This window comes from Crinia signifera, chromosome 1 (genome assembly GCF_055691185.1).
Source record: "Crinia signifera chromosome 1, ASM5569118v1, whole genome shotgun sequence".
Lineage (NCBI taxonomy): Eukaryota > Metazoa > Chordata > Amphibia > Anura > Myobatrachidae > Crinia > Crinia signifera.
The window spans coordinates 474,344,842-474,489,020 of NC_139217.1; positions in this window are offsets into that span (position 1 = coordinate 474,344,842).

A 144,179-nucleotide genomic window follows, 5' to 3' on the forward strand; every position below is an offset into this window, starting at 1 on the left:
CATTGTATATATCTGCTACTAGTTACTGTCAGCACCATGGACAGCTCCCAGTATACTGAGTGTGTGCTGCACTGATACATACACATCAGTTATATATGTGATGTGCTCAGGTGATTCCTGCATTGTATATATCTGCTACTAGTTACTGTCAGCACCATGGACAGCTCCCAGTATACTGAGTGTGTGCTGCACTGATACATACACATCAGTTATATATGTGATGTGCTCAGGTGTTCCCTGCATTGTATATATCTGTTACTAGTTACTGTCAGCACCATGGACAGCTCCCAGTATACTGAGTGTGTGCTGCACTGATACATACACATCAGTTATATATGTGATGTGCTCAGGTGATTCCTGCATTGTATATATCTGCTACTAGTTACTGTCAGCACCATGGACAGCTCCCCAGTATACTGAGTATGTGCTGCACTGTTACATACACATCAGTTATATATGTAATGTGCTCAGGTGATCCCAGCATTGAATAGATCTGCTACTAGTTATTGTCAGCACCATGGACAGCTCCCCAGTATACTGACTATGTGCTGCAATGTTACATACACATCAGTTATATATGTGATGTGCTCAGGTGTTCCCTACATTGTATAGATCTGCTACTAGTTACTGTCAGCACCATGGACAGCTCCCAGTATACTGAGTGTGTGCTGCACATTACATACACATCAGTTATATATGTGATGTGCTCAGGTGTTCCCTGCATTGTATAGATCTGTTACTAGTTACTGTCAGCACCATGGACAGCTCCCAGTATACTGAGTGTAGGCTGCACTGTTACATACACATCAGTTATATATATGTGATGTGCTCAGGTGATCCCTGCATTGTATAGATCTGCTACTAGTTACTGTCAGCACCATGGACAGCTCCCAGTATACTGAGTGTGTGCTGCACTGTTACATACACATCAGTTATATATGTGATGTGCTCAGGTGTTCCCTGCATTGTATAGATCTGTTACTAGTTACTGTCAGCACCATGGACAGCTCCCAGTATACTGAGTGTAGGCTGCACTGTTACATACACATCAGTTATATATATGTGATGTGCTCAGGTGATCCCTGCATTGTATAGATCTGCTACTACTGTAGTTACTGTCACTATACAGTTCTTGTATAGAGACTACTCGAGTACTCTCTGTTTTGTATAGCGACACTATCCAGTTCTTATATACAGTTTACTAATATGCTTCCTGTATTGTAAGCGTTCATTAGAGAGTACTTGTATAGAGACTACTAGAGTGTTCTCTGTATTGTATTGTCATCACTAGACAGATCTTGTGTAGAGGCCACTAGGAATCTTTCTGTAATGTATAATGGCCACCAGCCAGTTCTTATATAGATACTACTAGAATGTTCTTTTGATATTGTATAATGGTTACTAGCCAGTTCTTGTATAGAGACGACTAGAGGGCTCTCTGTATTATATAGTGGTCACTAGACAGTTCTTGTTTAGAGACTACTAGAGTGTTATCTGTATTGTACAGTGGTCAATAGCCAATTCTTGTATTGAGACCACTAGAGCGCTCTCTGTATTGTAAAGCGGTCACTAGCCATTACTTCTATAGAGTCTACTAGAATGCTTTCCCTGTACTGTATAGTAGTCACTCTGTCACTTGGATGTATTTGCCCAAGACCATATTTTCTCAGCCTCTCTCTGAGACTAACATATACTGTATAATACTTGTGTTCTGCAGTAATTGTCTCTGTCTCTCTGACATGAGCCTGGTTAATACACCAACATAGTTACTTCAGGGAGATGCAAATATCAGCTATTCCATTGTTCTCTCTGTAACCTCTGCAGATTTGTTCATCCATGTGCATAATATTAAATAAAAACCCGAACAAGGTGGTTTCATCTGTATAAGATGCAAATAACCGGTATGTTCCTGTGCACTAAGCGTATAGTAAATATTCAATGCTTGCACTTTATCGGGGAACACAATGCGCTGACAACTAAACCACACAGACAGGAGCAGGCTCTGCCGATGACGGTGACCCGAGCACCGCTGTGTGTTGCGTTGTTGGCATGTGAGACACTGTGAACCACAAAGCCTCTGACTGCAGCCAATGTCATGAATAGAGACGAGCCACATTGTAACCAAACTTATCCTGAATCTCCATTTGTGGTGTAATAGTCACACACTGTGGGTCCACATAGGGCAGTTTTGTATCCGCGTTTGTTTGTGTAGCACAAACACAATATGTAGCATCTTACAATTAAGGGCAGGCAGAAAGGATAAGTGCAAAATACACACAACTGATTGGTGAATGCTTACCCCCTATCACAGCCCAGGGACCCCTGTGGCATTTCCAATATGCATTCGCAGTAGCAATACACTACGACTCTATGGGCATGGTTCATACCTGAAAACATGGCCGCAGATTTGGGAGGTCAGCAATAAGTTAAGCCGCCACCCAGCGCCAGGGAAATCCCGCCTTGTGAATGAATGTGCTCGCCGTGCGAATGGGTTTGTCCGGGTGCACCCATCCGAGTATGTGCAGAATCCTCCGTAACAGCCTCTCCATCAAATGATTATTACACTGGGCATGTCATCCCAATTGTCTGCCATGTTAATTCACAGACTGAATCAGGCCCATCAGCAGTGCCTCCGGTTATGAATTAGGCCCCCTGATGGGAATTTATCGACACAACATTCTCACCACAAAACACCATTTTATGCAGAGGACAGGTCAAACCTCAGCCTAGTAAGGTAGAACTGGATCTCACTTGGTCTAAACCTAAATGTAAGTCACAATGTCGGACATTTCTCGGTCTGGTGCGATATTACTGCAGGTTCCTATGAAATGTTGCCACTAGAGCGGCTTCAATAACTCCAGACAAGATAACGTGGTCTAGACCAGTGAAAACCGTTTGCCAAGACTTAAAATGAGCTTTGTTTACTGAGCCTGTCTTGCAAGCTCTTGATTTTACAAAATATTTTGTGGATGGATGATTCTGGTACAGGACTAGGAGCAAACCTTTCCCAAGAATCACTGCCCAAAGAGCACAAGTATTCAACAACAGAGCAGGAGTGCTTAACAATTAAGTGGGCAGTCGAATCCCTAAAATATTATTTGTTAGGAAAATAATTTTTGTTGGTCACAGACCATGCACCCTCCCTTACAGAGGATGCATATAAACAAGGAGGTGAATGCTCATGTCCCCCGTTGGTTTTTGACCTTGCAGCCGTTTAAGTTTGAGGAGAGGCTTCATATGGGGAAGCAGCACCCCAATGCCGATGCCCAGTCCAGGAGGTTTGTAGGTTCCGATCCTCCAAGCAACCCTATGGTGAAGCTAGGGGAGGAGGAAGTAGGTGAGGTGGGTGACCTCTGAAAAGTGGTGGAGGGCTGTGTACCCGGACAGACACATGTAGAGGTGGGTGAGGTAGAGAGCTTGCCTGAAAATGTAGTAGTGGTTAAGGATCCAGACCAGGTTTTGGAGCGGAAGCAAGGTTGGGTAATCAGCAGCACCTGTAATCTCCTGATATACAGATGTAGCGGCTCAAATTCAGGCAGTGGATGGCAAAACTATCGCCAGCCAGCCACCAGCTCCCACCAGGGGGCACGCGCACACGAGACGCTTACGCACCTTGTGGCAACGGAGCTCCCCCCGGGTCACTGCCATCTCCCCCACTGCCGCCGATGGTCCCCCTCGCTGCCCCGACCCCTCCTAACCCTGCCCATCTCCCTGAAGTGGAGATGGGCAGGGACCCACTGCACCACTGTTAGAGACTGGGACACACATGAGTGTGAGACGCTCGAGAGTCCCAGTTTAATGGAGTCCCTCTCCGCCGCTGCTCGCCAGAGGTTAGTTTCTGGCGGGTGCCGGCGTTGACTCAGAGGGGCTCAAACTGTAAGTGTTTCCAGGCAAAGGGTAAAGTTTCTTCATGGTGGATTAGCTGCCCAGGCGCTAAGCCAGGGTGTGGGCTATGGTGAGGACCACTGGAGTATTTGCAAGGTCTGTTTAACCTGTATGCTGCTGCCTGTAACTACGCTTGCCTGTGGAATTTATCGGGTATGCTGTAACCTGGTATTCCAAATAAAGACCAAAGACTTCATTTAAATCCTTGTTTATGTGATCCTTTTCACTAATAGATAGATGATAGATAGACAGACAGACAGGCAGGCAGACAGACAGATAGATATGAGATAGATAGATAGATAGATAGATAGATAGATAGATAGAGTGCCACATACATAAATGCCCCCACAGTGCCAAATACATAAATTCCCCCACAGTGCAGGTACATAAATTCCCCCACAGTGCAGGTACATAAATGCCCCCACAGTGCAGGTACATAAATTCCCCCACAGTGCCAAATACATAAATTCCCCCACAGTGCAGGTACATAAATGCCCCCACAGTGCAGGTACATAAATGCCCCCACAGTGCCAAATACATAAATTCCCCCACAGTGCAGGTACATCAATGCCCCCACAGTGCAGGTACATCAATGCATGTATCCCCTGGCTGCTGTAATAAGAGCTCTGGTTTATAACTGGCCAGCTATCATTTTGGGTCCAGTAGAGCAACGTGCACTGGATTTACTGCCCTTACTCACATGAGCCTCACAGATTGACTGTCAGCTCCTGGCCATGCAGGCACCCCAGGAAGAAACTAGAAGCTGACAGGACAGTCTGATGCCAGTCCCGCTCCTGCCAGCCTACTCCGCTCCGCTTGTTGGGGTGAGCAAGCTGCCTCCTTGCACTGTGCTGCAGACGCTGCCCCAGGCTAAGAGACAGACGCCGACGGTGTGTGATCGCGCAGTGGAGGGAGAGGGAGGGGGGAGGTTGGTGCTGGCGCCCAGCGGCTGTGCGTGAGGTGACGTAAGAGTGCACGGGGTGTGGTAGGGACCGGGTTGCTATGCTTATCGGCGTGCAGGATGGAAGTGTGCTGTATAGTATAGCAGGTTTGAGTAGTAAAACTGCAGCCCAGCAGCACGACTCGGGCCCCCGTGGGTGCTCATCAATTTCCGTGGGTGCTCAAGCCCTTGAGCACCCACAGAATCGGCGCCTATTTATATAGTGTAATACAGTATATGTATACAGTGTTCATTGCACTGTCCTGCCTGTAAAGCCCATCTAATGAAAGCAGAAGGCTGGGAATGGGGAGAAGTTTATATATTAGGACACAATTGGTCCCTTCAGCTCCCATTTACCACTAAGCAGACGGGTGATTGAGCGGAAGCTGCGAATACAAACGTCTGATACCTGAGAACTGAATGAAAGAGGAAGGATGGACACTGGGATGTAATGAGCAGATTCTGTATATATAGGGCATGGACCTTCTCAGCCGGGTTCTCTCTCCCTGATGTGATACTGTAACTGTTCTACCGGCCTCATAACAGCACCAGGTAATGAGTCACGAGGAGCAAACGTGTCAACCTGTTATATCTCTTGACATTAAATCCTGTCAAAGTGACCAATACCATGTGGATCTATCATCTGGATACGCTCTTATGGCCTGATTCAGCCCTGATCCCATGGCTTCCCATCCCTGGCAACCATCAGAGGACTGGGCATGCATACTGTCAGCAGTGTGCATGCACAGGCATCTGTGTGATCACAAGCTACGAACGTCTGGCCGCTCGCTGTGTGATTGACAGTGGACAGTCATTTGGGGGAGTGTCAGCATTTTCTGGGCATTCCCCAATCGTTGGGAGGGAGGGCCGCTGACGTCATCAGAAGGCTCCTTCTTACCACAGCCATTACAGCGTAGAGTAATTCCTGCTGCGAGCAGAGGGAAATCCAAAAAGTTGGTTCTCTGGTACAACGAAACGCGTCACTAGCCACAGAGCACCTTAACTAACTGGAAGGACAGAACCCATTGAACCTGCTCACCCTTTATATCCACCGGGGTCCTGTCGGACCTCCCCCTCTCAGCCAATATGCATCATTGGCCCTTATTCAGATCTGATTGCAGTACAAATTTGTTTGGTAAATAGGCAAAATCATGTGCACTGCAGGTGGGGCAGATGTAACATTAAATTAAATTTGGATGGGGTGTGTTGAAACTGAAATCTAAATGGCACTGTAAAAATAATGAAGCCAGTATTTACCCTGCACAGAAACAAAGTAACTCACACAAATCTAACTCTCTCTGCACATGTTACATCTGCCCCACCTGCAGTGCACATGGTTTTGCCCATTTTCCAAACAAATGTGTACTGCGATCAGATCTGAATAAGGGCCATTGTGAGGTCACCTCCAGCCTACGGAGATCAACATCCTCCAGTGGTTTTCCATGTCAAGCCAGTTATACGGATTCCAATGGTGATTGAACCCATTCCTAGTGCACATTTATTGGGGCCTCTCTCTACACACACGGATTGAGCACTATAGGAACAAGCAGGACTTGAGTGAAGTATAATGACTTTGTTGCTGTGTACAGATGGAGCCCTCCTCCTCTCGCCCCTGGTAATAGGATTACACAGATAATCCCCTACTGTATTGTTCTATGTATTGTATTGCAGCTGAGAACAATGGGCCTTGGATGGCCATGGCTCACCTCGTATCCAGAGACAGCTAGCTGAGGATGGCTCCATCTGTATCTCCTAACGTGTCTGTATATTTACATCACACACGCTTATGACTTATAGACTTGTTTTTTTTTTCTTATATATTTGAATCTTATAATTAAACTCGTTATTTTTATTCAATTGAACCAGCGTTCAGTATTTAGCGCCCTACTCCACCGTTACTCTTAGGTAGGAGCTGATAGGTTGGCACTTTATCTCTCCAAGGCTTAGCACACAGACCCCATTGTCCATCTACGTTATGACTCTCCGGAGCTTAGTAAGTAGCCCCATCAGTCGCTTGTGCGCAGCAACTAGTTCATAAACTTTTTGTACAAGATTCAGCATCGCAATCTGCATTATACATTCATCCTTTGCATGGCGTAAGACCTGGCGTCTGTCACTGCTGCCGCCATATTGCTAAGCTGCTATTAGCGCAGAGAAATGGCTGCAGACATGAAACGCCAGCGTCCAGTCATCGTGTTGTTCCCCCTTAGAACAGGCTGACAAATGGCCAAGGGGGAAACATTCATCAATCCTGGAGCTGCCGGAGCTGTGGACAGAAATGCCGGTGGTGCAGGAAATCTAGCACTCTCAGTGCGAGCGGTGGCGTGAAAGCAAATGGTGTCTTAATGCCAATAATTTATCAAAGCTGCGCAGGAAATAATGAAGAGGGGACATTGAGATAAATGACTTCATAAAAAACCATAATGGAGACACAGATGCCGGAATCAATGGCCTCTCAGCTACGTAGGTTTATGGATAAAGCTGTATATTAGCACTGGGATGAGGAGTACATCGTGTTCTGTTGGGGCAGCAGAGGAGATACCGGTGGTTCTGTCCACGGCCTGATAGACCAGATGCATGCTGGGAGTGAGTGATTGCGAGTGAGTGGGCTCTTACCTAATATAGACGTAGTTGCTGTCTGCATCAGGAACCTGCACTTAGAGCAATGCCTGGGACACTAGGGAGAACTTGTTCTATGGTGTTTGATATGTACATTACATTAATGCTGGTTCTCTTGCCATAAATACAGGGCCCCCAAATACAGTAAATCCAAAGGTTCTAATACAGAGACCAACAGGAGCCAGAACTCACCACAAGTTACAGTATATATATGCAGTGTCCGCACTCTGGGTATGTGTATAACATTACTGAATTCTTCATGTGCCGATACTACATACCGCTAGGTGCCCCTGAACACCACCGAGTTCCCATATGTACCCAAGTGCTCCTACCTACCCCCAAGTACCCTAAGTACCCTGAGAGACCTGAGTCCCCCTGAGTTCCAATAAGTAATCAAATGCTCCCACTGAGAACCACTGAGTTCCCTTTATTGCCTGACCCTAAATTCCCTTGAATACCCCTGAGTATCCTTGAGTACTTGTGTGCCCCATAGTACTACTGAATGCTCTTTAGTGCCCATGAATCACCCCTGAGCACTCCTGATTGGAAGGATGGATAGATAGATAGAGCCTTGGAGCGAGATAAAGTGTCAATCAACATGTTCCTGTCATTTGACAAACACAGCCTGCAACATGGCAATTAGGAGCTGATTGGATTGTACTTTATCTCTCCAAATCTTAAGAAACAGACCTAAATGTACCAACCATTCAGCTCCTATCTGTCATTTTTCAAACACATGGGCACTTATTCTGCGGGGGCACTTATTCTGCAGGGGTACTTATTCTGCGGGGGCACTTATTCTGCGGGGGCACTTATTCTGCGGGGGCACTTATTCTGCAGCGGCACTTATTCTGTGGGGTCACTTATTCTGCAGGGGCACTTTTCCTGTGGGGGCACTTATTCTGCATGGGGCACTTTTCCTGTGGGGGGCACTTAGCGCTCCAGCTGTGACTAGAAAGCTCTGCAGCAAAGCTGAGTATGGCTACAGTACATCTGTACATGGGCCCCACAGCCTGTAACACGACAGTTACATTTTATAGTGAATGGGTGGAAGTTCCCTGGTTGGAATAGTAAATATCCGGCACTGGAGGACCTGACGTCTGGTATCAGGAACCTACACAATGCCTGGGACACTAGGGAGAACTTGTTCTATGCTGTTGTAGATATGTACTTAATGTGCATCTTAGGAAATAGTATTTTTGAGAACTCATCTTCTAGGTGTGAGACAGACATGTGAGGGGGTGCCCGCACCTGTCCCAGCAGGCGGGTTACTGCATTGGCATCTTCAGTAACTGGAGTGTCAGAATGTAATTTAGGACGGCGGGGTGCTGGGAATTAGATGCTCAAGTTCTCACTTTGCCAGATCAGGCGTGATTGACAGGCTGTGGCATTTGGTGGGAAGAGCGGGGGTGGTGCCTGGGAACATTATACAGAACAGGAGAGTGTCACCTCGGTGAGCAGTCCTGACGGTAGACATGTGGCACACTGTGTAAGGGGCACTCGTACTAGATAGTACTGTATAAGGAATCCTATTGTTGTGGTGCATAATATGTATATGGTGCGGGACACTACACTTAAGGGCATGCACCTTTTCAGTGGCCTAAACATGCCTAGTGTTTGTCTTAGCACTTAGTGGCTGGATACCACCCCCTGGCACCTACTTCCTGTCAATGACGAAGGAGAAAAGTAGAAGATATTATCTCTGGAAGGCATTGTACAGATGGAGTCCTTCTCGTTATTGCCCAGTGCCCACCAGAACGTCCCCTCTGGCAAGCGTCGGCGGAGAGGGACTCCATGAAACTGGGATGCGCGTGCGTCTCCCATGCATGTGCATCCCAGTCTCTCGGCGGCTGGGCAGCGGGATATTCCCCGTCTCCGCTTCAGGGTACGGGCAGGGTTATGGGGGGTCGGGGCGGTGATGGGAATCAATGGTGTCGGGTGGACGGCGGCGGGGAGCTCTGTTGCGCTTGGGTGTCTCATGCGTGTGTGCCTCCTGGCGGGGGCTGGCGATAGTTTTGTGAGCCCCTGCAATGATGGAGCCGGCTCCATCTGTATATACGTCCTATGGGCCAGACGCATGGGCAGTTCATTGGTAATGACCGCCGCGTTAATTCACTGCCGTGCAATCATGTCTGAATTACCCCCCCAAATTCCATGTTTACTCTTCTTACAGTAGCTGCGTTACCGGGAACCGGGCAGGATAGGGGAGATCTGACCACTGTTTTGTGGGTGCAGAGGACCACTCGGGAAAATCAGGAGTCTCCCGCATCTTGCAGGAGAAAAGGTAACTGTTATGATTCAAGATGAATCAGCAGAAAGGCGTCAGTTCTGCAGTCCAGCCAGATGGCGAGAGATCCAGAGGGGACAGGTAAATGTATTTATCACCTGCATGGTAATGATGTTTAAGTGCTATACAGTAGATACAGAACGATACACAGTTTTGTTGTCATGAATAAATGAAGAACAGTATTAAGTGCTCACATTGTATAAATTAAATGAAAATACGTTCCCTGTCTGACCCTTTTACCATAAATCTTCTGTCGTATCCTCTCCATCTCCGTGTAACCCACTTCTGCAATCAGCCCACTGCAAACACTTTAATTATACATTGTATCCAGTTGTGTCAGCGCTGTATATATCACTTATGCTTATATGTTAGTATAGCAGAGTGAATGCTGCAAGTTCTAGAAGTATAACAACCCCCCCCCACCCCCCCCCACCCCCCCCCCGCCACACACACACACACACCCCTCCCCCAGTCACTGTGCTGCTGCATGGAGCACAGGGCTGAGAAAGTCGGCACCAACTGGCTTTCAGACACTTTTTAAGATGCCACCAACACTTTCTCTAAGGCCATCTGACCATACGCCAGCTGCAATAAATTGCGGACTGGTCTGGCACATATGCACCGGGGCACATAATGCTGTTAAGATGGCCCTGCCAATCTGTGCTGCCGCAGCCGCCACTAAAGCGAGCCTGTGATGTGAGTGACATGCTGAGATGCTAGGAGGCAGGTGGGGCGGAGCTTCTTGTGCAGTGGGGTCGGAGGCAGCTGTGTTAAGGTAGAATTGCTGCTGGATCCTGGGGGTGAGGGAATGCAAAATAGAGGTAGAAGCTACAGTACTGTACCTCCCATTTTACATCCCATCTCCCCCAGGACCCAGACAGCAGCATATACAAATGGAGCCATCCTCACCCAGCCCTCTCTGGATAGCCATGGTGAGCCAAGGCCTCTTGTTCTCAGCAGCAATACAATACATAGAACAATACAGTGGGGATTAGCACTGATATCCGATTATTCACTTAATCTTATTAAAGGGCTAGATGAGGATGGCTCCAACTGGATACAAGATATTTTGTGTGCGGCCCTCGAATATTCACTGGAAGTGTAAAGTGGCCCCCCAGCCAAAATAGTTGCCCACCCCTGTTCTAGAGGATAATAGATAGAATCTGATTGGTTGGTGTGGGGCAGCAGCCCATCTTCAATAGAACTCCCAGGAAGACATTTACTAAGACGGAATGGGTACAAATGCCAGATCTGGTGTAAAAGATAGTATTGGTTTTACTGTGAAACTATAAGTCCCAGCAAGCCTAACTCCTGTCCCAGCATGCAGGGCATTAAAGGGCCCGCTGGGACTTGTGGTTCTAAAGCAGGACCAATACTCAGATAAACACACTGACAGTATAGCTTTATTACATACAGCATCTATACTATACATACATCATCTATACATACAGAATCTATACTATACATACAGCATCTATACATACAGCATCTATACATGCAACATCTATACTATACATACAGCATCTATACACACAGCATCTATACTATACATACATCATCTATACATACATCATCTATACATACAGCATCTATACATACAGAATCTATACTATACATACAGCATCTATACATACAGCATCTATACATACAGCCCCTATACATACATACAGCATCTATACTATACATACAGCATCTATACATACATCATCTATACATACAGCATCTATACATACAGCCTCTATACATACATCCTCTATACTATACATGCAGCATCTATACTATTCATACAGCATTTATACATACAGCATCTATACTATACATACAGCATCTATACATACAACATCTATACATACAACATCTATACATACAGAATCTATACATACAGCATCTATACTATACATACAGCATCTATACATACATACAGCATCTATACATACAGCCTCTATACTATACATACAACATCTATACATACAACATCTATACATACAGAATCTATACATACAGAATCTATACATACAGCATCTATACATACTTGCCTATCGTGAGTCCACAGGTTCGCTCCTCCAGTAGAATCCATGGGTGACCTGTGAAAAAATTATACTCACCATTCCCATTGTAGATCGGTCCTATGTTCCATGTAGGCATCCAGGGGTTAACAATAAAAAAGAAAAAACTAATTTCTTGTAACCATTGGCGGGTTTTACCTATGGGCTGCAGGACTGCACAACTACCCCCCCCCCCCCCCCCCTTCCTGGTAAAATCTGACCCTTTGTTCAGCCCTAGTGAAGGCAGGTGCAGTCCATGCGATTGCACTGGATTCCCTGTGACTGGCAGTGACTTAGTTTTGGAAGTCTGACCTGTCAGTCATCCGCAGTAAAGGCAGTCCTATTGGGAGGTGTTCCCTCCCTCCGAGACTGCCAGTCTGGGCTGCAATAGGCAGAGAGCTGGCTTCCTGTAGAAAGCCACACTCTGCCTTGCCCTGCAGCCCTAGCCGGCCTTCATGGGCTGCAGCTGATGCTGAGGGGCGCACAGCCTATGCATTTAACATGTGACCAGTTCCCACCATAGCATACCTCCCAACTTCTGGTGGCTTGGAAGGGGCAGCCGAGCGGTGAAGCCAGTGCGTGCGGCTGAAAAAGGGATATGGTCTATGAAAAGGGGCGTGGCCTCGCAGGGATGCCGCTACCTCTGGCCATGTCCCCCTGTTTCACCCTCTGCATAGCTAGGGGGTACTACAAACTGCCACATACCCACCCCCCACCCCCCGCTGGATTGATTTTGCAGTCAGACACATTTGCCGGATATCCACATAAACGTCTATAGACTGCCAGGTTAGTTAATTTCTCACTTAGTAAATGTACCTCCTAAGATTGTTCCTAGTTAGGCCGGGCGGCAGCTGAGTCTCTGACGTTCCCTGTCTAGTGGCACAGAACGTATAATGCAGAAACCATTCTGGGCAGAGCAATAACGGTCTAATAATCAAATCCAAAATAAGCATTAGAGCGAGGACTGTTCCCAGCTGCATCGTATAAATATTGTTCAGTGCGTATAACAGCTGTGTATTACCTCCAATTCCAGCCAGTTTGGTCCCAGCAAGGACCATTAACCACTAACAAAGGCCCTTATTCTGGTTGGTGCGGTCGAGCCGCATATGCGGCTCCGACCGCACCAGACGAATCCCCGCCCACCCTACGGATCGCCACGGCCGTCCGTACACGGACGGCTGGCGATCCGCATAAAAATGGTGGAGGCTACGCCTCCACCATGGTGGGAGCTGCCCCCTGCATTCGATGGTCGTCGACCATCGAAGGCAGGTCCGCACGCCGCGGCAGCTCCCGCAAGCTGAGACCACACGGACAATCGTCCGTGTGGTAGCTTGTATGGGGGCTGAAAGCTGACATCCGGCGACGTCAGCTTTCCGCCCCCATGAGTTGCGTCATGGCCTCATTACCATGCGTACGCCCCGCGTTTGCATGGGAACGCCCATGAAACGCGGGGCGTACACATAGGGAAATGAGGGCATGATGCCTCTCACGCCCCTATACGCCCCCTTTGCGGCGGACGAAATACGTCTGCGGCGAAGGGGGCTGCACATGCGCAGATTCACCTCTGCGCATGTGCAGAGTAAAAACATCGGCGGTACGGCCGCACGCGGGCCGTACCGATCCGATCAGAATAAGGGCCTTCAAATGCTGCGTCCAAATTTCTACACAGAAATAAGAAAAATGATCACAGGCCTCAATCACTGTGATGTACGGCAAACACCGCACCCGAGTACCGGACCAATAATAATCACCCGGGTTCTTACACTGGTTCCTACATATACAGTGACTCCATTACTAATTGCACAAATGTGGGCCTTATAGTTCTGCTGTACTGCACAGGACACAATGCCATAAGTGTGTGAAAGTCTGTCCCACATCCCTAGTCAGTAAAGTCATTATCACCAAGGAAAAGTACGAACCCAAAAGTGTCAATTCTGTTTTGTGACCATCACACACCTGCCACTGGGCTTATAGATAAATGTATGAGTTTGTGGGTCAGGGCTTGTGATAAAACTCAGTCCTTGCGATGGGTGTCCGCAACACCATCCGGGAAGTTTTCACTAAAAATACTGCTGTCCTGCGCATGTGTCACTTCTGTCCGAATCACAGCACCATCCTCCACATAGCAATGGAAGCAGCACAGCACCATCCTCCACATAGCAATGGAAGCAGCACAGCACCATCCTCCGCATAGCAATGGAAACAGCACCATCCCCCACATAGCAATGGACGCAGCACAGCACCATCCTCCACATAGCAATGGAAACAGCACAGCACCATCCTCCGCATAGCAATGGAAGCAGCACAGCACCATCCCCACATAGCAATGGACGCAGCACAGCACCATCCTCCATATAGCAATGGAAGCAGCACAGCACCATCCTCTGCATATCAATGGAAGCAGCCCAGCACCATCCTCCGCATAGCAATGGCAGCAGCACAGCACCATCCTCCACATAGCAATTGATGCATCACAGCACCATCCTCCGCATAGCAATGGAAGAAGCACAGCACCATCCTCCATATAGCAATGGAAGCAGCACAGCACCATCATCCGCATAGCAATGGTCACATCACAGCACCATCCTCCGCATAGCAATGGAAGAAGCACAGCACCATCCTCCATATAGCAATGGAAGCAGCACAGCACCATCCTCCGCATAGCAATGGACACATCACAGCACCATCCTCCGCATAGCAATGGCAGCAGCACAGCACCATCCTCCGAATAGCAATGGAAGTAGCACAGCACCATCCTCCACATAGCAATGGAAGCAGCACAGCACCATCCTCCACATAGCAATGTATGCATCACAGCACCATCCTCCGCATAGCAATGGAAGCAGCACAGCACCATCCTCTGCATAGCAATGGACACAGCACCATCCTCTGCATAGCAATGGACGCAGCACAGCACCATCCTCTGCATAGCAATTGACACAGCACCATCCTCCGCATAGCAATGGAAGCAGCACAGCACCATCCTCTGCATAGCAATGGAACCAGCACAGCACCATCCTCCGCATAGCAATGGAAACAGCACCCTCCTCTGCATAGCAATGGAAGCAGCACAGCACCATCCTCCACATAGCAATGGACCCAGCACAGCTCCATCCTCTGCATAGCAATGGACACAGCACCATCCTCTGCAAAGCAATGGAAGCAGCACAGCACATTCATCTGCATAGCAATGGACACAGCACCATCCTCTGCATAGCAATGGACACAGCACCATCCCCTGCATAGCAATGGACACAGCACCATCCTCCGCATAGCAATGGATGCAGCACAGCACCATCCTCCACATGGCAATGGACCCAGCACAACACCATCCTCCGCATAGCAATGGACACAGCAACATCCTCTGCAAAGCAGTGGATGCAGCACAGCACCATATTCCGCATTGCAATGGTTACAGCACCATCCTCCGCATAGCAATGGAAGCAGCACAGCACCATCCTCCACATAGCAATGGACCCAGCACAGCACCATCCTCCGCATAGCAACGTACACAGCACCATCCTCTGCATAGCATTGGATGCAGCACAGCACCATCCTCCGCATAGCAATGGACGCAGCACAGCACCATCTTCCACATAGCAATGGATGCAGCACAGCACCATCCTCCGCATAGCAATGGACACAGCACCATCCTCTGCAGAGCAATGGATGCAGCACGGCACCATCCTCCACAAAGCAATGGAAGCAGCACAGCACCATCCTCTGCAGAACAATGGATGCAGCACAGCACCATCCTCCGCATAGCAATGGATGCAGCACAGCACAATCCTCCGCATAGCAATGAAAGCAGCACAGCACCATCCTCCACATAGCAATTGATGCATCACAGCACCATCCTCCGCATAGCAATGGAAGAAGCACAGCACCATCCTCCGTATAGCAATGGAAGCAGCACAGCACCATCCTCCGCATAGCAATGGACACATCACAGCACCATCCTCCGCATAGCAATGGACACATCACAGCACCATCATCCGCATAGCAATGGAAGCAGCACAGCACCATTCTTCACATAGCAATGGACGCAGCATGGCACCATCCTCCACATAGCAATGGACCCAGCACAGCACCATCCTCTACACAGCAATGGACACAGCACAGCACCATCCTCCACATAGCAATGGATGCAGCAGGACACAATGCAGGCTTGAGGATGGACACTGTTAGGACCTCAGATTCTTGTAACAGGATCAGGGTGACAGGTACTATAGTATCTCCTGGGGTAGATGGCAGTGTGCAGCAGCTAGGGATGTCCATCGATGAATCATAATCATCAATGGTTTATGGTCGATATATAATAGTTTTGGCATCAATAGGGGAGAACACCCCACCCCCATCAATGGCATAGCATAACCATTATAGAGGATGCAGGGACATGGAGCATAGCTCCGCCCATGATACCTGTGAAGTCATGCCTCCATGTTCTGATTGCCCAGACTTGTTTGCTGGGCTGTGAGTATTCAGAGTCCAGTGAGCAGGTAAAGCCCCCCCCCCCCCCCCCCCCCCCCCCCCCCCCCCCCCCCCCCCCCCCCCCCATGGCCTCAGTCAGTGCAGCAAAACAGAAATACATATGGCAATAAGATACCGCGCCGACGGGTAATAGTGACTATGGTGCAGATCAATGGTTGTCATCAGCTGATTGCTATCTAATGGAGATGGAAAACTGATGGCTGACTAAGCACAGAGGTGACACAGAGGTGACACAGAGGTGACACAGAGGTGACATGAACCACTAAAGGCTTCTGGAGATGCTGGCACTTACTGTGCGATGATGGAGCATTGGCCAATGAGGTGCAGGAGGGGAGGAGCGGGCAGTTAGGAGGAGGCAGGAAGTGATGTAACAGCCTCTTTGTGTGTTTTCCCTCCCTCCCATCCCTATGTCTTATGTTGGGCGGGGGTAAAGGAACGGTCGCTTGTTATATGTATCAGATAAGTCGCTGGTGGGTGCGCTCTCCTGACATTGTTATACTGTATGTCATTAAACCCATCATCCTGGACGGGAGATGGGTTACACCACCTGCGCGGGTAGGTTGTCAGTTGGAGAGTTGATCACCAGCGGCTGTTGGGTATGTGTGTTTATGTTACCCTTGACCGTTCTTTAGTGCCGCCACCATCTATAGTCAGATGGTCAATCAGTAAATTTGGCATTACTTTGAAATGCCAGCACTTGTGTTTGTGTCTTCTTTTAGGGGTTATGGGTTAAGTTATGTTGAAGTGTCATGCATCGAAGATACCCGATGGTGAGTTTATCTATAGTGTCTTCTGTATCCCCAGGCAGAGACAAAGGGGGACATTTACTAAGATGGGAGTTCTGCACACAACAGCGTTCCCACTCACTGGCACTGAGACTGTCGCAGCAGCGTCATTGCGAACCGCTGCTTCCCCAGGCGCACAGACGCAGGGATATGGCCGTGATCGGACAGTGACGCCGCACCTGCAATAAGATTGCTGACATTTACGGTTGCGTATAAGGGCGCGCCAATCGATATTACAGTGGGTGTCTCAGACTGCGACTGCATTTAGCAGACAGACGACCCCTGTTGGACGCTGCTGTTTGTGGTTCTGCGAATCGGGTCCGTAGTGTAGTCATTGGAATATACAATAATACGATGTAGAAGTGTAGAAGAAAACACAGTGCTGCTCATCTGGTGGGCACTGAGATGGACGAGATCCTCGCACTGCCGGCCAGACACGTCCAGTCGTTAGTACAATAATATGTAACGAGTCTGTGGGTAGCAGATGCTCATTATGAAATGCTGGTTATTAGGCTGGGGGTGCAGGATGCTCGCTGTGTAATGTTTCTATAACGTCCCCCTGGAGTGTGGAACAGTCTGGAAGCAGAGCCGCGCCGCGAGTTTATTTAACAGAGAGTGTACACACAATATTAGCGATATCTCTACATCACCGGGGAGGTTACAATATCCATAGAAACCAACGCAAATGTGTCGTTATCAAATACTGACGACATTACAGCAAAACACAACAGAATTTGTGGCTAATTCACCATCCTGCTAGTTATTTCCCTACGTTATTTATGGAGATATAAATCCAAATGTTCTAATCCTACATCGGCTTCCGTACGGGTTTTCAGCCATCGCTTAATATCAGTTGGCAAAGTTTCTTCTTGTGTCCCGTATACGATACAAACAGCGCAGAAGTTGTCAGGAGAGAGCGCCACACTATCTACTGCATCTACAGACAATATCACCGATGATTTCCCTGCAATCTCCCAGGTGAACAATATAGTACTTACACACTGAACGATAATGATGTCACTGTGACACCATCGTGTCCCCACTCCGTACATGTAGTCATTGATGATATAGTCGGATGAAGCTGCGTGTACAGACAGTGTGGGTGGGGGATCGATGATGACGGGCAGGTACGTCCATTGTTACTGATATTGAACATACACACTAGACAATGTTACAACTGATATCACTCAGAAAGGAACAACATGAGTGACGTTGTTTATAAAATTGCATAGTGTGTACGCACCTGTAGAGGTAAATTTTCTAAGCTGCCATATTTATGCCCAGTTGCAACTCAGCTGGTTACACCATGAACACAGCTCTGGTAATTTACTAAGTACCCATGTTTGGTGCATTCAAGTTTTCCGATGAGGAAGTCATTGGTGTTTGGATGCCGAATTTGAATACGAAGCTCTCAGGGATCAGTCAGATGCTTCTGTGTATAAAATGACAAGAGTTACAACCCTGAGCACAACGGTGCTGGTTCTAAAAATACAGGGCTAAAGGGGTGCAGGTTCCCCCAGTATTTAAAGAACCAGCACCAGGGCTCTTGAACTGGTGCTGGTTTAAAGAATACGGGGGGGGGGGGGGGGGGAGGAGTCGTAGGTGTACCACATTTTTTTGAAACCAGCACTGGGCTCCACTAGTCAGTAATACCACAGCCGTGAGACACGTTTATACTGGTCCCTGTGGACATACCTCCCAAATGTCCCGATTTTCATGGGACAGTCCCACATGGGGCCTAGCAGTGTCCCACGATGGGGGGAGGGAGGTTTGCAAGACTATCCTGTGTGCCATATCAGTCCAGAGGTACCACCATGTGTGTCGGATCAGTCCATAGGTGCTGCTAAGTGTGTCGGATCAGTCCATGGGTGCTGCTAAGTGTGTCGGATCAGTCCAGGGTTGCTGTTAAGTGTTTCGGATCAGTCCAGGGGGTGCTGCTAAGTGTGTCTCATCAGTCCAGGGGTGCTGCTAAGTGTGTCGGATCAGTCCAGGGGTGCTGCTAAGTGTGTCGGATCAGTCCAGGGGTGCTGCTAAGTGTGCCATATCAGTCCAGGGGTGCTGCTAAGTGTTTCAGATCAGTCCAGGGGTGCTGCTAAGTGTTTCATATCAGTCCAGGGGTGCTGCTAAGTGTGTCGGATCAGTCCTAGGGTGCTGCTAAGTGTTTCGGATCAGTCCTAGGGTGCTGCTAAGTGTGTCGGATCAGTCCAGGGGTGTTACTAGGTGTGCCGGATCAGTCCAGGAGTGCTGCTAAGTGTGTCGGATCAGTCCTAGGGTGCTGCTAAGTGTTTTGGATTAGTCCTAGGGTGCTGCTAAGTGTGTTGGATCAGTCCAGGGGTGCTGCTAAGTGTGCCGGATCAGTCCAGGGGTACTGCTAAGTGTGTCGGATCAGTCCTAGGGTGCTGCTAAGTGTTTCGGATCAGTCCTAGGGTGCTGCTAAGTGTGTCGGATCAGTCCAGGGGTACTGCTAAGTGTGACGGATCAGTCCAGGGGTGCTGCTAAGTGTGCCATATCAGTCCAGGGGTGCTGCTAAGTGTGTTGGATCAGTCCATGGGTGCTGCTAAGTGTGCAGTATCAGTCCATGGGTGCTGCTAAGTGTGCAGTATCAGTCCAGGGTTGCTGCTAAGTGTGAAGTAACAGTCCATGGGTGCTGCTAAGTGTGTCAGATCAGTCCAGGGGTGCTGCTAAGTGTGCCAGATCAGTCCATGGGTGCTGCTAAGTGTGTCGGATCAGTCCAGGGGTGCTGCTAAGTGTGTCGGATCAGTCCAGGGGTGCTGCTAAGTGTGTTGGATCAGTCCATGGGTGCTGCTAAGTGTGCAGTATCAGTCCATGGGTGCTGCTAAGTGTGTCGGATCAGTACAGGAGTGCTGCTAAGTGTTCCGGATCAGTCCAGGGGTGCTGCTAAGTGTGTCAGATCAGTCCAGGGGTGCTGCTAAGTTTGTCGGATCAGTCCAGGGGTTCTGCTAAGTGTTCCGGATCAGTCCAGGTGTGATGCTAAGTGTGTCGGATCAGTCCAGGGGTGATGCTAAGTGTGCCATATCAGACCAGTGTTTGTGCCGCCCACTTGTGTCACTTATAATAGTTATCCAGTTACCTCTGTGCAACCTTTTGGCCTAAAAACAATATTGTGAGTTGTGAGGTGTTTAGAATGGACTGGAAATTAGTAGAAATTAATGTCAGTGAGGTTATTAATCGCGTAGGAGCAAAAAAAAAAAAAATTCTGTGATTTTTCGCTTTTTTATGATTTGTTTTCCCCAAAAAATACAGACCCAAAACCTAACCACAAAACCCGAAAAGTGTCCAGTACACACTCCTAGTATTTATTAATACAAATAAGATAGGAAATGAAAACAAGTTTGTGGCTACGGCAGGGCATAATAAATGCTGGATTCCTGCTCATACATCTCCTTGTATCAGAAGGAGTTACAGTTCAGTACGTCTGGAGAGCGAAACAAGTGGCTTTGTGGTGTCCGGGAGGTGATACACTTTGCATATATCCCACATTCTTTACAATGTTGCAGCAAGCAGCTGCCACTGACAGATGTGCTGATATATACAATCCCAGCCGTAAGAACGAGGCACAGTACAGTATATCTTATCCTGATCCACGAGCCGCTCCCGGCCTCTGCAGCGCCATAAATAATTCCCCAGAAAGCCATCACGTTTTAAGGAAATGTTATTTAGATTCTTTACTTTTGAAGAAAATACTATTACAGTTTTGTGACTATAAGTTATATATACCATAGTTCCAAGAGTGTTCCAATGAAAATGCAGAGGACTCACCCCATACTACAGTAGCCTATTTTACCACTCAGCAAACACGTTCCAGGTACCCAGATTTTTCAGGTTGTCACCCATCAATATTGTGACCGACAGTCTCAGCTGTGAACAAATGGGAGAATATTTCTGGGACAAAAGATTATTTCTGTAGCCTTATATGCAGTTCTGTAGGACTGACACATTGCACCACACTGCAGTATGCTCTGTAACCTTTTATGCATTTCTGTAGGTCTGACGCATTTCACCACACTGCAGTATGCTCTGTAGCCTTGTATGCAGTTCTGTAGGACTGACGCATTTCACCACACTGCAGTATGCTCTGTAGCCTTGTATGCAGTTCTGTAGGACTGACGCATTGCACCACACTGCAGTATGCTCTGTAGCCTTATATGCAGTTCTGTAGGACTGACGCATTTCACCACACTGCAGTATGCTCTGTAGCCTTGTATGCAGTTCTGTAGGGCTGACGCATTTCACCACGCTGCAGTATGCTCTGTAGCCTTGTATGCAGTTCTGTAGCGCTGATGTATTTCACCACACTGCAGTATGCTCTGTAGCCTTATATGCAGTTCTGTAGGACTGACGCATTGCACCACACTGCAGTATGCTCTGTAGCCTTATATGCAGTTATGTAGGACTGACACATTGCACCACACTGCAGTATGCTCTGTAGCCTTGTATGCAGTTCTGTAGGGCTGATGTATTTCACCACACTGCAGTATGCTCTGTAGCCTTGTATGCATTTCTGTAGAACTGACACATTCCACACACTGCAGTATGCTCTGTAGCCTTGTATGCAGTTCTGTAGGACTGATGCATTGCACCACACTGCAGTATGCTCTGTAGCCTGGTATGCAGTTCTGTATGGCTGACGCATTTTACCACGCTGCAGTATGCTCTGTAGCCTTGTATGCAGTTCTGTAGGACTGACACATTGCACCACACTGCAGTATGCTCTGTAGACTTATATGCAGTTCTGTAGGACTGATGCATTGCACCACACTGCAGTATGCTCTGTAGCCTTGTATGCAGTTCTGTAGGGCTGATGAATTTCTCCACACTGCAGTATGCTCTGTAGCCTTGTATGCATTTCTGTAGGACTGACACATTTCACCACACTGCAGTATGCTCTGTAGCCTTGTATGCAGTTCTGTAGGACTGATGCATTACACCACACTGCAGTATGCTCTGTAGCCTGGTATGCAGTTCTGTATGGCTGACGCATTTTACCACACTGCAGTATGCTCTGTAGCCTTATATGCAGTTCTGTAGGACTGATGCATTGCACCACACTGCAGTATGCTCTGTAACCTTGTATGCAGTTCTGTAGGACTGACGCATTTCACCACATTGCAGTATGCTCTGTAGCCTTATATGCAGTTCTGTAGGACTGACACATTTCACCACACTACAGTATGCTCTGTAGCCTTGTATGCAATTCTGTAGACTGACGCATTTCACCACACTGCAGTATGCTCTGTAGCCTTATATGCAGTTCTGTAGGACTGACACATTTCACCACACTCAGTATGCTCTGTAGCCTTGTATGCAGTTCTGTAGGACTGATGCATTTCACCACACTGCAGTATGCTCTGTAGCCTTGTATGCAGTTCTGTAGCACTGATGTATTTCACCACACTGCAGTATGCTCTGTAGCTTTATATGCAGTTCTGTAGGACTGACGCATTGCACCACACTGCAGTATGCTCTGTAGCCTTATATGCAGTTCTGTAGGACTGACACATTTCACCATGCTGCAGTATGCTCTGTAGCCTTGTATGCAGTTCTGTAGGACTGACGCATTTCACCACACTGCAGTATGCTCTGTAGCCTTGTATGCAGTTCTGTAGCGCTGATGTATTTCACCACACTGCAGTATGCTCTGTAGCCTTATATGCAGTTCTGTAGGACTGACGCATTGCACCACACTGCAGTCTGCTCTGTAGCCTTATATGCAGTTCTGTAGGACTGACGCATTGCACCACACTGCAGTATGCTCTGTAGCCTTGTATGCAGTTCTGTAGGGCTGATGTATTTCACCACACTGCAGTATGCTCTGTAGCCTTGTATGCAGTTCTGTAGGACTGACACATTTCACCACGCTGCAGTATGCTCTGTAGCCTTATATGCAGACGCAGAAGAATGAGGACAAAGAGGTGTATCTTGTTAGACAGAAGGAGTCTAAGAAGGTAATCAGATGTGCAAAAGCACAGGCAGAGGATAAAATGGCCCAGTCAGTGGGTAAAGGGGGGGAAACTTTTTTTAAGTATATAAGTGAAAGGAGAAAAACAAAAAGTGGAATAATAAGACTAAAGACAGATATTGGAAGTCTTCTTGAGGGGGGCAATGTAAATGCAGATCCTATTAATTATTATTTCTACTCAGTATTCACTGCTGAAATAGAGGGGAAGGGGCCACAGTTACGTTGCAAGTATAGTCAGAAAACTGAGGGAGAAACAAGTACATTTACAGAGGAGAAAGTCCTCACAGAACTCTCAAAACTGAAAGTGGATAAATAAATGGGGCCAGATGGGATACATCCAAGCATAATAAAAGAGCTTAAAGGGGAGCTGGTAAAACCAATAACAGAATTATTCAACCAGTCACTAGCTACTGGAGTAATCACAGAGGACTGGAAAACAGCGAATGTAGTCCCACTGCACAAAAGTGGAAGCATGGAAGAGGTAAGCAACTATGAACCAGTAAGCCTTACATCAGTAGTAGGGAAATTGATGGAAACACTCATAAAACAAAAAATTGTAGAATATCTCAAAACCAGCAATTTACAGGATCCGAAACAGCATGGGTTTACTGTGGGAAGATCATGTCAAACAAATAGATCAAGTTGGGGCTGTAGATGTAGCTTATCTAGACTTTAGTATGGCTTTTGACACTGTCCCACAATGCAGGCTGTTAAATAAATGTGAAAGCTTGGGATTGGATTCTAAGATGGTTTAATGGATAAGATCTTGGTTGAAGGACAGAAAACAGAGAGTTGTAGTAAACGGAGAACAGTCAAAGGAGGGAAAGGTTACAAGTGGAGTAGCATAGGGATCTGTACTTGTACCAGTGCTTTTTAATATCTTTATTTGTGATATTGCAAATTGAATTGAGGGTAAAATGTGCCTTTTTGCAGATAACACAAATGTATGTAACAGGGTAGACACACCAGGAGGGGTAAAACAAATGATTGATGATCTAGGTAGATTAGAGGAATGGTCAAGAGCATGGCAACTACAGTTTAATGCCAAAAAATGCTAAATCATGCACTTGGGTCTCAAAAATCCAAAGACTAAATATAGTATAAATGGCACTATAATGGAAACTACTGAGGAAGAGAGGGATCTAGGTGTCACTATTTCAGGGGACTTAAAGGCAGGTAGGCAATGTAACAAAGCAATGAAGAAGGCAATTCAAATGCTTGGTTGCATAGGAAGAGGAATCAGCAGTAGAAAGAAAGAAGTAATAATGCCACTGTATAGGTCACTGGTACGATCTCATCTAGAGTACTGTGTTCAGTTCTGGAGGCCATATCTCCAGAAGAATATAAATACGTTAGAGACCGTACAAAGAAGGGCAACTAAAGTGGTGCATTGCCTACACCACAACACGTACCAGGAAAGACTAAAAGATCTTAATATGTATAGTTTAGAGCAGAGAAGGGAAAGGGGGGACATGATAGAGACTGTCACATATATCAAGGGTTATAACAAGGTACAGGTGGGAGACAATCTTCACAGGAAGAGGAGCAGCAGAACACGAGGACATGCACTGACACTAGAGGGAGGGAGATTCAGGGGAAATGTGAGGAAGAATTACTTCACAGAAAGAGTAGTAGGTAAGTGGAATAGCCTCTCATCAGCGGTGGTAGAGGCAAATACAGTAGAGCAATTCAAACATGCTTGGGATAGGCATATTGATATCCTTACAAAATAATAAGGATCAAAGATGGTTTGAGGTAACATGTTTAATAGAGGGGCAGACTAGATGGGCCAAGTGGTTCTTATCTGCTGTCACATTCTATGTTTCTATGCAGTTCTGTAGGCTTACGCATTTCACCACACTGCAGTATGCTTTGTAGCCTTGTTTGCAGTTATGTAATTCTGACGCATTTCACCACGCTGCAGTATGCTCTGTAGCCTTATATGCAGTTCTGTAGGACTGACGCATTTCACCACACTGCAGTATGCTTTGTAGCCTTGTATTTTGTTCTGTAGGGCTGACGCTTTTCACCACGCTGCAGTATGCTCTGTAGCCTTATATGCAGTTCTGTATTCTGACGCATTTCACCACGCTGCAGTATGCTCTGTAGCCTTGTATGCAGTTCTGTAGGACTGACACATTTCACCACACTGCAGTATGCTCTGTAGCCTTGTATGCAGTTCTGTAGGACTGACACATTTCACCACACTGCAGTATGCTCTGTAGCCTTGTATGCAGTTCTGTACGACTGACGCATTTCACCACACTGCAGTATGCTCTGTAGCCTTGTATGCAGTTCTGTAGGACTGACACATTTTGCCACACTGTAGTTGTCATTATTTCCCTTCTCTTCATAATAATCTCCTTATTCCCTCCCAGAGCTCTATTTAGGATTGATGTTCCTTGCATTGTACAATGTGTTAGCCTGCTCGAGTGACAAATGATATGTGTGATGTCAGATAAGTATGCATTTAAAATAAATGGGAAAATTGGTAGACAAATGCCTATTTGCATACACATTGTGTGAATATTTACTATGTGATTGTCATATTTTTGACAATTTCCAGATTGTGTACATTCTGTACACATCATTTGCATACATGATGCAGCCACTCCCTCAATGGATGGCACTGAATAACTAGACTCCCCACCATCTTTTCAGTGCTGGTTATATCACCTGCTAGACTCTGCTCATTGGAATGGTGGTCTCTGTTTGCTGCCTGCCCTGACCTCAGACTGCTCCTGGTTAATCTGTTTGCTGTCTGCCATGAACCCGAACTGCTGTTGGTTTCTCTGTTTGCTGTCTGCCATGAATTCGGACTGCTGTTGGTTACTCTGTTTGCTGCCTGTCCTGAACTTGGACTGCTGTTGGTTACTCTGTTTGCTGCCTGTCCTGAACTTGGACTGCTGTTGGTTTCTCTGTTAGCTGTTTGCCCTGAACTTGGACTGCTGTTGGTTTCTCTGTTAGCTGTCTGCCCCGAACTTGGACTGCTGTTGGTTACTTTGTTTGCTGCCTGTCCTGAACTTGGACTGCTGTTGGTTTCTCTGTTAGCTGTCTGCCCTGAACTTGGACTGCTGTTGGTTTCTCTGTTAGCTGTCTGCCCTGAACTTGGACTGCTGTTGGTTACTTAGGGGTGAATTTATGAAGCTTGGAGAAGTAGTATCTATCCCCATAAAGAACGTTATGAGCAAGGTGATAATGGTTCAGCCAATCAGCTCTTACCTGTCAATTTACATATTGTAGCTGATTGGCTGAACCCTTATCACCTTGCTCATAACGTTCTTTATGGGGATAGATAACACTTCTCCAAGCTTCATAAATTCACCCCTTAGTTTGCTGTCTGCCATGAACTCGAACTGCTGTTGGTTTCTCTGTTTGCTGTCTGCCATGAACTCAGACTGCTGTTGGTTTCTCTGTTAGCTGTCTGCACTGAACTTGGAGTGCTGTTGGTTTCTCTGTTAGCTGTCTGCCCTGAACTTGGACTGCTGTCGGTTACTTTGTTTGCTGTCTGCCATGAACTCGAACTGCTGTTGGTTTCTCTGTTTGCTGTCTGCCATGAACTCGGACTGCTGTTGGTTTCTCTGTTAGCTGTCTGCCCTGAACTTGGACTGCTGTTGGTTTCTCTGTTAGCTGTCTGCCCTGAACTTGGACTGCTGTCGGTTACTTTGTTTGCTGTCTGCCATGAACTCGAACTGCTGTTGGTTTCTGTTTGCTGTCTGCCATGAACTCGGACTGCTGTTGGTTTCTCTGTTAGCTGTTTGCCCTGAACTTGGACTGCTGTTGGTTTCTCTGTTAGCTGTCTGCCCCGAACTTGGACTGCTGTTGGTTACTTTGTTTGCTGCCTGTCCTGAACTTGGACTGCTGTTGGTTTCTCTGTTAGCTGTCTGCCCTGAACTTGGACTGCTGTTGGTTACTTAGTTTGCTGTCTGCCATGAACTCGAACTGCTGTTGGTTTCTCTGTTTGCTGTCTGCCATGAACTCAGACTGCTGTTGGTTTCGCTGTTGGTTTCTCTGTTAGCTGTCTGCACTGAACTTGGACTGCTGTTGGTTTCTCTGTTAGCTGTCTGCCCTGAACTTGGACTGCTGTCGGTTACTTTGTTTGCTGTCTGCCATGAACTCGAACTGCTGTTGGTTTCTCTGTTTGCTGTCTGCCATGAACTCGGACTGATGTTGGTTTCTCTGTTAGCTTTCTGCCCTGAACTTGGACTGCTGTTGGTTTCTCTGTTGCTGTCTGCCCTGAACTTGGACTGCTGTCGGTTACTTTGTTTGCTGTCTGCCATGAACTCGAACTGCTGTTGGTTTCTGTTTGCTGTCTGCCATGAACTCGGACTGCTGTTGGTTTCTCTGTTTGCTGTCTGCCCTGACCTTGACTGCTGTTGGTTTCTCTGTTAGCTGTTTGCCCTTAACTTGGACTGCTGTTGGTTTCTCTGTTAGCTGTCTGCCCTGAACTTGGACTGCTGTTGGTTACTTTGTTTGCTGCCTGTCCTGAACTTGGACAGCTGTTGGTTTCTCTGTTAGCTGTCTGCCCTGAACTTGGACTGCTGTTGGTTTCTCTGTTAGCTGTCTGCCCTGCACTTGGACTGCTGTCTGTTACTTTGTTTGCTGTCTGCCATGAACTCGAACTGCTGTTGGTTTCTGTTTGCTGTCTGCCATGAAGTCGGACTGCTGTTGGTTTCTCTGTTTGCTGTCTGCCCTGACCTTGACAGCTGTTGGTTACTCTGTTTGCTGCCTGTCCTGAACTTGGACTGCTAGGAGTTACTGTTTTCTGTCTGCCCCGAACTTGGATTGCTGAAAATAACTCTATTTATTGCCTGCCCTGAACGTTGACTGCTGCTGGTTACTCTGCTGCCTGCCCTGCACTCGGACGGCTGGTATCTCTATTTGCTGCCTGCCCTGCACTTGGACTGCTACTGTTTACTCTGTTTGCTGCCTGCCCTGTCTTTCTGCTAGTGCCCTGTTTCCTTTGCCTGGCCCTGAGCAGCTTAGATGAACCAGGTACAATCATACACTCTGTCAGTGTCCTGTCCACTTCCATAAACTATCAGCATGGAATCAGCATTGAAAGGCAAAACTCATAACAGTACCCCAACCCCCCCACCCCCCCTTGTGAACAGCTGAGCCCTGTTAGACTCTGCACCCTTGGACTAGGTAGCATCGGAGCAGGCTGGACCCTTCAGGACCTCACTGTCCAGAGAGTTCCATAACCATACAGTATGACATCACAGGTGACAACGAAGTAGAAGACACAACCCTCCCTACAGCCCATATAGCACGGTAACATATAACTTCGTCTGTGCCAGTCACAATTAAGCAAAACACATTTTTTAGAATCGCAATCCCTTTAAATTTTTTTGAAAAATTATCTTTAGGCGCAAATTAACATTCACTGTGTTTCATACAAATATTTCCCCCTCTTTAGGGTCATTTTGTGTGATAATTATCATGTTCATGTTGAGTCTCTGAACTCCCGAGAGAATTTCCAAATACAAAATCCACCAGACACATCCAAATAAGAAGCTGTCACCTTCTGCTAATTAGCGAGGGGTCGAGGGGCCGCGTCATCGTTCCTACATAGGAAAAGTCACAGCTACCTCCTTGTGTAGCTGCAAAAACAAACTGTTCTGCTATTAGTCATTTATTGCTAATTATTCACAGCTATTTACCAACAGTACAAGACCCTGACAGCTTTCTCTTCCCAACATTTACAGAACATCGTAGCCAGTTTAATGAAGCTCCCCCCAGAGCTTGTATCCTATTATCAGTGAGAGGAATGACATCTGGGGCCAAATGTAACAGGGTGTGAGAATCAGAAGGGGAGATTTTGGGAGAGTTTTCACTTCTTTTTTTTTTAAAGCGCCAATCCTTTACATGGCAAAATCAACCTGTTCTTTCAGTGTAAAGAATTGCAGCTTTAAAAAAAATGTGAAAACTCTGCCAAAATCTCTCCCTTTCTGATTCTCACACCCTGTTACATTTGGGATGCGGACATTTGGTCTACAGCATTATGGTCGACACCATTATGTCGGCATGGGAAAATGTCGACATGGGTCTAGGTTGACATGGGAAAATGTCGACATGGTTCTAGGTCAAAAGGTCATTAGTTCGACATTGTCTAGGTCGACAGTCAAAAGGTCAACATGGAGTTTTTTCACTGTTTTTTGAGCCAACATGTGCCGACAGGCGGTATTTCATGCCCTACCATCCACTAGGGTGTGGTGGGAGAACAAAATAGTGTGCCGAGCGTAGCGAGCCACCGTGACCGACGCTTCGCGAGCGATGCACTTTAAACTATGTCCATGTCGACTGTGTGGACATTCAGGTCAAAAAACTGTGAAAAACCCCATGTCGACCTTTTGACTGTTGACCTAGACAATGTCGAACTAATGACCTGTCGAACGAACGACCTGTCAAACTAATGACCTTTCGGCCTAGAACCATGTCGACCTTTTCCCATGTTGACCTACACCCATGACGACATTTCCCCGTGTCGACCTAATGACTGTCGACCATAATGCTGTAGACCAAATGATCCCAATCCCATTTGGTCCTTGGGTTTCACAATAAAGTACAGTGAATCCATTGTACATGTGAGTCTGTTCTGTGAGCACTAGGGGCGCTGTCCCCTTGCTCTGTGTAGATGATTGACAATGCTTTTGATATTTTTTGCCCCCCCCCATAAAATTATTATAATTTTTTTTTTTTACCAACATGCTCATTGCCAGCGGTTATACCCTTGTTGCTGTGGGTTACGTGATCATTACAAGGGATTTCTTGCTCATTGCCAGGGGTTTCTTGCTCATTGCCAGGGGTTACACATTTGTTGCCAGGGGTAGCAAACTCATTGCCAGAGGTTACATGCTTGTTGCCAGTGGCTTTTAACTCATTGCCAGGGGCAACAAGCTCATTGCCAGGGTTAACATGATCATTGCCAGGGGTGTCTTGCTCATTGCCAGGGGTTACACGTTTGTTGCCAGGGGTTAACAAGCTCATTGCCAGGGGTTACACATTTGTTGCCAGGGGTAGCAAACTCATTGCCAGAGGTTACATGCTTGTTGCCAGTGGCTTTTAACTCATTGCCAGGGGCAACAAGCTCATTGCCAGGGTTTACATGATCATTGACAGGGGTGTCTTGCTCATTGCCAGGGGTTACACGTTTGTTGCCAGGGGTTACAAGCTCATTGCTAGGGGTTACACGCTTGTTGTCAGTGATTTGAGTGACCTTAGTAAGCTCTCTCTTCTTTCCAATTTAGTCGGAAGTGGGTAGAATGCGGGAGATTGGGCTACTTTTCCGGGGGTGGGGGTGGGGGGACTACCCCAGATATCAAGAGTCCCCCAAAGGATACGGGAGAGTAGACAAATATGCTGTCCTGTAAGACTTCTACCACTTTTCTTCTCCATGAATGTGACAATAGTTTTGGCCATTCCCCCTCCCAGAAAAGCCATGAAACGCAATATTTAAATACCAACATCGGGAGGCTGAGTCCAGGTGTGACCTCCTGGACGCAGAGGTACGTGTGTACTACACACACTGCAACAATTATAGATATGTCACCCACAGCAGCCGACCCTCCCCGCTAGTGCCTTACCCCAACCTTCCTACATGGCCACTTTATTCAAATCACCCCCCTCTTTAAGGTGCCTTACCCTAACCTTTCCATTCTGCAGCCTAACCTTAATCTACCCCCTACAGCCTAACCTTAATCTACCCCCTGCAGCCTAACCTTAATCTACCCCCTGCAGCCTAACCTTAATCTACCCCCTGCAGCCTAACCTTAATCTACCCCCCCACTGCAGCCTAACCTTAATCTACCCCCCCCTGCAGCCTAACCTTAATATACCCCCTGCAGCCTAACCATAATCTACCCCCCTGCAGCCTTACCATAATCTACCCCCCTGCAGCCTAACCATAATCTACCCCCCCTGCAGCCTAACCTCAATCTACCCCACTGCAGCCTAACCTCAATCTACCTCCCTGCAGCCTAACCTTAATCTACCCCCTGCAGCCTAACCTTAATCTACCCCCCCCCCACTGCAGCCTAACCATAATCTACCCCCCCCTGCAGCCTGACCTCAATCTACCTCCCTGCAGTCTAACCATAAACTACCCCCTGCAGCCTAACCATAATCTACCCCCTGCAGCCTAACCATAATCTACCCCCTGCAGCCTAACCATAATCTACCCCCTGCAGCCTAACCATAATCTACCCCCTGCAGCCTAACCATAATCTACCCCCCTGCAGCCACACCATAATCTACCCCCCTGCATCCTAACCTTAATCTACCCCCCCCTGCAGCCTAACCTCAATCTACCCCCCTGCAGCCTAACCTTAATCTACCTCCCTGCAGCCTAACCTCAATCTACCCCCCTGCAGCCTAACCATAATCCCCCCCCCGCAGCCTAACCTTCATCTACCCCCCCCCCCCTGCAGCCTAACCTCAATCTACCCAGCCCCCCCCCCCCCCCCCCCCCCTGCAGCCTAACCTTCATCTACCAGCCTGCGGCCTAACCCTAATTTACCACCCCCCCCCCCCACACATACACACACCCCACATCTTAACCCTAAATCCCCTGCTAGTGCCTAGACCTGCCCCCACCCTCTGTGGCCTTAGGCATACTTATAATCCAAATGCCAGCGGACAGGATTCCGGCATCAGCATCCTTCTGTGTTCTGTCCGCTAGTCGGGGTGCCCGCGCCGGTAATTTGACTGACCGCTGGGATGTAACCACATCCCTTGAAATTATATATATCCTGTATTATACTTTTGCAAAAACTAATTATCAATTATTTCTTAAAGCGTTACTAAATATATTACCCTCAGCTAATCTTACAAATGCCTTCTTAATTGTGATTATTATATGTAGCCAGACATAATACGCTTACTGTAAATTGTATTTAATATAACACAAATCAGGCAGCAATCACTTCAAAAGTAAGTGTATAACGTATGTGCAGGTAACACATCGCTGATTGCTTCCAGCAGACCCGAGGACTATGGATGTGCAGGTAACATAGTAACATGGTAATTAAGGCTGAAAAAATACCTTAGTCCATCGAGTTCAACCTATCTGACCTGTAACTACTGACGTGAGTAAGTCATTTCTATAGGATTCCCTTAGTGGCCAATAATGCATCCAGTTTTTATGTAAATTCATTAACAGTAGTTGCTGTAACCACCCCACCGGCAATGAGTTCCAGAATGTTACTGCTCTAATGGTGAAGAATCCTCTTCTTAATCCAGTACGGAATTATTTTCCTCGGGCCTCAGTACATGCCGTGTGTCCTAGTATAGGCCTGTTACTGACCAATCATCTCCCAGTTCCGTATGATTCCCAGTCCTGTATCTGAACATAGTAATCATATCACCTCTCAGCCTCCGTTTCTCCAGTGACAACATATTCAGCCTGGTATAACCTATCTGTGTATTCCAGTGATTCGAGACCTTTTACTAGCTTAGTCGCCCTTCTCTGTCCCTGTTCCAATTAATTTATGTCCTTTTTAAGGTGCGGTGCCCAGAACTGAACACAATATTCCAAGTGTGGTCTCACCAATGCCTTGTAAAGAGGCACTATCACATTGGCATCCCTTGAATCCATGCCCCTTTTAATGTGTGACAGTGTCCGGTTTGCTTTTGAGCAGCGTGCACTATTACCCAATTTATCATCTATGATGACACCCAAGTCCTTCTCTACAACAGAATTCCCTATAATAACTCAATTTAGCCTATAAGTAGCTTGTTCATTTTTGTTCCCATAATGAATTACTTTACATTTTTCAACGTTAAACTGCATTTTCCACCTTTCCAGTTTATTTAAGTCACTTTGTAGTGTTTCCACATCCTCTCCTGAGTTAATTTCCTTACTCAATTTCGTGTCGTCCGCAAATACTGTATTGCAATTTTACTTACTATGTCACTTCCTATATCATTAATGAATACATGAAACAAGGTGGGTCCCAATATTGAACCTTGCGGGACTCCACTTTGGACCTTACTCCAGCTGGAATGTATGCCATTTACCACCACTCTCTGTCCCTGATTGTGCAACCAATTTTTAATCCAATTACAAATTTTAGCCCCCGAAGCCTAAATGGTACTTGTGTAGTTTCACGCCGCTAGCGCGTGCCACTCTGTCTTTGAATCTTGGCTGCTTGCCAGACTGCCTTACTTTACTAAGCTACGTTATCAGCGTAGCGCCTGTTTGAGTCCTGGCAGCTTGCCAGACTGGCTTACTTGTGTAGTCTACGTTATCAGCGTCTGTAAACAAGTACCGTGTACCGCGTAAGCAGTACGTAGTTAGTGAAAGCGTCCCTGTCTAAATCGAATAGTGAAATAGTGTCTAGTTTCAGCGTCTAGTTTTAACATAGTGAGAAACAGCGTCTAGTTCACCGTAGTCAGAAGTTGCGTCCCAGTCAGAAACAGCGTCTAAGTCAGTCAGCTGGTAGATTGAGCGGTACGCAGTTAGCGTACCGTACTCAGTCAGCTGTAGGATTGAAACGTAGTCAGTCAGAGCGGTACGCAGTTAACGTAGTCAGTCAGCTGTAGTATTGTAACGTAGTCAGTCAGAGCGGTACACAGTTAGCGTAGTCAGTCAGCTGTAGGATTGTAACGTAGTCAGTCAGAGCGGTACGCAGTTAGCGTAGTCAGTCAGCTGTAGGATTGTAACGTAGTCAGTCAGAGCGGTACTCAGTTAGTGTAGTCAGTCAGCTGTAGGATTGTAACGTAGTCAGTCAGCTGGTAGATTGAGCGGTACGCTGTTAGCGTACTGTACTCAGTCAGCTGTAGGATTGTAACGTAGTCAGTCAGAGCGGTACGCAGTTAACGTAGTCAGTCAGCAGTAGGATTGTAACGTAGTCAGTGAGAGCGTGTCAGTACCTGGGAATTCTGTGGACCCGGGTGACGAACAGGAACCGGAGTAGCTTGCAGGGTAGCAGGGCGAATATAAGTCCTTCTCATACGGGACCTGGGAGGAGCCCGGAGCTGGAGGACACTGACGTATAGAAGTTAGCCACGGGGTAGGTAATGAAGGAACAGGTGACAGACGGGAATCAGGAACCAGTTGTAGCAAGACTAGGACACACAGGTGACTGCAGTGGGTAGCATCCAGGTAGGGGGTGCGCAGGAGACTGTGGCAGGCTGCAGCCAGGCAGAAGGTATACTGGAGACTGGTGTAGATTGAGGACAGAGCCGGGAACCAGGCCAGGACACTCCGCGCCAGCACAAGGCAACCAGACAGAGCAGGCAGCATCACCCACACATAATGGTGACTGCCCACATCCTCCTGGTGCTCTGCTCAGACGCCCTAGACCACGCACCTGGACCAGATCCCGCCGAGCTACCCGAACTGGTAAGCGACACACGCAGACCATGACAGTACCCCCCCACCCCTTGGGAGTGGACTCCGGCTTACCAGGATTGTTTTGATGGAACTTCTTTATCAAGGCGGGAGCATCAATAGCTGTGGCATCTACCCATGTTCTCTCCTCTGGCCCATAATCCTTCCAGTCCAGCAAATACTGAATCCAGCCATATTGTTTTCTGGAGTCTAGAATCTTCTTTACATCAAAGGATACTCCACGGTCGGTTTGAAGCTGCTGTAGTCGAGGAATTTTGTTTTGGAAGCGATTGAGAACCAAAGGCCTTAGTAACGAAATGTGAAATGAGTTCAGGATTCGTAGAGACTGAGGCAACTGAAGCTTATAAGCCACTGGCGAGATGACAGAGATTATCGGATAAGGACCTATAAACTTGGGCGCAAATTTCATCGATGGTACTCGCAGTCTGATGTTCTTTGTTGAAAGCCAGACTCTGTCTCCAACTTGAAGTTTGGGAGCTGCTTTCCGGTGACGATCTGCAATTTTTTTATAGCGCTGAGAGGCCTTGCACAGAGACACATGAACATTCTTCCAAATATTAGAAAAAAATTGAAGAGACAACTTAACTGCAGGAGCATTGCATTCTGGGAGTCTCTGGAATTCAGGAACACGAAGATGTTTGCCATAAACAATAAGGAATGGAGACTGGTCTGTAGCAGAGTGATATGAATTATTATGTGCGAATTCAGCCCATGGCAGGAGTTCAACCCAGTTATCTTGGGAAGAAGACAGATAAAGACGTAGAAATGTCTCTAGATCCTGGGTCACTCTCTCAGTTTGCCGTTGGTCTGGGGATGATAAGCTGTGGAGAACTTGAGTTTAATTTGAAATGCTGAACATAGAGACCTCCAAAATCTTGCCACGAACTGTACCCCTCTATCAGAGATTATTTCCTCAGGCAGGCCATGAAGACGAAATATCTCTTTGATAAAGAGCTGAGCCAACTTGGGAGCTGAAGTTAACCCCTTGAGGGGGATAAAGTGTGCCATTTTAGAAAAACGGTCTACCACGACCCAGATGGTGTTGAATCCCTGTGACACAGGCAAGTCAGTAACGAAATCCATTGAGAGATGAGTCCAGGGTTGTTCTGGAACGGACAAGGACTGAAGGAGGCCGGATGGCTTTTGACAAGATGTTTTATGGTGAGCACACTCAGGACATGAGGAAATGAAAGATGTGACATCGGCTTTTATAGAGGGCCACCAATAGGACCTTTTAATGAACTCAAGGGTTTTCTTGATTCCAGAGTGACCTGCAAAACGTGAAGCATGGGATCAAAGCAATTAAGGCAGGATGCAACTTTGAAGTCATAAATGTTTTCCCTGGAGGGACAGAAACTACCTTGGTCTTGGCGAATCTAGTAGCTGGGAGCACTGGACCGGGAGACTGATCCTCAATCAGAGGCGTAGCGAGCCCGGAGCCGGCGGAGCACACGCTCCGGGCGCAGGAAGCTAGCCTGGCGCCGGAGCTGTGCCGGCACCGCCAGCTCGCTCGCCCGCCTCCGCCGTTTCCCTGCCCGCTCCCCCGCGAGAGACGTGCTGCAGCTATGTAAACTTCTCAACACGTCTCCTGCACGCTGGACCGCTAGCCAATGGGCGCTTGCGGTTCAGAAGCCAATCAACTGGTGGCTGCTGGACCGCGAGCGCCTATTGGCTAGCGGTCCAGAGGGAGATATGAATATTTAGCAGCACTGTAGTGTTCTCCCGGACACAGCGGGGAGCCAGGAGGAGGGGAGGGAGGGATGGACGCGACGCAGCACAGTACAGCAGGAGGAGGGGTGAGGTAAGGTGCACCCTCCCACCCTGCTGCATCCACCCTGCATCACCCACGCACCCACCCACCCTGCTGCACAAACCCACCCACCCTGCTGCAAGCAGCCACCCACCCACCCTGCTGAACAAACCCACACAACCCACCCACCCTGCTACACAAAATCACCCACCCACCCTGCTGCACAAACCAACCCACCCACCTGCACAAACCAACCAACCCACCCACCCTGCTGCAAGCACACACCCACCCACCCTGCTGCACCCACCCACCAACCGTCCCACCCTGCTGTACCCACCCACCCTGCGGCACCAACCCACCAACCCGCCCACCCTGCTGCACCCACCCTGCTGCACTAACCCACCCACCCTGCTGCAAGCACACACCCACCCACCCTGCTGCACCCACCAACCATCCCACCCTGCTGCACCCACTCACCCTGCGGCACCAACCAACCCTCCCAGCCTGCTGCACCCACCGACCCTACCACCCTGCTGCACCCATCCTCCCACCTTGCTGCACAGTGGCCGGGAGCGGGCCGCTGCACAGTTCTGAACCCCTGGGCAACGAGCAAATTCAGTCCCCCTTGGCATCGAGCATGAAGCCCCTTGGCATTGAGCATGAAGCCCCTGGCATTGAGCATCTAGGTAAGTGGCACTTATGTGTCAAATGTGTAATGGGCATTATAGTGTGTTATATAGTATGCAATGGGCATTGCGGAGTGTTATATAGTATGTAATGGGCATCACGGTGTGTTATATAGTATGTCATGGGCATTGCGGAGTGTTATATAGTATGTAATGGGCATTGCGGAGTGTTATATAGTATGTAATGGGCATTACGGTGTGTTATATAGTATGTAATGGGCATTGCGGTGTGTTATATAGTATGTAATGGGCATTACGTGGTGTTAAATAGTATGTAATGGGCATTGCAGAGTGTTATATAGTATGTAATGAGCATTACGGTGTGTTATATAGTATGTTATGGGCATTGCAGAGTGTTATATAGTATGTTATGGGCATTGCAGAGTGTTATATAGTATGTCATGGGCATTGTGGAGTGTTATATAGTATGTCATGGGCATTGTGGAGTGTTATATAGTATGTCATGGGCATTGTGGAGTGTTATATAGTATGTCATGGGCATTGTGGAGTGTTATATAGTATGTCATGGGCATCATGTGTGGGCTTATGTGTAATTGGAATTACAAAGTTCACTAAAATGTGCAATGGGCATTACGGTGTGTGGTATAATGTTGGTCCGTGCCAACTTTTCACTGCGCAGGAGCCTCACCTATGACATATTGGGGGGGGAGGGGGGGGCGCAAAACATGCCCTTGTTCCGGGCACCGTGGCACCTAACTACACCACTGTCCTCAATTGAAGAAGAAAAAGATCGGGATAAGGCATCAGCTTTGCCATTTTGAGATCCAGGCCGAAAGGTCAAAGAAAAATTGAATCTTGTGAAGAACAAAGCCCAGCGGGCTAATCTGGGGTTCAGACATTGCGCTTTCTGTAGGTAAAGAAGGTTTTTGTGATCTGTGATGATGGATACTGGGAATTTAGCTCCTTCTAAAAGATAACGCCATTATTCTAGGGCGAGCTTGATGGCCAAAAGTTCCTGCTCCTCAATGGGATAATTTCTTTCAGCAAGTGAAAATTTTTTGGAAAAGAACCCACCATCAGAGGTTTTCTGTGAAAGCACCGATCCTACTCCAACAGACGAGGCGTCTACCTCCAATACAAATGGTCGGGAAGGATCTGGCTGAATAAGGATAGGAGCTTCAGTAAAGACTTGTTTGACGAATTGGACCCTTTATGGGTGAGAGCAGTAATAGGACTGATAATAGAAGAAAAGTCTTTGATAAACCTTCGGTAGTAGTTAGAGAATCCAATAAAGCGTTGAATGGATCTTAGGGTAGTAGGACGGGACCAATCAAAGACTGCTTTTACTTTAGAAGGATCCATACGGAGATCAGAACCGGAGATAATGTATCCCAGAAATGCATCTGATGATTTTTCGAATTCACATTTGGACAATTTGCAGTACAGTTGATATTTTCGCAAACGCTGGAGTACCTCCTTGACATGTAGACGGTGTTCTTGAAGATTCTGAGAAAAAAATTAGATGTCATCCTGATAAACCACACCTGAATAATACAGAAGGTCACGGAATATTTAATTCATAAATTCTTGAAAAACAGCAGGTGCATTACTTAACCCGAACGGCATTACTAAGTATTCATAATGACCGTCCCTTGTGTTGAATGCAGTCTTCCATTCGTCACCAGCACGAATACTAATTAAATTATAGGCCCCCCTGAGGTCAAGTTTAGAAAAGACTGTAGCCCCTTTGATCCGGTCAAACAATTGTGTGACTAAGGGAAGAGGGTACCGATTCTTAACGGTGATGTCATTCAAGGCTCTATAATCAATGCAGGGTCTAAGTCCGCCGTCTTTCTTTTTTACAAAGAAAAACCCTGTCCCAGCTGGAGAGGAAGATAGTCTGAAAAACCCCTTCTCAAGATTTTCCTTGATATATGATGCCATGGCTTCAGTCTCTGGAAGAGAAAGGGGGTATGTCCTACCTCTGGGAGGAGTCTTTCCAGGAGTCAATCGGGCAGTCCCATCGGCGATAAGGAGGTAGTTTATCTGCCGATTTTTCACAAAAGACTTCCGCGAATGCTTGATAGGCAAAAGGCAAGAGTGGAGGTTCAGCGGTAGCTGTAGTCTGGATTGGCATGAATGTTTGAAGACAGGATTGGTGACAGTCAGGACCCCAGGATAGGATTTGCATGGTTCCCCAATCCAGGTGAGGGGAGTGTCTCTGGAGCCAAGGAAATCCTAAAACAATTGGGTGACTGGGTTTTGGAATGACTAAGAATTGAAGAAACTCATGATGCAGCAGGCCGACTTGAACTGAGAGTGGGACAGTACGGTGGGTAACAGACCCCTGAGGAAGGAAGCTGCCATCCACAGCAGAAAGACGATAGGCTTGATCCAACAAAACAGTTCCAAGACGATGCTGCTTGACAAATTGTAAGGACATAACATTTTCTGCTGCTCCAGAGTCCAAAAGAACTTGTACTTAAGTTGGTCCCCGAGGTAACAAGAGTTGCAAAGACAAAAGAGAATCGGACTTGAGTGGAGAAATATCTGCTTGTCCTAGCCTGGCTTCTCCAGGACCAGCTAGGACCGACGGTTTAACGGACGTTGTGGACAGGAGACAACCAGATGCCCCGGCTCCCCACAATAAAGACAAAGATTTTGGCGTTGCCTCCGTTGCCGTTCTTCAGGAGACAAATGGGCCCTATTCACTTGCATGGGCTCTTCAGGAGCAGGGGGTGGAACTGATGATGATCTGGGAGTGATCACAGATCGAGTCCTTTCTTTCCGGGACTTCTCAACTTGTCTCTCAAGAAAACGGAGGTCTAATTTATTGCAGAGGGAAATGATGGCAGTGAGGGTACTGGGAAGGTCACATGTTGCCAACTCGACTTTGAGACAATCAGAAAGTCCCGCCAGGAAGGTTGACACCAAGGCTTCCTCATTCCAGGTTAATTCAGAGGCTAAAGTCTGGAAATGTATAACATACTGAGCAACAGACCTGGTACCTTGGCGTACTCGCAGGATCTCATTGGCAGCTGAAGTCACCCTGCCGGGTTCATCGAAAATATTTCAAAAGTCAGCAATGAAGTTCATGTAGTTGGTGAGCAAAGGATCTGACCGTTCCCATAAGGGAGACACCCAATCCAGGGCTGACCCAGACAGTAGTGAGACTATGTAGGCAACAGGGGTTAAATCTGTAGGAAAGTTCGTGGGTTGGAGTGAGAAATGAACTTCGCACTGGTTGATGAATCCCCTGCAGGCCCGAGGGGTACCGTCAAATTTAGCCGGGGTTGGCAGATGCAGGACAGAGGTACCCGAGGGTCGAGCAGGATTACTAGCTTGAGCCATCACAGGAGGAGTCGGCGAAGCTTGAGGCAATGATGCTTGGAGAGAGTCCTGACACTGGGAAATTCCCTGCAGGGCCTGAGCCACTTGCCACTGACCCTCCTCGAGGGATTGCAAGTGACCAATTAATTCCTGTCCTGAGGCCGAGTCCATCTGGCCAGTTCTTTCTGTCAGTACCTGGGAATTCTATGGACCCGGGTGACGACCAGGAACCGGAGTAGCTTGCAGGGTAGCAGGGCGAATATAAGTACTTCTCATAGTAGAGCTGGAGGACACTGACGTCTAGAAGTTAGCCACGGGGTAGATGATGAAGGAATGGGTGACATAGAGGAATCAGGAACCAGTTGTAGCAAGACCAGGATACACAGGTGACTGCAGTCGGTAGCATCCAGGTAGGGGGTGTGCAGGAGACTGTGGCAGGCTGCAGCCAGGCAGAAGGTATACTGGAGACTGGTGTAGATTGTATCCAAATGGAAGGTGCACAGGAGGTTGCTTGCAGAATGCATCCAGACTGAAGATACACAGGTGATAGCAGAAGTTGTACCCAAACGGAAGGTGCACAGGAGGTTGCTTGTAGATCGCACCCAGGCAGAAGGTACACAGGTGATAGCAGGAGTTGTACCCAAACGGAAGGTGCACAGGAGGTTGCTTGTAGATCGCACCCAGGCAGAAGGTACACAGGTGATAGCAGGAGTTGTACCCAAACGGAAGGTGAACAGGAGGTTGTTTGCAGATTGCACACAGGCAGAAGGTATACAGGTCATAGCAGGGATTGTACCCAAACGGAAGGTGCACAGGAGGATGTTTGTGGATTGCACCCAGACTGAAGGTACACAGGTGATAGCAGGACTGATTGCACCTGTGAGCAGAAGGTTGGAAGTGCACAGATGATCAAAGGCTGATTGCACTTGTAGCCAGACGCTGGAAGTGCACAGGTGATCCGGACTGATTGCACTTGGAGCAAGACGCTGGAAGTGCACAGGTGATCCGGACTGATTGCACTTGGAGCAAGACGCTGGAAGTGCACAGGTAGTCAGGAGAGCTCAGGACGCTGGTGTTCCCTAAGGATTGACAAGCGAAGAACTGGCGCCAGCTTGATTCAAACATGAGTCTTTTATCCCCCCTGAGAGTCTCTGATAGGCTGCTGAGTTCAGCCCGGATTGCTTTGGCTGGCTTCACCAAGATGGCGCCTGCTGCGGCAAAGTGTGTCTTGCGTCAGTGAAGTCCCCACAAGCGGCCGGAAGCACTGCAGATGCCGCTCAGCCGGTGCTCGCATCCAGGGTGAGGGGACAGAGCCGGGAACCAGGCCAGGACACTCCGCGCCAGCACAAGGCAACCAGTCAGAGCGGGCAGCATCACCCACACATAATGGTGACTGCCCACGTCCTCCTGGTGCTCTGCTCAGACGCCCGAGACCACGCACCTGGACCAGATCCCGCTGCACTACCCGAACTGGTAAGCGACACACACGGACCGTGACAGAGCGGTACGCAGTTAGCGTAGTCAGTCAGCTGTAGGATTGTAATGTAGTCAGTCAGAGCGGTACGCAGTTAGCGTACTAAGTCAGCTGTAGGATTGTAACGTAGTCAGTCAGAGCGGTACGCAGTTAGCGTAGTCAGTCAGCTGTAGGATTGTAACGTAGTCAGTCAGAGCGGTACACAGTTAGCGTAGTCAGTCAGCTGTAGGATTGTAACGTAGTCAGTCAGAGCGGTACGCAGTTAGCGTAGTCAGTCAGCTGTAGGATTGTAACGAAGTCAGTCAGAGTGGTACGCAGTTAGCGTACTCAGTCAGCTGTAGGATTGTAACGTATTCAGTCAGAGCGGTACGCAGTTAGCGTACTCAGTCAGCTGTAGGATTGTAACGTAGTCAGTCAGAGCGGTACACAGCATAGTCAGTCAGCTGTAGGATTGTAACGTATTCAGTCAGAGCGGTACGCAGTTAGCGTAGTCAGTCAGTAGTAGGACTGTAACGCAGTCAGTCAGAGCGGTATGCAGCATAGTCAGTCAGCTGTAGGATTGTAACGTAGTCAGTCAGAGTGGTACGCAGCATAGTCAGTCAGCTGTAGGATTGTAACGTAGTCAGTCAGAGCGGTACGCAGTTAGCGTAGTCAGTCAGCTGTAGGATTGTAACGTAGTCAGTCAGAGCGGTACGCAGCATAGTCAGTCAGCTGTAGGATTGTAACGTAGTCAGTCAGAGCGGTACGCAGCATAGTCAGTTAGCTGTAGGATTGTAACGTAGTCAGTCAGAGCGGTATGCAGTTAGCGTACTCAGTCAGCTGTAGGATTGTAACGTAGTCAGTCAGAGCGGTACGCAGTTAGCGTACTCAGTCAGCTGTAGGATTGTAACGTAGTCAGTCAGAGCGGTACGCAGTTAGCGTACTCAGTCAGCTGTAGGATTGTAACGTAGTCAGTCAGAGCGGTACGCAGTTAGCGTACTCAGTCAGCTGTAGGATTGTAACGTAGTCAGTCAGAGCGGTACGCAGTTAGCGTACTCAGTCAGCTGTAGGATTGTAACGTAGTCAGTCAGAGCGGTACGCAGTTAGCGTACTCAGTCAGCTGTAGGATTGTAACGTAGTCAGTCAGAGCGGTACGCAGTTAGCGTAGTCAGTCAGCTGTAGGATTGTAGCGTAGTCAGTCAGAGCGGTACACAGTTAGCGTACTCAGTCAGCTATAGGATTGTAACGTAGTCAGTCAGAGCGGTATGCAGTTAGCGTACGTAGTCAGCTGTAGGATTGTAACGTAGTCAGTCAGAGCGGTATGCAGTTAGCGTACTCAGTCAGCTGTAGGATTGTAACGTAGTCAGTCAGAGCGGTACGCAGTTAGCGTAGTCAGTCAGCAGTAGGATTGTAACGTAGTCAGTCAGAGCGGTACGCAGTTAGCGTACTCAGTCAGCTGTAGGATTGTAACGTAGTCAGTCAGAGTGGTACGCAGTTAGCGTACTCAGACAGCTGTAGGATTGTAACGTAGTCAGTCAGAGCGGTACACAGCATAGTCAGTCAGCTGTAGGATTGTAACATATTCAGTCAGAGCGGTACGCAGTTAGCGTACTCAGTCAGCTGTAGGATTGTAACGTAGTTAGTCAGAGCGGTATGCAGCATAGTCAGTCAGCTGTAGGATTGTAACGTAGTCAGTCAGAGTGGTACGCAGCATAGTCAGTCAGCTGTAGGATTGTAACGTAGTCAGTCAGAGCGGTACGCAGTTAGCGTAGTCAGTCAGCTGTAGGATTGTAACGTAGTCAGTCAGAGCGGTACGCAGCATAGTCAGTCAGCTGTAGGATTGTAACGTAGTCAGTCAGAGCGGTACGCAGCATAGTCAGTTAGCTGTAGGATTGTAACGTAGTCAGTCAGAGCGGTATGCAGTTAGCGTACTCAGTCAGCTGTAGGATTGTAACGTAGTCAGTCAGAGCGGTACGCAGTTAGCGTACTCAGTCAGCTGTAGGATTGTAACGTAGTCAGTCAGAGCGGTACGCAGTTAGCGTACTCAGTCAGCTGTAGGATTGTAACGTAGTCAGTCAGAGCGGTACGCAGTTAGCGTACTCAGTCAGCTGTAGGATTGTAACGTAGTCAGTCAGAGCGGTACGCAGTTAGCGTAGTCAGTCAGCTGTAGGATTGTAACGTAGTCAGTCAGAGCGGTACGCAGCATAGTCAGTCAGCTGTAGGATTGTAACGTAGTCAGTCAGAGCGGTACGCAGCATAGTCAGTTAGCTGTAGGATTGTAACGTAGTCAGTCAGAGCGGTATGCAGTTAGCGTACTCAGTCAGCTGTAGGATTGTAACGTAGTCAGTCAGAGCGGTACGCAGTTAGCGTACTCAGTCAGCTGTAGGATTGTAACGTAGTCAGTCAGAGCGGTACGCAGTTAGCGTACTCAGTCAGCTGTAGGATTGTAACGTAGTCAGTCAGAGCGGTACGCAGTTAGCGTACTCAGTCAGCTGTAGGATTGTAACGTAGTCAGTCAGAGCGGTACGCAGTTAGCGTACTCAGTCAGCTGTAGGATTGTAACGTAGTCAGTCAGAGCGGTACGCAGTTAGCGTAGTCAGTCAGCTGTAGGATTGTAGCGTAGTCAGTCAGAGCGGTACACAGTTAGCGTACTCAGTCAGCTATAGGATTGTAACGTAGTCAGTCAGAGCGGTATGCAGTTAGCGTACGTAGTCAGCTGTAGGATTGTAACGTAGTCAGTCAGAGCGGTATGCAGTTAGCGTACTCAGTCAGCTGTAGGATTGTAACGTAGTCAGTCAGAGCGGTACGCAGTTAGCGTAGTCAGTCAGCAGTAGGATTGTAACGTAGTCAGTCAGAGCGGTACGCAGTTAGCGTACTCAGTCAGCTGTAGGATTGTAACGTAGTCAGTCAGAGTGGTACGCAGTTAGCGTACTCAGACAGCTGTAGGATTGTAACGTAGTCAGTCAGAGCGGTACACAGCATAGTCAGTCAGCTGTAGGATTGTAACGTATTCAGTCAGAGCGGTACGCAGTTAGCGTACTCAGTCAGCTGTAGGATTGTAACGTAGTTAGTCAGAGCGGTATGCAGCATAGTCAGTCAGCTGTATGATTGTAACGTAGTCAGTCAGAGTGGTACGCAGCATAGTCAGTCAGCTGTAGGATTGTAACGTAGTCAGTCAGAGCGGTACGCAGTTAGCGTAGTCAGTCAGCTGTAGGATTGTAACGTAGTCAGTCAGAGCGGTACGCAGCATAGTCAGTCAGCTGTAGGATTGTAACGTAGTCAGTCAGAGCGGTACGCAGCATAGTCAGTTAGCTGTAGGATTGTAACGTAGTCAGTCAGAGCGGTATGCAGTTAGCGTACTCAGTCAGCTGTAGGATTGTAACGTAGTCAGTCAGAGCGGTACGCAGTTAGCGTACTCAGTCAGCTGTAGGATTGTAACGTAGTCAGTCAGAGCGGTACGCAGTTAGCGTACTCAGTCAGCTGTAGGATTGTAACGTAGTCAGTCAGAGCGGTACGCAGTTAGCGTACTCAGTCAGCTGTAGGATTGTAACGTAGTCAGTCAGAGCGGTACGCAGTTAGCGTACTCAGTCAGCTGTAAGATTGTAACGTAGTCAGTCAGAGCGGTACGCAGTTAGCGTACTCAGTCAGCTGTAGGATTGTAACGTAGTCAGTCAGAGCGGTACGCAGTTAGCGTAGTCAGTCAGCTGTAGGATTGTAGCGTAGTCAGTCAGAGCGGTACACAGTTAGCGTACTCAGTCAGCTATAGGATTGTAACGTAGTCAGTCAGAGCGGTATGCAGTTAGCATACGTAGTCAGCTGTAGGATTGTAACGTAGTCAGTCAGAGCGGTATGCAGTTAGCGTACTCAGTCAGCTGTAGGATTGTAACGTAGTCAGTCAGAGCGGTACGCAGTTAGCGTAGTCAGTCAGCAGTAGGATTGTAACGTAGTCAGTCAGAGCGGTACGCAGTTAGCGTACTCAGTCAGCTGTAGGATTGTAACGTAGTCAGTCAGAGCGGTACGCAGTTAGCGTACTCAGTCAGCTGTAGGATTGTAACGTAGTCAGTCAGAGCGGTACACAGCATAGTCAGTCAGCTGTAGGATTGTAACGTATTCAGTCAGAGCGGTACGCAGTTAGCGTACTCAGTCAGCTGTAGGATTGTAACGTAGTTAGTCAGAGCGGTATGCAGAATAGTCAGTCAGCTGTAGGATTGTAACGTAGTCAGTCAGAGTGGTACGCAGCATAGTCAGTCAGCTGTAGGATTGTAACGTAGTCAGTCAGAGCGGTACGCAGTTAGCGTAGTCAGTCAGCTGTAGGATTGTAACGTAGTCAGTCAGAGCGGTACGCAGCATAGTCAGTCAGCTGTAGGATTGTAACATAGTCAGTCAGAGCGGTACGCAGCATAGTCAGTTAGCTGTAGGATTGTAACGTAGTCAGTCAGAGCGGTATGCAGTTAGCGTACTCAGTCAGCTGTAGGATTGTAACGTAGTCAGTCAGAGCGGTACGCAGCATAGTCAGTTAGCTGTAGGATTGTAACGTAGTCAGTCAGAGCGGTACGCAGTTAGTGTACTCAGTCAGCTGTAGGATTGTAACGTAGTCAGTCAGAGCGGTACGCAGTTAGCGTACTCAGTCAGCTGCAGGATTGTAACGTAGTCAGTCAGAGCGGTACGCAGTTAGCGTACTCAGTCAGCTGTAGGATTGTAACGTAGTCAGTCAGAGCGGTACGCAGTTAGCGTACTCAGTCAGCTGTAGGATTGTAACGTAGTCAGTCAGAGCGGTACGCAGTTAGCGTACTCAGTCAGCTGTAGGATTGTAACGTAGTCAGTCAGAGCGGTACGCAGTTAGCGTAGTCAGTCAGCTGTAGGATTGTAGCGTAGTCAGTCAGAGCGGTACACAGTTAGCGTACTCAGTCAGCTGTAGGATTGTAACGTAGTCAGTCAGAGCGGTATGCAGTTAGCGTACGTAGTCAGCTGTAGGATTGTAACGTAGTCAGTCAGAGTGGTACGCAGTTACCGTAGTCAGTCAGCTGTAGTATTGTAACGTAGTCAGTCAGAGTGGTACGCAGTTAGCGTACTCAGTCAGCTGTAGGATTGTAACGTAGTCAGTCAGAGCGGTACGCAGTTAGCGTACTCACTAAGCTGTAGGATTGTAACGTAGTCAGTCAGAGCGGTACGCAGTTAGCGTAGTCAGTCAGCAGTAGGATTGTAACGTAGTCAGTCAGAGCGGTACGCAGTTAGCGTACTCAGTCAGCTGTAGGATTGTAACGTAGTCAGTCAGAGCGGTACGCACTTAGCGTAGTCAGTCAGCTGTAGGATTGTAACGTAGTCAGTCAGAGCGGTACGCAGCATAGTCAGTCAGTAGTAGGATTGTGTGAGAGATGGACGTATATGATGGTGAACCTGACTATTTTCTCTCTTCCCCAGATGGAGGAGGAGGCAGTGGCATTCCTGCAGGGCCACCAATTCCTGCCACACACCCAGACCTGCCCCAATGGTGACCCCATGAGGCTGAGTGTGAGGGAGCGGATGTGGCGCTGCCATATCCGCAGCTGCCGTAAAAAAGTCAGCGTCAGCTCAGCTCAGTGGTTCAGTGGGTGTCACCTGACATTTGTCACCCTGACCCGCTTCGTCTACTGCTGGGCTGAAGAGCTGACCAGCATCCGGTTCTGCGAGCGTCACCTGGGCATATCGCAGAATACGACCGTGATGTATAATAATGTAAGTGTGGGAGGCCTGCACTGTTGATCTGCTATCGCAGCCTCACCAGCGCATTGGTGGGCCGGGCACCATCGTGGAGGTGGACGAGAGCCTCTACGTCCACCGAAAGAGCCACGTTGGCCAATGCTGCCCCAGCAGTGGGTCTTCGGGGGCATCTCGAGGGAGACAGGCCAGTGCTGGCATCACAGCAGTAGAGCGGCGTTATGCCAGCATGCTAATGGCTGCCATTGAGACCCACGTGGAACCAGGTACCACAATCTACAGCGACTGCTGGAGGGCATATAACACGCAGCAGTTGGAGCAGGCTGGGTACCATACCTCCCAATTTCTGTGTTGGGGAAATAGGGACACTCACGCGGGGCGTATGCAAATGAGGGTGCGGCTTATGCTAATTAGCCGCAACCTCATTTTCATACGAGAATAGACGCTGTGCGCATGCGCATAGCGTCTATTCTATTAGATTGGGGGGTCTCCCAACTGCCATCCCCCGCAGTGGGACAATGCCTGCCGTGGGTGGGACAGCGGGAAAGGACTCGAAAATCGGGACTGTCCCGCTGTAATCGTGACAGTTGGGAGGTATGGGGTACCACCATGCCAGGGTCAACCATAGGTACCACTTTGTGGATGCCGACACCGGGGTTCACACCCAGAACATAGAAAGGTTGTGGGGTGCTTGCAAGTGGCGCAAGTGGTGATGATGGCACTGCAGTTCCTTAATAATGACTTCTTTCTAGATTTTCTTCTTTTTTATGTCTTTTATTGTTCTTAAAATTAATTGTATTGTTATTGAATCATTTTTTCCTCATTCATCTTCTTTATCTTTTACTAAAAAACAGTTCATGTCACGAACCTGGGTGTTTGTTCTTCCATTCTCCAGTTTCTACAAGGTATTTCAGTGTATTCTCCATGGATACATTCAGTCTGCACCTAGGCTGCAATCACTGTGTGTGGGAACTATGGTCAGCTCTCCTTAATGACACACCTGTGAGACTTCTCTAGCCCAGGTTCTGACAGCTGTAACCCCTTAGCTCCCAGCTAGCAGTAGTTAGCATTTCTCCATCTGAACTCTCATGGAATTCCCCTATAAGTAATTATTACAGCCTTGGTGCAGCCCTTGATAAACCTCTGCAAATCAGCACTTAGTATCCGGATCTGAAAGCCAGCATTCCTTGTGTATGTTAGGAGTTAGGCTTCAGGGATTTACGGCCTACTAGGCCTCTCTCCAATTCAAGCCTGCCTGTATTAATGACAGCACAGGATCTGATCACCTGACCATGAACTCTCCAATCCTGTGTCAGCCTGACTCTCTCTGTATCACCTGTCTCCAGTCATCCATCAGCTGGGTATAAATAGAGAGACCTGGGACTCCAAGGTTGTCAGTTCCTCAAGTCATGCAGCTCAGTGTGAGCTTGGTATCTGAGCCGCCAGTGTGGAATTACTTACCTCCATGATTCATAGATACCTGCATATCCGTTCCCTGCATCTGGCACCTGTGCACCACCTGATTCTGTCACCAGTGCACCTTCTGTTGTCCGGTCCAGTTTTCCTGGTCATTCGTTCCGGCCTCCAGTCTTATCCTGTATCCAGCCAGTCCAGTGGTTTCCAGTATCCAATTCGGTACAGTTCTATCTATATCTTGTCTCGCCCATAGAACGCTAATAACCTATATAATTCAGTCATACAACAATACATCCATCATTCTGCTTCCAATACCTTCCTTCCTTGGTTCCTGACCTTCTCACCTTGGGGTCATGGCTCCATGTTGCTGACCATCAGGCTAATGACTTTTCTAATCTCAGTCAGTGTAACCAATATCTCTGAATTCTATTATCATGTAGTGTTCAAGATTGGTTGCTAAAACTATTCAGTGTGCTGAGGGAACCAATGTCTTGTTACTTACTAAGTATTAACCCCTCCCTTGCATGCACCTGAAAAGTTTTACTGAACTAATTTGAGCATCTACCACTATCTGTATGTATGGATTGAGTATAACCTACTGAACGTCCGTAACAAAGCACAATCTCTGTACCGACCTCTTATACAATCCGTGGGTGAATAACAATCGGCCTTGATGTTGATAGTTTGTTTCAGAGAACAATGAGTCTAAGAGGAGATAAAGTTATTTGCGCTCAGAGCGCTGGAACAATTCAGCCAAATAATCCACGTCAACCTCAAAACCTTCCTTTGTCAGCCTGTAATTCATGTCAGACGCGTCAGCAGGAGATATGAAAGGCATCAGGATTGTGTGGGTGACACCCACATCACCTTGGAGGGCAGAACAGCGCGACTTTACCTGGAATCCCATTGTGTCGACAGAAAGGAATCTACAGGGCCGCGAAGTCGGACATTCTTGTCTTGGTTCCAGTTTTCTCAGATTGTTTGTTTGTTTTCCCTTTTTGTTTACAGTTTATTTTCTTTTTTTCTAAATATCAACAACAGCAACATATTAGTCCCAAGGTTCCGTCCATTATATAACGGCATTAACCCCTTCCGCCGGCACTGGGTCTAGTAAAGTGATTACAACACTTCTTATAATGATAGGATTGACGATAGGTTTCCAACAGTGGTGGAACTAGCGTGCGATTGGCCCAGGTGTAAATATGGGTGTGGCTCAGTGTCAGTATGTATGTCCACAGTCAGTCCTTTTGTGTCAATGTCAACATTGACCTCCAATTAGAGTAGTGCGTATCCTCACACATGTTGCCAAGAAACACAGAAGCGGGCACCCCTGGGTTTATAGCTCTACCGCAGCGGGCAGCTGGTGAGTGTGGCACAGCCTGTTAGCTACTTGGCATCAGCTGGGTACTTTGGACCTTATTCTGGTTTACTTTCAAGGTTGCGAGTTTGCAGTTTTGGGAGCCCCTTAGACACCACCCACCGAATGCCGGTCTGTCCCTCGCACGGCAGGTTTGTTTGCATGGGCTGCAACATGGGCGGATTGGTCCGCCGGGAAACCAGGCCATTTCCCGGGGGGCCAGCCCAAAATTCCTTAAAAACGGGCCGGCCACGCTGCCCCCTGGGCTGGATGGGCCGCGGCACTTTGCCCACATTCAAAATGTCCGTGAGAGGGCTGCTGCACATGCGCGATAGCGCGCAGCACCTCCCATCGGCCTACAAGTGCGGCAGCATCAGGAGCTAGTAGAAGGTGAGGGCCTCCCCCCCCCCCCCCCCCCACATTACATTACACTCACGGCCGCCACCACCAACCCCCACCCCCCAGAATTACATACATTGTGCCCCCCCCCCCGCATTACATACGCGGGTGGCACACGTCCACCCCCGGGATGCTGCACGATTTTTCACCTGGGCTGGATTGAAGTCCCAATCTGCCCCTGGGCTGCGAGCAACACTTACATAAACATCCATTTATAGCCTATGTGGACACTCTCAGGTCATTTCGATTTGAGACAGGAAGTGGGCGGGCAGCTGACATCCAGTGATGGCAGCTGCCCACCGCCGCATCACTGGGCGGTTTCCATGGGCAATTCCCCTGACCCACCCGCAGTCTTGGGTGCATGCACCCAGCGAACACCCGGTTAGCCGTGGCCACACTGACCCTGCTTCTGCACATACGCAGAAATCAACATTGGTCCCCCGTGCGAACACACGGGTGATGTGAACGGACCAGAATAGGCCGCACACTGGCTCCGCCATGACCTCTGACTGGTGTAGAGGTTACAACAAAGCGGAGCAGCTGATCATATACAGAGCAGGGAATGTCTGTGTCTCACCCAGTGCTCAGTGCCAGTATTCTGTATCTCCTATCACAGCCTTAGGGTCCTGTAATACCTCCATGTCTGCCATGGGACTTATTCATGTGATGGCACCAAAATCCATCATTTCCCTGCAATAAGCGCCCTCTGGGCAGGGCCGGCGCTACCCACTCAGCAGCTCCTGCAAAGCAGGGAGGCACCATGCTGAAAAGGCGCTGTCTCCCTCCCTGCTCTGCTAAAGCTGCCTCAGCCCTCACTGTCACTGCCTCCTGCATGCCGCACGCAGCGCCTGTCTGACAGTGGGCGGCAGTATGGAGAAGCTGAGCAGTGCCCTGCACCGCGCACACACTGTCTTCCTCCTGCGACTTGCCCCCTCTTCCTCACGGACACTTGCGCTGAGGCATGTAGCGCTGTCTGTGAATGCCTGGATGACATGTCATGACCGGATCCGCCCCCCTACCCATTGGTCCCTGTGCCTGTCAGCTGTCAATCAAATGACGAACAGGCAGCAGCACCGCCTCCCCTTCCTTCCCTCTTCTCAGTGTGCTGGGCCAGTGCCACTGCCAGTCCTCAACACTCCACACTCCACCCCCTCTATCTCCTCCCCTCTTCTTCCATCTGCTCCTTCTCTCCCCTCCTTTCCCCCTCAGTCACGAGAGGGGTGTAATGGCGTCCTCAGTGTCCTGCCTACGAAGATAGAAGAGGAGGGACTGCACAAGAGTTTAACAGCAAAAGAATAGTGAGTCTTTTATTACACATGTTTATAACAATTTTCTTAATAATTGTAGTTTTTTTTTAATATTAATTTAGACACTTTTTAAATAATGAGCTGGGTTATGTGCCTAAACGTGGCCATATACACTGAAATAGCAGCGTGCGATGCGATGTGCGCTCCTGCGGGCATCGCACAGTACAAAAAGTATGTGCTGCACATACCTTTTGTACTGCTTTCATATCGCATCGCACACACATTGCATGCATGCCGTGCGATGCCATCTAGCACATAATGTATGCGATTCTCACAGCGTGTATGGGCAACATTTTGCGGACACAGCACTGAGATGGTGTATGCATACATGTACAGTACATGCACCCGAGATTCTCCATAGGATCGCATGTTGCATACGCTCCCACAATCGGGCTGCAGCTTGTTGCAATGGCAAAGGGCGCAAAATTTATGGTTTGCAGGAGGGCGCCGGACACCCCAGCACCGGCCCTGTCTCTGGGTGAATAATCTCTACAGGACGCTGCGTGTTTCCTTCGTCATCGCTAATTCACCAAACTACCGGGCAGAACAGAGCGCCCTGGGAAGGGTTAACGGAACCGTCAGCGTAACACTAATTAGGACTGAGGTGGTTGCTGGGAAGCTGCGATGGCTGCAGGGGGGGAACCAGTCCCCCTTCCCAGAGATGAGGCGCTTGCTCCTATCACTCTCAGATGGGAATTACAGTCCCTGGGTAATATTCTGTCACTGTCGTCAGGAATGAAGAGTCAGAATGTTTGTGCAAGGGAATCGCTGCGGGGCATAAACATTAACTCTCAGTTCACTATCTGCCCCGTCCGTGACACTCCTGTATTGATGCTGCTCCCCTTCAGAATGGAAGCTCTCACGAGCAGGACCCTCTGCCCTCATGTGCTTTTCCTTACTCTTACTACTCCATACATCCTACACTAGCACCTAGCCCTCAGATTTCAAATCACCCAGCAGGTCCCGTGATCCAGGCCACATGGCAGGTCCCGTGATCCAGGCCACATGGCAGGCCCCCGTGATCCAGGCCACATGGCAGGCCCCGTGATCCAGGTCACCCGGCAGGTCCCGTGATCCAGGCCACATGGCAGGTCCCCGTGATCCAGGTCACCCGGCAGGTCCCATGATCCAGGCCACATGGCAGGTCCCCATGATCCAGGCCACATGGCAGGCCCCGTGATCCAGGTCACCCGGCAGGTCCCATGATCCAGGCCACATGGCAGGTCCCCATGATCCAGGCCACATGGCCGGTCCCGTGATCCAGGCCACATGGCAGGCCCCATGATCCAGGCCACATGGCAGGTCCCGTGATCCAGGCCACATGGCAGGTCCCGTGATCCAGGCCACATGGCAGGTCTCGTGATCCAGGTCACCCGGCAGGTCCCGTGATCCAGGCCACATGGCAGGTCCCATAACCAGGCCACATGGCAGGTCCCATAACCAGGCCACATGGCAGGTCCCGTGATCCAGGCCACATGGCAGGCCCCGTGATCCAGGCCACATGGCAGGCCCCGTGATCCAGGTCACCCCGCAGGCCCCCGTGATCCAGGTCACCCGGCAGGTCCCATGATCCAGGCCACATGGCAGGTCCCCATGATCCAGGCCACATGGCCGGTCCCGTGATCCAGGCCACATGGCAGGCCCCATGATCCAGGCCACATGGCAGGTCCCGTGATCCAGGCCACATGGCAGGTCCCGTGATCCAGGCCACATGGCAGGTCCCGTGATCCAGGCCACATGGCAGGTCCCGTGATCCAGGCCACATGGCAGGTCCCATAACCAGGCCACATGGCAGGTCCCATAACCAGGCCACATGGCAGGTCCCGTGATCCAGGCCACATGGCAGGCCCCATGATCCAGGCCACATGGCAGGTCCCGTGATCCAGGCCACATGGCAGGTCCCATAACCAGGCCACATGGCAGGTCCCATAACCAGGCCACATGGCAGGTCCCGTGATCCAGGCCACATGGTAGGTCCCGTGATCCAGGCCACATGGCAGGTCCCGTGATCCAGGCCACATGGCAGGTCCCGTGATCCAGGCCACATGGCAGGTCCTGTAAACCAGGCCACATGGCAGGCCCGGTGATCCAGGTCAGCCGGCAGGCCCCGTGATCCAGGCCACATGGCAGGCCCCGTGATCCAGGTCACCCCGCAGGACCCGTGATCCAGGTCACCCCGCAGGACCCCGTGATCCAGGCCACATGGCAGGCCCCCGTGATCCAGGCCACATGGCAGGCCCCCGTGATCCAGGCCACATGGCAGGCCCCCGTGATCCAGGCCACATGGCAGGCCCCCGTGATCCAGGCCACATGGCAGGCCCCCGTGATCCAGGCCACATGGCAGGCCCCCGTGATCCAGGCCACATGGCAGGCCCCCGTGATCCAGGCCACATGGCAGGCCCCCGTGATCCAGGCCACATGGCAGGCCCCCGTGATCCAGGCCACATGGCAGGCCCCGTGATCCAGGTCAGCCGGCAGGCCCCGTGATCCAGGCCACATGGCAGGTCCCGTGATCCAGGTCACCCCGCAGGTCCCGTGATCCAGGCCACATGGAAGGCCCCCGTGATCCAGGCCACATGGCAGGCCCCCATGATCCAGGCCACATTGCAGGCCCCCCGTGATCCAGGTCACCCGGCAGGCCCCCCGTGATCCAGGTCACCCGGCAGGCCCCCGTGATCCAGGTCACCCTTTTTTTTGCATATTTGGTGTCTATGTCAACATAAGCCGACACAGAGACCTTATAAGTGTACCGTGTCCCTTCGCTGCACTCGCCATGCTTCAGGAGCGGTGCCTCAATGCGTCGGCACGCCATTATATTCTCCTTCTATGCCCACTGGGATTGGCGTATGAACAAATCTGCGATAAAAAAAAAAATCACGAAAAACTAATTTCAACCTTTCCATGTATTATAACCCCGCCAGCCTAGGCCGCCCTGGTACTAAAACAAACATTGATGGCTTCAATGAATCCCGAGAGTGAGGGGCAGGCAGAGGTGTGGGTACTTGTTTCCTAGCACGTCGTGGCTCATCGCAAACCTTAAGTTAAGGTATGCGATTGATGCGACCGACGTGATTTTGGGGCTATTTTTAGCCTTTTTCCCGACAATTTTAAAATGGCGTCCATCGCATGCCTAAACTTAAGGTATACGATGCGACTGACACGATTTAGCATTGAATGCATTGTATTCAATGTTAAATTCCTATGTAAAATCGGGTCCATTGTATGCCATTATAATGGCATACAATGTGGCCGATGCGATGGAGCCGATTTTACATAGGGAACAATGTTAAATGGGCCAATGGACCCGATTTTTGATTGTAGACCCACCCTGATGGGTAATTTGTATGTCAAATGCCCCCCATTGTTAACGCCACCCCACGATGAACGCCAACCCGAAGCGTGGCGAGCGCAGCGGTACGCGTCCTCCGACCTTTTCATACCTCCACTATCCACGTCGGCGTGGAGTTTATTTTCTATAGTGTGGCGAGCGCACCGAGCCCGAAGCGTGGCAAGCGCACGCGTAATACCTGTGAAGTAATGCGCGTCCCCTCGCGGGGCTCGATGCGTTTCGGGCTCGCTGCGCTCGCCACACTATATAAAATCAACTCCACGCTGACGTGGATAGTGGGGGTATAAAAAGGTCGGAGGACACGTACCGCCGCCCCTTGCCACGTTTCAGTTTGACGTTCATCGTGGGGTGGCGTTAACAATGGGGGGGGGGGGCATTTGACCCATCAGGGTGGGGATACAATGAAAATTGGGGTCTGGGGGGCATTTAACATTGGGGCCTATTTTTATCGCTGGCGCCGCACTAGGAAACAAGTACCGAAATGTGAGACGTAGAATGAGCCCCACTAATTGCGCAGTCTTCCTCCAGATGCTGCCATTGGGCGACGTCTCAGCCCTTCTATGCGTGATACACGATGTCCGCTGATGGTTACTCTGTAATTCTGGAGTCTATAAAGTCCCAATGATCTCTCCAGGAGCGTCACCTCTGAGATGAGCACATGGCCCCAGCGCACACCTGTCCATTCAGCCTACAGCTTTGTCCGCTCAGCCTCCTGACAGCGCTTTGTACATAAAGGGCTCCATGGGGGCTGCAGGCGATCTCCAATCTGAGGCGTAAGGAGCTGCGGATGGCAGGATTCTCTGTTGCAGGGATTCGTGTGAAGTCTGTTTTGTCTCCGGAGCTTCTCTGGGGCTCTGAGGTGTCAGGGATAAGACTGGAGCAGCACTGAGATGGGTCTGACAGGTCTGCAGGAACGTGCTGCTTGCCGGGCTGCCTGGGAATCTCTGCTGCCAGCTCCATTATCCTGTGCCATAGACAGAAGTAAATGCTGACAATGAATAAAGGTCTATAGAGCGATGTGGAACCCGCTCACTATGTAATAAATGCTGGAGGCAGAGTGTGTATTGTACCCAGACAGAAGGGTTAGTAAATATCCTCATCATTAGCTGATACCTGGACGGTTTTGTTCATCTTCATATATCAATGGTTGTTCCATAGATAAGGTAACAAGAACTCTCATTGTATGTATGTATGTATGTATGTATGTATGTATGTATAACTAGTAAGCCCACTGTGTTTCAGCTGCCAGCAGATGGCAGTGTTTTTTGAGTCTCACAAGATAAAATATCTACCACTCCACGGTACCAGCAGTCCTCTCCTCCAGCGGGATTCCACCACACCGCGCCGTGCTTTGTGTCCTCCACGGACAACACCGCACACCTGGGAACCTTCTACTCTACAGATGCAGGACACGCCGGGCACCGGGTGGAACGGGGATGGCATCACACAGGCACACCCCAAACGTGTTTCGTCATACAGACTTCGTCAGTGGGCTGTCCTGTGTGACGCTCATTGCCATCCTTGACAGGACATATGTAGAGGAGAAGGTTCCCGGTGTGCGGTGTTGTCCGTGGAGGACTCAGACGCACATACTGTACTACATAATGCAGTACCACCACGGCCACATGCATGCATACAAACACTGTCTCCTTGTTTTATATACACAAATACATCCACTGCCTACATGAACACCTCTCTTCACCTCGAGGCCACATTTGCCAGACACCTTACCATTGGTAGGCCTGGCGCTTTTCTGCTGCTGTTGCTACTAGATTACTGCCCCATGATGCTGCTTCGGGCGAGGGGATTTTGCCTCTGCTTCCGGCCCTATAGTACCGCTAGCTCGGCGGTACTGCTGCGGGAAGCAACTGCTGGGGAGCCCTGTGACAGGACTGCCGCCCATCCTCCGCATCTGCAGATACCAGCTCCTCCTCCACCCAGTACATCCTGCACTCATCCAGCGCTCCATTCCCTCTGCCGCCACTGCTGCAGTTACACCTGCCAGACCGCGTCCCAGGTAGAGATGGGTCATTCGCGAATGAAGCAGATCTTTTGAATGGATCCCATAAAAGACTGAGGGAGCCGCCGATCCCAAAAAGGTGATCCGTCATTCTTTTACTTTCAGTTTCATTTTTCATCACAAGATTGAGCAAGGGCTGCCTAAGCCAGAGCGTGCTTAAGAGGCTTACATTTTTTGGGTTGGCAGGAAAGGGTTAATGACTGCTAGTGTGTTTAAAGTTGGTTTCAGTTTTGTTTAGTTAGCCTTTGGGTGAACTAGGGGGGGCGTGAGCTTAGGGAGAGGGGTATATATAGGCAGGTCCTTACAGGAAGTTCTTTCTCTTGCAGAATTTCTTCAGCCCCACCCACCCTCCCTTGCCTTTGGCATTTCAATTTCTAGTCAAATCATTGGTGCATTTACCATTATTTCAGCTAAGGCGGTCACTTGTGGCATGAGAGGGCGCTGGGAGGCACTGCCCCCTGGAAAGACGGCAGGGTGTCCTGCCTTTGCGGGGGGGGGGGGGGGTGGGCATTCCGTCAGCGGAGTATCCACACCGGCCAGAGCGGGGGTGGTGAGACTTCCCAGCGTTAGGTTGTGCCTTAGTCAGATGGGCCGTCTCAGTCGTTCCCATATTAACATCAATCAGTTGGGGCGTTTTAAGTCGCCGCCATTTTTGAGATGTGACTAGAGTTGGGCATTCCGTAGCGCCTTATTGCCAGCCCTTTACGAGAGGGTCATACCACATTAATAAATAATACTTATGACCTTTAAATCTAATTGTTACGGTGTCCGTGTCTTTATTGTGTCAGCGTGAGTTATTTTTAGTTAAGCTTAAAGTGTGTGTTAGAGTTTCAAGCCAAATAAATGTATAGACGCCTTATGCATTTGCCTGAGCTCAGCACTGCCACCTGTGGCAGCTGAGATGTACTAACTCTGGAGACTGAGTACAGTGCTGTGACTGCAAGTGCGAGAAAGAATAATAATGCTGCTGCTGCTTGGGATGGCCATCGGTGCAGGCGCCATCGATGGCGATTCTGCACCCAGCCATCGATCAATGTTTTACTCGGTTATGTATGTTCTTATTTGTTCACTGTTTTAAAAAGAAAAAAAATGTCAATAAATTATTGTAAAACAAATTACGCTTCCTTATTACACTTCTTTCAAAGTGAACCGAAAATGCCTAAAAAGATATGGATCTTTTCACTGACTGAACTACTGGATCTCAGCTCTCGTTAGTGACCCGTTTTGCCCATCTCTAGTCCCAGAGGACTCCTCTGTTTTGAAAGTGAGTCCCTGCCTGGCCGGCATTTGAACCCCCGCTGCCGGTGCCGCCCCTAGGCATAGGCTGACGCCCTAGGCAATTGCTTAGCATGCCTATGCCTAGGGCTGGCTCTGCCAGTGTCTATCCTCTCCAGTGCTGAGCTGGCCTATATGTTCACTCCAATCAACTTAGTGTTCATTTTGTCCGAGCTTGATACAGTACATGTAGTTAGCAAGTCATTGTTTCTTATTTAATAGTGTAAGCCCTCATCTTCCTTCCTGGCACTGATAGATGCTAGGTGCCTATGTACAGCATCTATGCAGGATCCCTGGCTTCTCTGCATGGTCCAGAGGCTACTGTAATTCATGTTTGTAGATCTAAACCAGCAGCAGCCAAGCCGGTCCTCAAGATGCACAGTTCATGTTTCTCAGGCACCCTGTGGATCTATAGTAGGAATGCAGCATGTATGACAATGTGACAGTTAGTAATGACTGCACCTGTGCACCAGCTGCTTGTTCTGGAAAACATGGACCGTTGATAGATCTCGAGGACTGGTTTGGCCACAATGGTCTGTAGTCTGCTTAAAGTGCCATCACGCTGCACAATATTCAGGATAACACAGGTATAGTGTTGTGGTCTGCAATTCTAGAGGTGTTTCATAATGCTCCAGGGACACACTTGTGTTCTGTAATGAGGAAGTGATTTAGGGTGGTCGGGTACCTACTGGTAGCGTGTGATGATAGGACACAGGCTTTGGCAGCGCGGTACCGGTTAGTGTTGGCATATGTTACATTACAGATACTTTTTGGTTGTAACAGTGAAGGCCCATACACACACTACGATGTCTTCTTAATGACGATGAACCACCCCATTATAAATCCCCTCCTGAACAACCCAGAAGGACTTCGATCAGGGTCGTTTAGGAGGTGAATCTTTTAACATCGTCCAGTGTTTATGCTGTGAAGACGGACGACTACCAACGATGAGCGCACCCGTGGGTAGTAAAAGACCATAGTCATGGACCACGCATGCAGGTCAATGTGGCTATGGTCATTAACATTGTTTGTTGTTTCAATAGAAAAAGGTCCTGCATCTTTTGTGGTCGTTTCTCATCTGTCGTGCACAGTGATCACCTAAAATGCTGAGGGCCTTCATTGACACTTCTAGGGTGAAAATTAAGGATGGCAGTTAATGTTGCGACACATCGTTGTGTGTGTGTGTGTGTGTGTGTGTGTGTGGACCTTACCACATGGTTTGTGGAGAAGATTATTACCTACACTTCTGGATTTTTATCTCATTGATACGTTTACGATAGAAGGGACCTGCTCCGCCTGGTGCCCCTGCCTGCTGCATACAGATTAAACCCAGACAGGTCCACACCCTGCGTCCGCACATCGCCCTCATTACTGGCTACAGACCATCAATTGTTTCCTAGTCAGGAACACAACAGCCGCAGCCTCCTCTGTAAATGGTGTTTCATTACATCCAGGGAAGAGAAAGAAAGGGTTTGCATTCATTTTATTTTATATTATATCACAGATCTTAAAAGTTTCCTGGATTTACAATACAGAGGACACAGACAGATATCAAAGAGACTTTTGTTCTGTTCCCCCTCTGCACAATGAGCCGTCCCATTTATGAGCACAAAGGGACCAGTCCGGCATTTTATACTTATTCTCGGTTCCTCTCCCTTACAAATGAGCGACTTACACACCACTATCGGGGGTTCTGCGCTGGGGCTGCCGAATCCATCGTGCATTATAGGTTTAGGTTGCAGTAATTCTATTGTTTAATGTAATTGGAACAAGGATTAAAATGCGCTTTATATTATACGTAGCGACATCATTGCGCTTAATGATCTATCGGGAGACATTCAGGACAGTAGGCAAAGCGTTCGTAAAGGGTATGAACAATAGGTGTAGGAACAAGGGCTGACACTCTAATGCCCCGTACACACTGTTCGATTTGGTCTATTTTTCGATGCGATTTTGCTTATATAAGCGAAATCAAATTGAAACTGAACGGTTTCCAGCCGCATTCAATGCCGATTCGTTCCCGGTGCACAGCCCCGTGGCATAGACTGTGCAGACAAGACTATATAGTCCAATCAAATACGCTTTGCTTGCTATTCGATCCCGAGTCGATCCCATTTGAATCGAATCGCAAGCAGAGTCGAACTGTGTGAACAGGAAAGAGAGCGGGACGCTCAGAAGCCTGATCTGTGGGTTACGGGGCCATAACTAGGTGTGTGCACTGTGGGCGCATCCACTGGCCCACACCAAGAATGGGCCCCACAAGTATTCCAAGCAGTGGGGAGCTGATCTGGGGACACCATCTCCATTGTCCCCACTGCCCCAGCTGTTAGGAGCCGCCGACATCATCAGAGGCACTCCTCCCCATGATTTGGTGCGCAGTTTGGGGAACGCAAAATCCAACAGGGTGGCAGGAAGGGGGAGTGATGGAGACAGTGCTGAGCTACAGGGGCACAACAGGAAGCAGCCATGTACAAATGAAGGCAGCTGCATTTCAAATACGAGACCGACTGCAGCCACGAACCAATTAGAGCTTGCCAATCAGGTGCCGTCAGTTACTGATTGACTGTCTGCCCATCTCCAATTGGCTCACGGCGGGTGCCATTATTATTTTTTTTATAAGTAATCTTTATTCAAATATTTCATTTATATACATACAAGACATAACAAATCATTAAGGACTTTCCAATTGACCTTCCATTATTATACATAAAATAATTCCTGCACACACTATCTATCTTCCCTGTTCGGAACCATTCTGACATGTTTTTGGACTCTTTATCATTTCTGTCTTTGGAGATCTATTCACTTCCTCTCCATTTACTCCTTTATACATGGAAAATTATCGATCAATGTTTACATTCAATTATTCTACCTCTCACAGAGGGGGGGGGGGGGGGGGGATAAATTTAACAAAGAGGATAATTTATTTTCCATCAGGTATATCCTTTTGACTGACCACTTTTTCAAGATATTTTGGGCCTTATTTAACATTTTAGGATCTTTTGCAACTTTGTCTAAGCATTTGTTTATTATTTACTTGTGTCTATATGTGTCTATATTCCCTCCCCACCCACCCTCCACCCCCCCATCCCCTCCCTTCTTAAATTCTGTAAACTGTGTTCTAACTTCTAAATTTCCCTTTACCTTCTCATCCCTCCTTTCCCTTGTGAGTTATAACAGCGCATTAAGCTTTGTGTGTGCATAAGTGGGTAAGAAAAAGGGGCGGGAGAGAAAAAAAAAAAAAAATTCATAAAGGGGGGGAGGTGGGGGAGGGGGGGGGGGGAAGGGTGCAGGGTGACAACCATAATTTTTTACCCTTATTTTTTTTTTTTTTTTGTCCTGTTTTTTCTTTTTCTCTCCTTTTAACGACCCGTACTATAAATTCCACTCTTATGTGCATTGTTACGAATTGTCTTACAACCTCTGTGTGTATGAGCCCCTTTTGGCATATTATTCTTTTTTATAATATTTTGTTTTGTACCACCCCTCCCAAGTCTCTAAAAATCTTTTTGTGTTTTTACGTGTGTTACTAACGTATTTTTCGTGTTCAAAAGTGAGGTTTACCAGGTTGATCCATGCTTTCACTTCTGGACCATTCTTTGCCATCCATGCACGTGCAATGATGACTTTAGCTAATGAGCTCAGATATATTGCCAATTTCCTTTGTCCCTGCGTCATTTGGTCACTTTGCCAAATTCCCAAGATATAATCAATTGGGGAGACATTTTGGATGGGGATACCACTTTGCTCCATTATAAGCTCAATCTCTTGCCAGTATCTCTGGATCTCTTCACATTCCCAGATTAAATGAAAAAACCCACAGTTCATCTTTTTACATTTTGGACATTTATTAGGGGAATTCGGTGAAAATTTACTAATTTTTTCCGGAGTCATATAAACTCTATGTAGAATATTGAACTGAATTTGCTGTGTTCTAATGGAGTTCGTGGCTTCTGTAGGGGATTTAAGAGCGATTTTCCATATCTCTGCATCTAAACCTGGCACTTCTTTCTCCCATTTTAGCCTTAGATCTTCTAGGTCTTCCCCTTGGGTAGTATCTAATAAAGAGTGGTAGCATCTCGACACTGCTTTCTCCTTTCTTAACCTATTTATAAATACTTTAACCGGTGAGTCTGCAATACAGAACCCCTGCTCTTTATCAAGGTGGGAGAGTGCGCTCCGTAGTTGAAGATATCTGAAAAACATTTGATTAGGAAGTTCAAATTCTTCCTGCAGCTGGGTAAATGACTTGATTTGATTATTTACATACACCTGTCCTATCGAAGATACTCCATACTGTAGCCATATTCTGATTCCTTGGTGTTTTTTAATCTTTTCAAAGTGATCAAATGAAAATAAGTATGTGTCTGGGTCTATACTTCCTGTCCCCATAATCTTGCTTGCCCACTGCCAAATTTTCTTGGCCTGCATCACCATTGGGGGCTGGGCTTTGGGTTTGAACTTGGTCAATAAGGCCTGTAACGGCGTATAGCCGGGTGCCACACTTGCCACTAGCTTACACAACTCTCGGGGGCAATCGTTTGCATTTAGCCATGTTTTAAATTGTGAGATTTGTGATGCAAAATAGTAAAGCCTAAAATTAGGCAGGGCCATTCCCCCCTTTCTCCTCGCTCTAGTCAATGTGGCCATCCTAACCCTAGGTTTCTTATTTCTCCATACAAATGATGAAATAATGTCATGGATCCTCTTAAATACCGCCTCCTCAATATGGCATGGTGCGTGTTGGAGTACATACAGAGTCTTGGGCAGGATGACCATCTTGACTAGGTTGACCCGTCCTATTACCGTGAGGGGTAGTTTTCCCCAGTTTTTACATTTGATTTTTATATCTGTAATTATGGGCTCCAGATTATTTACAACATATTTCCCTGAATCCTCCGACACGTATATGCCCAGATATTTAAACTGTTCTACTCTTTGTGGGTATTGAACTGTGGGACTTGTCCTATTAAATTCTCCTCCAGTGATTAACAAATGTGATTTACTTAGGTTAGTTGTTAACCCCGAAAATTCCCCATACCTATGGATAATTTCGAGTACCCCGTCTAAGTCTTTCTGGTAGTCTGAGAGTCCGACCAATAAGTCGTCGGCATAGAGAGAAATAATATTGTAGGCTCTTGGACCCCCTCTAGATTCTAATGCATCTCTTAGTTTACAGGCAAGTGGCTCGATCGCCAGTGCAAATAGCTGTGGCGACAATGGGCACCCTTGCCTGGTGCCCCGAAAAAGATTGAAGGGTTCTGAAACATACCCATTAATGAGTATCCTTGCGGTAGGCGTTTGGTAGAGTAAAAACACTCTTTCAATAAACTTGGGTCCGAAGCCAAAGGTATTTAACACCTGCCGCAGGAATGGCCATTCTATTGAGTCGAACGCCTTATTGGCGTCGAATGAGGTGACCCCTACACTCTTTTCCGTTACCCCCGCCCATTGCAGATATGAGAAAACTTTCCGGAGATTAATAGTGGTTGATTTCCCGCATATAAAACCGGTTTGGTCCGGGTGTACCATTTCCTGGATCACTTTACTTAATCTGACTGCTATAATTTTAGCATATATCTTAGCATCTACCGAAATCAATGAAATTGGCCTATACGAGTCTACACTTAGGGGATCTTTTCCTACCTTAGGGATGACATTAATAACCGCCTCAGTCATTGAATGAGGTAACTTACCCTCCGCTTCCATACCCCTAAATAACTGGAGCAGATGCTCTGCCATGTTCTTCCCAAAAAATCGGAATACCTCTCCTGGTAAACCATCGACCCCTGGGGCTTTGCCCTGCGGCAATGTCCTAAGGGCCTCTTCCACCTCCTCTAAACTAAAGGGTTCATCCAAGTTTATTTTACTCTCCTCTGATAACGTTGGCATTTGGGGCTGGTCCAAAAAACTTTTCAAGATTTCCGTTTCCGTGTTCAATCTGGATCTATATACCTCTTTGAAATGTTTGACGAATACTTTGGTTATTTCCGGAGTAGTTGTTACAATCTGGCCACTATCTGTGTATATTTTTGTTATCGTACTTGAGGGTGAGTCTGCCTTAGTCAAGTATGATAAAAATTTACCTGCTTTATCACCGTTCAAGTAATATTGGTGGGAGCTTTTTAAAATTCTACAACTAGCCATTGTCTAAAGATGCTCAAACCATTTTTGCTGACCACTTAACCATACTCTTTTGGAGACCTCACTTTTGTCCACCAAATATCTCTGTTCCGACCCAACCATTTCCGACTCTAAGACATTAGCTATTTCACGACATTTTCTCTTCTCCCCTGCTAGTTCCTTCATAAGGATACCTCTAAGAAAGGCTTTGAATGTCTCCCATACCATTGTAACACTGGCAGTGTCCGTATTATGGTTAAAATAGTCTTCAATTTCCCCACCTATTGCATCCCCTCTTTTCAGCCTAGACAGCCAGCTTGGGTGGAAGCGCCAGTATGTAAATCCCTTATCCAGGTTCAGGTCTATTTGCATAATTACTGGTGAGTGATCCGAAATGCCGCGTGCTGCGTGCTCTATCTTAACCACCTGATTTGTTAACTCAGCTGAGATCAGCATCATGTCAATCCGGGAGAAGGAATTATATGAAGCCGAATAACATGTATACTGCTGGACATTGGGATGTCTCTCTCTCCATATATCTCGCCATCCCAGCTGTTTAACAAATTCTGCTAAGCCATTGTTTTTTATGACTTTACTCGCTTTCATCTGTAGTCTGTCTAATTTGGGATTGATGATTGCGTTATAGTCACCCAAGCAAATGACATGTGCTGCTGGCCGTTCCGCCACAAAGTCCACCACCTTCCTAAGGACGTCATAAGAAAAAGGCGGGGGTATATATATTGCGGGTGCCATTATTAAAATGCTGCTGTCCCTGAATGGCTGCGGGCTGTTGTGGCCCTGCAGCACTGTCCCAATTGCTTTTGCCATCTGGCCCCTGAAACCATCTGGCCCCTGAAGCTAGTGCACTACTGCTGCACTTGGAGCCCACAGCTGCCACCTGGGTCCTACTGCTGCTGTGCAACTCAGAGGGGGCAGGAGGGGCATGCACTGATCTCTCTGCTCCTCTCCCCATTTCCCCAGGCCCACCACATGTCCTCCTCTCCTGAAGTACTCTATGCAGCTGTACTTGGATGTAAAGTCACAATGCTGCAGCACCACCATGGGCCCAAGTAACACTAAGTACTGTATGTGTAACCCTCAACCTTTTGACTGTCGACCTAGACACTGTCCAGCTGTGTGATTCTGGGAACGCCTCTGTACCTGACAGCTGTCCTGCTGTGTGATCCGGGGAACGCCTCTGTACCTGACAGCTGTCCTGCTGTGTGATCCGGGGAACGCCTCTGTACCTGACAGCTGTCCTGCTGTGTGATCCTGGGAACGCCTCTGTACCTGACAGCTGTCCTGCTGTGTGATCCGGGGAACGCCTCTGTACCTGACAGCTGTCCTGCTGTGTGATCCGGGGAAATCCTTTGTACCTGACAGCAGTCCTGCTGTGTGATCCGGGGAACGCCTCTATACCTGACGGCTGTCCTGCTGTGTGATCCGGGGAACGCCTCTGTACCTGACAGCTGTCCTGCTGTGTGATCCGGGGCACGCCTCTGTACCTGACAGCTGTCCTGCTGTGTGATCCGGGGAACGCCTCTGTACCTGAAGGCTGTCCTGCTGTGTGACCCGGGGAACGCCTCTGTACCTGACAGCTGTCCTGCTGAGTGATCCTGGGAACGCCTCTGTACCTGACAGCTGTCCTGCTGTGTGATCCGGGGAACGCCTCTGTACCTGACAGCTGTCCTGCTGTGTGATCCGGGGAACGCCTCTGTACCTGACAGCTGTCCTGCTGTGTGATCCGGGGGACACCTCTGTACCTGACAGCTGTCCTGCTGTGTGATCCGGGGAACGCCTCTGTACCTGACAGCTGTCCTGCTGTGTGATCCGGGGAACGCCTCTGTACCTGACAGCTGTCCTGCTGTGTGATCCGGGGAACGCCTCTGTACCTGAAGGCTGTCCTGCTGTGTGACCCGGGGAACGCCTCTGTACCTGACAGCTGTCCTGCTGTGTGATCAGGGGAACGCCTCTGTGCCTGACAGCTGTCCTGCTGTGTGATCCTGGGAACGCCTCTGTACCTGACGGCTGTCCTGCTGTGTGATCCGGGGAACGCCTCTGTACCTGACAGCTGTCCTGCTGTGTGATCCTGGGAACGCCTCTGTACCTGACGGCTGTTCTGCTGTGTGATCCGGGGAACGCCTCTGTACCTGACAGCTGTCCTGCTGTGTGATCCTGGGAACGCCTCTGTACCTGACAGCTGTTCTGCTGTGTGATCCGGGGAATGCCTCTGTACCTGACAGCTGTCCTGCTGAGTGATCCTGGGAACGCCTCTGTACCTGACAGCTGTCCTGCTGTGTGATCCGGGGGACACCTCTGTACCTGACAGCTGTCCTGCTGTGTGATCCGGGGAACTCCTCTGTACCTGACAGCTGTCCTGCTGTGTGATCCGGGGAACTCCTCTGTACCTGACAGCTGTCCTGCTGTGTGATCCGGGGAACGCCTCTGTACCTGACAGCTGTCCTGCTGTGTGATCCGGGGAACTCCTCTGTACCTGACAGCTGTCCTGCTGTGTGATCCGGGGAACGCCTCCTGTACCTGACAGCTGTCCTGCTGTGTGATCCGGGGAACGCCTCTGTACCTGACAGCTGTCCTGCTGTGTGATCTGGGGAACGCCTCTGTACCTGACAGCTGTCCTGCTGTGTGATCCTGGGAACGCCTCTGTACCTGACGGCTGTCCTGCTGTGTGATCCGGGGAACGCCTCTGTACCTGACAGCTGTCCTGCTGTGTGATCCGGGGAACGCCTCTGTACCTGACAGCTGTGCTGCTGTGTGATCCGGGGAACACCTCTCTACCTGACGGCTGTCCTGCTGTGTGATCCGGGGAACGCCTCTGTACCTGACCGCTGTCCTGCTGTGTAATTCGGGGAACGCCTCTGCACCTGACACGTGTCCTGCTGTGTGATCCTGGGAACGCCTCCTGTACCTGACAGCTGTCCTGCTGTGTGATCCGGTGCACGCTTCTGTACCTGACGGCTGTCCTGCTGTGTGATCCGGTGCACGCTTCTGTACCTGATGGCTGTCCTGCTGTGTGATCCTGGGAACGCCTCTGTACCTGACGGCTGTCCTGCTGTGTGATCCGGTGCACGCTTCTGTACCTGACGGCTGTCCTGCTGTGTGATCCGGTGCACGCTTCTGTACCTGACGGCTGTCCTGCTGTGTGATCCGGGGCACGCTTCTGTACCTGACGGCTGTCCTGCTGTGTGATCCGGGGAACGCCTCTGTACCTGACGGCTGTCCTGCTGTGTGATCCGGGGAACGCCTCTGTACCTGACAGCTGTCCTGCTGTGTGATCCGGGGAACGCCTCTGTACCTGACTGCTGTTCTGCTGTGTGATCCTGGGAACGCCTCTGTACCTGACAGCTGTCCTGCTGTGTGATCCGGGGAACGCCTCTCTACCTGACAGCCGTCCTGCTGTGTGATCCTGGGAACGCCTCTGTACCTGACAGCTGTCCTGCTGTGTGATCCGGGGCACGCCTCTGTACCTGACAGCTGTCCTGCTGTGTGACGGGGAACGCCTCTGTACCTGACAGCTGTGCTGCTGTGTGACCCTGGGAACGCTTCTGTACCTGACAGCTGTCCTGCTGTGTGATCCGGGGAACGCCTCTGTACCTGACAGCTGTCCTGCTGTGTGATCCGGGGAACGCCTCTGTACCTGACAGCTGTGCTGCTGTGTGATCTGGGGAACGCCTCTGTACCTGGCTGTCCTGCTGTGTGACCCTGGGAACGCCTCTGTACCTGACAGCTGTCCTGCTGTGTGATCCGGGTAACGCCTCTGTACCTGACAGCTGTCCTGCTGTGTGACCCTGGGAACGCCTCTGTACCTGACAGCTGTCCTGCTGTGTGATCCGGGGAACGCCTCTGTACCTGACAGCTGTGCTGCTGTTTGATCTGGGGAACGCCTCTGCACCTGACAGCTGTCCTGCTGTGTGATCCTGGGAACGCCTCTGTACCTGACATCTGTCCTGCTGTGTGATCCGGGGAACGCCTCTGTACCTGACATCTGTCCTGCTGTGTGATCCGGGGAACGCCTCTGTACCTGACGGCTGTTCTGCTGTGTGATCCTGGGAATGCCTCTGTACCTGACGGCTGTCCTGCTGTGTGATCCTGGGAACGCCTCCTGTACCTGACAGCTGTCCTGCTGTGTGATCCTGGGAACGCCTCTGTACCTGACACGTGTCCTGCGGTGTGATCCGGGGAACGCCTCTAACCTGACACGTGTCCTGCGGTGTGATCCGGGGAACGCCTCTAACCTGACAGCTGTCCTGCTGTGTGATCCGGGGAACTCCTCTGTACCTGACAGCTGTCCTGCTGTGTGATCCGGGGAACGCCTCTGTACCTGACAGCTGTCCTGCTGTGTGATCCTGGGAACGCCTCCTGTACCTGACAGCTGTCCTGCTGTGTGATCCGGGGAACGCCTCTGTACCTGACGGCTGTCCTGCTGTGTGACCCTGGGAACGCCTATGTACCGGACACGTGTCCTTTTGTGTGATCCGGAGAACGCCTCTGTACCTGACACGTGTCCTGCTGTGTGATCTGGGGAACGCCTCTATACCTGCAAGCTGTCCTGCTGTGTGATCCTGGGAACGCCTCTGTACCTGACAGCTGTCCTGCTGTGTGATCCTGGGAACGCCTCTGTACCTGACAGCTGTCCTGCTGTGTGATCCGGGGAACGCCTCTGTACCTGACAGCTGTCCTGCTGTGTGATCCTGGGAACGCCTCCTGTACCTGACAGCTGTCCTGCTGTGTGATCCGGGGAACGCCTCTGTACCTGACATCTGTCCTGCTGTGTGATCCAGGGAACGCCTCTGTACCCGACAGCTGTCCTGCTGTGTGATCCTGGGAACACCTCTGTACCTGACAGCTGTCCTGCTGTGTGATCCGGGGAACGCCTCTGTACCCGACAGCTGTCCTGCTGTGTGATCCTGGGAACACCTCTGTACCTGACATCTGTCCTGCTGTGTGATCCGGGGAATGCCTCTGTACCTGACGGCTGTCCTGCTGAGTGATCCTGGGAACGCCTCTGTACCCGACAGCTGTCCTGCTGTGTGATCCTGGGAACGCCTCTGTACCTGACATCTGTCCTGCTGTGTGATCCGGGGAACGCCTCTGTACCTGACAGCTGTCCTGCTGTGTGATCCTGGGAACGCCTCTGTACCCGACACGTGTCCTGCTGTGTGATCCAGGGGACGCCTCTGTACCTGACGGCTGTCCTGCTGTGTGATCCTGGGAACGCCTCCTGTACCTGACAGCTGTCCTGCTGTGTGATCCTGGGAACGCCTCTGTACCTGACACGTGTCCTGCGGTGTGATCCGGGGAACGCCTCTCACCTGACAGCTGTCCTGCTGTGTGATCCGGGGAACTCCTCTGTACCTGACAGCTGTCCTGCTGTGTGATCCGGGGAACGCCTCTGTACCTGACAGCTGTCCTGCTGTGTGATCCGGGGAACGCCTCTGTACCTGACAGCTGTGCTGCTGTGTGATCCTGGGAACGCCTCTGTACCAGACAGCTGTCCTGCTGTGTGATCCTGGGAACGCCTCCTGTACCTGACAGCTGTCCTGCTGTGTGATCCGGGGAACGCCTCTGTACCTGACAGCTGTCCTGCTGTGTGATCCGGGGAACGCCTCTGTACCTGAAGGCTGTCCTGCTGTGTGATCCTGGGAACGCCTCTGTACCTGACACGTGTCCTGTTGTGTGATCCGGGGAACGCCTCTGTACCTGACGGCTGTCCTGCTGTGTGATCCGGGGAACGCCTCTGTACCTGACACGTGTCCTGTTGTGTGATCCGGGGAACGCCTCTGTACCTGACGGCTGTCCTGCTGTGTGATCCGGGGAACACCTCTGTACCTGACAGCTGTCCTGCTGTGTGATCCGGGGAACGCCTCTGTACCTGACAGCTGTCCTGCTGTGTGATCTGGGGAACGCCTCTATACCTGCAAGCTGTCCTGCTGTGTGATCCTGGGAACGCCTCTGTACCTGACGGCTGTCCTGCTGTGTGATCCGGGGAACGCCTCTGTACCTGACAGCTGTCCTGCTGTGTGATCCGGGGAACGCCTCTGTACCTGACATCTGTCCTGCTGTGTGATCCGGGGAACGCCTCTGTACCTGACAGCTGTCCTGCTGTGTGATCCTGGGAACGCCTCTGTACCTGACAGCTGTCCTGCTGTGTGATCCGGGGAACGCCTCTGTACCTGACAGCTGTCCTGCTGTGTGATCCTGGGAACGCCTCTGTACCCGACAGCTGTCCTGCTGTGTGATCCGGGGAACGCCTCTGTACCTGACAGCTGTCCTGCTGTGTGATCCTGGGAACGCCTCTGTACCTGACAGCTGTCCTGCTGTGTGATCCTGGGAACGCCTCTGTACCTGACACGTGTCCTGCTGTGTGATCCGGGGAACGCCTCTGTACCTGACAGCTGTCCTGCTGTGTGATCCGGGGAACGCCTCTGTACGCCTCTGTACCTGACGGCTGTCCTGCTGTGTGATCCTGGGAACGCCTCTGTACCTGACGGCTGTCCTGCTGTGTGATCCTGGGAACGCCTCTGTACCTGACGGCTGTCCTGCTGTGTGATCCTGGGAACGCCTCTGTACCTGACACGTGTCCTGCTGTGTGATCCGGGGAACGCCTCTGTACCTGACGGCTGTCCTGCTGTGTGATCCGGGGAACGCCTCTGTACCTGACGGCTGTCCTGCTGTGTGATCCGGGGAACGCCTCTGTACCTGACAGCTGTGCTGCTGTGTGATCCTGGGAACGCCTCTGTACCAGACAGCTGTCCTGCTGTGTGATCCTGGGAACGCCTCCTGTACCTGACAGCTGTCCTGCTGTGTGATCCGGGGAACGCCTCTGTACCTGACAGCTGTCCTGCTGTGTGATCCGGGGAACGCCTCTGTACCTGAAGGCTGTCCTGCTGTGTGATCCTGGGAACGCCTCTGTACCTGACACGTGTCCTGTTGTGTGATCCGGGGAACGCCTCTGTACCTGACGGCTGTCCTGCTGTGTGATCCGGGGAACGCCTCTGTACCTGACACGTGTCCTGTTGTGTGATCCGGGGAACGCCTCTGTACCTGACGGCTGTCCTGCTGTGTGATCCGGGGAACACCTCTGTACCTGACAGCTGTCCTGCTGTGTGATCCGGGGAACGCCTCTGTACCTGACAGCTGTCCTGCTGTGTGATCTGGGGAACGCCTCTATACCTGCAAGCTGTCCTGCTGTGTGATCCTGGGAACGCCTCTGTACCTGACGGCTGTCCTGCTGTGTGATCCGGGGAACGCCTCTGTACCCGACAGCTGTCCTGCTGTGTGATCCGGGGAACGCCTCTGTACCCGACAGCTGTCCTGCTGTGTGATCCGGGGAACGCCTCTGTACCCGACAGCTGTCCTGCTGTGTGATCCGGGGAACGCCTCTGTACCTGACAGCTGTCCCGCTGTGTGTTCCGGGGAACGCCTATGTACCGGACACGTGTCCTGCTGTGTGATCCGGGGAACGCCTCTGTACCTGACGGCTGTCCTGCTGTGTGATCCGGGGAATGCCTCTGTACCTGACACGTGTCCTGCTGTGTGATCCGGGGAACACCTCTGTACCTGACAGCTATCCTGCTGTGTGATCCGGGGAACGCCTCTGTACCTGACATCTGTCCTGCTGGGTGATCCAGGGAACGCCTCCTGTACCTGACAGCTGTCCTGCTGTGTGATCCTGGGAACAACTCTGTACCTGACAGCTGTCCTGCTGTGTGATCCGGGGAATGCCTCTGTACCTAACAAGTGTCCTGCTGTGTGATCCGGGGAACGCCTCTGTACCTGACACGTGTCCTGCTGTGTTCTGGGGATTCCTATATATACTCTCACTACATAATACTGGGGTCCAAGGGACTATGAAGTAAAGTATTAAATAACATTGTAGACCCTGAAGACGTCTGCTGTAATATCATTGCTGGGAGGCTTTGTTCCGGCTGCAAGTTCTGATTATAGATAATCAATAGAATCATCCTACAGGCATCTGGCAGAACTGAACGTCCGCATTCATAAGTTCTCAGGAATTTTACAAGAGTTAATTGATCAGAATATGAGGGTTATTCATTACCTTAAGTTGAATTCATGTCAAAAGCAAGAAACTGGGGAAAAACTAGATGCACTGCAGGGAGCCAGATGTTACATATGCACCTGGGTGAAACAATGCTGCACTGCATGGAGGCAGATGTTACATGGGCACCTTGGTAAAACCATGCTGCACTGCAAAGAGGCAGATGTTACACATGCACCTGAGTGACACAATGCTGCACTCCAGGGAGGCAGATGTCACACATGCATCTGGGTAACACCATACTGTTACACGGGCAGAAAGTTAGAATTAGGTGGGGTGTGTTCAAACTTATTTCTTTCGGTGTCCGCAAACTTTCGGTGCACTAAAACTGGAGGGAGGTAGGTTCAGGGGAAATGTGAGGAAGAATTACTTCACAGAAAGGGTAGTGGATAAGTGGAATAGCCTCCCATCAGAGGTGGTAGAGGCTAAGACAGTAGAACAATGTAAACATGCTTGGGATAGGCATATGAATATCCTTACAAAGAAATAAGGATTAAAGAGGGTTGAGATTACCTGAAGGGTAAAAAAAGGGGCAGACTAGATGGCCAAATGGTTCTTATCTGCCGTCACATTCTATGTTTCTATGAACAGGGAGTGTGCACTAACATCTCGTGATGACAGCATTGTTATGGGGACGCCCATAGAAAGCTGGGCATTCCACTGCTCTGGCCCCTGATTGCCCCACTCCCTACCGTGCGGAGGCCAGAGAGAATGGGTGTGTTATATGGTCCCGACAGTTGGGATCCCGACAGTCATTAGCCCGACGTCGGGATCACGACTGGCTGGACTCAGACAGCATGGCAAGTGCAACAAAGCCCCTTGCAGGCTCGCTGTGCTCCCCACGCTGCGGGCACGGTGGCTCACTATGCTCTCGACCTATTCTATTCTCCATCTATGGGGGTTGTGGACCCCCACGAGGGAGAATAGCCGGTGGCCGTCGGGACCCTGAGTGTCGGGGTTTTGACTGTAGGGATCCTGAAGTCAGGGTAATGACTGTCAGGAAACTGTCCGGCACCAGAGAGAACAGACTGCAGGGGAGCGAGCCGGTAACACAGAAGGCCAGTGAGGACATAATGGAGGGGAGCGAGCTGGGAGTGCGTGAGGCCAGTGAGGACAGACTGGAGGGGCGCAAGCTGGGTGCGCACTAGGCCAGTGAGGACAGACTGGATGGGCGCGAGCTGGGTGCGCACTAGGCCAGTGAGGACAGACTGGATGGGCGCGAGCTGGGTCGCACTAGGCCAGTGAGGACAGACTGGATGGGCGCGAGCTGGGTTGCACTAGGCCAGTGAGGACAGACTGGATGGGAGCGAGCTGGGTCGCACTAGGCCAGTGAGGACAGACTGGAGGGGAGCATGCTGGTAGTGCAGGAGGCCATGAGGACATAATGGAGTGGAGGGAGGTGGTAGTGCGGGAGGCCAGTGAGGACAGACTGGAGGGGAGCGAGCTGGGTCGCACTAGGCCAGTGAGGACAGACTGGATGGGAGCGAGCTGGGTCGCACTAGGCCAGTGAGGACAGACTGGATGGGAGCGAGCTGGGTCGCACTAGGCCAGTGAGGACAGACTGGAGGGGAGCATGCTGGTAGTGCAGGAGGCCATGAGGACATAATGGAGTGGAGGGAGGTGGTAGTGCGGGAGGCCAGTGAGGACAGACTGGAGGGGAAGTGAGTTGGGTTGCACTAGGCCAGTGAGGACAGACTGGAGGGGAGCGAGCTGGTAGTGCAGGAGACCAGTGAGGACAGACTGGAGGGGAGTGAGCTGGTAGCGCAGGAGACCAGTGAGGACAGACTGGAGGGGAGCGAGCTGGTAGTGCAGGAGACCAGTGAGGACAGACTGGAGGGGAGCGAGCTGGTAGTGCGGGAGGCCAGTGAGGACAGACTGTAGGGGAGTGAGCTGGTAGAGCAGGAGGCCAGTGAGGACAGACTGGAGGGGAGCAAGCTGGTAGTGCAGGAGACCAGTGAGGACAGACTGCAGGGCATCGAGCTGGTAGTGCGGGAGACCAGTGAGGACAGACTGGAGGGAAGCTAGTTGGTAGTGCAGTAGGCCAGTGAGGATAGACCGGAAGGGAGCGAGCTGGTAGTATTGGAGGTCAGTGAGGACAGATTGGAGGGGAGTGAGCTGGTAGTGCGGGAGGCTAGTGAGGACAGACTGCGGACAGATGGTTGTGCAGAAGGCCAGTGAGGACAGACTGGAGGGGAGAAAGCTGGGAGTGCAGGAGGCCAGTTATGATAGATTGAAGGGGAGCAAGCTGGAAGCGCAAGAGACCATGGAGGACAGACTGGAGGGGAGCGAGCTGGTAGTGCGGGAGGCCAGAGAGGACAAAATGGAAAGGAGCAAGCTGGTAGCACGGGAGGCTAGAGAGGACAGACTGGAGGGAGTGAGCTGGGAGTGCAGGAGACCAGTGAGGACAGACTGGAGGGGAGCTTGCTGGTAGTACGGGAGGCCAGTGAGGACAGACTGGAGGGGAGCTTGCTGGTAGTACAGGAGGCCAGTGAGGACAGACTGAGATGGAGCGAGCTGGTAGTGCAGTAGGCCAGCGAGGACAGACCAGAAGGGAGCGAGCTGCTTGTGTGGTAGGCCAGTGAGGACAGACTGGAGGGGAGCGATCTGGGAGTGCAGGAGGCCAGTGAGGACAGACTGGAGGGGAGCGATCTGGGAGTGCAGGAGGCCAGTGAGAATAGATTGGAGGAGAATGGGCTGTAAGTGCAAGCGACCAGGGAGGATAGACTGAAGGGGAGTGAGCTGGGAGTGCATGGGGGAGCAGGGAGTGTGGGAGGCCAGTGAGGACAGACTGGAGGGGAGCGAGCTGGGAGCGCAGGAGGCCAGTGAGGACAGACTGGAGGGGAGCGTGCTGGTAGTGCAGGAGGACAGTGAGAACAGACTGGAGGGGAGTGAGCTGGGAGCGCAGGAGGCCAGTGAGGACAGACTGGAGGGGAGTGATCTGGTAGCATGGGAAGCCATTGAGAACAATAGGGGAGCGAGCGAGCTGGTAGTGTGGGAGGCCAGCGATGGCAGACTGGAGGGGAGCGAGCTGGTAGTGTGGGAGGCCAGCAATGGCAGACTGGAGGGGAGCGAGCTGGTAGTGTGGGAGGCCAGCGATGGCAGACTGGAGGGGAGTGAGCTGGGAGCACAGAAGGCCAGAGAGAAGTTTCAAATCATTAGGATCCTTCTTCAGAAGCTTCTGAAGAAGGTTCCTTGTGATCTGAAAAGTGTAAAGCGTGCCTCCATCTGTGTCCATTTGCCCACCTGTCTCCACTACAGACTCACCTGGAGGATGGCTGCCTATCCAGATTGCAGTGACTCTTATTCCATCCCAGGACGGTCTGGCTTCTTGTTTTATGCTGTTAGACATGTTTTTACTTATGAGTGCATTTTATTAAATACATGATATTTTAAATGATCTGCACTATCATCTGTTTCTTAGGTCTCCCAGCTATTTGATAGGGAGATCAACCATCCTAAATTCATGCTGGAGGATATTGTTGTTTTGTCATTGCTGGATTATAATCCATTAAAGGGCCAGTATTTTCTTTCATCCGTGTGAAGCACTTTCTTCATATATACTGTATGGTCACCTTATGAGCACTACGGTGTCAGTTTGGTATTTGTCCTCTATATCTTAATAATATGTTTGATGTTATCTGCATGCAATCCAACCTATAGCTGCACTATATGCGCACTGATTACCTGACCTCTCTACTCTGTATATCTGTGCCCAGGCACCGATCTGTGGGAGTATCTGTGCCCTGGCCCCAGTCTGTGGGTGTATCTGTGCCCAGGCACCGGTCTGTGGGAGTATCTGTGCCCTGGCCCCAGTCTGTGGGAGTATCTGTGCCAGGCACCGGTCTGTGGGAGTATCTGTGCCCTGGCACCAGTCTGTGGATGTATCTGTGCCCAGGCACCAGTCTGTTGGAGTATCTGTGCCCAGGCACCAGTCTGTGGGTGTATCTGTGCCCAGGCACCAGTCTGTGGGAGTATCTGTGCCCTGGCCCCAGTCTGTGGATGTATCTGTGCCCAGGCACCAGTCTGTTGGAGTATCTGTGCCCAGGCACCAGTCTGTGGGTGTATCTGTGCCCAGGCACCAGTCTGTGTGAGTATCTGTGCCCTGGCCCCAGTCTGTGGGTGTATCTGTGCCCAGCCACCAGTCTGTGGATGTATCTGTGCTCTGACATCGGTCTGTGGGTGTATCTGTGCTCTGACACCAGGCTGTGGGAGTATCCGCGCCCTGGCCCCAGTCTATGGGAGTATCTGTGCCCAGGCACCAGTCTGTGGGTGTATCTGTGCCCAGGCACCAGTCTGTGTGAGTATCTGTGCCCTGGCCCCAGTCTGTGGGTGTATCTGTGCCCAGCCACCAGTCTGTGGATGTATCTGTGCTCTGACATCGGTCTGTGGGTGTATCTGTGCTCTGACACCAGGCTGTGGGAGTATCCGCGCCCTGGCCCCAGTCTATGGGAGTATCTGTGCCCAGTCCCAAGTCTGTGGGAGTATATCTGCCCAGGCACCAGTCTGTGGGAGTATCTATGCCCAGGCACCAGTCTGTGGGAGTATCTGTGCCCTGGCACCGGTCTGTGGGAGTATCTGTGCCCAGGCACCAGTCTGTGTGAGTATCTGTGCCCTGGCCCCGGTCTGTGGGAGTATCTGTGCCCTGGCCCTGGTCTGTGGGAGTATCTGTGCCCTGGCCCCGGTCTGTGGGTGTATCTGTGCCCTGGCACCGGTCTGTGGGAGTATCTGTGCCCTGGCCCCGGTCTGTGGGTGTATCTGTGCCCTGGCACCGGTCTGTGGGAGTATATGTGCCCTGGCCCCAGTCTGTGGGTGTATCTGTGCCCTGGCACCAGTCTGTGGGAGTATCTGTGCCCTGGCCCCAGTCTGTGGGTGTATCTGTGCCCTGGCCCCAGTCTGTGGGAGTACCTGTGCCCTGGCCCCAGTCTGTGGGTGTATCTGTGCCCTGGCCCCAGTCTGTGGGTTTATCTGTGCCCTGGCCCCAGTCTGTGGGAGTATCTGTGCCCTGGCCCCAGTCTGTGGGATTATCTGTGCCCTGGCCCCAGTCTGTGGGAGTACCTGTGCCCTGGCCCCAGTCTGTGGGAGTATCTGTGCCCTGGCCGCAGTCTGTGGGAGTATCTGTGCCCTGGCCGCAGTCTGTGGGTGTATCTGTGCCCTGGCACCAGTCTGTGGGTGTATCTGTGCCCTGGCACCAGTCTGTGGGTGTATCTGTGCCCTGGCCCCAGTCTGTGGGTGTATCTGTGCCCTGGCCCCAGTATGTGGGTGTATCTGTGCCCTGGCACCAGCGCAATCTCATGTAATATTCTGTATCTTTACGGAGTAAACTTGGGTTTGTTTCTGCTTTATTTTTATTGAAAACTTTCTGACAATTGTCCAATATATTATATCCTTAAATTGCTCAAGACATTAATATACTACAGGAGAAATGTAAACTATAGATTTATAAGGACAATCAAACTTTCACCAGCACAAAAGTGTAATAAATACAAAATATATTCAGTGGTTTGCAAACTGCAGAAGCTTAAACGGACTGAAAGATGCGAAGAGCGATAACAGTGACTGTAGAGTACATTACAGGGTGCGTAATACGGACTAGAGTCTGTGGACTGTGGGGTAATGATTCACAGCTGGTTTCAGTGTCACAGAACTTCATCCTCCGGCTCCACATCACTGTGCCCTACCTTATAGTACCTCATCGTGTCCCGCCTCATCGTGTCCCGCCTCATCGTGTCGCGCCTCATCGTGTCCCGCCTCATCGTGTCCCGCCTCATCGTGCCCCGCCTCATCGTGCCCCGCCTCATCGTGTCGCGCCTCATCGTGTCCCGCCTCATCGTGTCGCGCCTCATCGTGTCCCGCCTCATCGTGTCCCGCCTCATCGTGTCCCTCCTCATCGTGTCCCTCCTCATCGTGTCCCTCCTCATCGTGTCCCGCCTCATCGTGTCCCGCCTCATCGTGTCCCGCCTCATCGTGTCCAGCCTCATCGTGTCCCGCCTCATCGTGTCCCGCCTCATCGTGTCCCGCCTCATCGTGTCGCGCCTCATCGTGTCGCGCCTCAACGTGTCGCGCCTCATCGTGTCGCGCCTCATCGTGCCCCGCCTCATCGTGTCCCACCTCACAGTGCCCCAATTCATAGTGTGGCACACCTCACTGTGCTCCACATCACTATGCCCTTCCTTATAGTACCCCACCTCAAAAGGTCCCCCCTTATAATGTCCCTTATTTTGGTTCATTCGCAAAGGCAAAATCCTTCTCAAATGGACAAAACCATTTGCATTCCAGGTGGGGCAGATGTAACATGTGCAGAGATAATTAGATTCGGGTGAGTTATTTTGTTTCTGTGCAGGGAAAATACTGACTGCTTTATTTTTAAACTGCAATATAGATCTCACTTTGAAGTAAAACCCCACCCAAATCTAATTCTCTCTGTACAAGTTACATCTGCCCCACCTGCAGTGCACATGGTTTTGTCCATTTGAGAAGGAATTTGCCATTGCGAGTGAACCAGAATAAGGGCCAATGTCTCACCTCATAGTGTCCCGCCTCATAGTGCCCCACCTCACAGTGCCCCAATTCATAGTTTGGCACTATGCGCTACCTTTATAGTGTGTGTATGTATATGTGTATATATATATATATATATATATATATATATATATATATATATATATAATTTCAATGAACAAGCCATCCTCGCCTTTCAACCCCCTCGCCGGCATTCGCCCTATTCTATGGTCCGGGTCATCTCCTCCAGTGATATAGGAACATTCTCTGCTTCCAGCAATAACAAACGTCACTTCTCAATGCTCTCCTCAACCTTCATGCAGAAGACTTACAAACAGTACAACCACCACACTTGATTCTAGAACCCATTATCAGGGTCCAGCCTTCAAAGGTTGAGTCTTAGCTTCCGAACACACCAGCCTCACTGTGCGCCAATTCAGTGTCCCGCCTCACGGTGCGCCAATTCAGTGTCCCACCTCACGGTGCCCTAATTCATAGTGTCCCACCTCACGGTGCCCTAATTCATAGTGTCCCACTTCACGGTGCCCTAATTCATAGTGTCCCGCCTCACGGTGCCCTAATTCATAGTGTCCCACCTCACGGTGCCCTAATTCATAGTGTCCCGCCTCACGGTGCCCTAATTCAGTGTCCCACCTCATGGTGCCCTAATTCATAGTATCCCACCTCACGGTGCCCTAATTCATAGTGTCCCGCCTCACGGTGCCCTAATTCATAGTGTCCCGCCTCACGGTGCCTTAATTCAGTGTCCCGCCTCAAAGTGCTCCACATCACTGTCCCCTACCTTATAGTGCCCCACCTCAAAATGTCCCACCTCCGTGTCCCAATCCATAGTGTTGCACACCTCACTGTGCTCCACATCACTGTGCCCCACCAGATAGTGCCCCACATAAATGTGCCCCACTGCACTGCACTAGCCCCACATCACCGTTCCCCACCTCATAGTGCTCTACATCACTGTGCCCCACCACATAGTGCCCCACATCACTGTGATCCACATCACTGCACCTTACCTCATAGTGCCTGTCACTGTGCCCCACCTCACTATGCTCTACCTCACTGTGTCCCACCTCACTGTGTCCCACCTCATAGAGCCCTATATCAATGTGCCCCACTGCATAGTGCCCCACATCATCGTTCCCCACCTCATAGTGCTCTACATCACTGTGCCCCACATCATTCTGATCAACCTCACTGTGATCCACATCACTGCACCTTACCTCAAAGTGCCCCACATCACTGTATCCCAATTCACAGTGCTCCACATCACTGTGCCCCACCTAATGGTGAGCCCATATCATTGTGCCCTGCTTGACTGTGCTCCTTATCACTGAGCCCCACCTTATAGTGCCTGACATCACTGTGCCCAACTCATAGTACCCCATCTTATAGGGTGCCACCTCACTGTGCTCCACCTCATAGTGCCCCATCTCATTATGCCCCCCACCCCCTCAGTGTCCAACCTCATTGTGCTCCATGTCTCTGTGCCACACCTTAGTACCCCCAACTCACTGTGCTCCACCTCGCTGTGTGTCGTGTCCCCCCCCGGTCTGTGTGGGATTCTATCAGTGCTGCTACAATGTAACATTACTGACTGTCTGTGTGGGATTCTATCAGTGCTGCTACAATGTAACATTACTGACTGTCTGTGTGGGAATCTATCAGTGCTGCTACAATGTAACATTCCTGACTGTCTGTGTGGGAATCTATCAGTGCTGCTACAATGTAACATTACTGACTGTCTGTGTGGGATTCTATCAGTGCTGCTACAATGTAACATTACTGACTGTCTGTGTGGGATTCTATCAGAGCTGCTACAATGTAACATTACTGACTGTCTGTGTGGGGTTCTATCAGTGCTGCTACAATGTAACATTACTGACTGTCTGTGTGGGATTCTATCAGTGCTGCTACAACGTAACATTTCTGACTGTCTGTGTGGGATTCTATCAGTGCTGCTACAACGTAACATTACTGCCTGGCTGTGTGGGATTCTATAAGTGCTGCTACAATGTAACATTACTGACTGTCTGTGTGGGATTTATGGAAGTCGAGTTACACACACGCCATTTTAGGATAGTATGGCCACCATTTTGGTTCGCAGAGTTGCGCAAATAAAGTTTCCATACCCGAGTATGTGTGACAAAGTGGACCAGAAGAGTAGCCATACTATCACACATAAATTCATAAATACATACTGACACTAAGTAAAATATAGTTAAAGGTTTAGAACGCCACACATAGCTTAGTTAGCCCTGCATACATCTGTCTGTATCATGTTTAGTACCATTCCGTTCCGTTCATTGTGCGAAGTATTCCGGTCATTGCAAATATTCCGCAATATACACGGCTCGACAGTTATGGACATAATCCATATTCCAGGGACAGTTTCTGTTGAAAGTATGTAACAAAGGAATCTAGATGAAACCGGTTCTTATCACTGCTGACGCCGAAACCACCAAACAAAGGACTCTTAAAGTTCACTCCCCTGGACCTAGCCAAACCAGGTGTATCATCTTACCTCCCAATCACAGCTGACCTGACATTCGACCTCTGACCAATGAGAACGGCCTTTGACCTCCCCTTTCTGACCCTATAAGATAGGCGACCCAGAGCAGCCAAAGTCTCTTCGGCACATCTACCTTTCCCTGACTGTCCACCGGGCTATAGTTCATTCCTGAACGATAGCGAGCTCTGACCGGACTACACTTCGCATATTTGATGAGAACGGTAACGGTTGCATTAACGGTATTTATTCTTATTGTATTGATTGGCTGATTGTGTCTTGTATCTGTTTTTCTTTCCCCTTAGCAGAGTCTGTTTAGTATTCATTGTTAGTATATTGTATTACTTGTTATACCTGTTTATTCTTATTTCTGTAACCCCCTTTTGTCCATTAGGGACTCAAATTCAACCTTTTTACGGAGTTCTTATCTCCTTATTTCTATACAGTGGTCGTGTCTGTTTATTCGCATAATAGCGATAAGGTATATTACGGACACTGTCCTTTAAGGTATATTCGCAGATTAGAGACAAAGTACTGCGAAGGAATCTCTGATTAAGGTATTGGTTCTTGGTATACATAATACAATAAAAGGTACGCTACGCTGCGCTACGCTTTGTACGCACGTAGTTAGGTATAAAGGGTGCGTTGGTTGCGGACTTATTACGTAACCAGCGCTTTTCACTTATTGTCTCTCTGGTCATATTTTAATCGCCATTAACAATTGGGGGCATCGTCCGTCCGCTCCACATTCCAGAACTCAGTACCAGGCGTGCGACCCGACCTATACCAGCAAAAGGGTGGAAGTACTTATTTGTTTCCATTGCTGGATAGGCTGAGTCCGCGGCGGTGCGGGGTTCGGGAAGTGCTAGCGCTGAACCCGGAGTACAATAAGTGAAAGCCACGTGTTTTAAAGCATATCATACCTAAGTGTTTAGTAAACTGTACTTCTGCCTGCCACAAGTAGTTTAACGGGGTATAGTGTCTTGGGCTGCTTGTTTATTATAGTATATGTACCACGTGCGATAAGGTTCGCACACGTGGAGTCTGTGTTTATTATAGTACATAGAGGATCCCCTCTGTGCAAAACTATAACTTTTATTGTTAGTTACTGCAAAACCAGAGACTCCGCCACGTGGCGACAAGCCCTGGGCCTTTTTGCAGTAACGTAAAGCGTCTATTGTGTATTACGCAAGGTGCGCGCGCACGTGCCCATATCGGGAAATTTTCGCATCTTTGTACGTGATTTACGGATTAAGTGCGGGATTTATTTCGCATCTTGATACGTAACTTTCGGACGGAGTTAAGGGATTTATTCCACATTTAGGCGCAATTACTGCGTATAGCGAAACCCGAGTGCAACCTTGCAAATACACTATAGAACACGTGGGTGGCCGATTCACCGGCGGCCTGTGAACAGCGCATGTACACACGTGGCTGTTCATTGGTACTGCACACGCAGCACACATAGGAACTAAAAGGTGAACAGTGTTAAACCACTAGCTTTATTTAAACAGTATAGTAATATACTGCGAATAAGGCGGTGATTAATAAAAGAAAAAAAAAAAGTTTTTTCTTTTTGTTCATTTTCTCATAGGCAAGCAACTCAAGCATTATTTTAATAGATTCCTATAGTTTATTATAAGGGATTTATACCTGCATAAGTATCTAGTGACAAGCTACCAGCCTGGGAAGATTTTCTGTACAGAAATATTTCAAAAATTAGCATAAGACCAAGGTGTAACTAGCGCCCAGTGTGAAACATAACTGAGGCGAACGGGTGTGTGACGGCACGACTCAGCGCAGTGTAGTCCAGTGTAGGACAGTCCAGTTAGGACCGGGTTCACGTGACGACGTGCCCATAGGAACTGCCCCTTCAGTGGAATTGATTCCGCTAGGAGGGTACAAGAAGATACATCGGAACGCACTTGTTTCCGATTAGCTACTTTAGAAATCCAATTTTTGGGGGTATAGGAAAACAAGTTTGTTATACCCTGGAAAAATTGTGCCGCACCAAGCAAGTTGGCTAGAAGTTCGCTGCTAGTTGAAAGACTTGGTGATTGAGTATCGTACCTCGTATCCTTCGCACCTGCTTGACTGTGGGATGTTCTAGGAAGCTGTAGAAGTGAGTGTTTGGGGAGCTCTCAGATAAGTAATAACCCACCGATATCTATTAAGCTGTGAACGTTTATTCCTGTAATTATGGGTAATAACGGGTCACGCTGTGATAACGTGCATGTTAGGGAGGAAGCAAGCCGGCCAAAAGGATCGGCTGCTTTTATTATGTGCAGGAAGCACGGTGAACTCGCAGTTGTTTACCAAAATAAATGGAGAAAAATGACACAAGGCAGCAAGTTAGAATTTCCCAGTGTTGGTAGCTTCGATCCGGAAATCTTATCGGCAGTAAAAGATGAAATATGCCTACTCTCCAGTCGTAAGGAGAGAGTGAAGCATATAAATATTCTTAAATTGTGGCAGAAGGAAGGACAGGAACAATGGGGAAGCAGAGGTCTGACAATACCTGACACAATCAGCCAAAATATAAATGCAACCGCTGCCACAATAGAATCAGCTCCCCCACCCCCATATGTGCCGAAGGGGATAATGACTCATAAGAAAGGTATAAGTAATAATGTATCCGTTGCTAACCTGTACCCTGTCTTATCCCCTTACAAGGAAACCCGAGAGGAAAACGAGCAGCTGTTGGCACTGGCCGTCTCTCATGCAATTAATATGATTGAGGGAAAAGCTCAACCCGCTGTTGAGGCCCCAGCACAGGAGGAGGAGACGGCTGATGCCAACAGCATAGTATTGGACTCAGGTAATGATGCACCACACAGCACAGACACAAATGACTCCCAAGCAGGTCCCAGTAATGCGAATGTGGTACAAACATATCCTATGCGCACACTGGAGGTTCCCTATGGTAAGGCAGACAGAGAGGGTGTGATACCTACCAGAAAGATGACCATGCTAAACCCATGGACACGGTTAGAGCTGCGGTCCATCATTACAGATTTCCCTGACCCAAGGAAAGATCTGGCATTGTGCCGGAAAATTTGTAAGGGATCTAGGAAACTCTGATGAGCCCACCAACAAGGATTGGAGAATCATGTTGAGGGCCTGTCTCCCCACTCACATTGACATCCCGAAATTCATTCAGGATAGTGGATTGAAAGTGGACAAGGAGATAAATGATGAGATCAACCAGGAGAATATACGCCTGATTAACTTACAGTTGGGAGTGTATTTTCCTGCAGCAGTAGAATATAGCAAGATTTTCACCATCAAACAGAAAGATGGCGAAACTGCTGCTGATTATTTTACAAAAGCCTTACTGGAGGTATCAAAGTACACTGGTGTCTCCGAGCCTAAGGACGACCCCCACCTGAGGGAGATGATTGTCTCTGTGCTGGTGGAAGGGCTTAGGGAAAACCTGAGAGCCAGAGTCCAAACTTCTTTTCCAAATTGGCGTGGAATGACAGTGGATGCCCTACGGGAATCTGCTGTGGACCACGACCGCAACATTAAGAAGCACAGGGAACTGCAAACTGACAAACTGATGATGGTTAGCATCCAAGCCCTTACTAATGCCCCAAACAAAGCTGCATACCAACGAAACACCAGGGACACAGGTAGAAAGCCAATTATCTGTTACAACTGCAATAAGGAGGGACACATTGCAGCTCATTGTAGGTTAGGAAACCACAGGAGTTACCAGACAAATAAGCGAGAATGGGAATCTCACAAAGGTGAGACACGGAGATACCCAGCCCCTAGACAATGGGAGGAGACAGACAGGTCACGCAACATGCCTCCTCCCCATCTGATGGCTGACACTGTGCTAAGGGCAACCCAGGTCAGACAATAGGAAACAGGTATCCTACAGCCAGTTAGATTAACTCAACACCTTAGAGAGGAACCTCAGGTGAAGGTTGATATAGCTGGAGTAAGGCAAACCTTTTTGGTTGATACAGGGGCGGCCAGATCTGTTCTCAACACTCCTCTTCACTTGGGTTTCACTAACCAATCAGTAGCGGCAATTGGGGTAACAGGAAAAATACAACATTACCCACTGACGAAACCAGCGGAGGTTACAATCGGGCCTCTGCATACCAAACACTCTTTTCTGTTGGCTGCAGCGGCCCCGACTAACCTCCTAGGTAGAGATTTACTATGTAAAATGGGATGTGTCATCTATTGCACTCCCGATGGGGTATTCCTAGACACTCCTAAAAATCTTACACAAGAAGTGCAAGATATGCTGGACAGTCCTCAGAGGCTAATGTTGTATTCCACTGTTGTAGAGTCAAATCCATCTAGGGTAGCTGAAATTACAGCACAAATACCGGGTTCCCTTTGGACTAAAGATGGACAGGATGCTGGGCTGATGGCAAATGTAGCTCCAGTAGAGATCCGCTTAAAAGAAGGCAGGATAGCCCCAAAAATACCACAATACCCTTTAAAACCTGAAGTTGAGCTAGGAGTATTCCCAGTGATCCAACGATTGCTCCAACAGGAAATCCTAGTTAGAACTTCCAGCACGGCCAATAGTCCCATCTTTCCTGTGAAAAAGAGCGGGGGGAGGGGCTACAGACTAGTGCAGGATTTAAGAGGGGTAAACAAAGTAGTTGAGAGCCAATTCCCCGTAGTGCCAAACCCAGCTGTCATCCTAATGCAAATCCCACCTCACTGTACTCATTTCACAGTCATTGATTTGTGTTCAGCGTTCTTCTCCGTCCCTTTGCACCCTGACAGCCAGTATCTGTTCGCCTTTACTTACAGAGGAGTACAGTATACCTGGACACGACTCCCCCAAGGATTCATAGACAGCCCCAGCATCTTCTCCCAGGCCTTGCATGATTGTTTACAATCCTTTCAACCCATGAGTGGTTCGATACTGATACAATATGTTGATGACTTATTGTTGTGTTCTGAGTCACTGGAGTCATCAGTGGATGACACTAGACAGCTGCTGATGCATCTCTCAGAGACAGGACATAAAGTATCAAAGGGTAAGCTGCAATTATGCCAGACCAGGGTTAAGTATCTGGGCCACTGCCTTACCCAAGGGCTGAGACACCTCACCGACGACAGAATCCAAGCGATTCAGAACATGGTACTGCCACAGACCCAGCATCAGATCCGTACGTTCCTAGGCATGTGTGGATACTGTCGTAATTGGATCCCAGGATTCTCTATTCTGGCATTACCACTACAAGAGATGGTTTCCTCAACTAAGCCAGATCGGGTCTCTCATACTGAGGAATCTGAGCTGGCTTTCGAGGAACTAAAGGTGAGCCTAACAAAGGCCCCAGCACTGGGAATGCCAGATTATGGGAAACCCTTTGAACTGTACGGAACTGAATCAGGTGGGTGTGCGGCAGGAGTACTTGTACAAAAACATGGTGATGCCAACCGACCAATAGCGTACTACAGTGGCCAGCTGGACACAGTAGCACGCTCACTCCCAACTTGCTTACGAAGTGTGGCTGCAATAGCACAACTAGTAAGTAAGAGTGAGGACGTAGTGTTGGGACACGATTTAACTGTTCATGCTCCCCATGCTGTCTCTGCCCTCCTAAATTCTGCCCAAACACGTCATGTGTCCTCAGCACGGTTCACTAAGTGGGAACTGGCGCTGATGGCCCCAGTAAATATTACCATCAAAAGATGCAACACACTAAACCCAGCCACATTCCTTCCTCATGTGCCCTCCAAGGCACAAAGGGTGGAGGGTGATGGGAATGTTGCTGAATATGGTAAAGCAGAGTTTAGTGAGGGTGAGGACAAACATGATTGCATGACCTACCTGAATCAGACCTTCACAGCACGTCCTGACATAAGCGACAGCCCATTGTGAGGTAGACATAACCTTATTCACAGATGGTAGCTGTCATAGACAGACGGACACGGGAGAGCTGTGCACAGGCTACGCAGTAGTAGATGGAGAAGGTATTGTGGAAGCTGAACCCTTGGGACCACCTCACTCAGCACAAGTAGCGGAACTGGTGGCACTGACCAGAGCATGTGAACTGGCCCAAGGAAAATCAGTCAACATATATACCGACTCCAGATATGCTTTCGGAGTAGTCCATGATTTTGGAGCCCTATGGCGCCACCGAAATTTCATGACGGCGGCTGGCACACCAGTGGCGCATGCGACATATATTAGGAGACTTCTGGGAGCTATTCAGCTTCCAGACAGAGTGGCTGTTATCAAGTGCAAAGCTCACACATCAGAGAAGGACCCGGTGTCACTTGGTAACAGCCGCGCTGATGAGGCAGCGAAAAGGGCCGCATGCCCTGTAAATATTTTCACCCATCCTACCAACCTTTGTACACTGAACATGGTATCCACATCCAAACTGATAGACATGCAGAATTTGTATTCCCCACAGGAAAGAGCAGTATGGAAGTCGAAGGGATGTGGCCAAGAGTCTACCGGACTTTGGAGAGATGGACACGGGAAACCAGTGGCCCCCAGAGCATACCTTCCTAGTCTAGCCGAGGCGGCCCATGGGCTGACACATCTTGGGAAGGAAGGTATGTGCAAGCTGGTAAAAGCCTACTGGTGTGCACCAGGGTTCGCTTCTCAAGCAGGTAGAGTGGCAATGTCATGCCTCACCTGTTTTAGGAAGAACGTTGGAAAAGCCATCCCAACAGAGCCATCCCACATCCCTCCTACAGAAGGCCCTTTCCAGGTAATACAAATCGACTTCATACAGTTACCACCCTGTAGAAATTTGAAATATGTATTAGTTTGTGTTGACATGTTTTCCAGCTGGGTGGAGGCTTTCCCCGCTGCCTCCAACACTGCTACCTTTACAGCAAAGAAAATATGTCAGGAGTTTGTCTGTAGGTATGGTATCCCAAAGGTCATTGAGAGTGACAGAGGCACTCATTTCACAGGAGAGGTCTTCCAAATCATGTGTAAACTCCTGGGGATTAATAGTAAACTTCATACTCCATATCGTCCCCAGGCGAGCGCCAAAGTTGAGAGAATGAATGGTACTATTAAGAACAAATTGGGTAAAGTTATGGCTGAAACAGGGTTGTTATGGCCAGAGGCACTGCCTATTGTGTTGTATAGCATTAGGACCACTCCCAGGACTCCGCTCAACTTGTCCCCCTTCGAGATATTGTTTGGTCGGCAGCCACACATCATGATAGACCCACAGGATGATCTCAAATGTAACAATGAGCTAACTGTACAGTATATCCTAAAGCTAAACAAACAGCTAAGGGAGCAACAAAAGCAGCTGAAGTTACTGAACCCTGATATGCCTACCGAGAATTGTCATAATCTTAAACCAGGAGACTTTGTTATGATCCGAAATTTTTTACGCTCAGGTTGTTTGATAGACCGTTGGGAAGGACCGTACCAAGTTTTGTTGACCAGCACTACATCAATTAAAGTCGCAGAGAGAGAGACTTGGATACATTCGTCCCACTGCAAGAAAGCCAGTAACCCAGAATCCCAGTGTGCAGAGAGCGAAAGAGAAGAAGTGTCGCTAGAAGCATTGTTTCGGGAACACTGAGAAGCAGCCAAGGTCGAGCAACCTGAGCGAACAAAGGTCCCAGAGCAGAAAAAAAAATAAAAGTCTCCTGGGTAGAGATGATGGAAGGACTCCAAGCAACAGGTTCACAGTTATGCATATATTTCTTTGTTTTCTTTCTGTGTTCTTTTCTTCATCCCAAGATACTCGGTGGCTGCCACAGTCTAGAGCGATCGGAGCGGAGTTCTGACAGTGTAATAATGGACCCAGATATGGGTGAGGTAGAATCCCTAAACCAGCTTGAAACTTTGCCCATGACAGGAGAAGGTAAAAGGTATGAGGGAAACGTAGTTCAAGGGCTATGTGATGAGTTATTGTCTGGTGAGTACTGTGTCTGTAGATATTGTCAACCTAAAATGGAAGAAGAATGCATCCAGCGATGTCAGTCGACAAGTAAGGCAACTACAGGCCGACATCCTTTGAGTGATTACCACTCACTAGTGGGTAAGGTCTTAAACCAAACAGAATGCTGGGTGTGTTCACAAGTGTTACATAAAAGGAGTAGTGTAGGCCTAGTCCCATACCCGCTTAATATTTCAGAGATAAGCGTATTAAATAAGGGGAGGCCATTGGATAAGAGATACCTGTATACCAGGTCCCCTAGTCTTAGATTACACCCATACCAAGTGGATAAATCCCTGGTATGTATGAACTTCTCGAGTTCCAGAGCGATTGGTACTTGGGAAGTGACATGGCATAACCAGACAATAACTTACTCCCAGCGTCCAGATGGAGAGCCTATTGATAAAGAATTGTTGTTAAAAATCCGAACCAGTGGGAGACACTATAAATATGTCTACACGGTGAAGAGAAGTAAAATGATGGCCGGCAGAGTATCAGCCGGCTACTGTAATGTAACCCTACAGCCAGAAATCTGTGAGGAACAAGTCAGGGAACAGGGGACGGGGATGTTCTTATGGATAATGTGTGACAAGATCATGAAATACTCTGTCCCTTATTTTCTCCCTGACGATGTTTATTATATTTGTGGTAGGAGGGTGTACAAATGGCTCTCCATGAACTACGTTGGTATTTGTTATTTAGGCAGAGTGTTACCTGAAGTGATGACCCTCACACATGATGAGATGATGAGCATACACAGAGGTATTTCTCCTCCTTACACTCATACCCATTATGATCAAATCCATAAAAGGGATTTAACAATCAGGAAAGAACCCCTAGCTTCTGAAATGATACACGAGTCATTCGGTATCCAACTTCTCATTGCATTAGATATCACCCATACCGCCAGAGGAGTCATAAATTTTAAATATATACAAGCATTAGCCAGCTTGGTAGATAACATCACTGAGATTTATGATGACACCTTTAGATACACTGGGAAGGAGTTGCAAGCATATAAAAGAGAGCTAGTCCAACATCGGATGGTGCTGAACTATCTGACAGCTATGACAGGAGGATATTGTGTCACCCTCTCTACACAGTTTGGGGTGAAGTGTTGTACATATATCACCAACAATACTGAAGACCCAGAAGAAATCATCGATCATCGGATGGATGAGATTCTTCAGCTTAAATGGGAATTTAGAAGGGAACATAATATCAGCCTGGCAGAAATAGGTAACAAAGTTAGTGAATGGACCTCCTGGTTGAATCCAATGCACTGGTTCTCTGGTTTAGGAGAATGGGCGCAAGGGATCATAGCTAGCATAGGAAAACTCCTTCTCTGTATCGGTGGTGCCATCATAGTCTTTGTGCTATTGTTCAAATGTTTAAAAGTGGTGACCCGGGGAAAGACAAAACGTACCGAAATCATGAGTGTAAGAACGAGAGATACAGAGGAAGACCAGGGTTTGGTATATGACCCTAGAATCGAAACCACCTCCCTTTAAAGGAAACCATATTTGTGAATGTGTATATGTTGTAACCACCCCTGTTTTTATTTTTATCCCAAAATTGTACATTATCCTTCGTGACCCTGAGTAGATTGTTCGATAAATGCGGCCCATCGTTTATCCGTGATCCCGGATCGGCCAAGTGCAGATGGTTTACTCCCCTTATATGTTTAATTCATGGATCCCAATTTCTTTGTTAGGATTATGAATTTCTGTATTATCATGTGAAATGTTTTGTATTGTAACAGTTTTATATTTACTGTTAAAGGGTGGACTATGGAAGTCGAGTTACACACACGCCATTTTAGGATAGTATGGCCACCATTTTGGTTCGCAGAGTTGCGCAAATAAAGTTTCCATACCCGAGTATGTGTGACAAAGTGGACCAGAAGAGTAGCCATACTATCACACATAAATTCATAAATACATACTGACACTAAGTAAAATATAGTTAAAGGTTTAGAACGCCACACATAGCTTAGTTAGCCCTGCATACATCTGTCTGTATCATGTTTAGTACCATTCCGTTCCGTTCATTGTGCGAAGTATTCCGGTCATTGCAAATATTCCGCAATATACACGGCTCGACAGTTATGGACATAATCCATATTCCAGGGACAGTTTCTGTTGAAAGTATGTAACAAAGGAATCTAGATGAAACCGGTTCTTATCACTGCTGACGCCGAAACCACCAAACAAAGGACTCTTAAAGTTCACTCCCCTGGACCTAGCCAAACCAGGTGTATCATCTTACCTCCCAATCACAGCTGACCTGACATTCGACCTCTGACCAATGAGAACGGCCTTTGACCTCCCCTTTCTGACCCTATAAGATAGGCGACCCAGAGCAGCCAAAGTCTCTTCGGCACATCTACCTTTCCCTGACTGTCCACCGGGCTATAGTTCATTCCTGAACGATAGCGAGCTCTGACCGGACTACACTTCGCATATTTGATGAGAACGGTAACGGTTGCATTAACGGTATTTATTCTTATTGTATTGATTGGCTGATTGTGTCTTGTATCTGTTTTTCTTTCCCCTTAGCAGAGTCTGTTTAGTATTCATTGTTAGTATATTGTATTACTTGTTATACCTGTTTATTCTTATTTCTGTAACCCCCTTTTGTCCATTAGGGACTCAAATACAACCTTTTTACGGAGTTCTTATCTCCTTATTTCTATACAGTGGTCGTGTCTGTTTATTCGCATAATAGCGATAAGGTATATTACGGACACTGTCCTTTAAGGTATATTCGCAGATTAGAGACAAAGTACTGCGAAGGAATCTCTGATTAAGGTATTTGTTCTTGGTATACATAATACAATAAAAGGTACGCTACGCTGCGCTACGCTTTGTACGCACGTAGTTAGGTATAAAGGGTGCGTTGGTTGCGGACTTATTACGTAACCAGCGCTTTTCACTTATTGTCTCTCTGGTCATATTTTAATCGCCATTAACAGATTCTATCAGTGCTGCTACAATGTAACATTACTGACTCTCTGTGTGGGATTCTATCAGTGCTGCTACAATGTAACATTACTGACTGTCTGTGTGGGATTCTATCAGTGCTGCTACAATGTAACATTACTGACTGACAGTGGGAATCTATCAGTGCTGCTACAATGTAACATTACTGACTGTCTGTGTGGGATTCTATCAGTGCTGCTACAATGTAACATTACTGTCTGTGTGGGATTCTATCAGTGCTGCTACAATGTAACATTACTGACTGGCTGTGTGTGATTCTGTCAGTGCTGCTACAATGTAACATTACTGACTGGCTGTGTGGGATTCTATCAGTGCTGCTACAATGTAACATTACTGACTGGCTGTGTGGGATTCTATCAGTGCTGCTACAATGTAACATTACTGACTGGCTGTGTGGGATTCTATCAGTGCTGCTACAATGTAACATTACTGCCTGTCTGTGTGGGATTCTATCAGTGCTCCTACAATGTAACATTACTGACTGTCTGTGTGGGATTCTATCAGTGCTGCTACAATGTAACATTACTGTCTGTCTGTGTGGGATTCTATCAGTGCTGCTACAATGTAACATTACTGTCTGTCTGTGTGGGATTCTATCAGTGCTGCTACAATGTAACATTACTGCCTGTCTGTGTGGGATTCTATCAGTGCTGCTACAATGTAACATTACTGACTGACTGTGTGGGATTCTATCAGTGCTGCTACAATGTAACAATACTGTCTGTGTGGGATTCTAGCAGTGCTGCTACAATGTAACATTACTGAGTGTCTGTGTGGGATTCTATCAGTGTTGCTACAATGTAACATTACTGTCTGTGTGGGATTCTATCAGTGCTGCTACAATGTAACATTACTGACTGTCTGTGTGAGATTCTATCAGCGCTGCTACAATGTAACATTACTGACTGTCTGTGTGGGATTCTATCAGTGCTGCTACAATGTAACATTACTGTCTGTGTGGGATTCTATCAGTGCTGCTACAATGTAACATTACTGTCTGTGTGGGATTCTATCAGTGCTGCTACAATGTAACATTACTGACTGTCTGTGTGGGATTCTATCAGTGCTGCTACAATGTAACATTACTGTCTGTGTGTGGGGGATTCTATCAGTGCTGCTACAACGTAACATTACTGTCTGTGTGGGGTTCTATCAGTGCTGCTACAATGTAACATTACTGTCGGTCTGTGTGGGATTCTATCAGTGCTGCTACAATGTAACATTACTGACTGTCTGTGTGGGATTCTATCAGTGCTGCTACAATGTAACATTACTGCCTGTCTGTGTGGGATTCTATCAGTGCTGCTACAATGTAACATTACTGACTGACTGTGTGGGATTCTATCAGTGCTGCTACAATGTAACAATACTGTCTGTGTGGGATTCTAGCAGTGCTGCTACAATGTAACATTACTGAGTGTCTGTGTGGGATTCTATCAGTGTTGCTACAATGTAACATTACTGTCTGTGTGGGATTCTATCAGTGCTGCTACAATGTAACATTACTGACTGTCTGTGTGAGATTCTATCAGCGCTGCTACAATGTAACATTACTGACTGTCTGTGTGGGATTCTATCAGTGCTGCTACAATGTAACATTACTGTCTGTGTGGGATTCTATCAGTGCTGCTACAATGTAACATTACTGACTGTGTGTGTGTGTGGGAGTCTATCAGTGCTGCTACAATGTAACATTCCTGACTGTCTGTGTGGGAGTCTATCAGTGCTGCTACAATGTAACATTACTGACTGTCTGTGTGGGATTCTATCAGTGCTGCTACAATGTAACATTACTGACTGTCTGTGTGGGAGTCTATCAGTGCTGCTACAATGTAACATTACTGACTGTGTGTGTGGGAGTCTATCAGTGCTGCTACAATGTAACATTCCTGACTGTCTGTGTGGGAGTCTATCAGTGCTGCTACAATGTAACATTCCTGAATGACTGTGTGGGATTCTATTAGTGCTGCTACAATGTGACATTACTGACTGTCTGTGTGGGATTCTATCAGTGCTGCTACAATGTAACATTACTGACGGTCTGTGTGGGATTCTATCAGTGCTGCTACAATGTAACATTACTATCTGTGTGGGATTCTATCAGTGCTGCTACAATGTAACATTACTGCCTGTCTGTGTGGGATTCTATCAGTGCTGCTACAATGTAACATTACTGACTGTCTGTGTGGGATTCTATCAGAGCTGCTACAATGTAACATTACTGTCTGTCTGTGTGGGATTCTATCAGTGCTGCTACAATGTAACTTTACTGACTGACTGTGGGGGATTCTATCAGTGCTGCTACAATGTAACATTACTGACTGTCTGTGTGGGATTCTATCAGTGCTGCTACAATGTAACATTACTGACTGTCTGTGTGGGATTCTATCAGTGCTGCTACAATGTAACATTACTGACTGTCTGTGTGGGATTCTATCAGTGCTGCTACAATGTAACATTACTGACTGTCTGTGTGGGATTCTATCAGTGCTGCTACAACGTAACATTACTGACTGTCTGTGTGGGATTCTATCAGAGCTGCTACAATGTAACATTACTGACTGTCTGTGTGGGATTCTATCAGAGCTGCTACAATGTAACATTACTGACTGTCTGTGTGGGATTCTATCAGTGCTGCTACAATGTAACATTACTGACTCTCTGTGTGGGATTCTATCAGTGCTGCTACAATGTAACATTACTGACTGGCTGTGTGGGATTCTATCAGTGCTGCTACAATGTAACATTACTGACTGTCTGTGTGGGATTCTATCAGTGCTGCTACAATGTAACATTACTGCCTGTCTGTGTGGGATTCTATCAGTGCTCCTACAATGTAACATTACTGACTGTCTGTGTGGGATTCTATCAGTGCTGCTACAATGTAACATTACTGTCTGTCTGTGTGGGATTCTATCAGTGCTGCTACAATGTAACATTACTGTCTGTCTGTGTGGGATTCTATCAGTGCTGCTACAATGTAACATTACTGCCTGTCTGTGTGGGATTCTATCAGTGCTGCTACAATGTAACATTACTGACTGACTGTGTGGGATTCTATCAGTGCTGCTACAATGTAACAATACTGTCTGTGTGGGATTCTATCAGTGCTGCTACAATGTAACATTACTGACTGTCTGTGTGGGATTCTATCAGTGCTGCTACAACGTAACATTACTGACTGTCTGTGTGGGATTCTATCAGAGCTGCTACAATGTAACATTACTGACTGTCTGTGTGGGATTCTATCAGAGCTGCTACAATGTAACATTACTGACTGTCTGTGTGGGATTCTATCAGTGCTGCTACAATGTAACATTACTGACTCTCTGTGTGGGATTCTATCAGTGCTGCTACAATGTAACATTACTGACTGGCTGTGTGGGATTCTATCAGTGCTGCTACAATGTAACATTACTGACTGTCTGTGTGGGATTCTATCAGTGCTGCTACAATGTAACATTACTGCCTGTCTGTGTGGGATTCTATCAGTGCTCCTACAATGTAACATTACTGACTGTCTGTGTGGGATTCTATCAGTGCTGCTACAATGTAACATTACTGTCTGTCTGTGTGGGATTCTATCAGTGCTGCTACAATGTAACATTACTGTCTGTCTGTGTGGGATTCTATCAGTGCTGCTACAATGTAACATTACTGCCTGTCTGTGTGGGATTCTATCAGTGCTGCTACAATGTAACATTACTGACTGACTGTGTGGGATTCTATCAGTGCTGCTACAATGTAACAATACTGTCTGTGTGGGATTCTATCAGTGCTGCTACAATGTAACATTACTGAGTGTCTGTGTGGGATTCTATCAGTGCTGCTACAATGTAACATTACTGTCTGTGTGGGATTCTATCAGTGCTGCTACAATGTAACATTACTGACTGTCTGTGTGGGATTCTATCAGTGCTGCTACAATGTAACATTACTGACTGTCTGTGTGGGATTCTATCAGTGCTGCTACAATGTAACATTACTGTCTGTGTGGGATTCTATCAGTGCTGCTACAATGTAACATTACTGACTGTCTGTGTGGGATTCTATCAGTGCTGCTACAATGTAACATTACTGTCTGTGTGGGATTCTATCAGTGCTGCTACAATGTAACATTACTGCCTGCCTGTTTGGGAATCTATCAGTGCTGCTACAATTTAACATTACTGCCTGGCTGTGTGGGATTCTATCAGTGCTGCTACAATGTAACAATACTGACTGTCTGTGTGGGATTCTATCAGTGCTGCTACAATGTAACATTACTGCCTGTCTGTGTGGGATTCTGTCAGTGCTGCTACAATGTAACATTACTGACTGTCTGTGTGGGATTCTATCAGTGCTGCTACAATGTAACAATACTGACTGTCTGTGTGGGATTCTATCAGTGCTGCTACAATGTAACATTACTGTCTGTGTGGGATTCTATCAGTGCTGCTACAATGTAACAATACTGACTGTCTGTGTGGGATTCTATCAGTGCTGCTACAATGTAACATTACTGACTGACTGTGTGGGATTCTATCAGTGCTGCTACAATGTAACATTACTGCCTGGCTGTGTGGGATTCTATCAGTGCTGCTACAATGTAACAATACTGACTGTCTGTGTGGGATTCTATCAGTGCTGCTACAATGTAACATTACTGCCTGGCTGTGTGGGATTCTATCAGTGCTGCTACAATGTAACAATACTGACTGTCTGTGTGGGATTCTATCAGTGCTGCTACAATGTAACATTACTGACGGTCTGTGTGGGATTCTATCAGTGCTGCTACACTGTAACATTACTGACTGACTGTGTGGGATTCTATCAGTGCTGCTACAATGTAACATTACTGACTGACTGTGGGGGATTCTATCAGTGCTGCTACAATGTAACATTACTGACTGTGTGGGATTCTATCAGTGCTGCTACAATGTAACATTACTGACTGTCTGTGTGGGATTCTATCAGTGCTGCTACAATGTAACATTACTGCCTGTCTGTGTGTGATTCTATCAGTGCTGCTACAATGTAACTTTACTGACTGACTGTGGGGGATTCTATCAGTGCTGCTACAATGTAACATTACTGACTGTGTGGGATTCTATCAGTGCTGCTACAATGTAACATTACTGACTGTGTGGGATTCTATCAGTGCTGCTACAATGTAACATTACTGCCTGTCTGTGTGGGATTCTATCAGTGCTCCTACAATGTAACATTACTGACTGGCTGTGGGGGATTCTATCAGTGCTGCTACAACGTAACATTACTGACTGTCTGTGTGGGATTCTATCAGTGCTGCTACAATGTGACATTACTGACTGTCTGTGTGGGATTCTATCAGTGCTGCTACAATGTAACATTACTGTCTGTCTGTGTGGGATTATATCAGTGCTGCTACAATGTAACATTACTGACTGTCTGTGTGGGGTTCTAATAGTGCTGCTACAATGTAACATTACTGACTGTCTGTGTGGGATTCTATCAGTGCTGCTACAATGTAACATTACTGTCTGTGTGGGATTCTATCAGTGCTGCTACAATGTAACATTACTGTCTGTGTGGGATTATATCAGTGCTGCTACAATGTAACATTACTGACTGTCTGTGTGGGGTTCTATCAGTGCTGCTACAATGTAACATTACTGACGGTCTGTGTGGGATTCTATCAGTGCTGCTACAATGTAACATTACTGTCTGTGTGGGATTATATCAGTGCTGCTACAATGTAACATTACTGACTGTCTGTGTGGGGTTCTATCAGTGCTGCTACAATGTAACATTACTGACTGTCTGTGTGGGATTCTATCAGTGCTGCTACAATGTAACATTACTGTCTGTGTGGGATTCTATCAGTGCTGCTACAATGTAACATTACTGACTGTCTGTGTGGGATTCTATCAGTGCTGCTACAATGTAACATTACTGTCTGTGTGTGGGGGATTCTATCAGTGCTGCTACAACGTAACATTACTGTCTGTGTGGGGTTCTATCAGTGCTGCTACAATGTAACATTACTGTCGGTCTGTGTGGGATTCTATCAGTGCTGCTACAATGTAACATTACTGACTGTCTGTGTGGGATTCTATCAGTGCTGCTACAATGTAACATTACTGACTGTCTGTGTGGGATTCTATCAGTGCTGCTACAATGTAACATTACTGACTGGCTGTGTGGGATTCTATCAGTGCTGCTACAATGTAACATTACTGACTGTCTGTGTGGGATTATATCAGTGCTGCTACAATGTAACATTACTGTCTGTGTGGGATTCTATCAGTGCTGCTACAATGTAACATTACTGACTGTGTGTGTGTGGGAGTCTATCAGTGCTGCTACAATGTAACATTCCTGACTGTCTGTGTGGGAGTCTATCAGTGCTGCTACAATGTAACATTCCTGAATGACTGTGTGGGATTCTATCAGTGCTGCTACAATGTGACATTACTGACTGTCTGTGTGGGATTCTATCAGTGCTGCTACAATGTAACATGACTGCCTGTCTGTGTGGGATTCTATCAGTACTGCTACAATGTAACATTCCTGACTGTCTGTGTGGGAGTCTATCAGTGCTGCTACAATGTAACATTACTGACTGTCTGTGTGGGATTCTATCAGTGCTGCTACAATGTAACATTACTGACTGGCTGTGTGGGATTCTATCAGTGCTGCTACAATGTAACATTACTGACTGGCTGTGTGGGATTCTATCAGTGCTGCTACAATGTAACATTACTGTCTGTGTGGGATTCTATCAGTGCTGCTACAATGTAACATTACTGACTGTGTGTGTGGGAGTCTATCAGTGCTGCTACAATGTAACATTCCTGACTGTCTGTGTGGGATTCTATCAGTGCTGCTACAATGTAACATTACTGACTGTCTGTGTGGGAGTCTATCAGTGCTGCTACAATGTAACATTACTGACTGTGTGTGTGGGAGTCTATCAGTGCTGCTACAATGTAACATTCCTGACTGTCTGTGTGGGAGTCTATCAGTGCTGCTACAATGTAACATTCCTGAATGACTGTGTGGGATTCTATCAGTGCTGCTACAATGTGACATTACTGACTGTCTGTGTGGGATTCTATCAGTGCTGCTACAATGTAACATTACTGACGGTCTGTGTGGGATTCTATCAGTGCTGCTACAATGTAACATTACTATCTGTGTGGGATTCTATCAGTGCTGCTACAATGTAACATTACTGCCTGTCTGTGTGGGATTCTATCAGTACTGCTACAATGTAACATTACTGACTGTCTGTGTGGGATTCTATCAGAGCTGCTACAATGTAACATTACTGTCTGTGTGTGATTCTATCAGTGCTGCTACAATGTAACATTACTGACTGTCTGTGTGGGATTCTATCAGTGCTGCTACAACGTAACATTACTGACTGTCTGTGTGGGATTCTATCAGTGCTGCTACAATGTAACATTACTGACTGTCTGTGTGGGATTCTATCAGTGCTGCTACAATGTAACATTACTGTCTGTGTGGGATTCTATCAGTGCTGCTACAATGTAACATTACTGACTGTCTGTGTGGGATTCTATCAGTGCTGCTACAATGTAACATTACTGACTGTCTGTTCTTTGTACATAGCTAGTAAATCACACAATAATGAGAGATTACACAGGTAGTGTAGTGACTGACATGTCAGAACTCCTGCACAAGTCTATTCTCCATTAATGATACATTACCCACAATATTTAGCAACATGAACATCAATTAAGAACAGTTACAATTGATTGAGTGACAGGATGAGAGTGACATGTACAGAAAACACACATCTGCTGCCGGCGTCTCACGCTGGATACTGTGGGGGAGTTGGCTCTAATTAACCTTATTATCTTACACCCGCATTGATTGACAAGTAAAGGGCAGATTGATGTGTTTGCTGTACACTGCATACATTAATTAATTAAGTCAGTTATTAAAATTATAACAACTTTTTTAAAAAAATCCATTAATTTTTTAAACAAATATTCTAGGTCTTTCATTCCGTCATCCTTGCTAGTCGCTGAGAACCATCACAAGGGTCTGATTCAGGTCTACTATCATAGCTAAGGAGTACACAGCACTGCACTGCATGGGCAGAAGTAATGTGCAGGGGGATTAGATGTGGGTAGGCTGGCGCATATTTACCAACAAGTTCCTGGCAGGTACCAGCTGATTGGTTGGATCTCTGTCTTTCTCCCCCAATACCCTGTGACTTCCAATAATGGGAAAGACGGGTCTCTCTGAATGTCCATGTCATACTTTTTATAGGGTGTATTTATTAAATGTATGGCCCATGGAAAGTGTCCAGCATTAACTGCAAAAGCCATCACTTTCCTATTTACCAATAACTTTCCTACGGGAGCCGTGGTCCAGGCAAGAGGTTGATAAATCCCACCGGATTGTCATTGTTTCCATGCAGAGGCTAGCTGAATACCTGCGCCTCCCTGTGGGCTAGCTGAATACCTGCGCTTCCCTGTGGGCCAGCTAAATGCCTCCGCTTCCCTGTGGGCTAGCTGTATACCTGCGCTTCCCTGTAAGCTAGCTGAATACCTGCGCTTCCCTGTGTGCTAGCTGAATACCTGCGCTTCCCTGAGGGCTAGCTGAATATCTGCGCTTCCCTGTGGCCTAGCTGAATATCTGCGCTTCCCTGTGGCCTAGCTGATTACATGCTCTTCCCTCTGGGCCAGCTGAATGCCTGCGCTTCCTTGTGGCCTAGCTGAATTCCTGTGCTTCCCTGTGGGCCAGCTGAATGCCTGCGCTTCCCTGTGGGGCAGCTGAGTAACTGCTCTTCCCTGTGGGCTAGCTGAATACCTGCGCTTCCCTGTAAGCTAGCTGAATACCTGCGCTTCCCTGTGGGCCAGCTGAATACCTGCGCTTCCCTGTAAGCTAGCTGAATACCTGCGCTTCCCTGTGTGCTAGCTGAATACCTGCGCTTCCCTGAGGGCTAGCTGAATACCTGCACTTCCCTGTGGCCTAGCTGAATATCTGCGCTTCCCTGTGGCCTAGCTGATTACATGCTCTTCCCTCTGGGCCAGCTGAATGCCTGCGCTTCCTTGTGGCCTAGCTGAATGCCTGCGCTTCCCTGTGGCCTAGCTGAATGCCTGCGCTTCCCTGTGGCCTAGCTGAATGCCTGCGCTTCCCTGTGGGCCAGCTGAATACCTGTGCTTCCCTGTGGGCCAGCTGAATGCCTGCGCTTCCCTGTGGGCTAGCTGAATGCCTGCGCTTCCCTGTGGGCTAGCTGAATGCCTGCGCTTCCCTGTGGCCTAGCTGAATACCTGCGCTTCCCTCTGGGCCAGCTGAATGCCTGCGCTTCCCTGTGGGCCAGCCGAATGCCTGCACTTCCCTGTGGGCCAGCTGAGTAACTGCTCTTCCCTGTGGGCTAGCTGAATACCTGCGCTTCCCTGTGGCCTAGCTGAATACCTGCACTTCCCACTGGGCCAGCTGAATGCCTGCGCTTCCCTGTGGCCTAGCTGAATGCCTGCGCTTCCCTGTGGCCTAGCTGAATGCCTGCGCTTCCCTTTGGGCCAGCTGAGTAACTGCTCTTCCCTGTGGGCCAGCTGAATACCTGTGCTTTCCTGTGGGCCAGCTGAATAGCTGCGCTTCCCTTTAAGCTAGCTGAATACCTGCGCTTCCCTGTAGGCCAGTTGAATACCTGCGCTTCCCTGTGGGCCAGCTGAATGCCTGCACTTCCCTGTGAGCTAGCTGAATTCCTGTGCTTCCCTGTGAGCTAGCTGAATACCTGCGCTTCCCTGTGGGCCAGCTGAATGCCTGCGCTTCCCTGTGGGGCAGCTGAGTAACTGCTCTTCCCTGTGGGCGAGCTGAATACCTGTGCTTTCCTGTGGGCCAGCTGAATACCTACGCTTCCCTGTAAGCTAGCTGAATACCTGCGCTTCCCCGTAAGCTAGCTGAATACCTGCGCTTCCCTGTGGGCCAGCTGAATACCTGCGCTTCCCTGTGGGCCATCTGAATGCCTGCACTTCCCTGTGAGCTAGCTGAATTCCGGTGCTTCCCTGTGAGCTAGCTGAATGCCTGCACTTCCCTGTGGGCTAGCTGAATACCTGCGCCTCCCTGTGGGCTAGCTGATTACCTGCACTTCCCTCTAGGCCAGCTGAATGCCTGCGCTTTCCTGTGGCCTAGCTGAATGCCTGCGCTTCCCTGTGGCCTAGCTGCATGCCTGCGCTTCCTTGTGGGCCAGCTGAATACCTGCACATCTCTGTGGGCCAGCTGAATGCCTGCGCTTCCCTGTGGGCCAGCTGAATACCTGCGCTTCCCTGTGGGCCACCTGAATACCTGCGCTTTCCTGTGGGCTAGCTGAATGCCTGCGCTTCCCTGTGGGCTAGATGAATGCCTGCGCTTCCCTGTAAGCTAGCTGAATACCTGCGCTTCCCTGTGGGCCACCTGAATACCTGCGCTTCCCTGTGGGCTAGCTGAATGCCTGCACTTCCCTGTGAGCTAGCTGAATACCTGCGCTTCCCTGTGGGCAAGCTGAATACCTGCGCTTCCCTGTGGGCTAGCTGAATACCTGCGCCTCCCTGTGGGCTAGCTGAATACCTGCGCTTTCCCGTGGCCTAGCCGAATACCTGTGCTTCCCTGTGGCCTAACTGATTACCTGCGCTTCCCTGTGGGCCAGCTGAATGCCTGCGCTTCCCTGTGGCCTAGCTGATTACCTGCGCTTCCCTGTGGCCTAGCTGAATGCCTGCGCTTCCCTGTGGCCTAGCTGAATGGCTGCGCTTCCCTGTGGGCCAGCTGAATACCTGCGCTTCACTGTGGGCCAGCTGAATGCCTGTGATTCCCTGTGGGCCAGCTAAGTAACTGCACTTCCCTGTGGGCTAGCTGAGTAACTGCGCTTCCCTGTGGGCTATCTGAGTACCTGCGATTCCCTGTGGGCTATCTGAGTACCTGCGCCTCCCTGTGGGCTATCTGAGTACCTGCGCCTCCCTGTGGGCCAGCTGAGTAACTGCGCTTCCCTGTGGGCTAGCTGAGTAACTGCGCTTCCCTTTGGGTTAGCTGAGTAACTGCGCTTCTCTTTGGGCTAGCTGAGTAACTGCGCTTCCCTGTGGGCTAGCTGAGTAACTGCACTTCCCTGTGGGCTAGCTGAGTAACTGCGCTTCCCTGTGGGCCAGCTGAATACCTGCGCTTCCCTGTGGGCCAGTTGAATACCTGGGCTTACCCGTGGGCCAGCTGAATACCTGGGCTTCCCCGTGGGCCAGCTGAATGCCTGCGCTTCCCCGTGGGCTAGCTGAATGCCTGCGCCTCCCCCTGGGCTAGCTGAATGCCTGCGCCTCCCCGTGGGCCAGATGAAAGCCTGCGCTTCCCCGTGGGCCAGCTGAATGCCTGCGCTTCCCTGTGGGCCAGCTGAATGCCTGCGCTTCCCTGTGGGCTAGCTGAATACCTGTGCTTCCCTGTGGGCTAGCTGAATGCCTGCGCTTCCCTGTGGGCCAGCTGAGTAACTGCTCTTCCCTGTGGGCCAGCTGAATACCTGTGCTTTCCTGTGGGCCAGCTGAATACCTACGCTTCCCTGTAAGCTAGCTGAATACCTGCGCTTCCCTGTAAGCTAGCTGAATACCTGCGCTTCCCTGTCGGCCAGCTGAATACCTGTGCTTCCCTGTGGGCCAGCTGAATGCCTGCACTTCCCTGTGAGCTAGCTGAATTCCGGTGCTTCCCTGTGAGCTAGCTGAATGCCTGCACTTCCCTGTGGGCTAGCTGAATACCTGCGCCTCCCTGTGGGCTAGCTGATTACCTGCACTTCCCTCTAGGCCAGCTGAATGCCTGCGCTTTCCTGTGGCCTAGCTGAATGCCTGCGCTTCCCTGTGGCCTAGCTGCATGCCTGCGCTTCCTTGTGGGCCAGCTGAATACCTGCACATCCCTGTGGGCCAGCTGAATGCCTGCGCTTCCCTGTGGGCCAGCTGAATACCTGCGCTTCCCTGTGGGCCACCTGAATACCTGCGCTTCCCTGTGGGCTAGCTGAATGCCTGCGCTTCCCTGTGGGCTAGATGAATGCCTGCGCTTCCCTGTAAGCTAGCTGAATACCTGCGCTTCCCTGTGGGCCACCTGAATACCTGCGCTTCCCTGTGGGCTAGCTGAATGCCTGCGCTTCCCTGTGAGCTAGCTGAATACCTGCGCTTCCCTGTGGGCAAGCTGAATACCTACGCTTCCCTGTGGGCTAGCTGAATACCTGTGCTTCCCTGTGGGCTATCTGAGTACCTGCGCCTCCCTGTGGGCCAGCTGAGTAGCTGCGCTTCCCTTTGGGCCAGCTGAGTAACTTCGCTTCCCTGTGGGTTAGCTGAGTAACTGCGCTTCCCTTTGGGCTAGCTGAGTAACTGTGCTTCCCTGTGGGCTAGCTGAGTAACTGCGCTTCCCTGTGGGCTAGCTGAGAAACTGCGCTTCCCTGTGGGCCAGCTGAATACCTGCGCTTCCCAGTGGGCCAGTTGAATACCTGGGCTTCCCCGTGGGCCAGCTGAATACCTGGGCTTCCCCGTGGGCCAGCTGAATACCTGGGCTTCCCCGTGGGCCAGCTGAATGCCTGCGCTTCCCCGTGGGCCAGCTGAATGCCTGCGCCTCCCTGTGGGCTAGCTGAATGCCTGCGCCTCCCCGTGGGCCAGATGAAAGCCTGCGCTTCCCCGTGGGCCAGCTGAATGCCTGCGCTTCCCCGTGGGCCAGCTGAATGCCTGCGCTTCCCTGTGGGCTAGCTGAATACCTGCGCTTCCCTGTGGGCTAGCTTAATACCTGTGCTTCCAAGTGGGCTAGCTGATTACCTGCGCTTCCCTGTGGGCCAGCTTGAATACCTGCGCTTCCCTGTGGGCCAGCTGAATAACTGCGCTTCCCTGTGGGCTAGCTGAATACCTGCGCTTCCCTGTAAGCTAGCTGAATACCTGTGCTTCCCTGTGGGCCAGCTGAATACCTGCGCTTCCCTGTGGGCCAGCTGAATACCTGTGCTTCCCTGTGGGCCAGCTGAATACCTGTGCTTCCCTGTGGGCCAGCTGAATTCCTGTGCTTCCCTGTGGGCCAGCTGAATACCTGCGCTTCCCTGTGGGCCAGCTGAATACATGCGCTTCCCTGTGGGCCAGCTGAATTTGTGCGCTTCCCTGTGGGCTAGCTGAATTCCTGGGCTTCCCTGTGGGCTAGCTGAATGCCTGGGCTTCCCTGTGGGCTAGCTGATTGCCTGGGCTTCCCTGTGGGCTAGCTGAATGCCTGCGCTTCCCTGTGGGATTTCCAGTATTCCCGTGCGTGGAAGGGTTCCTGGTCGTCTTTCCTTCAGGCTATCCGAGGGAACTGACTCTGGAACAGGGAACATACAGTTGGTAAAACCAAAACTAATAAATGGATCAAAGTTACATTTTTTACGAACAAGCCGATCTTGAAACAATTCCTAATTAACAGCACATACTGATAATTGCTTTATCGGCAGGTGGCAGCAGATATACACAGACTAGTGAGCAGGTCTGAATAACCCCTTTTTATGCAACAACACACATTTCTCCCCTTTTCACAACTTTGGGGTGAAATATTGCAAAATCCCTTCTTAGTGGGTCTCTAGTACTGTATATCACTAAAGAAAGCTACTGTCCGAACTTCAAGTTCCTCTTCTTTGTGGTTCTGGTGATATTTGTGATGAGCCGGGGAGTCGGTCAGTGGTGTATATGTTACATACTGCAGTGGATGAGTGCCGGGGAGTCGGTCAGTAGTATATATGTTACAAACTGCACTGGATGAGTGCCGGGGAGTCAGTCGGTAGTGTATATGTTACATACTGCACTGGATGAGTGCCGGGGAGTCGGTCAGTAGTATATATGTTACATACTGCACTGGATGAGTGCCGGGGAGTCCAGTAGTGTATATGTTACATACTGCACTGGATGAGTGCCGGGGAGTCGGTCAGTGGTATATATGTTACATACTGCACTGGATGAGTGCCGGGGAGTCGGTCAGTGGTATATATGTTACATACTGCACTGGATGAGTGCCGGGGAGTCGGTCAGTGGTATATATGTTACATACTGCACTGGATGAGTGCCGGGGAGTCGGTCAGTGGTATATATGTTACATACTGCAGTGGATGAGTGCTAGGGAGTCGGTCAGTAGTGTATATGTTACATACTGCACTGGGTGAGTGCCGGGGAGTCGGTCAGTAGTATATAGGTTACATACTGCACTGGATGAGTGCCGGGGAGTCGGTCAGTGGTATATATGTTACATACTGCAGTGGATGAGTGCCGGGGAGTCGGTCAGTAGTGTATATGTTACATACTGCACTGGATGAGTGCTAGGGAGTCGGTCAGTAGTATATATGTTACATACTGCACTGGGTGAGTGCCGGGGAGTCGGTCAGTAGTATATAGGTTACATACTGCACTGGATGAGTGCCGGGGAGTCGGTCAGTGGTATATATGTTACATACTGCAGTGGATGAGTGCCGGGGAGTCGGTCAGTAGTGTATATGTTACATACTGCACTGGGTGAGTGCCGGGGAGTCGGTCAGTAGTATATAGGTTACATACTGCACTGGATGAGTGCCGGGGAGTCGGTCAGTAGTATATAGGTTACATACTGCACTGGATGAGTGCCGGGGAGTCGGTCAGTGGTATATATGTTATATACTGCAGTGGATGAGTGCCGGGGAGTCGGTCAGTAGTGTATATGTTACATATTGCACTGGGTGAGTGCCGGGGAGTCGGTCAGTAGTATATAGGTTACATACTGCGCTGGATGAGTGCCGGGGAGTCGGTCAGTAGTATATAGGTTACATACTGCACTGGGTGAGTGCCGGGGAGTCGGTCAGTAGTGTATATGTTACATACTGCACTACATGAGTGCCGGGGAGTCCGTCAGTAGTGTATATGTTACATACAGCACTGGATGAGTGACGGGGAGTCCGTCAGTAGTGTATATGTTACATACAGCACTGGATGAGTGCCGGGGAGTCGGTCAGTAGTGTATATGTTACATACTGCGCTGGATGAGTGCCGGAGAGTCAGTCAGTAGTGTATGTGTTACATACTGCACTACATGAGTGCCGGGGAGTCAGTCGGTAGTATATATGTTACATACTGCACTGGATGAGTGATGGGGAGTCGGTCAGTGTTATATATGTTACATACTGCACTGGATAAGTGTCAGGGAGTCGGTAGTGTATATGTTACATACTGCGCTGGATGAGTGCCGGGGAGTCAGTCAGTAGTGTATATGTTACATACTGCACTGGATGAGTGCCGGGAAGTCGGTCAGTAGTATATATGTTACATACTGCACTGGATGAGTGCCGGGGAGATGGTCAGTAGTGTATATGTTACATACTGCGCTGGATTAGTGGTGGGGAGTCGGTCAGTAGTGTACAGTATATGTTACATACAGCACTGGATGAGTGTCGGGGAGTCCAGTAGTGTATATGTTACATACTGCGCTGGATGAGTGCCGGGGAGTCGGTCAGTAGTATATATGTTACATACTGCACTGGATGAGTGCCGCGGAGTCCAGTAGTGTATATGTTACATACTGCAGTGGATGAGTGCCGGGGAGTCGGTCAGTAGTGTATATGTTACATACAGCACTGGATGAGTGCCGGGGAGTCCAGTAGTGTATATGTTACATACTGCACTGGATGAGTGCCGGGGAGTCAGTCAGTAGTGTATATGTTACATACTGCACTGGATGAGTGCCGGGGAGTCAGTCAGTAGTGTATATGTTACATACTGCACTGGATGAGTGCCGGGGAGTCGGTCGGTAGTGTATATGTTACATACTGCACTGGATGAGTGTCAGGGAGTCGGTAGTGTATATGTTACATACTGCGCTGGATGAGTGCCGGGGAGTCGGTCAGTAGTGTATATGTTACATACTGCACTGGATGAGTGCCGGGGAGTCGGTCAGTAGTGTATATGTTACATACAGCACTGGATGAGTGTCGGGGAGTCCAGTAGTGTATATGTTACATACTGCGCTGGATGAGTGCCGGGGAGCCGGTCAGTAGTATATATGTTACATACTGCACTGGATGAGTGCCGGGGAGTCCAGTAGTGTATATGTTACATACTGCACTGGTTGAGTGGTGGGGAGTCGGTCAGTAGTGTATATGTTACATACAGCACTGGATGATTGCCGGGGAGTCCAGTAGTGTATATGTTACATACTGCACTGGATGAGTGCCGGGGAGTCAGTCAGTAGTGTATATGTTACATACTGCACTGGATGAGTGCCGGGGAGTCAGTCAGTAGTGTATATGTTACATACTGCGCTGGATGAGTGCCGGGGAGTCAGTCAGTAGTGTACAGTATATATTACATAGTGCACTGGATGAGTGCCGGGGAGTCGGTCAGTAGTGTATATGTTACATACTGCACTGGATGAGTGACGGGGAGTCAGTCAGTAGTGTATATGTTACATACTGCACTGGATTAGTGGTGGGGAGTCGGTCAGTAGTATTTATGTTACATACTGCACTGGATGAGTGGTGGGGAGTTGGTCAGTAGTGTATATGTTACATACAGCACTGGATAAGTGCCGGGGAGTCCAGTAGTGTATATGTTACATACTGCACTGGATGAGTGCCGGGGAGTCAGTCAGTAGTGTATATGTTACATACTGCACTGGATGAGTGCCGGGGAGTCGGTCAGTAGTATATATGTTACATACTGCACTGGATGAGTGCCGGGGAGTCGGTCAGTAGTGTATATGTTACATACTGCACTGGATGAGTGCCGGGGAGTCGGTCAGTAGTATATATGTTACATACTGCACTGGATGAGTGCCGGGGAGTCCAGTAGTGTATATGTTACATACTGCACTGGATGAGTGGTGGGGAGTCGGTCAGTAGTGTATATGTTACATACAGCACTGGATGAGTGTCGGGGAGTCCAGTAGTGTATATGTTACATACAGCACTGGATGAGTGTCGGGGAGTCCAGTAGTGTATATGTTACATACTGCACTGGATGAGTGCCGGGGAGTCAGTCAGTAGTGTATATGTTACATACTGCACTGGATGAGTGCCGGGGAGTCGGTCGGTAGTGTATATGTTACATACTGCACTGGATGAGTGCCGGGGAGTCAGTCAGTAGTGTATATGTTACATACTGCACTGGATGAGTGCCGGGGAGTCCAGTAGTGTATATGTTACATACTGCACTGGATGAGTGTCGGGGAGTCAGTCAGTAGTGTATATGTTACATACTGCACTGGATGAGTGCCGGGGAGTCAGTCAGTAGTGTATATGTTACATACTGCACTGGATGAGTGCCGGGGAGTCCAGTAGTGTATATGTTACATACAGCACTGGATGAGTGTCGGGGAGTCCAGTAGTGTATATGTTACATACAGCACTGGATGAGTGTCGGGGAGTCCAGTAGTGTATATGTTACATACTGCACTGGATGAGTGCCGGGGAGTCAGTCAGTAGTGTATATGTTACATACTGCACTGGATGAGTGCCGGGGAGTCCAGTAGTGTATATGTTACATACTGCACTGGATGAGTGCCGGGGAGTCAGTCAGTAGTGTATATGTTACATACTGCACTGGATGAGTGCCGGGGAGTCAGTCGGTAGTGTATATGTTACATACTGCACTGGATGAGTGCCGGGGAGTCGGTCGGTAGTGTATATGTTACATTCTGTACTGGATGAGTGCCGTGGAGTCAGTCAGTAGTGTATATGTTACATACTGCACTGGATGAGTGCCGGGGAGTCGGTCAGTAGTGTATATGTTACATACTGTACTGGATGAGTGCCGGGGAGTCGGTCAGTAGTGTATATGTTACATACTGTACTAGATGAGTGCCGGGGAGTCGGTCAGTAGTGTATATGTTACATACTGTACTGGATGAGTGCCGGGGAGTCGGTCAGTAGTATATATGTTATATACAGGAATGATTCTGTAAATTTCAGGGATCAGCCAATAATAAACAAGTCCCAGATTCTTCTCTGCCATGTAGGTTTCTGTTACTTATAAGGATCTTTTTTATTTCAAAACATCTAGATTCAAGCATCTTCATCTCTTAGGTGAAAAACTCTGGGTGGTCAGCAATGACCAATGATTTTGGCCTCGGTCCTACAAAGGATTTTACAATGGATTGGGGCTTGATTCACTAGGCAGTAGGTCCAGCTCCGTTACGGTGGAAAAAACGACACCTTAGGCGAAACCTTTAATTGTGTGCGGCATGGGATGACCACCTTATACCCCGAGTCATACATGCGCGCCGAGTCATACATGTGCGCCGAGTCATACATGTGCGCCGAGTCATACATGTGCGCCGAGTCATACATGCGCGTCGAGTCATACATGCGCGTCGAGTCATGCATGCGCACCGAGTCATGCATGCGCACCGAGTCATGCATGCGCACCGAGTCATACATGCGCACAGAGTCATACATGTACACTGGATGAAAATTTGCTAGCTCACTTCCTCATGCCCCTTTAGCTTGGAGGTGCTCAAGACTCTTGACGAGGTGGTACAGATGCCCGGTCACACAATATTAGTTTTTCCCTACTGTGTCCCCTCTATGGTGATATGACAGAGATAGAGGTATACTAATCCATGTATGGTGGGATTGCGCCCTGGTCGCCCCTTTTTGGACCAAAATTCTAGCAGTATTGTCTGACATTCTTGGCTTACGGTTTCCATCTTGGACACATTTTCATATTCCCACATCCCTATATCCAGATATAAAACTCAGTTATTCCAGTTCGTTAGCGCTCGGTGGTGGTTCCTTCCACTTGGGATTGGTGTTAGCGATTAGACTGGTACATGAAGATGGAGGATCTGTCATACAGACCTCGAGAAGCCCTCAGACTGTGCAGTCGTCTGGTTTAGCAGGATAGAGGTAAGTCTTCTTCATCCTGCAAAGTCTTAGTACCCCCACAACACACGTACTGTAGATATATCTACTTACTTTATATCTTCCTAAGCTGTCATATGTCAATGGTCTTTGATTCATCTAAGCATCTCCTGTATTTCCCACACTCGAAATACCCCCCCCCCCCCCCCACACACACACACACACACATACACACACACACACACCTTCCTCCCTTTGTCTTGTAGCCCCTTCTAATCATTGTTAATTTTGTCAGGGATTTTCAATTTAGTCTAAGGCCCCCCATACATTAGCCCGACTTGTCCTGGGGACAAGTCGGACCCGATTTCCCCGGCAGCTCCCCGGGAGGTTTCCATCATGATAAGGCACTTGATGTGACGAGGCTGAAGTTGGCTTCTTATTCGGCCAGCTTCTTATTCGAGCTCCAGCTTCTTATTCGAGCTCCAGCTTCTTATTCAGAACAATCACTTTTACAAGGGTTAATGAATCATGAATCACAAATTTGACTGCAGAAATCAACACAGGGGGGTCACCTACATATGAACCACTAGCAATTTCTTTTGACCAACAAGGTTTTGGGCTGAAATTGGGCACTAAAGTGGGCATGGGTCCCAGAATTCATCATTTTGAATAAGTAGCTGGTGTCCTGCAAGGGTTAAACAGCGTTGGTCAAAAAATATTACACTGGAAAACCGCACAGGGGGGTCACTTACATATGACCCACTTGCCATTTCTTTTGACCAACAAGGATTTGGGCAGAAATAGGGCACTAAAGTGGGCATGGGTCCCAGAATCATCATTTTGAATAAGTAGCTGGTGTCCTGCAAGGGTTAAACAGCGTTGGTCAAAAAATATTACACTGGAAACCCACACAGGGGGGTCACTTACATATGACCCACTTGCCATTTATTTTGACCAACAAGGACTTGGGCAGTAATAGGGCAGTAAAGTGGGCATGGGTCACAGATGTCATTATTTTGAATAAGTAGCTGGTGTCCTGCAAGGGTTAAACAGTGTTGGTCAAAACATATTACACTTGAAACCCACACAGGGGGGACACTTACATATGACCCACTTGCCATTTCTTTTGACCAACAAGGATTTGGGCAGAAAATGGGCACAAAAATGGGCATGGGTCCCAGATATCATTTTGAATAAGTAGCTGGTGTCCTGCAAGGGTTAAACAGCGTTGGTCAAAAAATATTACACTGGAAACCCGCACAGGGGGGACACTTACATATGACCCACTTGCCATTTCTTTTGACCAACAAGGATTTGGGCAGAAAATGGGCACAAAAATGGACATGAGTCCCAGATATCATTTTGAATAAGTAGCTGGTGTCCTGCAAGGGTTAAACCGCGTTGGTCAAAAAATATTACACTGTAAACCCGCACAGGGGGGTCACTTACATATGACCCACTTGCCATTTCTTTTGACCAACAAGGATTTGGGCAGAAATAGGGCACTAAAGTGGGCATGGGTCACAGAATCATCATTTTGAATAAGTAGCTGGTGTTCTGCAAGGGTTAAACAGCGTTGGTCAACAAATTTTACACTGGAAACCCGCACAGGGGTGTCCCTTACATGTGACCCACTTGCCATTTCTTTTGACCAACAAGGATTTGGGCAGAAATAGGGCAGTAAAGTGGGCATGGGTCCCAGAATCATCATTTTGAATAAGTAGCTGGTGTCCTGCAAGGGTTAAACAGCGTTGGTCAAAAAATATTACACTGGAAACCCGCACAGGGGGGTCACTTACATATGACCCACTTGCCATTTCTTTTGACCAACAAGGATTTGGGCAGAAATAGGGCACTAAAGTGGGCATGGGTCCCAGAATCATCATTTTGAATAAGTAGCTGGTGTTCTGCAAGGGTTAAACAGCGTTGGTCAAAAAATCTTACACTTGGAATCCACACAGGGAGGTCACTTACATATGACCCACTTGCCATTTCTTTTGACCAACAAGGATTTGGGCACAAATAGGGCAGTAAAGTGGGCATGGGTCCCAGAATCATCATTTTGAATAAGTAGCTGGTGTCCTGCAAGGGTTAAACAGCGTTGGTCAAAAAATATTACACTGAAAACCCGCACAGGGGGGTCACTTACATATGACCCACTTGCCATTTCTTTTGACCAACAAGGATTTGGGCAGAAAATGGGCACTAAAGTGGGCATGGGTCACAGAATCATCATTTTGAATAAGTAGCTGGTGTTCTGCAAGGGTTAAACAGCGTTGGTCAACAAATATTACACTGGAAACCCACACAGAGGGGTCACTTACATGTGACCCACTTGCCATTTCTTTTGACCAACAAGGATTTGGGCAGAAATAGGGCAGGAAAGTGGGCATGGGTCCCAGAATCATCATTTTGAATAAGTAGCTGGTGTCCTGCAAGGGTTAAACAGCGTTGGTCAAAAAATATTACACTGGAAACCCGCACAGGGGGGTCACTTACATATGACCCACTTGCCATTTCTTTTGACCAACAAGGATTTGGGCAGAAATAGGGCAGTAGAATGGGCATGGGTCCCAGAATCATCATTTTGAATAAGTAGCTGGTGTCCTGCAAGGGTTAAACAGCGTTGGTCAAAAAATATTACACTGGAAACCCGCACAGGGGGGTCACTTACATATGACCCACTTGCCATTTCTTTTGACCAACAAGGATTTGGGCAGAAATAGGGCAGTAGAATGGGCATGGGTCCCAGAATCATCATTTTGAATAAGTAGCTGGTGTCCTGCAAGGGTTAAACAGCGTTGGTCAAAAAATATTACACTGGAAACCCGCACAGGGGGGTCACTTACATATGACCCACTTGCCATTTCTTTTGACCAACAAGGATTTGGGCAGAAATAGGGCAGTAGAATGGGCATGGGTCCCAGAATCATCATTTTGAATAAGTAGCTGGTGTCCTGCAAGGGTTAAACAGCGTTGGTCAAAAAATATTACACTGGAAACCCGCACAGGGGGGTCACTTACATATGACCCACTTGCCATTTCTTTTGACCAACAAGGATTTGGGCAGAAATAGGGCAGTAGAATGGGCATGGGTCCCAGAATCATCATTTTGAATAAGTAGCTGGTGTCCTGCAAGGGTTAAACAGCTTTGGTCAAAAAATATTACACTGGAAACCCGCACAGGGGGGTCACTTACATATGACCCACTTGCCATTTTTATTTGACCAACAAGGATTTGGGCTGAAATAGGGCACTAAAGTGGGCATGGGTCCCAGAATCATCATTTTGAATAAGTAGCTGGTGTTCTGCAAGGGTTAAACAGCGTTGGTCAAAAAATATTACACTGGAAACCCACACAGGGGGGTTGCCTACATATGACCCACTTGCAATTTCTTTTGACCAACAATGATTTGGGCAGAAAATGGGCACAAAAATGGGCATGGGTCCCAGATATAATTTTGAATAAGTAGCTGGTGTCCTGCAAGGGTTAAACAGCGTTGGTCAAAAAATATTACTCTGGAAACCCGCACAGGGGGGTCACTTACATATGACCCACTTGCCATTTTTATTTGACCAACAAGGATTTGGGCTGAAATAGGGCACTAAAGTGGGCATGGGTCACAGAATCATCATTTTGAATAAGTAGCTGGTGTTCTGCAAGGGTTAAACAGCGTTGGTCAACAAATATTACACTGGAAACCCGCACAGGGGGGTCACTTACATATGACCCACTTGCCATTTCTTTTGACCAACAAGGATTTGGGCAGTAATAGGGCAGTAAAGTGGGCATAGGTCACAGATGTCATTATTTTGAAAAAGTAGCTGGTGTTCTGCGAGGGTTAAACAGCGTTGGTCAAAAAATTTTACACTTGAAATTCACACAGGGGGGTCACTTACATATGACCCAATTGCCATTTCTTTTTAGCAACGCTGTTTAACCCTTGCAGGACACCAGCTACTTATTCAAAATAATGACATCTGTGACCCATGCCCACTTTACTGCCCTATTACTGCCCAAATCCTTGTTGGTCAAAAGAAATGGCAAGTGGGTCATATGTAAGTGACCCCCCTGTGCGGGTTTCCAGTGTAATATTTTTTGACCAACGCTGTTTAACCCTTGCAGGACACAGGGCCGGTGTAAGGCTTCTTAGCACCCTAGGCAAAATTTCAGCCTAATCCCCCCCCCCCCCTTACTGCCACCAATACCCACTTTCCTACTCCTTAAGGTATACTTGCCTAACATTCCAGAATGGCAGGGAGGCTCCCAAAAATTGTGTGGTCCTCCCAGCCCCTGGAATGGAGTGAAAGTCCCCTGCTTTCCCTGGAGTCTCCATTTGCATTTGCCACCCACAACAGAGTACAAGAAGGAGGGGGCAGTAAAGTAGGGAAGTAAGCCTCAAGGGAAAGTATGGAGGTGAAGTCTTACAAGTTACAGTATCCATCTGCATTAATAAGTACAACAAGGATCTTCAGAGACATCCTTGATTTTTTGATTGGCAGACTTGGTGGTGCCCCCCAGATCTTGGCGCCCTAGGCAGCTGCCTAAAGCTGCCTAATGGTAGAGCCGGCCCTGGCAGGACACCAGCTACTTATTCAAAATTATATCTAGGACCCATGCCCATTTTTGTGCCCATTTTCTGCCCAAATCATTGTTGGTCAAAAGAAATTGCAAGTGGGTCATATGTAGGTAACCCCCCTGTATGGGTTTCAAGTGTAATATGTTTTGACCAACACTGTTTAACCCTTGCAGGACACCAGCTACTTATTCAAAATAATGACATCTGTGACCCATGCCCACTTTACTGCCCTATTACTGCCCAAATCCTTGTTGGTCAAAAGAAATGGCAAGTGGGTCATATGTAAGTGACCCCCCTGTGCGGGTTTCCAGTGTAATATTTTTTGACCAACGCTGTTTAACCCTTGCAGGACACCAGCTACTTATTCAAAATGATGATTCTGGGACCCATGCCCACTTTACTGCCCTATTTCTGCCCAAATCCTTGTTGGTCAAAAGAAATGGCAAGTGGGTCATATGTAAGTGACCCCCCTGTGCGGGTTTCCAGTGTAATATTTTTTGACCAACGCTGTTTAACCCTTGCAGAACACCAGCTACTTATTCAAAATGATGATTCTGTGACCCATGCCCACTTTAGTGCCCATTTTCTGCCCAAATCCTTGTTGGTCAAAAGAAATGGCAAGTGGGTCATATGTAAGTGACCCCCCTGTGTGGATTCCAAGTGTAAGATTTTTTGACCAACGCTGTTTAACCCTTGTAGAACACCAGCTACTTATTCAAAATAATGATTCTGGGACCCATGCCCACTTTAGTGCCCTATTTCTGCCCAAATCCTTGTTGGTCAAAAGAAATGGCAAGTGGGTCATATGTAAGTGACCCCCCTGTGCGGGTTTCCAGTGTAATATTTTTTGACCAAAGCTGTTTAACCCTTGCAGGACACCAGCTACTTATTCAAAATGATGATTCTGGGACCCATGCCCACTTTACTGCCCTATTTCTGCCCAACTCCTTGTTGGTCAAAAGAAATGGCAAGTGGGTCTTATGTAAGTGACCCCCCTGTGCGGGTTTCCAGTGTAATATTTTTTGACCAACGCTGTTTAACCCTTGCAGGACACCAGCTACTTATTCAAAATGATGATTCTGGGACCCATGCCCACTTTCCTGCCCTATTTCTGCCCAAATCCTTGTTGGTCAAAAGAAATGGCAAGTGGGTCACATGTAAGTGACCCCTCTGTGCGGGTTTCCAGTGTAATATTTGTTGACCAACGCTGTTTAACCCTTGCAGAACACCAGCTACTTATTCAAAATGATGATTCTGTGACCCATGCCCACTTTAGTGCCCATTTTCTGCCCAAATCCTTGTTGGTCAAAAGAAATGGCAAGTGGGTCATATGTAAGTGACCCCCCTGTGCGGGTTTTCAGTGTAATATTTTTTGACCAAAGCTGTTTAACCCTTGCAGGACACCAGCTACTTATTCAAAATGATGATTCTGGGACCCATGCCCACTTTACTGCCCTATTTGTGCCCAAATCCTTGTTGGTCAAAAGAAATGGCAAGTGGGTCATATGTAAGTGACCTCCCTGTGTGGATTCCAAGTGTAAGATTTTTTGACCAACGCTGTTTAACCCTTGCAGAACACCAGCTACTTATTCAAAATGATGATTCTGGGACCCATGCCCACTTTAGTGCTCTATTTCTGCCCAAATCCTTTTTGGTCAAAAGAAATGGCAAGTGGGTCATATGTAAGTGACCCCCCTGTGCGGGTTTCCAGTGTAATATTTTTTGACCAACGCTGTTTAACCCTTGCAGGACACCAGCTACTTATTCAAAATGATGATTCTGGGACCCATGCCCACTTTACTGCCCTATTTCTGCCCAAATCCTTGTTGGTCAAAAGAAATGGCAAGTGGGTCACATGTAAGTGACACCCCTGTGCGGGTTCCTAGTGTAAAATTTGTTGACCAACGCTGTTTAACCCTTGCAGAACACCAGCTACTTATTCAAAATGATGATTCTGTGACCCATGCCCACTTTAGTGCCCTATTTCTGCCCAAATCCTTGTTGGTCAAAAGAAATGGCAAGTGGGCGCAGCATGACCGGGGATGGGGAGAACGCTGCAAGAAAAAAAAAAAACATTACAAATGAATTGGAAGCCATTGATTGGCTGAGAGCTCTCTCAGCCAATTGCTGATTGGCTGAGAGAGCTCTCTCAGCCAATCACTGGCTTCCAATTCATTTGTAATGGTTTTTTTTTTTTTCTTGCAGCGTTCTCCCCGTCCCCGGTCATGCTGCGCCCGGCCAGCTCCGTTCACCGGCGTCCACCCCCGCCCGCTGCTGCCTGTGTCCCCAGCCTGGCTCTCCAGCATCGCCCTCCCCAGCGTCTGTCACCGCTGACGCTGCCCGCTCTCCCCCTGCCTGGCTCTGGCGTCCCCCGCCCGGAGGCTGCACATAAGATTTAGGAAATCTTATGTGCAGCCGGTCCGACTGCCCGACTCCGATCCGATGCGCACGGGACCGCGCATCGGATCGGGGGGGCTGTCAAACCATGCGATTTGGGCCGATTTCATGGCCCGATTCATCCGAATCGGGTGAAATCGTGCCCAAATCGTATAGTGTATGGGGGCCTTAAGTCACTTTCCTAAATTTGACTAAATTAATAAGTCAATTATTCATTTATTCATATAAGTCAATTTTTTTTAATTGCGTCTTAGTCAAATTTTAGTCAGTGGATCTTGAACATTTTAGTCGAATTTTAGTCATTGATTTAGTCCTAGCTGTACAGTTTAATGATACTGTTATGGATTTTGCTGAAAATCATTTCTCTTTCATTCCCTTGAATACTTTGTATACCTGTACCTTTCTGTACCTTTGTATACCTGTACCTTTGTATACCTGTACCTTTGTATACCTGTACCTTTGTATACCTGTACCTTTGTATACCTGTACCTTTTGTATGCCTGTACCTGTATACCTGTACCTTTGTATACCTGTACCTGTATGCCTGTACTTGTATACCTGTACCTTTGTATACCTGTACCTGTATGCCTGTACCTGTATGCCTGTACCTGTATACCTGTACCTGTATGCCTGTACTTGACTTATCTTGTTGATGCACAGTATGTACCAGTTGGTAATTTTGACCATGTATTTGGTACAATGCAGAATTGTTACCCCCTGAGCTCGGTGCCATTATACAATTATTCATGTATGTTGTGAATAATCGCACGTTTAAAAATATAGAATCTATTTTAAAATACCAAATACAATTATCAATTATGAGATGTATACAATGCCGGCGGCTGAAAGATTTGCATATTTTGCATAAATTCCCGCTGAGACAGCTTTTACGTACATCTCTGAATCTGCCCATTATACACTCGTTTATCTAACGAGTTAGCAGGGAATGCTCGGGCTGTTGTGTGATTCCTCCTATAGAGCCTCATACGCTCCATATAAAGCTCTGGAAAGTATTTCTTCAGAAAGATTATTGTTTAAGAAATTAGAAAAAACCTTTTCAGATATTTGGCACCGGTGTCCGACTCTGAAATACAATAATACGGGTTTTGTTCTGGAACAATCCGTACACTTGGCGCAGTTCCCATAATGCACAAAGCCTCATTTAGTTTGCTCTTCTTGAATAGAGATGAACGCTGTGAATGGGGGTTATCGCTGGTGGCGCAGTCATATACAATAGATAAAACACTGCAATAATATAACAACACAGAAACCAGATGCACTGGGAAATAACGAGCGCGGTAATGACGGGCGCTGTGTCCTGCGAGCCGGGTTCACGTGAGGGCACGGAGTTTAAATCGTTTATTTATAAACAAAAAACTTTCTTAAGTTTTAGGAAATAGAATTTCCCATTTCTGGAGCTGCGCAGATTATGAAACCCCTGGCATCTCCATTGGCACTGCCACCTGTACATGAACCTGTGCCACTGATGGTAGTATTAGATTTCAGATTTGGGGTGGTGATTTCTGATTGACTCGCTAAGCATCGTACCTTTGCTCCTAATTATGGAAAACAGACACAAATTGGTCCTACGACAAAATGATCATACACACTAGAAGATATGAAAGACAAAAGATATTGGTGAACAATTTCCCTTGAGCTGATCATGAAAGACATTGTGCATCCACACTGAGCGATGGGTGCATAAGCGATATTGGCCGATGTGCCTCTATGTCCGGAAGATGTCAATATTGCTAACAATTAATTTAGTAATTCCCCTCTAAAGGCCCATACACACTGGAAGATTATCTTTCCACTCTGGCTGTTTCATTCTTACACTGCAATTTAGATTTTAGTTTGAACACACCCCACTCAAATCTAACTCTGCACATGTTACATCTGCCCCACCTGCAGTGCACATGGTATTGTTCATTACAGAAAGATTTTGCTTTTGCGATTCATGACGAATCAGGCACTATGTACTGGAAGAAGAAAGCAGTCCACTGAATCCTTACTGTCATGTTACAGACTGTGTTTTAAAAAATGACAGTTATGAGTAGAGATTTCCCAGATCGGAACCCGCACGAACGGTAGCAATCTGAGCCCGGATCCGAGTGGCGCTTGCAGCTTCCCACCTGACTCAGATCCGGGCGCGCTGGCAAGTACATAATCGCCTGGCGTCAGATTCTCGCGAGATCATGGAATACCTTAAATTGTGTCTTTCGTGCCTCCATCTTCAATCCAGTCTAGGGAAAGGGTGTGCTGCTGCTGTGTACTGTCTCTGCTGGGCACTGTCTCTGCTGGGGCCTATTCTCAGTCAGGACAGGAGTCGGACGTGTGTGCGGCTGTATATACTACTACTACTGTCTCTCCTCTCTGGGTCTGCTCAGGGTGATCCACCAAATCATAGCAAGGACGGCTGTGTTCTCTGCTCTGTACGGTCTCTGCTGGGGCCTCTTCTCAGTCAGGACAGGAGTCGGACATGTGTGCGGCTGTATATACTACTACTACTGTCTCTCCTCTCTGGGTCTGCTCAGGGTGATCCACCAAACCATAGCAAGGACGGCTGTGTTCTCTGCTCTGTACGGTCTCTGCTGGGCCTCTTCTCAGTCAGGACAGGAGTCGGACGTGTGTGCGGCTGTATATACTACTACTACTGTCTCTCCTCTCTGGGTCTGCTCAGGGTGATCCACCAAACCATAGCAAGGACGGCTGTGTTCTCTGCTCTGTGCGGTCTCTGCTGGGGCCTATTCTCAGTCAGGACAGGAGTCGGACGTGTGTGCGGCTGTATATACTACTACTACTGTCTCTCCTCTCTGGGTCTGCTCACGGTGATCCACCAAACCATAGCAAGGACGGCTGTGTACTCTGCTCTGTACGGTCTCTGCTGGGCCTCTTCTCAGTCAGGACAGGAGTCGGACATGTGTGCGGCTGTATATACTACTACTACTGTCTCTCCTCTCTGGCTCTGCTCAGGGTGATCCACCAAACCATAGCAAGGACGGCTGTGTTCTCTGCTCTGTGCGGTCTCTGCTGGGGCCTATTCTCAGTCAGGACAGGAGTCGGACGTGTGTGCGGCTGTATATACTACTACTACTGTCTCTCCTCTCTGAGTCTGCTCAGGGTGATCCACCAAACCATAGCAAGGACGGCTGTGTTCTCTGCTCTGTACGGTCTCTGCTGGGCCTATTCTCAGTCAGGACAGGAGTCGGACGTATGTGCGGCTGTATATACTACTACTACTGTCTCTCCTCTCTGAGTCTGCTCAGGGTGATCCACCAAACCATAGCAAGGACGACTGTTGTAATAAATTCCAGTCTACTGGTGCCCTGCCAGTGCCTACCAGTACCACTACCTAGTATAGTACCTATATATTTAATTCTAGTCTGCTGGGGCCCTGCCTACCAGTACCTATCGCAGTTTATAATTCCAGTCTGCTGTTACCACTGGCTACCAGTACCTATCGCAGTATATATTTCCAGTCTGCTGTTGCCACTGCCAACCACTACCTATTGCAGTATATAATACAGTCTGCTGGTGCCACTGCCTACCAGTACCTATTGCAGTATATAATTCCAGTCTGCTGTTACCACTGCCTACCAGTACCTATCACAGTATATAATTCCAGTCTACTGGTGCCACTGCCAACTACTACCTATTGCAGTATATAATACAGTCTGCTGTTGCCACTGCCAACCACTACCTATTGCAGTATATAATACAGTCTGCTGTTACCACTGCCTACCAGTACCTATCACAGTATATAATTCCAGTCTGCTGTTGCCACTGCCTACCAGTATCTATCACAGTATATAATTCCAGTCTGCTGGTGCCACTGCCAACCACTACCTATTGCAGTATATAATACAGTCTGCTGGTGCCACTGCCTACCAGTACCTATCGCTGAATATAATTCCAGTCTGCTGTTGCCACTGCCTACCAGTACCTATCACGGTATATAATTCCAGTCTGCTGTTACCACTGCCTACCAGTACCTATCCCAGTATATAATTCCAGTCTGCTGTTGCCACTGCCTACCAGTACCAATCGCAGTATATAATTCCGGTCTGCTGTTACCACTGCCTACCAGTACCTATCACGGTATATAATTCCAGTCTGCTGTTACCACTGCCTACCAGTACCTATCGCTGAATATAATTCCAGTCTGCTGTTGCCACTGCCTACCAGTACCTATCACGGTATATAATTCCAGTCTGCTGTTGCCACTGGCTACCAGTACCTATTGCAGTATATAATTCCAGTCTGCTGTTGCCACTGGCTACCAGTACCTATCGCAGTATATAATTCCAGTCTGCTGTTGTTACTGGCTACCAGTACCTATCGCAGTATATTTCCAGTCTGCTGTTGCCACTGCCTACCAGTACCTATCGCAGTATATATTTCCAGTCTGCTGTTGCCACTGGCTACCAGTACCTATTGCAGTATATAATTCCAGTCTGCTGTTGCCACTGGCTACCAGTACCTATCGCAGTATATATTTCCAGTCTGCTGTTGCCACTGGCTACCAGTACCTATCGCAGTATATAATTCCAGTCTGCTGTTGCCACTGCCTACCAGTACCTATCACAGTATATAATTCCAGTCTGCTGTTGCCACTGGCTACCAGTACCTATTGCAGTATATAATTCCAGTCTGCTGGTGCCACTGCCTAACTACTGCAGTATATAATTCCAGTCTGCTGTTGCCACTGGCTACCAGTACCTATCGCAGTATATAATTCCAGTCTGCTGTTGCCACTGCCTACCAGTACCCATCGCAGTATATAATTCCAGTCTGCTGTTGTTACTGGCTACCAGTACCTATCGCAGTATATAATTCCAGTCTGCTGTTGCCACTGGCTATCAGTATCTATTACAGTATATAATTCCAGTCTGCTGTTACTACTGGCTACCAGTACCTATCGCAGTATATAATTCCAGTCTGCTGTTGCCACTGCCTACCAGTACCTATCGCAGTATATAATTCCGGTCTGCTGTTACCACTGGCTACCAGTACCTATGGCAGTATATAATTCCATTCTGCTGTTGCCACTGGCTACCAGTACCTATCGCAGTATATAGTTCCAGTCTGCTGTTGCCACTGGCTACCAGTACCTATCGCAGTATATAATTCCAGTCTGCTGGTGCCACTGCCTACCAGTACCTATCGCAGTATATAATTCCAGTCTGCTGGTGCCACTGCCTACCAGTATCTATCGCAGTATATAATTCCAGTCTGCTGTTACCACTGCCTACCAGTACCTATCGCAGTATATAATTCCAGTCTGCTGTTACCACTGCCTACCAGTACCTATCGCAGTATACAGTATAATTCCAGTCTGCTGTTGCCACTGGCTACCAGTACCTATCGCAGTATATAATTCCAGTCTGCTGGTGCCACTGCCTAACTACTGCAGTATATAATACCTGTCTGCTGGGGCCACCCTACTGACGTGTATAATTGCACTCCAGTGGCGCTGTCCTGTGACATAACTCCACACAAATAACATAGATCCAAAATATGGAGGATAAAAAAATAGGGAAAGATGAAGAGCCGCTTCCTTGTAGTTCTGAAGTTGCTGCCACTTGTCATGACATAGACGATGTAATGCCATCAACGTCGTCTGCCGAGACCGATGCCCAGTGTCAAAGCATGTAAAATCAAAGCCAAAGTTAGGTAAAAGGACTCTAAAAAAATAAATGTAAATTGTTGGAGGAGAAAAGTAAACTTGCCAATATGCCATTTACAACACTGAGTGGCAAGGAACAGCTAAGGCCATGGCCTAAGTGCTCGACTAGTGGTTCAGCTTCACACGATGATCAAAGTCATCCTCCTCTCCCCCCGCCCTATAGTAAATTAGGAGGAAAAAATATCCCATCACTTGATAGTCCAGAAAGTTTTGGGACACCAGTGGGAGAGGTCACATAGGATGGAAGTAATCTGGATATTAATAGGCTCAACCCGTTTCCCCCAGACAATGTACCTCCGGCTTCCTCAGGAACAAGTGTTATTCTCCCTCTGTAACTTACTCTGTAGAGACCTCACAAGTTCAGCGCTGCCTCTGATTAAAAATCCTCCCAAGATGAGGCTGCTGCTGCTTTCCTCCATGGGCCTGAAAAGCGTATGATGTGCTTGGTGGAGTCATCGCTCTTTGAAGCGTGATACATCTGGCCCTTTATCAACTCCCAGTAATGCACTGCACACTTGGCACCCGATGCTCAGCACCATTAATCATTGTCACATTGGCAGATAGGTGAAGCTGCAGCACTACCCCACTCCCATGCACAAAACCTTTGATTGAAGTTGTTCTATTCACATGCCGACCACAGGGGGCCCCTAGATAGAGGGGGACCCAGGGGTATTAGCCCCCCTTAATCTGGCCCTGCTACTAATGAAGGTCCATAATATGCACGGGACAGCTATCAGGTGAGTGGAGGTTTATGCAATCACATAACCCGTGCATCCACGTTCCCTGGTCATCAGGGGCCTAGGATAACGCCTTGCACCTGGGACTCGCCTGGTCGCAGTAACTGCTGAGTGCACCAGATAAACCTTTGCTGCCGCCACCTTGAGATTGAATCCAGCAGAGGCAGCGATGTCAGGAGAGGTAAGCATAGTGTTCCCATCTGTGACAGGGGAGTACAGTTCCACAATGCAGGAGCCCAGATCACGTTGCTGTGCTTTGAGGCCTTATTGAGGAAATATCAGTGACGTGCTGCCCAGGAATCTACCCCCCTCTCTGGCTGTGGCGGCAGCTGGTAATAATATGCAGAGAGCCGCCATAAATAATTCTTTCTTTACAACAGTAAACGTAGCAGCCTGTGGGCAAAGCTGATTATCCGGCGATACACTCAGACACATATATTATTATTATTATTATTACACGGACGCCCAGGGGGTTATGTGCCTGTACAATCACTGCTGGGGCAAATATCCATCAATCCTGTGTATAATGCTGTCACTCCGCTCACCTACTAGCTAATGCTTCTCCTGATGGGACACGGGGAGCCACCTGATTATAATGGTATTACAGTATGTGCCGCTGCTGCTCCTGTACACCTACGGGGGGGGGGGTCCCGCATATACACCAGCATCTTTATACACCAGCATCCGTACACACCAGCATCTGTATATATCAGCATCTGCATGCATCAGCATCTGCATACACCAGCATCTGCATACACCAGCATCTGCACACACCAGCATCTGTATACACCAGCATCTGTATATATCAGCATCTGCATGCATCAGCATCTGCATACATCAGCATCTGCATACACCAGCATCTGTTTACACCAGCATCTGCATACACCAGCATCTGTATACATCAGCATCTGTACACATCAGCATCTGCACACACCGGGATCTTTACGCACCAGCATCTGTATACACCAGCATCTGCATACACACGCATCTGCATACACCAGCATCTGTACGCACCAGCATCTGTATACACCAGCATCTGCACACACCAGCATCTGCATACACCAGCATCTGTATACATCAGCATCTGCATACACCAGCATCTGCATACATCAGCATCTGCATACACCAGCATCTGCATACACCAGCATCTGTATACATCAGCATCTGCATACACCAGCATCTGCATACATCAGCATCTGCATACACCAGCATCTGCACACACCAGCATCTGCATACACCAGCATCTGCATACAACAGCATCTGTACACACCAGCATCTGCATACACCAGCATCTGCACACACCAGCATCTGTATACACCAGCATCTGCACACATCAGCATCTGTATACACTGGCATCTTTACGCACCAGCATCTGCATACACCAGCATCTGTATACACCGGCATCTGTATACACCGGCATCTTTACGCACCAGCATCTGTATACACCAGCATCTGTATACATCAGCATCTGCATACACCAGCATCTGCATACACCAGCATCTGTATACATCAGCATCTGCATACACCAGCATCTGCATACATCAGCATCTGCATACACCAGCATCTATACACACCAGCATCTGCATACACCAGCATCTGCATACAACAGCATCTGTACACACCAGCATCTGCATACACCAGCATCTGCACACACCAGCATCTGTATACACCAGCATCTGCACACATCAGCATCTGTATACACTGGCATCTTTACGCACCAGCATCTGCATACATCAGCATCTGTATACACCAGCATCTGTATACACCAGCATCTGTATACACCAGCATCTGTATACACCGGCATCTTTACGCACCAGCATCTGTATACACCAGCATCTGTATACATCAGCATCTGTATACATCAGCATCTGTATACACCAGCATCTGCATACACCAGCATCTGTATACACCAGCATCTGTATACAACAGCATCTGTATACATCAGCATCTGTATATATCAGCATCTGTATATATCAGCATCTGTATACACCAGCATCTGTATACACCAGCATCTGTATACACCGGCATCTTTACGCACCGGCATCTGTATACACCAGCATCTGTATACATCAGCATCTGTATACATCAGCATCTGTATACACCAGCATCTGTATACACCAGCATCTGCATATACCAGCATCTGTATACACCAGCATCTGTATACACCAGCATCTGCATACACCAGCATCTGTATACATCAGCATCTGTATACATCAGCATCTGTATACATCAGCATCTGTATACATCAGCATCTGCATACACCAGCATCTGTATACATCAGCATCTGCATACACCAGCATCTGCATACACCAGCATCTGTATACATCAGTATCTGCATACACCAGCATCTGTACACACCAGCATCTGTATATATCAGCATCTGCATACATCAGCATCTGTATACACCAGCATCTGTATACACCAGCATCTGCATACATCAGCATCTGTATACACCAGCATCTGTATACAACAGCATCTGCATACATCAGCATCTGTATACACCAGCATCTGCATACATCAGCATCTGTATACACCAGCATCTGCATACACCAGCATCTGCATACACCAGCATCTGTATACACCAGCATCTGTATACATCAGCATCTGTATACATCAGCATCTGTATACATCAGCATCTGCATACATCAGCATCTGTACACATCAGCATCTGTATACATCAGCATCTGTATACATCAGCATCTGCATACATCAGCATCTGCATACATCAGCATCTGCACACACCAGCATCTGTATATATCAGCATCTGTATATATGAGCATCTGTATACACCAGCATCTGTATATATCAGTATCTGCACACACCAGCATCTGCATACATCAGCATCTGCATACATCAGCATCTGTATACACCAGCATCTGTATACACCAGCATCTGCATACACCAGCATCTGTACACACCAGCATCTGCACACACCAGCATCTGCACACACCAGCATCTGCACACACCAGCATCTGCATTGACCAGCATCTGCATATATCAGGATCTGCATACACCTCCCAGTCTCCTCCCTGTCACCACCCAGCCACCTCCAAGTCACCTTCCTGTAACCTCCCTCTCATTGCCCTGTCACCATCCAGCCACCTCCTACCACCTCCCAGTCACCTCATTGTCACCTCCCAGTCATTGCCCTGCCACCTCCCTGTCACCTACCACCTCCCAGTCACCTCCTAACACCTCACTGTCACACCCAAGTCACCTTATTGTCACCACTCAGCCACCGCCCTGTCACCTCCCTGTCACCACCCAGCCACCTCCCAGTCACCTGCTACCACTTCACTGTCACCTCCCAGCCACCACCCTGTCACCTCCCAGTTACCTCCTAGCCATCTTCCTGTCATCTCCCAGGGCGGGATGTATTAATATACATCGCCGCCCTTCACCGGCTGTCTGCCGCGATGCCAGCGCATATGTACTAACATATGCAGCTGGCATCGCGGTACGGTAACGGAGCCCCCCTGCGATACCTGTACTCTGGTCTGCGGGGGTCTCCGTCACCTCCCAGCCGGCTTCTGCTGCCTACACGCCGGGGACAGCTAAGCAGGCTGTCCCCAGCGCCTCCTCCTCCCCCCTGCAGCCGGAAGGACGTCCAGCTGCGTTGATAGGGGGAGGAAGGGCTTACCTTCCGGGGTCCAGGAGGACCTGCAAGAAGGTAAGCCCAAGGGAGGGGGAGAGGGGGGGTCGGTGAGGCGGCGGGGTTGCGGCGACGTGGCGGGCGGCGAAAAGAAGCCCATAGGCTTCTATAGGGTATTGCCACCCAAAGGTGGCGATACCCTGCCCTGCGATAACGGTGCAGCCGGGTAATAGTACATAGGAAAATGCGGTAAAACGGGGGTTTTACCGCATTTTCCCTTTAGTACATCCCGCTCTCTGTCACCACCCTGTCTCCTCCCTGTCACCACCCAGCCGCCTCCCTGTCACCTCCCAGTCACCTCAAAGCCACCTTCCTGTCACCTCCTACTCATTGCCCTGTCACCACCCAGCCACCTCCCAGTCACCTCCTACCACCGCCCAATCACCTCCTACCTCCTCAATGTCACCTCCCAGTCACCATCCTGTCACCACCTAGCCATCTCATAGCCACCTTCCTGTCACCTCCTACCACCTCCCTGTCACCATCCAGCCACCTACCACCTCCCAGTCACCTCCTACCACCTCACTCTCACCTCCCAGTCACCTCTCAGCCACCGCCTGTCACCACCCAGCCACCTCCCAGTCATTGCCCTTTCACCTCCCCGTCACCATCCAGCCACCTCCCAGTCACCTGCTACCACTTCACTGTCACCTCCCAGCCATCACCCTGTCACCACCCAGCCACCTCCCAGTCACCTGCTACCACTTCACTGTCACCTCCCAGCCACCACCCTGTCACCACCCAGCCACCTCCCAGTCACCTGCTACCACTTCACTGTCACCTCCCAGCCACCACCCTGTCACCTTCCTATCACTTCCCTGTTACCTCCTAGCCATCTTCCTGTCATCTCCCAGTCACCACCCTGTCACCACCCAGCCGCCTCCCAGTCACCTCAAAGCCACCTTCCTGTCACCTCTCACTCATTGCCCTGTCACCACCCAGCCACCTCCCAATCACCTCCTACCACCTCATTGTCACCTCCCAGTCACCACCTAGCCACCTCATAGCCACCTTCCTGTCACCATCCAACCACCTCTGTCACCTCCTACCACCTCAATGTCACCTCCCAGTCACCTTATTGTCACCTCTCAGCCACCACCCTGTCACCTCCCAGTCATTGCCCTGTCACCTCCCTGTCACCTTCCAGCCACCTCCCAGTCACCTGTTACCACCACCCTGTCACCTCCCAGCCACTGCCCTGTCACCTACCAGCCACCTCCCTGTCATCTGCTACAACCTCACTGTCACCTCCCAGTCACCTCATTGTCACCACCCAGCCACCTCCCTGTCACCTCAAAGCCACTTTCCTGTCACCTCCCGCTCATTGCCCTGTCACCACCCAGCCACCTCCCAGTCATCTCCTACCACCTCCCAGTTAGCTCCCAGTCACCTCATTGTCACCACATAGCCACCTTCCTCATACCCTCCAATATATGAATGTTAAAAATTGGTACACATTCACAAAGGGGCGTGGCCAATGGTAAAGGGGGCATGTTCATTGGTAAAGGGGGTGTGTCCACACCCCTTTCCGAATGCGTACTGGGCATTTTTATGCTAATATCTATATCTACTCAGCACCAGCCAATCCACTTAGCCAGTCAGAACAAAGCCTGCTTCAGCGTTTATATTTAATACCTTGCCACAGCTCCATATATGACCACCTGAGCCTTATGCTCCCTCCCTCACCATGCGTGTATGCTGTGGACCAGTGCCACAGGGAGGGTCTGTCGGCTGCGTGACGTCATAACGCCGACGCGCGCTGCCAGGACCCGCGGCCGACGCAATGCACCCCTGGGAACGGAGAGGGTGCCGGAGTGGGGCCAGATTCTGCAGAATGAATTACCATTTCATTCTGCGGCGTGCCTGATAAATGGAGTGAAGGTCGGAATCTTACAAAAGTCGGTACATTCGGTACACTCCGATTTAGAAGGTACAGACCGTTAAAAAACGGTACTGTACCGGCTAAATCGGTACAGTTGGAGGGTATGCTTCCTGTCACCTCCCAGTCATTGCCTTGTCACCACACAGCGACCTCACTGTCACCTCCTACCACCTCACTGTCACCACCGAAGCCACCGCCCTGTCACCTTCCAGCTACTGCCCTGTCACCACCCAATCATTATCGGCTTGGTTTAAGAGTGGTTTCACACGCTCTGGCTGAAGCCGGGCGGCAAAACTCTGCATGACCAAGAAGCTGTGCCTTACACAGAAGTTTGCATCGGTCGGAATGGCCACAGCCCGGCCGCCGTCCATTCCAGTGGTGACATCTGGCTGCCACCAGGCCGTGGGGCTGTGACCATCGCATGTGAATGGACACAATACTGTCCATTATTAACTACTGTGGGCTACTGGGGCACTTTTGTCACCCGGTGTCAGACTGTCACCAACTGCCATTCCACACTGACACTGGCAGTGGGTGTGGCTCCCCTGTTTGAATTTTGAACTGAGCTGCAGCCCCCACTCTGGAGCCGCCAATACTTACCTCCCCTCCATGTGATGAAACATAGGTCGTTGTTGCACCCTTTCCACCCCCAAATAGCATTAGACTGTCAATCACTAACTGCCTGATGCCGGACTACATGCTATATCGCAGGACCCATTCCCATATGCACACACAGGTCCTACACATGCACATCTGAATAACCCCCATGGAGTGGGGTGCACCAGGCAGTGAACCTCTGCCAATGACTCCTACGCCTGAATGCCATAGAATCTGGGGCTTGGAAGCCATGTTATTCCCAGTCCCCCAGAACCACGCAGCAATCTGTATTGTCACCAGCGCTGGGGGTTCTGTCTGTTTTTATGCTCGATATTGTTTGCGACGGTTCCCAGAAAGTTTGAAGCTGGAGCACGATGCTGGATTGTAGAACAAGTGAAGTTGGCAGGAGATATGAAGGCATCCGTGTGGCATATGGGGGGATGTGAGTGGCGCACAGAGAGGGAGCGCCTCAGGCTTGATCAGCGTATATGGAGCAGCTGCTGGGGTGTAGCACGCCTCACACACATATGTGCGGCACAGCCAGGAATCACCGGCACATGAGCTCAGGAACAGGAACCTGACAGCCTATAATCTGCCCAGTCCGACAGGGGGCACTTATGTGCCGGGATAATTGCCCCGTCTCTGGGCTTCTGACATATTACTGTAAAGAAACAAAAAAAATAAATGATAATTGGTACACTCATTCCCAATGTGCAACTTGGCAACTAAGGATCTACATACTAAGCCTTGGACAGAAATCAGCTCCTAACTGCCATTTTGCAGGTTCTGGGGTCTATGGGGTCACTCAAAGGCTGCTTGTATCTACGTGAGTTTAGGGCGGGCACCAACATCATGCACTTGCTCCTAACAGGCAGGGGTATGCCTGCGTTTGATTGGGCCCAGCCAGCGTTTCCATGGGTGCGCCCACCGTTTTTGTGGGCACACCCCCAGAACACCTTCTGCCTGTCAGTCACCCAGCGTCCAGCCAGTGAAGGGAAGCGTTTGCACGGTCCGTACGCTGTAGTACCCTGTGCACAGTGTATCACGCACATGCGCACTTTATCGATGTTCGGATGGGCTGCGAATTTGCGAGCCTCCGTACAGATCTGAATCGGGCCCCAGGTGAGTTATTGTCATCCCAATTGTAAATAGCAATACAGAAATATAACAGAGAGCGGGATGGTAGCAGGACAATGGGGCATTAATAATGGGAATACAGTATAATAATGAGTCTGCAGAGAGCGATAATACAGCCGTCGTTATAATACATACAAACAGAATACACGGTAATACCGGGAACCCTACAGACGCTTATCCTGTGTCATAATGTAACTGTGCTATATATATATATATTAGGGTTACCACCTTTTTGTTGAGAGATTCCAGGACATTGGCCCGCCCCTTGACACACCCACTGACCCATCCCAGCCCCACCCCCAGACCCGCCCCCAGACCCGCCTTATGTTGATTTTTTTTTAAACCTTTGCTTCCATTTCATTCTTGATTTTGCATACCATAATTCCAGTTACATGTTATATCACATACATTAATGGCCATTACAAGTTATGCCACACATCGTGATGCTAATTCCGTGTTATGCCATATACCGCAATGGCCATTACACATTATGCCAGGACTCAACAGAATTTTTGCACAGGATGGACAACATGGACAGTGCGCGCCAAAGGCGCGCGTCAAATTTTTGACATAATATCGACACACCGCAAACCCATTATATAGTATACCACATGCCATAATGGCCATTACAAGTTATGCCACACATCGTGATGCCAATTACGTGTTATGCCATGTACTGCAATGGCCATTACACATTATGCCAGGACTCAACAATTTTTTTGCAAAGGATGGACAAAATGGACAGTGCGCGCCGAAGGCGCGCAGCAAAATTTTTGTCATAATGCTGACACACCGCACACCCATTATATAGTATAACCCATGCCATAATGGCCATTACATTTTATGCCACACACCGTAATGCCCATTGCACGTTTTAATGAACTTTGTAATTCCGATTACTCATAAGCCCACACATGATGCCCATGACTATATAACACACCGTAATGCCCATTACATACTATATAACACACCGTAATGCCCATTACATACTATATAACACTGCAATGCCCATTACATACTATATAACACACCGTAATGCCCATGATATACTATATAACACCGCAATGCCCATTACATACTATATAACACTGCAATGCCCATTACAAACTATATAACACTACGCAATGCCCTTGACATACTATATAGCACCGCAATGCCCATGACATACTATATAACACCGCAATGCCCATTACATACTATATAACACTGCAATGCCCATTACATACTATATAACACTACGCAATGCCCTTGACATACTATATAGCACCGCAATGCCCATGTCATACTATATAACACCGCAATGCCCATGTCATACTATATAACACTAAGCAATGCCCATGACATACTGTATAACACACCATACACATTTGACACATAAGTGCCACTTACCTATATGCTCAATGCCAGGGGCTTCATGCCGATGCCAAGGTGGACTGAATTTGCTCGTTGCCGAGGGGGATAGATCTGTGCCTCTGTGCTCGTTGCCGAGGGGGATAGATCTGTGCCTCTGCTCGTTGCCGAGGGGGATAGATCTGTGCCAGTGTGCTCGTTGCCGAGGGGGATTGATCTGTGCCAGTGTGCTCGTTGCCGAGGGGATTGATCTGTGCATCTGTGCTCGTTGCCGAGGGGGATAGATCTGTGCCTCTGTGCTCGTTGCCGAGGGGGATTGATCTGTGCCAGTGTGCTCGTTGCCGAGGGGGATTGATCTGTGCCAGTGTGCTCGTTGCCGAGGGGGATTGATCTGTGCCAGTGTGCTCGTTGCCGAGGGGGATTGATCTGTGCCTCTGTGCTCGTTGCCGAGGGGCATTGATCTGTGCCAGTGTGCTCGTTGCCGAGGGGGATTGATCTGTGCCAGTGTGCTCGTTGCCGAGGGGGATTGATCTGTGCCAGTGTGCTCGTTGCCAAGGGGGATAGAAACCCCCTCCCCCGCCTGCGGGAGGCAGACAGGCTTGTCAGTGTGCCTGTGCCTGCCTGCCCGTCCCCTCACGTCTCCCCCGCTGTATTCGCGGGAGAGACGTGCTGCTGTGCTGTATGATTTTAACATTTCTAACTCCCGCTGCTGGACCGCTAGCCAATGGCCGTTCGCGGTCCAGCAGCCAATCAACTGGTGGCTGCTGGACCGCGAGCGGCCATTGGCTAGCGGTCCAGCAGCATATGCAGCACCGCAGCAGCACGTCTCTCCCGCATACACAGCGGGGGAGACTTGAGGGGACGGGAGCAGGGCAGCGGGGGAGCGGGGAGACGAGGGGGCGGCGGCGGCGGCGGGCGGGTTATTCCCGGACTATGTATAGTCCGGGAAAGCCACCCGCCCGGACTCCGGTCTTAATTACCGGACTGTCCGGAGTAATCCCGGACGGGTGGTAACCCTAATATATATATATATTCCACTATTGGGAGGATGGACAACCAGTGCTGGTGGGGGCCCAGGGCAATGAATGTGTGGTGGCCCCCAATATAAATATTCATGCCAAAGAACTCCACACACATACACACACACACACACCACACCAGCCTGGCCAGGGACGGCACGCTGGAGCAGGATACACCGGTGTCACCCCTCCCTGAATCCAGCTATGGAGACAACTGGTGGAATTGAATAATGAATGGGTTTTTGGCTGCTCCTGGGCCCTGATACTGTTGGCAGAAGAGTGCACTACTGCATGGTCCCCAATAATATGGCTCCTCTAGGGAAACGTCATTCTGTAACCAAGATGACCATCGACAGTGTATCTGCCCATGTGAGGTGCCATCTTTGTGACACCCATATACTGGGCATCACAACAGGGGACAGCTGTGTGACACAATATCAAAGCCGGTACCCGCAGCACTTTAGCGGCAATGGGTGCTCTGGAAGCTGATCTTGGGGTGATCCTCCCAGCATTAAAGGGGGGCAGAACACTGTGGACTTGATGATGGCATACACATTGAATCGCCCCATCGTAGCCCCTATACGATGCCTGTTGTGCTGCATCCCATGTGATTTGTCCTGGTTATCGCTTCCGATGTATTGATTAATCGTCTCACTTACCTGTTATTCTGCGCACTGACCTCATGTAGGTTGTGTGTATCTTCTGCACCATATAAATAACGTATCCTTCACTTATAGTGATACAATGTAACAGCCCAATACCAGTATAACCGCTTATTATTCTCACCCAGACCCTGAAGCATCTCAGTGACAGATATGAATACGTTATCCCGCCATTGCCTGCAGCACGTATACATTGTATTCCAATATAAATCATGCTGGGAATCAGCCTGATCACAATATATAACAGGATCACACAGATACATAAAACATCCCCTGCACAATGGTTTATGGTAAGTACATTACTGGGTGCAGGAAGACTGGGCTGTAACGTGATTTGGGGTGAGGAGGATAATAACATATCGCCATTATGTGACTTCTAGATGTGTAAATGGCCCAGGTGAGTCTGGAAAGTGTACAGGCGGCACTGGGAGATTCGATTGGAGGTCGCGCAGTCGCTCCCTGAACCCCCTAACAGGCTTAGCTGAGTATCTCAGCGCCATCACTTAGCGCTTATGTGGCTGAGCGCAGATATGAAAGCAGCAGCTAATGGGATAACGCATATTGAGGTTCTGTAAGGAGATATTCTGTCTATAACTGTATTGTCAGCTCCTTCCCAGAGACACTGAGGCCTAATGCTCTGCAGAGGTACAGTGTATGGCGGTGGTCCTGTATACTGCGCCCAAATCGGTGGCTGACAAAGAGTCATCTGCTGGTAATACTGTAATTAGGGGTGTGCACCCGGTTGTGGTATAGGGTTCCGACAGTCGGGATCCCGACAGTCATTAGCCCGACGTCTGGATCCCGACTGGCCCGACTCAGACAGCATGGCGCGTGCAACAAAGTACCTTGCGGGCATGGTGGCTCGCTATGCTTGCCACCTCTTCTATTCTCCCTCTATGGGGGTCATGGACCCCACGAGGGAGAATAGCCAGTGGCCGTCAGGAATCCATCTGTCTGTGTTTTAACAGTCGGGATCCCGACTGTCGGGACCGTGCCAGGCACCCGTGCACCCAACCATTTTGGGGATTTTGTTTGTTTGTTTTGGATCTGAACTCCTCTGTGTTTTGGATCTGGATTGGTTTTGCCCAAAACCAACCTTGCGGGTTTTGGTTTTGGATTTGTTTTTTGTTTCTTTCTATTTGGTGAAAACAAAAAATCATAAAATCAGCTAAAAACTCTTTTTTATTTTTTTTTGTCCGTACAGTTTAATTATTCAGTACACCTCACAGCTCACAATTTTGGTCCAAAAGGTTGCACCGAGGACTAAGCTAAGGGACAGAAGTGGGCGACACAAAAACTGGACAGATGCATACCTCCCAACAGTCCCGATTTTATCGGGACAGTCCCGATTGTCAGGGCCTGTCCCGATGTCCCACCCGCGGCCGGCAGTGTCCCGCGGTGTGGGGGGGCTGTTGGGAGTCCCCCGTCAGCTGCTAAACAGCGGGGAATAAACGCTGTGCGCATGCGCACAGCATCTATTCCCGCAGCCAGGGGGCTGGGGGCATGGCTAGAGGCTCACAGAGCCTCTGGGTCATACCCCCATAGCGGCGAAATGGGGGCGTGGCCTCGCGGGGGAACCGCGAGTATAGGCCACGCCTCCAAATTAGGCCACGCCCCCGAAAATTTCGACGCGCAGCAGCAACATCCCGCTTGCAGAGGTACCAAAGTTGGGAGGTATGCAGATACAGCACACAGGAATTATATATATTTATTTATTAACAGTTTCTTATGTAGTGCACGCATATTCCGCAGACTACTATAGCACAATTAGCAGTCTCCATGTACAAGGCACCCTACTATAACCCTGTGAGTATTTGGACCCCCCGGATGTAGCAGGATTCCCTCTGCCTGTCTGTGCCTGCCGTCAGATGTACCGGCATACCCACTACTCCAGGATCTCCAGGTATGAACACACACTTCTGATGAGCAGCGAGTGGCGGGGAGAAGGAGCAGGTGCAGATTATTAGGAATTAGACGATGTCTCCCTGCTCTCGCCGGCTCTGCTCTGATAGTGGTGGAAGCGTGGAACAATTACATTGTTTCCTCATTTTATCTCCCCCCTTGGATTATAACGTGGGCGTCAATTGCTGCCTCTGAATCCGAGTCTATAGCCAAGAGCGCGGCTGGATATGGGAACGCAGCATTAACTGCGCCTGGAACATCCACGTGTGAGCGCTTCACTTTATATAAACTACCTTCTAACTCATCAGGTGACATCGGCAAACGCGCCTTCTGGATCACATGGCTACTGCCGCCATATTCCGCTTTACAGGAACAAATTCCACACAACTGCGCAAACAAAGGGTTAAAAGGCCATTGATTGTACCATATATAATCACATTTATTTAAGAGCGACTCTATATACACTTTATTTGGGGGGGAGAAGGGGTTACGCAGGCAGCTCCCAAGTTGCAGAAGAACAATCAGCCGGTCACACAATAGCTGCAGAGGTGGTGGAGGGACAGGATAAGATCCACAGATGCCCACAGATGCCCACAGCGTTCGCTTGTCAGAAATGTCCTGTATCTGAGATACGCTGGGATGGAACCTTCATCATGGCATTAAGGAGAAGACTCTGACAGATGACATTTATACTATCGCTATCCTTAATGAGGCTCTGTCTGTCTCTGTGGGCCCGATTCAGCGGTTTGCAGTATTCGCGAGCCCTTTGTGTGATCAAAGTCTCTGGACACCGTTGATCGCTGACCACTCGCTGTGTGATTGACAGCAGGCGGCCATTTGTAGGCATGCCATCTGCTTTTCTGGGCATTCCCCAGCCGTTGGGAGTGATGTCATCAGCAGCCTCCTTCTCGCCACCGCTATTGCAGCGCCGAGTAAGTCCTGGCTTATGTGAGCGGGAGGAGACCCGTTCCACGGTGACATGTCTTCCTCCCTGTGTTCATGGCTGCAAAGGCATTCACATCCGTGCACGGGCGCAGGAATTAGCGTGTGCGGGGCGGCTTTCACCTGATTGCTGGGCTACAAAGATTCACAGCCTGGCAGTCAGGCCCGAATCAGGCCATATGTACTGTACAGGAGACACGGGCCCTTATTCTTATCAGTTTGGTCCGTGGCGTGTTCTGTTCATTTGCAAGGGGGGTTGTGGGATGGCAGCAGGTAGGGGGTACCCACGAAAATGATGGGCGTGCCCAGAAAAACGCTAAGCATCCCCCATGCGAACGCAGGTGACAACCTGCCTGCCGGAGGCAGCTAACATGCCGGGACATCAGTCACCTGCCCAGTTCTCCGAGCAGGACACCGCAAGACTGACTTAGATTTGTGAGCACTGTAGAAAATGGATGTTTATGCAAATCATCTATTCGCTGGGTGAGGGGAATATTCGCTGGGTGGTGGGGCGGGCGGCATTAGAAGGCTCGCTAAGCATCGCACTTCCGATGCTTAGCGAGCCAACCAGAATCACGCCCACAGTGTGATAAGCGTCACAGATAGTAATGACAGCCACCTACAGGGCATGCCCTATAGCGCCCACCATCATTATGTAGAGATGCGGGTGAGACATCTAGCCATACTACAGTGACAGATGTTCCCTGAGTCCGGCAATAACACGGACACACTGCAGCATTGCGGGGTCTTCAGTGACTGGGATGTTCCCTGAGTCCTACAATAACACGGACACACAGCAGCATTGCGGGGTCTTCAGTGACTGGGATGTTCCCTGAGTCCTACAATAACACGGACACACAGCAGCATTGCGGGGTCTTCAGTGACTGGGATGTTCCCTGAGTCCGACAATAACACGGACACACAGCAGCATTGCGGGGTATTCAGTGACTGGGATGTTCCCTGAGTCCGACAATAACACAGACACACTGCAGCATTGCGGGGTCTTCAGTGACTGGGATGTTCCCTGAGTCCTACAATAACACGGACACACAGCAGCATTGCGGGGTCTTCAGTGACTGGGATGTTCCCTGAGTCCGGCAATAACACAGACACACTGCAGCATTGCGGGGTATTCAGTGACTGGGATGTTCCCTGAGTCCGACAATAACACAGACACACTGCAGCATTGCGGGGTCTTCAGTGACTGGGATGTTCCCTGAGTCCTACAATAACACGGACACACAGCAGCATTGCGGGGTATTCAGTGACTGGGATGTTCCCTGAGTCCGACAATAACACGGACACACAGCAGCATTGCGGGGTATTCAGTGACTGGGATGTTCCCTGAGTCCGGCAATAACACAGACACACTGCAGCATTGCGGGGTCTTCAGTGACTGGGATGTTCCCTGAGTCCTACAATAACACGGACACACAGCAGCATTGCGGGGTATTCAGTGACTGGGATGTTCCCTGAGTCCGACAATAACACAGACACACTGCAGCATTGCGGGGTCTTCAGTGACTGGGATGTTCCCTGAGTCCTACAATAACACGGACACACAGCAGCATTGCGGGGTCTTCAGTGACTGGGATGTTCCCTGAGTCCGGCAATAACACAGACACACTGCAGCATTGCGGGGTATTCAGTGACTGGGATGTTCCCTGAGTCCGACAATAACACAGACACACTGCAGCATTCCGAGTCTTCAGTGGCTGGGATGTTCCCTGAGTCCGACAATAACACGGACACACTGCAGCATTGCGGGGTCTTCAGTGACTGGGATTTTCCCTGAGTCCGGCAATAACACGGACACACTGCAGCATTCCGAGTCTTCAGTGGCTGGGATGTTCCCTGAGTCCGGCAATAACACAGACACACTGCAGCATTGCGGGGTATTCAGTGACTGGGATGTTCCCTGAGTCCGACAATAACACAGACACACTGCAGCATTGCGGGGTCTTCAGTGACTGGGATGTTCCCTGAGTCCGACAATAACACGGACACACTGCAGCATTGCGGGGTCTTCAGTGACTGGGATGTTCCCTGAGTCCGGCAATAACACGGACACACTGCAGCATTGCGGGGTCTTCAGTGACTGGGATGTTCCCTGAGTCCGACAATAACACGGACACACTGCAGCATTGCGGGGTCTTCAGTGACTGGGATGTTCCCTGAGTCCGGCAATAACATGGACACACTGCAGCATTGCGGGGTCTTCAGTGACTGGGATGTTCCCTGAGTCCGACAATAACATGGACACACTGCAGCATTCCGAGTCTTCAGTGGCTGGGATGTTCCCTGAGTCCGGCAATAACACAGACACACTGCAGAGTTCTGAGTCTTTAGTGACTGGGATGTTCCCTGAGTCTGGCAATAACACAGACACACTGTAGAGTTCTGAGTCTTCAGTGACTGGGATGTTCCCTGAGTCCGGCAATAACACAGACACACTGCAGAGTTCTGAGTCTTCAGTGACTGGGATGTTCCCTGAGTCCGGCAATAACACAGACACACTGCAGAGTTCTGAGTCTTCAGTGACTGGGATGTTCCCTGAGTCCGGCAATAACACAGACACACTGCAGAGTTCTGAGTCTTCAGTGACTGGGATGTTCCCTGAGTCCGGCAATAACACAGACACACTGCAGTGTTCTGAGTCTTCAGTGACTGGGATGTTCCCTGAGTCCGGATATAACACGGGCAGACTGCAGTGTTCTGAGTCTTCAGTGACTGGGATGTTCCCTGAGTCTGGCAATAACAGGACAAACTGCAGCGTTCTGAGTCTTCAGTGACTGGGATGTTCCCTGCGTCCGGCACTGCAGCGTTCTGAGTCTTCAGTGACTGGGATGTTCCCTGAGTCCGGCAATAACAGGACAAACTGCAGTGTTCTAAATCTTCAGTGACTGGGATGTTCCCTGAGTCCAGCAATAACACGGGCACACTGCGGCGTAGTTGGAGAATAAAATAGTGTGTTGAGTGTAGAGTCGCCCTGTGCCCAAAGCATGCCGAGCACAGCGAGCCATGTGACGGTGACCAGGTGTCCAAGTTGACTCTCGACTTCTGGGACAAACAAAGGGAAAAAATCATATAGCCCTTTTAACTGTCGACCGTCCCATGTCGACCTAATGCTTGTGTTGACCTTCCAACCCCGTAGATGTTACCCATGTAGACCTATTTTAGGTGTCGACCTAAGGCCTGTCGACTTTCAGAGGTCAACCCGATGCATGTCGATCTAAATTGAGTCGACCCATTGACTCATAGCCGAAAAAACTGACGACCTAATGCATTCTGTGCCGGCGGTGGCCACAGGCCTTAATTACAGTTTGGGCCTTATTCTGGTTCGGTCAGTGTAACATACGTACGGTCCGTTTCCCGTACGCGGTAGGTGCGCGTAAGTCCGGCCACAAAACATCCGCATACGGACGGTCACAGGAGAGACCCGTCCGTGAGCGGTGTGAGGTCGCGCACCTGCGCATTGCGAAAGCTATGCATGCGCAGTTGAAAAAAAACCCGATCCGCCCGTATACGGTCCCACCGTATCGAGCAGAATAAGGCCCTTTGTTCCAAAGCCGCTGCCACCGCATAGATTGCCGCTCATCTGGCTGTGCGATGGGCTGCCGAGGGGAAGTACCAGGTAATTACACGATGGCTGCGCCGGTGCTACAAGCACAACCAGTCTCTTTTATGCTTTGGGTAAGAGTAATTACAGAAGTGCAAATAAGAGGCGGCAGCAGTAATGAGTCGCGTCGCTTCCACTCACTGCACAGAACGCATCTTACCCGAGCTGCAAATTGCTGGAATATGTCTCAAGGACTCTGAGCAATAAATAACTTTCCTTTAATAATGACAGACGCTAAAAACAGCTCCCACGTGTGGCCGCACCGCACATAAGAAGCCATCAGAGGGAGGAGGCCGAGATTCTCGCCCCTTATTTCACAAAGCAGGCTAGTCGCTTAGTGCCCAGATTCTTACCTCTGCTGTCCGGGAGAATGTGTTTCAGTGTAATTAATTGTGTCGTCTCTGTGGAGAGTGTGGCTGGCGGAGGAGGTGTGAACAGAGATGTATCTGCTAAGGACATCAAACGATGGCATTTCAGGCACCCGCCACCGCCGCACAGGTCAGAGTATCAGGCTGACAAAGCCACGGTGGAAATTCTAATTACCAGATAGCTGAACCCACAGCGCCCAGGGCACAGATATCCCTCAAATGAAGCTTAATTGAGCCTCTTGAAAATATGCACAACCAGTAAGGTGAGCGCAGTCTACAGGTGCCCAGCGGGGAGAACATTCATTTTATTCCAGTGTCATCATTTCTGGGGCCTGGATGTGGAATTAATCTCCCATTGGCGTCTGATGATGTCTCTCTGTACCCTCTAATTGACCACACAGCCCCTTATCAATGGTAAATACACACAGGGTCTTGCTGCAGGGAAAAGGGACAGGTTTATGTAACTATATGATAAGAGGAGCTGGGAAAGTAAATGTTGGTACAGTAGGAACAGCCCCAGCTGGCAGTTGGCCACAACCCCCATCAGGGGGGACTGCTTAGATACCAGTCCTGGGCCCAGACAGAAAGGGGGGCCTTTTTGTTTTGTCAGTCAAGGCCCCACAAATTTGATGGCAGTAATGAGTGTTGCTATCCGCTCACCACCCCTTCTGACAGGTGGTCCCATGGGTGGGGTGGTCCCAATGGTGGGTAGTATTCCTGATTTGTGAGTTGTCCTTTGCAATAAAAAGACTTTTGGGTTTTTGACCTATGAGTCCTCCGGCGCATGCGTAGTGTGACGGGGTGCTTGGAGGGATATGATTTACGCCCTCTCATAGGAAACTCGAAGAGAAGCCTGTAGGCACCAATTTGGTAATGCCATCTGAAGATGGCGTTACCCTCTGGGCCCTGGCTCCAGAATATATTGTTTATAAAGCTTGCAGCACACGATGCTCACTGTTTAGCTAAGAAGAGCAAAGAGGGACAGAGGGTCTTACAACCACCCCCCACCCCACCGCTGGACACAACTGACCGAAGGTGTGACAATGGGACAGTTCCTGAGAATATCGGGAAAGTTCAGTTTGCACCAGAGGCGGAACTTGTGGGTTTTGGCCTCAGGTGTAAAAGTATAATTCCCCCCCCCCCTCCCCCCATCTCTTCCACCATAACCCAAGTTCACAATATGCAACATGGCAGTGGGTGACAGAGAGAGGGTGACAGGGGGAAGCAGTGGGTGACAGAGAAAAACTGTGTCTGACTGCTAGAGGGTGACAGGGGCAGCAGTGGGCTCCTTAATTCTCAGGGGCACACAAACAATGTATTCTGATCAGGAGAAGGGGCACTCAGAATAACAGTATGAAAGCATTATTTATGTAGCGTCTGCCAGCTAATAGCACACAATGGGATTGCCGACAGAAGATGTGGTCAGCAGCAGGTTAAGTCGTTGCTAGATTACACTTGTATCAGTGCCCAATTATAACATCACAGCAATCCGTAGAGCACATGAACTGAGTCATATATCCCCGAAGAAGCCCTGGTAGAGCGCCACACATGCCAACGGCCTGTCCATAGGTGGTTATTCTTAGCTGGCAGTGTTTGCCATAGAATTATCACCTTTCATCTTCTGAAATGAGAATCTCGTGGCAAATTAGCACAGAATAAAAAGTATTGAGCCAGCAGGAAAATCGTCCACAAGTGATGTGCGCTTTCCGTGTACAGTATATAACACAGCGCCCAAAGATGTCACAGTGTCACAGGGAATGTCATAGTGTCATTGGGGCAGATGTATTAACCAGCGTTAAGTGCAAAAATGCACTTAACGCTGGTTAACTGGGGGGGATTACGTCTGACCCTAATGTATCACTAGCGCACCTAACGTGCGCTAGTGAGAGCCCGCCGAGTTACGCTCGGCGGGGCTGTCCCTGCAATCCCCCCCAGGGATTAACGGCCGGGGCAATGTATTAACAGCCTTGAAGGCGTTAATTCGCCCCGGCCGCTTCGCCAGCTCAGGGCTAGCGTTGTCCTATCCCCCACTATGGGGACAACGCTAGCCCTGCGTCTGGCTTGGGCTGCGCTGGAGATCTCGCGGTTTTTGCGAGATCTCGCGCATGCCCAGTAAGCCGGGCAGGGGGGGCGACGGCGACTGCGCATGTGCGGGGCGGCGAGGGAGCCGATAAGGAGAGCCGTTAACGCTGGGGATAACGGCTCTCCTTATCGGCATGGGGGATGTTAATACATCTCCCCATAACGACTGCCCGCTTCTCCTCGTTATGCAGGAGAAGCGGGACTCGTTATTGCCCAAACGTTAACAGGACGGTGATACATCTGCCCCATTGTGTCTGTTACATAGTAGATAAGGCTGAATAAAGACTTGCGTCCATC